Raw genomic sequence first — 144179 nt, forward strand, 5'->3', positions numbered from 1 at the left:
TTTCTTCAGGTCCAGAAATGTCACTAGTGGCACAGGAGACAAACAGCTGCAGTGAGTATCTAAACAGCCAACATATATGACAATAATGTATAGCTGGCTGGAATACCACTATGCTGTATCTCTAACAAATAATAAGGAAAAGAGCATTTGCCTTCAGGAAAAGCTATTTTTATATATTAAAACATCATCCCTAAAGAATGCTTGGGAACCCAAAAAGGCAGGCTGCCCAATGCATAAAAAGTGGAAGATTAAATATTTGGAAATGATACCCTCATAGTGACAAAAGGCCTAACAGCAATTTTCACTGTGTACATCCAGCTATATGTTCTCTAAGACAAGCCCAGGTGTGATTATAAATACTTAGTTCTGCATCTAAGCCTGAGAAAATATTAGAAATCCCATTCAAAGTTATTTGCCACTTAATTTTCAAAATGTGATTTACTGGTAAAATTAGATTTTTAATTGCTTTACGTCAAATGCCTTTTTAGGTTTCAGAACTGTGAGAAATTGGGTTGTTGGTTGATTGGGGTGTGAGCCCTGGTTAAGCAACAGCCACAATCCCTTGCAGGGTGAAGTACAAAAAGTCACTAAATTAAACTGTGCGTAAGCCTGGGTAGCTTGGCACAAAAAGCAGCCAAGCTTAACTTAGAGGTAGTTTGTAAAGCATTTATGCAGCACTTAAAAAGTAGTAAAGTGAAAACGCAATACAAGTAAAATCTCCCAAAAGGTAGCACAATAGAGCATATTTGATACATTTTTTACACCAAATGACAAAAATCCAATCAGTTGAAAAGAATTATGAATTTTGTGAGATTGAGGTTCAAAACACTGCCTACAAGATCAAAGCTGCAATCATGGACTTGTTGTCGTGCGCGACCCAACCAAAGTCGAAAGCTAAGGTCAACGGCTATGGATGGTAGTTCATATACAAGAAGTGGATTGGGCCCAGTCAACTCTTACCTTTGCACTTAGAAACATTTTGGAAGACAACTATCCGAGAAGGTAAAGTTCAGCAGGGCAAGGCTGCAGGAGGTATCCGATAAGGGAGCGTCATCCTTGGATGGCCTTGGGTCAATGCAGCAGTGAAGATTTTTACATATGAACTTAGGGGCTGATTGCAATGTTGGTAGGAAAGCAAATCGTCGGATTGCTTCTGACCGACTCGTGTACAGCGAGTCTGACCGACCGATTACGATGCATACAAACACCATTTGGGAAGTGTCCCATTGACTTCAATGGGAGCCTGTGTTCCGACCGACAACACAGGCTCCCATTGAAAAAAGGGGTGGTTGTGGAGACCCTGCACCCTGTGGCGGGCCCCCCATGGTGCCTGCCACACTGTGCATGGTATTGAAAAGGGGTCCCATGGGTACCCCCACAGACCCTAACCGGAGGCCTCAGGATTAAGGGGGGTCTGCGAGGGATCCCAAAAGTCTGTTTCAAACAGCCTTTTTCATGACCGGACAGACCGATTCAGAAATACTGTCCGGATTCGACATCATTATGCATTGGTCGGAAATGCAGTCCATAGAGCTGTACGAATCGTCTTCGACCGACTCAGAGTTTCTGAATGCTGGTCGGACCCAATTCGGACTGACCAAAGGGTTTGCTTTCCAACCGAGAACATCATAATCGGTCGGTTGGAAATGTTTCCAACGGAGCTAGAAACATAGGTTCCGATACGGTTTAGGCAAATCTGACTGCCTTTAAGAGCCTTTCCAACCGACATCATAATCAGCCCCTTATTCGTAGAAATGAAATTAAAAAACCTCCAGTGGGACAAGGCAGAAGGCTATAGCCGAAGACAGTTCCATGAGGTATGATACCACTCTGGTGAAGGATTGCTGAAACAGATTTGCTGCTGCAGTGAAGAATGCACCTTGAACAAAAATGGTCCTCACACTTTACCCATCTCCAGCTTAACTACACCCTAATCTCCAATTGCCATCTGACCCTATCCCTGAATACACAGGGTCTCACACTCTTGCTGGAAATCCAAATCCAGACTTAACCACTCCACCTGACCCAATGGGTTAGTCAGACAGTTATCACACAATGTTGTATGATGGAACCCTGCATACATTTCCAACACATGCCTTTACACTGCAGTCGGTACCCAGACTGCAACATTAGCACACGTTCCTTTACCATGGTAATATTTCCAACAACTTTCCTTAGGGGGGCGCTGGACTTTGGAATAGAATAATTTAGAACTCCTACTCCAGCCAGTGTATCAAGACATAAAATCCAACACCAGTCCAACAACGTGTCCCCTAAAGCAAGTTGTTGTAGTTACTTGGATGTTAATGTCACAGTTGCGGTAATGACTGTGATGTAATGGCATATTGTGGTATTGACTGTGGTGTAAGGCATGTTTCCCATCAAACAATAATATTCTCTTCCTCCTAGATACCTACAACCTTGCTCTGGCTGATCACACTTTACTAGCTACAAAAATAGAGACTATTATCACTCACCCTATTAGGACATCCCACCCTAGCACTAGGTTTATAAATAAAATGAACTTCACACAAGATCCCATCTCACATACGTACACAACTACCTCCAAAAGAACCCTGAAATAGCAGATCTTATACTTAACCAGGACCTCGACATGCTCATGCTCACTGACACTTGGTTGAATAAATCATCAGTCCCTATTCTGGACACACATATCACCCTAGTCATGACATCATTAGACCATACCGTCCAGGATGCTCAGGGAGTTGCGTAGTGTGTTTATACAGATCCTCACTTTCTGAGACATATTCACACACTAGTTGTCTGCCCTCTTGTGAATACTTCAGGAGTGACATCACCACCAATAACAACTCAAAGTGCTTCCTATGCTTGCTCTGTCACCTGCCAGGAGAAAACCACATGTTCATCGAAAAGATCATGGAGATTATCTCTTCTAACAACAAAGAACATAACAACCAGGTTTTCCTTGGTGACTTCAATTTTCACTGGAACAATTCTAGTGAGCCTCTCATGAACAGGACCTCAACCTTATCCAAGCCTGCAACAGCCCAACCCATAACAAAGGCCATCCTAGACATAATCATTGTAACTGAGAACACTATACAAATTGAATCCATTCTCCCTTGCGATTGGACTGATCACCACTGCTTCACTTTCTTCATAAAAAAAAGATAATCATCTCTAAGGGCCAAGCAACAAAAGCCAAACACTGGGTCCGAGATACTCACAACATTAACTCACTCCCTTTGTCGACTCTTAGTAACAACATCCTGCTCCCGCCCTCCTCCATGAACGATGACCATGACCTCACTGATCACTACATCATGGACACCCTTGCCCAAAACTGCTAAAAGTAATCCAGTCTAAAAGATACCACCGCTGGCTCCCCTGTAACTTTAATGACAAATGACAACACCTCGGACACACAGAAAGAGTATGGAGACATACTCCCTCCCTGACCAAGCTCAAACTTTTACGACAAAGACGCAGCATCTACAATAGGCACATTAGGAACTCCAAAGTATCTTTCTTCCAAAATCAAATACACACTGCAACTAATCAACGTACAAAACTGTTCAAAATTGTCAAAACCCTTTACCTAACTGCAAAGCCTTTGCCTCCTTGTTTTCTGAGAATACCATGTTAATCACTAATGATATCCAGAACGCTATAACGTTACTTCCACATGAACTTCCTACACCCCTTCCCACTTGATCATGAAGCAAGTCTGAGAAATCCCCCATCTTACCCAAAAATAATGCCACGTGGAGTAATTTGAAAACCCTTGAAGACAAATGCATCTTAAATCTATTGTCCTCCTTGAAATACTCCAACCATTTCAATGATCCCCCTCCCCTTCAAAATCCTAAATGAGTCCATTCCACTCCTTCTACCACTATCACTATGAAAATCAATGCAATGCCTCACTCACTCAAGGCTCCTTACCCAACTGCCTCAAAAGTGGCCAGGTTACCCCAATCCTAAAAAAACTAACTCCGAACAATCCGACTCCAACAATTACCATCCTATCTCCAACATCCCTACTTTGGAAAAACTCTTAGAAAAATGTTTGCCCCTACAGCTTTACAATCACATTGAGCAATTACAACTCCTCGACCTTTGCCAATCTGACTACTGATTTGGTCATAGCAAAGAAATTGCTGTGGTCCACATTTTTGACGATATCCTATGCTTACTCAACCAGAAGGAATCTTGTCTCCTAAACCTCCTGAACCTGCCAGCAGCCTTTAACACTATCAACCATGCTACCCTATTACACCTTCTAGAACACAGGATGGGTCTCTCTGGTGCAGTGCTGAAATGGTTTTCTCTTTTATACACAACAGATCTCAGTGCATCCTAATCAATCACACTCTTTCCGATCAGTCTCCACTGTTACTGGGCATACCCCAAGGCTCTATCCTCTCCCCAACATTTTTTAACCTGTATACGGATCCACTTACTGAAATGCTCAAACTCTCCCACCTCTCTTACCACATGTATTCCCACCCATGAGGAAATCTAAATCCTCAACAAAACCTTGACAAAAACACAACATTGGCTGACTCCAACGCAATGCCCCCAAAACTGAATTCTAACTGATCACACTGCCCACCACCACCCCTAACATCAAAAACTGTCTCCCTCTTCTTACTGCCTTGAATTGTTCCTCACACTTCATTGACTGTGCCAAATCCCGAGGCATAACCTTGGACAAAGACCTCTCCATGTAAAAACACATCAGTGCCATCACTAGAGGCGCTAACCATCTGTTGCATATTCTTAGCAATTAGCATCACGGAACACAAAAGTAATATAAGACTAGTCAACAAAAAATCCACAATTGCTAACCACTGGAATGAAGCGAAACATCAAATTTCTCAACTACGCATCATGGTTTTGGAGAGTTTATCGCAGTACCCAGACAGGGATCCGACTAAGCAGAGATTAAGAGCCGAATATTTCTGGATTAAAAAATTGAACTCCACCCTTCCAATGGGGTTAAATGACCGGATTGAATATTCGTGTTTTCTGTAACACCAGGTCTTCTAAACTGTACATTGACAATAGACTGATTCTGTATTCCTTGTTATAATGAACATTTAATGTTGATCTTGTGCTTATTAACCTTTAAGTTGTTTTGAATATTTATGGCTGCTGTATACACATGAAGTGATGACGATAATTCATTTCATTATTTTGTTTGAATACCACTTGATTTATACATTGAGAGTGCTCACTTCCGTATGAATCCAACACACTCGCATCACATGATCAGTGCATTTTCGTTTCTCGTATTCCTATTGGTGCTCATCCCGATCAGGTGATCACGGTCAGTCCGTTTTTTACTTCTTTTATTTTTGCGCATAAATTCACTTCCCCGATGTTTTCGTCTCGAGAAGAGTATTGACACGGATGGTTCCAGTGCGCTGTAAGTTATGTGTACCCATTTATTAATAATGTTACCGCTTGTGAGCGCTTCAGCACACAATATAGATCCTCGCCCGCAAGTTTGACAACCCCGCATATTTTGCATTTTGATAAACCCATTTGTGTATTATCCACCTCCGCACATTGTCTCTGCCGAGCACTTAGTTTAAATCATTCACCATCGGATCAGAATGCACTTCCCCTTTCACGCTATGATTTCATAAATATTTTTTGAATTATGTTTGCACTATACACACATTGAGCACGTATTTCTTTTTGTACTGTCGTTATGTATTATTAAGTGGAGTGAATGAACAGGTCCTGTTTCATTTCTTTACAGACCCCTGACAAAGGGTCCTCTTTTGCTGACCCGAAATGCATTGGGTATTGATGAAAAACTGTGAACCATTTTGATTAATTGCGACATAAGATGTGGATTATGCTAGCATATGAAATTTAATCTGAACATGGAATTGAATTAAGTTTGTTGATTGAAGTATGAACATTGAATTAAAAAAATGTGAACTTTGTGAAGAAACCCAGTGTTTCATGATAGAGTGTGCGCACATTTCTAGTGGGTAGGTGATCCTCTCCTATCTATGTTTACCATATGTGCATGCATGTACTTCTATTTCTTCTTGTTCTATCCCATGTTTTTGTACACTATCTGTAAAATGCTCTGTCCCCGAAAGGGTCTTGTTCGCACTATGTAAAACACCAAATAACTAAATGTAGTAAGAGAAGTAGCAAAGTAAATCCAACAGGTGATGCACCTCGGGCGGATAGGCGAAAAGTTTGGTGCCAGTCTCCATCTCCTTCTCCGTGCACTTTCTGGCTACATTTTGTCTGTCCTCAGTTTTCAAAATTAGCCATCTGGGCACTTTTAGCCCCACAGCCAAGTTTCCAGGATTAGTAGGACACCACTTAGGGGTTCACGAGGCAATCAGGGTAGATCCTGGAGCAGGTTCAAGATGGTGGGATCCTGCTATGTCCCTGTGGTTCTGAACAGAAGGCCAGCAAACTAGCCCTTGGAGTCACTTCTGGTAGTCCTGGGTGCAGGTGTAGATGCAGGGCTCAACAGCGGGGCTGGGCTCTGAGGGTTCAAGAAATGCTCCAGGTAGTAAAGCAGTCCTTCCAGATACAGCGGCAGTCTGGCAGGGTGCACAGCATGTCACAGCAAGAGGCAGTCCTCTGAGAGCTTTTCCACAAGTCCAGTAGTAAACTGAAGAGTGGTGCTGAAGGTCCTATTTTTATACCCTGGTACCCTCCTTCTGGAAGGTTGAAGAAGCTTCTGGAAAAGTTGTTTTAAGGGGCATGGAATTCCTGACTCCCCTGCTCTGGATCCAATCTGGCTGCAGTGACAATACAGTGTTGTCAAGCCCTTTGTGTGAAAGCAGAGCACATGTGATGCTGGTGTAAGTGGGCTGTGCTGAAGTCTCACCCCCATCCTGTCAGCAGATGGCCCATTCAGACACACCTAATCTCTCTGTTGTGTGACTGGGAGAAATTTACAAAGCCTGTCAGCTACACTCAGTCTTGTGACCCAAGACAGGATAAAGGCACAAACAGGCGAAGGGCAGGAAAATGCATACCAGTTCCAGGATGCTTGTTCCCAGTCCAGGGAGGAACCGGCTTGGCAGTTCAGGCTGGACTGTTCCCATGAGGGCCAGTGTCAAGACAGATTTGCATATGGCTGGGTCCAAACTGGGGTGGCGTAGTGAGCAAAAGAACAAAAGATTTTACCCAGATCTCTTGACTGGGTCAGAATGTTTGATTCATTCAGCATTCCATCTATCATGTGTTGCTGAAGCACTTTCTAAAAGTAGTAATATCAAAATTGTAATGAAAAATCCAACTTTACCATTACAGAGGGTTTATCATTCCAATTTCATAGGTACCAAGCATGACATATCTAACTCCTCTCAATTGGGAATTACTGCTTATTAAATATAATACGAAATCCCCCATGTTATCCTATGCGACGGGTAGGCCTCACCGTAGTGATAACCGAATTTGGGAGTTTTCTCTATGAGGTCATGTAAAACTTAAAAGTACATGTCCAAACTTTTAATAACACAGCCATCTGCCCTATGGGCTACCTATGGCCTACCTTAGGGGTGATGTATATGTAATAAAAGGGGATTTTAAGGTTTGCCAATTTTTTCTGAATTAATTCTCTTCTCTTGTTTTTGGCTAGCTAGCGATTTAACTGAGTTACCATTACTGATCTTTTGTGGATTTTTCCTGGATACAGTACACTTGAGTTACAATGCTTCCTTTGAATTTCACGCCACATGCAAGGTGCAAATGAGTTTTTGGTGTAAGAGTCCTTTACACTCTCACCAATTATTCTTCACCAAATGACTCAGAAAACTTAATTGTGCATTCTACCTTTTCTCAAACCTTTCAAAACTGATTAAAATGTGTTGTTTCTGTAATTAGTTACAACGTCCTAGTTGTGCACTCTAATGTTGTCTCTCTTCAACCATAGGTTTCTTATCCATTTTAGAAATATTGTATGGCCACATGTGTGAACGATTAATTCAGGTAAATTGCGATCTTTGCCTTATCTTAAATGATTGAAAGTGTTGCTATTTTTGTTATGTTCTGCTGTTACTTGTCACCAGTCTCTGCAGTCCTGGCGGTGGCACCTCTACCTCTGGAGTCCAGTGTGGTCACTGGGAGCAAGAAAACAGGCAAATGAAGGTACATGGAAGTGCACCTCAACCGCAGAGTCCTCAGTCCTCCAATAATCCTGGCTAACAAGTGAGGTTGATAGTTTGTGCATGGTTTCAATAATCTTGCCATGCCCAAAAATGGCCGCAAACTCTGAGAGTGAGTTGGGAAGTCTTATGGGAGCTTAATAATGTGAAAAGGGGTCCTACATGCATGTGTCAATTCCCCTTCTGAGCCAATGAATGTTTGTTTGTATGACTGATTGGGCCCTCAGGGCTAAATATATGTGCCTTGATGTTTGTCTGCCTAATTGGGACTGCAGGGCTAAATATATGTACCTCCATGGTGGGTGTCTCCCCTGCCCGGATACATTTGTTCATTACCATTATAAGATCAGTTATTTCGGGTGGGGATATTCTAAGAGGTCGAAAGGAAAGACAAATCAACAGGGAATCACATTCATTGGATACACCTGCTGCTTTCCACTCATTGATAGGTTGACTGAAGACCAATGTAGGACATCAGTTTTAGTTTTAGACAAGAGTGGATCTCTATTATCTTCCACCAATTGGCACGAGCCCAATATTCATAAGGATCCCCAGTTATTTAATACAGGATAACGTCTATTTAAGGGGATGTTGAACAAATGAGCATAAAGACATATAATATGTGAGAGGGAGGACTTCTCCTTTGCTCCAATTGATTGTATTCCTTTTCCACAGAAAGGAGGACTAGGTGCTCTTGATTGTAGTGGCCAGACCATGGTCCTGAACACAAATTTAAGGTGCCTCAGCCAAAATTGACTTAAAACCAGTTCAGCTATTCATCACATTGCTAGGGCTGGAATGCACAACCTGCACTTGGAGACTTGGGGGCAGATTTACTAATATTTGGAGCAACGCAGAAAGGCAACTTGCTGCACTGCGTCAAAGGGAGAAGGCAGGAATGCACCAGGATATGGCGCATTCCTGCTCTCTTTCTGCGCTGGTAGCACTTCTGGCTGCTAGGCACCAATGCAGGCACACTTAAACTATGGTGCAAGGTCGCCTGTGTTACAGGCTGGATTGGTTTTGTGCAAAAAGGGACACCTTCCTGCAGAGAAACAATCCTCTGAGGCTTTTTCCTTTTTAGCCATTGGGAGGGGTGCAGGGCAGTGGCAGAAAAAGGCCAGCTTTAACATTTCTTCTTTTCAGCGCAAAAAAGCCAGAGAAGGCATCTTGTATTCATTCATAGAATTCTTGTAGCTAGCCTGGTTATAGTTACAGTGGTTTTTCGAACCTGTTTGGACTCTTTCAGGTGAACAGGGAAGTAAAGAAGAAGCTATAGACAGATCTACCCGGTGGAAGATGAAAGCAAATGCGTTCTTGAACAGGAGCTCCTGGATAGGTGCATAGCAAGGTCAAGAGGAATTGATGCGAAAGAAGGTGATGAATGTCAGAACTTAGCTTGCAGTGGGTTGCAGAATGTCAATAATCACTGGCTAATGCATAGGATAAATCTGGCACCTCACCCACAACGTCCTCAAAAAAATCCTGGGCCTAGGGTGAATATAATTGAAGGGTAAGGGTATGCTGGAAGAAAGACTGATCCTGACGCCTACTGGAGAGAAATTACTTACTCAAGGATTCAAGGGCCTCTAGCTCCTACATTCATACAGGGACTAGAACTGCTCTCCAAAAGTCAAGGAATTGACCTCCTTCTTGCCCACTTCAGGGACACAAAAGAAGAAGGACATCAGACAACAAACAATGCCTAACTGACCACAAAGGACTGGATTCCACAAGAGACCAGGTTTAAGGGAGAGCTGCCTAGACGTCTGCTTCTGGGAGCTGAGAGGTGAAGGTCTGGCTAGAAGGAAATTTCATAGCTACTGGGGAAAAGTGGTTCTTATTAATTTGTTCTACCCCCGTAGGTAAAATTATTTACCAGGATGACCCACTTGGTATAATCAACCCCAGATAAATTGCAGACATGCTAAAATAGCACCTATTACAAACTAACGGGGGTAATCCAAACTGGCCAAAGGACCTGGGTGCAAAACAATACAAAAATCGATTGGTTCTCTTGGCTACAAAAGATAACAATACTCAATATTGTATTCACATCAAACACAGTTCATATGCAAGCAAGAGAGAGAGAGAAAGAAAACACAATTGGACACTGTATCATGAAAAGCAATTCATTTCTTTATATTTTGAGACTGAAAATTAATTCGATTCTATATATTTTTAGACTGAAAAAATGAAAGAATGCATTTAATCAATTAAATTCTTTAAGGTTGCTCTCATAAGTGCATGGAAAACTACTTGTGGGAGTGCTCAAGTGAGGTCAAAGAAGTGGAAAAGAAGAATCTAAAAGATATAGACAACATCACAGAGCCGTATCACTTTGAAAAGCCTAACGCGGGAAGGTCTCACACAAGTTATAAAATGAATCCATATAAGAAAAGGAGGCCAATTAATCAAGGCACATCTGTCTTCAGGATGATGAGAAAAATTATCCAGGCTTTTATGATAGTGTCGTCGATGTTTCGACCCAGACATTAAGTGTGGAAATTAAAGGACTAACATTGGATGTTACGGAGTTAGGGAAAAGATGTCATGATCCAAACACCTTTCCCGTGAGCGACCTCTCCGATAATTGGGGGCGCCTCTGAACCAGACTCTCCAAAGTTGAAGCCAGTGACCCTAATGATTAATTTGTTCATGGGACCATCTCGTTTTGTTGTTTTGACCACTAATAGGCGGTATCCTTGAGTTCTCCCGCCCGCATGTCAGGCTAGCTAAGAAGCCTACCCACCCATCCACGTATTAAGATTGTGTGTGACTCTTTCACACCACTGAAGGTTACTCATGGTCCTCCTTTTACGTCCGGATGAAGACCCACCTGTTAGGCCCTTAATTCCTGGGCTTAATATCTGGGTTGAAATGTCCATTCTATGTATTAGATCACACTTTCCCTGTTTTAAGGTCCGCCAGGCGCAAACAGGGAAAGTGCACCCTCTACATAAGAGGGCCCCTGGTGGTTGTGGTAATAAGGCAAATGAAAGATTGGGTGAAAGGCAGCAAACAAACTGCATTTTAATGGCTTTTATTTGATTTTCTTCTGTAGCACTTATGGAGTCATTGTTTTGCAAACATGTACCAGGCTCCTGATCCTAGGGAGCTTAGGAAAGAAGCTGACCTCTGGGGTGTCCCAGAGAGCACTGTGGTGTGAGTATGAGACATGTGAGTTAAGATGAGACCCCTTTAAGGTACCAAACGTTTGACAAGTTGAAAGAGTCCCTACCCTCTTCAGGGAAGTAGAAAGACAGGAACCACATAGGGGAAAAGCCATATGAGAGGTGCTGGTGATTTGTCTGCCATCAGTCAAAGCACAGAAGTGGCCACACTGTAGAGATGGCTAGTGTAGTACTAAGAGAGGAAATTTCCTGACAGGCAGGGCAAAGCATGACCTAGTGCAACTATTTTGGAGGTAGACCAAAAGGCCAGCCCAGTCTTTGGCATAGACACCCACCCTAAACAGGTGGGGTGCAAGCCTTGAATTCCTCGCCTCACAGATTCACTCCTCCATTTAATACAATTGTACAGGCTTTGATATTTGCAGAGGGTTTTGCATCCCAGAGTAGCTCCATTTTCTATCTAATTTGTAATATACACACATTGCGCGCCTTTTGCCACCTGTTCTAGATAAGTATTACGAAGATTTCTTTGATAATTAAAAGTTAAAAAAGCGATAATTAGTAAATAAAATATCACAGTGTGACATATTTCGAATATATTTTGACAACTTGGAAGTGCATAATCTCAAACTTTTGTTTAGAACTGTATTTTGCTGCACTGCATTACATAAACTCACTTCTAAGCAATATTTACCATAATTGCAACTACTTTCAAAACATTATCTTTTAAGTCCTAAGATACAGAAAAAGGCACAACCTTTTTAGAAGTTTTAAACTTCGAGATATTGAAACCCTCAGGAGCCCTAAACTGCAAATTGTGACAACACTTTAGAGATTTCATCTTTCTTGAAACCACTTAACGTGTCATTCATTCTTGAATCAGCACATAGATGAATGCCCTTGACATTCGTAAATTGATGTGTATTATTCCAAGTACTTGGCAAATGTACAAAATTGAAGTGGGATCTCCTGGTAGTTTTTTCATTGTCCTGTGCTGCAATTGAACACCCAAGAAAAAAAGTAAAATGCTGCTCTCAACACGGAAGTAATTGAATCCAATATGTAGGTTAAAGAAAGGTTAAAAAGCAAACCACAATTTCCCATAATCATTGTTTTTATTGTATAGCTAAAGTAAAATGTTCACTTTGTGAAATGCACTTAATATTATGGGACAACATAATTCTCAGATTTGTCAAGTAGCAAATTTCAGATGTATTTGTGAAGCTTGGGCCTTATTATCTAAAGGGTCCAGGAGCGCAAGGGCCTGTGTGTCTCTTTTATGTGCCCATTGTGCACTGCAGCACTACAGAGGGCCGCTTGTACAGTTCCTGCTGTAATACAGATGCCGCCAGCAAACATAGACTGCCATCTTAAGGGGGCATTTCCTCATTTGCAGGGGTTGGACGTCCCCATGCAAATGGGGGACGGAAGCGTACTGGCTGTGCTCCTGAAGGCAGGCCTCTAGAGGGGTAAAAGTTGGTTCTGTGGCCCCCCTGACATCCTCTGGCAGGCGAGTGCAGTCACTCATTGCACCCGCCTGCAGGGGGATCTCTGTTCCCTCCTTCAAATGCAGTTGGCTGCTATCTGCATGTGAAAGGCAGAGCAGCTGCTTCAAACAGCTACATCATCTTTCACTTCTGCACTTCCCTCTGGCTGCAGCAATTTTGCATCTGCCCTGAAAGTAGTGCATTATTAGTAATAAGGCACACAGTCCTTGCACTTGGCTTTGAAGGTGCATTGTTTTTCAAACAAGAACAGTGCCAACATGTTGTAATACAGTCTCTAGCCCCCCCTGTGGTGCAAACAGGAACAGTGTACCATATTTGTTTTCAATATTATATTTTTATTTAGTATTCAAACCGTAGTATACATTATATTCATGGTATACCAAATGCTATACATACAATTATGATCGTTTTCTGATATGTACAGTACATCTTTGCAAATGTAAGCAAGCAAACAAGTCCTCCAGCTTCTGTAAGTTCAAATTCACCAAATGCCCCAACGCTTGCATGTACCAGCGAGACTGGCTATATGCTTAATATATTAATAAGTGCTACATACTGAAATGCGAAGGGGAACTTTTTCCCAACTAATAATGTAATGTATATAATCAGTCCAGAGCAATAAAGGTTGATAATCAAATCGAACAATACAATTGCTATTAGCACAACCATGTTTCTTGCTAATTGAAGAGAAAGTGCCCCTAAAGATCTCTAGTTTCCTCGCTCCCCATGGTCTCGATTCTGTTCTGCATGCACGCCAGTTCGGCCTCTCTTATGGATTTAAGTAAATGATGTAACAACTTCCCAGCTACTCCTACCACCTTTTCTACAGTGTATTATATTCCAGTCTATTGTTGTTTTTTCAATATAAAGGTTCACCGACTATTCTTGTCAGTGTTAGTGGTGCCAGAGATAAGTAAGTAATTTATTTTTTGCAGATTAATTAAAATCATTACAAATTTAAGACACAGCGATTGAAGATAAAACAAGAGCAAATTGCAAAAATAAAACATTATGGGGTTAAAAAAAGGCTTGTTGTGCCAAAAGAGTTGACTGCTTTCATTACGGCTTTACGACAGGGCGCAATTAAAATTTGCAAGTGCGTATGTGTACCAACTCCAACTTCAAATTGGAAAGGCTCAGCAAACATTTTGCAAAATGGCAACAGTAGATTCAGGTTTAAAAAGAATGCAGACCCTAGGTGAACGGGGGCTGTATATTTGGTGATAATGAGAAAATGCCCCTAAGTCGGCTAGGGTTTTCCGGTTGCTTTGTCTGTAGTGTCCTGGCCAAGGAGGAGGGGCAGATTGTTGTCTTGCATGGCAGAGTGTGCTGATAATAATTTGTTTATTTGTAATAGAAACTTGGCAGAACCACCGGAAAGCTGGATTGTTTAGCTTTTTAGGTCTCGCTGATTCAGCGCATGCAAATGCGCTGTCTCAGCGAGACTTTAAGTAATCTGTATATGTTGGCAAGCAGCCGGTAGTTTCTCCTGTTGCTTGTTAAAAGTGTCATCACTGCACTATTATTATTATTATTATTATTAAATCGGTTTTGTACAGCGCACAGTTACCCTGGAGCATCCCAGCGCTTTGCCAAACAGAGTATTACTACGAACAGAGCAGAGGCAAAGAATATTATCAGAAGAGGAATGTTTTCAATTGTTTTCGAAAACGCAAAAGACATGGTTCCGCACGTAGACCTAGGGGGAGAGCATTCCAAAGGGTAGCGACATTAACGGAGAATCTCCTTCCTCCTGATCGTGCCTTTTTGACCCTGGGGACAACGGTCAGATGTTGCTGGTCCGAGCGTAAAGTTCTGCTGGCTTTATACGGGATCACCATCTTTTGAAGGACGGGAGGGCCTTTGCCTTGCAAGATTTTGTGCGCAAGGCAGAGGGATTTAAATTTCACCCTTTCCCGTATTGGCAACCAGTGTAACGCCCTCAGTGCTGGTTTGGCCGATCGAGACATGGGGATGTTGTATAGCATTCGTGCTGCCGCATTCTGAACTTGTTGAAGTTTGTTCAGAGTGATCTCAGGGGCACCGAGGTAGATCGCATTGCTGAAGTCTAACCTGGACATGATCAGACCCTGGATTAAGAGCTTCCGAGATAAAAAAGGAATCAGAGGCAGTACTTTGCGTACCAATCGGAGGAGGCCAAAACAGACACCAGCTAGTTTGGAGGCCTGGGTCCTAAAGGAAAGGTCTTGTTCCAACCAAATGCCCAGGCTCTTGATCTCAGCCTTGGGTTCGGAAGGGGATCCTAGGCAGCTGGGCCAGGCCGAGCAGGGGAGAGAGGGAGTTTTTAGTCCCATCAACATTATCTCTGTTTTTGACCCATTCAGTTTTAATGCTGAGTCCCCCATCCAAGAATAGACTTTTGAAAGGCAAGCATGAAGTGTCTGAGAGTTGTCCGTGGATTGGGAGAGGGCGAACACCAGTTGGGTGTCGTTGGCGTAGCTCACGATCTTGATGTTAAATGGAGCCACCACATCCTCCAAGGGGGCCATGTACACGTTAAATAGTGTAGGACTCAGGGAGGAGCCCTGGGGCACACCACAATGGAGGTGGGTGGATGCCGATCGTGCGCCCCTTTCCCAAACCTGGAAGGATCTTTCGCTAAGGAATGACCTGAGCCAGTTCAGCGCTGTCCCCCTCACTCCGGCGTCTGACAGTCGCTGGAGTAACACTCGATGGTTGACAGTGTCGAACGCTGCACTAAGGTCCAGGAGGATCACTGCCACTGATCCTCCTGAATCCAAAATGCAGCGTGCCTCCTCCGTGACAGCCAGCAAGGCGTTGTCAGTGCCTTGGCCCGGGCGAAAGCCTGTTTGAGAGCTTCTTAGCGCACCGTTGGACTCAAGGAAATTGGATAACTGGAAATTAACCATTTTTTCCGTGATTTTACTAAGTCCCGGGAGGAGCGAGATGGGCCTGTAATTAGCCATATCTAGGGGGTCTAGGCTGTTTTTTTTTAGGAGAGCTTTTACTATTGCACTCTTCCAATTGGGTGGGACTATACCCGCGCCTAATGAGGCATTGATGGGCTCCACAATGGAAGGGGCAACCTGTTTAAGAATCCTCATGGGGACAACATCCCGGGGAGAGCCACTCTTAATGGAGAGTAAGACTTTAAGGGATTCATCCTTAGTGACTGGCCCAAAGGATTCCAAGATCCTCTGAGGTAAGCCCTCATACTCCAGGGGCTCAAGTCCTATCTTGGATTTGGGTAGGGAGATCAGAATTTTTTCAATTTTTGTATGGAAGCACTCTGCCAGATTATTGCATTTGTTTTCCAAATTCTCTGTGGGGGCAGAAGGTGTGGGAACCCTCAAAAGTTCTTTAACCACCAAGAAAGTTTCTCTTGAGGAGTTGGAGGCATTGCTAATTTTCTCCTCAAAGAACTGAGTTTTAGCTAGCCGGATGGAGAGCTTATAGCTCCTCATCGCCGTTCGGTATTCCGTCTTACCAGTTTTTCCTCCAGGCACGCTCTAATTTTTTGCATGACCTCCGCATAACCCTCAGCTCAGGTGTGTACCAAGGGGCGGTATGTAGTCTTTTCTCCTTTCTTCCTGCCGATCTCATACGGAGGACGGCGTCTAGTGTGTTCGACATCCACCTACAAAGGTCTGCTTCAGCTAAGACAGGGTCCTGCGAAAGTAGTGGGCGTGAGGCTTCCAGGCTTCGTGAAAAATTTTCCACTGATAGCCTGGCCCAGGGTCTTTCTGGTGCACCAACACTAGAGGGGGGATGCTCTCAGATTTAGTTTCCCAGGTAAAAGGGATCATGAAGTGATCCGTCCATGGCAGGGGGATCGGGGGGGCTGCTTTCATAGTGGAAATGTTTGCAAAAATGGGATCTAACAAATGGCCCTTGTTGTGCGTAGGCTCCAAATTTATGAGGTCAACCCCACAGGTTTTACGGTCATGTAGGAGGGCAGTCGCCGACCGGTCTTCCTGTTCATCAAAATGGAGATTGAGGTCTCCCAGGGTAATGAAATTTGTAGCAGAAGCGGCACAGACCATTACCGTTTACAAAAGTGAGCTGGTGAACTTTCCGATATTTCCAGGGGGGCGATAAACTAGCAGCCCCGACATTGCAACAGTGGGTGAGATTTGAAAGGAGAACTTACAGCTCTCACAGTCTTCCACCTCCCCTTTCTGGGTTCTGCAGGTCAGTGAGTTCTTATACAGAATAGCGATGCCTCCTCCTTGACCCAGCGGTCTATCCTGGGTAAGGATTAGAAAGCCAGGGGGAAGGGCATTCACCATATCTGCTTCTGAACCTTGCGTAAGCCATGTTTCTGTTAGAAACAGGATGTCAAACTCCTGTTCCAAAATGAGGAGGTTAACCTCAAGCGAATGCCTGGGGAGAGATCTACCATTCAAGGTGCCCCGGACGTAGTGTGTGTTTTACCGCTACTTGGTTAGGGGGGTGGCATAATGCACAGTGAATAAAAGGTGAAGAATCCGTTTGAATCCGTTTGAAACAGAGTACAATATGAAGGTGGCAAGGAGCGAGAGCGAGAGCGAAGTAATGCAGCTCGAGAATAAGTGCGTGAGGTACTTGCTAAATTCGGCAGAGTGACTGGCCCTAAACTCGTCTGGGCTCGGACGGGCGCAGACGGGCATGACTCTGGCACGACTCCGGCGTATCTTATGTTGAGTGCCCGAAGGGTGGTGCAAAGTAATTTCTGTCTCAGTTGGTTAACCGCAGGACAAATGCACACAAAATGTAATAAGCTTTCGTCGAATTGGCCACATAAATGGCAAAGAGCATTTGGCTAACTTTGTTTCCAGGGCGGAACCTGGTCTTTTGAGGGAAAGGCTCCCATTCGGATTATTAGAAAGAGATGCTGGATAGCATATGCTTAAAGAGTCAAAATCGAAAAATGTATTCACAAGTTATATCATTCGGACATCTATCGTCCTCATTATAATGTACACACCATGCATCAAGTTTGTGCGCGCAGTGCTCTAAGTGTAAACCATAAATGTGCCCGTGTTCTGTACATTTTGTGCCAGCGTGAAAAAACGGGGTGAAAAAAGCAAAAATCGCTAAGGTACTCTTGAACTTACATGCCACAGTGGAATGCAATCCACTCGATATAGACAGGTTAAAAGAATCCACGAAGCTTAGTCAAATCTCAAACTGTGAAAGTGAATGAAAATGAAAGTTGCGATCTGGTTTGTCATAACAGTGCCGTTACCCAAATTCATCCGCTTAGTCACTTACTTAAAAGATGCGTCCCGGGGCGTGGCTACGGCGGCGATGTGAGCAGACGTGTCTCACTGGAGCTCCGCCGCCCCGCTGTTTAATCTGCCTGCTTCAGCGTAGTCCTTGGGGGGCGATCACTCCGGAGGGCCCCCACCCATCGAGGCCCTTGCTGGTACCCCTCGTAGGCACGAAGGGACGCGACCGAGGAAGCCCCTGCGACCACACCGCCAGCCGGCGGGTCCTGCGCTGACGGTCGCTGACCGCCATCTTGCCTTGGGGCTGCTGCGGTGGTGCCGGGTCGAGCCCCTGAGGCAGAGTCCGGCGCTGCGGCCTGGAAAGGACACCGGAACGCCCCTGGCCTCGCCTGTGGCCGTGTGAGGGCAGCGGACACAGCCTATCGCCGGCGGGACCGCGCCGGAGCTGTTGGAGCCGGGTAGTCGGGCTACGCCAACGAGAGGCTCGGCGGCGGCCCGGCCGCCGCTCCTACCTGAGCCCCCGGTCCCGGCGGGAAAACTAGGCCAAGACCAGCTGAGGTGCCGGCGGCCCCCGAGTCCTGGTCGAGACTCCAACGCCCGTCCAGGGCCCAGACGGTGAGCTGCATGCGCTGCCCCCCCTGCCTGCCATCTCCCGGGGGGGACCCGTCGCTTGCACTTCCCGCCATTCTCCGCCCCTGACGGTGGGTCGGCCTCCACCGACGGACCCAGCCCGGCCCAGGCCGGTGAGACGACCGGCGACCCCCGAATCCTGGTTGGGACTCCATCGCCCGTCCTGGGCCCAGACGGTGAGCTGCACGCGCTGCCCCCCACGCCTGCCATCCCCTGAGGGGGCCCGACGCTTGCTCTCCCCGCCACTCCCCACCTCTGACGGTGGGTCGGCCTCCCCGCGCCAACGGACCCAGCCTGAGTGCCCCCAACCGCCCTGGACACGTGGACTGCGACTGGCACACCACTGCTCGTGGTGCATCAGCGACCCTTGATCCCTGGTGGGCCCCGACCTTGCGGCAGCCGACCCCTGGCCACCTTGCTACCAAGACCCGACTCTCCTGCGCCGGGGGGGCCCCGGACTGGACGACCCTGCTGCCGGCTGCGGTGCGGCCGGCTGGACACGACGCTGGGAGGAGGCCCTGACCTGGGCGGCGCTGGGGTACTGAGCCATACCACGAGCCTGCGAGAGGCCACCCGCCTACAGACGCCGGCCCGGCCTGTTGCGACCCTTCCACAGCCCTCACCTCTCCGCTGCCTCTCCTGCCTCTGCGCTGCCCCATTTTCTCGGGTGTGCTACCCACCCTAGCTCCGGAGGCCCCTTCACGGCCTGGATCCCCCCTCTCTGAGTGCGACCCACGTGGACCATGACCCGCGGCAAAGGGAACAAGCCAGGCCCCACGCCCGCGACGACAAGAGGGGCATTGGTGGCCTCTATGTGGGGTAAGGCGGGCTCGTCCTCACCCTCCGGTGGATCATCGACACCGTCAGGGGGGATGCCCCCTCCGCCACCCGACTCCCCGCCGGTGACGCAGGCCTTCATGACCTCCTTCATGGCCGAACTGAAGACTGAAATCGGGTCCCTTAGGACAGAGGTCCACACTTGCGTCAAGGAAATGCGCAAGGAAGTCACCGACCTTGGAGATCGCGTCGACGGTCTGGAAAGAACGGTCGACTCCCGCACGGAGGACCTAGAACAGATTTGGCGGCGAGTGGCGACTCTCGAGGAACAACATATCCAGCTCCAGATCAAACAGGAAGATTTGGAAAATAGGGGTCGCCGCAACAACCTCCGCATACGGGGTGTGCCACTCGGAGAAGAGGGGACTAATATCATGGCGTATGTGGCTCTACTCTTGCAAGAGGTGTGGGGCGAAGAGGACGCCCACCCACCGCGCCTGGACCGCGCACACCGCGTCTTCGGAGCGGGGGGAAAAGCGGGTCTCTTGCCCGACATTGTCACCAGGCTCCACTACTTCACCGAGAAGGAGGCCATCTTGAAGGCGGCTAGGGATAACCCGGACCTGCGATACGAGGGCCACAAGATTCAGATCTACCAGGACCTGGCCCCCACCACACTCCACAGGCGGCGAGTCTTCCGCCCGATCACAGAGAAGCTCCGGACCCTCAACATCTCTTACCAGTGGGGGCACCCCTTTGCACTCATCTTCAAGTGGGAAGGCAAGCGCAGATCGCTCAGATCCTACCGAGAGGCGGCACAACTGCTGGGCATGCCGGAATCACCAGATCATAGCCCGACACGTCCTTCCCCCTCGGAGAAGGCCCCTCCACGCTCTGAATGGTCCACTGTGCACAGACGACGGCGTACTCCCCCGGTGGATGCACTCTCTGCTTCGCAAACTAAGCAGGACATCATTGCCCACATCCGCTCCCTTGAAGGCGACCGCGAGGAGCGGGCCTCCCAGCCTCCTGCCTCAGGATCTGAGGGTGGGGATCGCCCCTCGACTCCAGATACCCACTGAGGGATGCCACTGTGACTCTAGCTACCCTGCACACACGCTTGCCTTCTAGACGCTCCAGCGTGTCTCCCTGCCCCATGGTGGCCTGTCCCCGATCTTTGTGGTGAGGGCGACACCCTTTGCCTCCCTCACATCATGGACTTCACCGCGGAACCCCTGTGCCTCACTGGCGCCTACATGGACCGAGTGGCTCTACAGCCTGACACACCCCCCGGACTACCTCTGAACAGCGGGGTGGACGGGCTCTGAGACAATTTACTTCCACTCTACTTGCCCAGATCTCCACTTCCTCCCCTTGTCCTATAGGAAGTGACATTCCTGGATTCATCCAAACCCTCGGGTAGAGGATGTTCGGTACCCAGGACATTGTATGCTGGCCCTGTTGGCCTGTTTTGGTTCGATCTCCTTTTTGTGCCCTTCTTCTTTTTTCTGACCTTTCTTCTCCTACTTCGCTTTTGTACTTTCCTCTTCGCGCTTGCGGTGGGGTGGAGGGGTGGGTTCTGCGGGGGCTACCACGCTGGGAGCGTAAAGCGGCTGCCACTGTATTGCCTACGGGAGGGTCTGCTACGCTGGGTTATGCGCGCCTTCACTCTCCCTTAGCGCTATGACAGCGAACATCCCTACCCCCTTGAAAGTCCTATCTCTCAACGTCAAAGGGCTCAACTCCCCCAACAAGCGTCAACAGGTATGGCGCTACCTCCTACATCACGCTCCTGACATAATCCTCCTCCAGGAGACGCATCTTCTCAGGGGGGACACCAAACGCATGGCCCACCCTCGGTACCCTACACAGTTCTGGGCATACTCTGACACCAAGACGGCGGGGGTGGCAATCCTATGCAGGGCAGGCATTAGGCGGGGACCCGTGAAACCCTTCAAAAGTGCTGACGGGCGATTTCTCCGAGCCACGGTGCAGCTGGGCAGTGCGCAGTTCACGCTTGGGTGTGTATACGCCCCCAACCAGTCGCAGGACAAATACCTCCAGACACTCCTGCGGGAGCAGTTCCCCTCGGGCGGTAGCAATGTGATCCTGGGCGGCGACTTCAATCTTGTTTTGGACCCCGAGCTAGATCGGGCGGGAGCCTCCTTTACTGGAGCAGGAGCAATGTCTTCCACTCTTAAAACACAGCTTAGGGACCTGGGACTTGTGGATATGTGGCGTTACCACAACCCGGGGATCCGGGACTACTCCTTCTACTCGCACTCTCATAGGACATACTCCCGAATCGACTATCTCTTCGCCTCCCTCGAGGTGGCCCGAGACTCCTTGGCTTCTGCTATCTCCGACATCTCCCTGTCGGACCACGCTCATGTGGAGCTCCTACTGCAGGACCCCCTGTCGCAAGCCGTTCGTGAGCGCCGCTGGACGCTCCCCCCGAGGATCCTTCGGGACCCGGACGACGTCGCCAGCATCCGTGACGCCATAGACTCGTATTTCGCCGTTAACGACACCCCCGAACTGCCGTTTCAGACGGTCTGGGACGCTTTCAAGGCCACCATTCGGGGACACATCACCTCCCTGGCGGCGGCACGGAGGAGGGCTGAGTCCAAGATGGAATCCGACCTGGCTAGCGATATCAAGCTCGCGGAGGCTCGGGACCGGACTTCCCCCTCGCGGGCGTCGAAGAGGGCTCTAGCTAACCTGCGGGGGCAACTCCGCACTCTACGCACCAACAAAGCCGAACACTCCCTGCTAGCACTCAAGCAGCGGTATTACGAGGGTGGGGACAAGGTTGGCCGACTGCTGGCCGGTAGACTGCGGGCACGCACCGCTAGAGCCCACATCGCTAACGTTAAGCAGCAGGACGGCACTTGCGCCACCTCCGAGAAGGCCAAGCAGGCCGCCTTTGTGGCTTACTACTCCTCCCTATATGCCGAGGAGCCCACCTCCCCGGAGGCCCGTGAGGCCGTCCTCGCAGACTACGGGGGGTCTACCCTATCCCCGGCATGTGCGGCCTCGCTGGAGAGCCCCTTGCAGGAGGAGGAAATAACGGAGGCTGTTAAGGATCTCCCCGTGGGGAAAACCCCGGGGCCGGACGGCCTGCCACTGGCCTTCTATCGGCTGTTCTTGACCCAACTCCGCCCGCACCTGCTGCGGCTATACAGCTCCTTTTCTGACGCCGTCGGCCCCTCACCTGACATGGGTCTGGCGGAAATAGCCCTGATCCCCAAACCTGGGAAAGACCCGGACCTGTGCGCCTCCTACCGCCCCATCGCCCTCCTTAACACTGATCTTAAGATATATACCAAGGTTTTGGCCAAACGTCTTGACCCTCACATGCCGGGCCTGGTGAACCCGGACCAGGTGGGATTTATCCGAGACCGCCAGGGAGCTGACAATGTTCGCCGGCTGGCGCACCTGGTGGGAAAAGTGCACCATTGGAAAATACCGGCCTGTCTCCTCTCGCTGGACGCAGAAAAAGCCTTCGACCGGATCGATTGGACCTTCCTCCGGGCGGTCCTCAGGAGACTAGGCCTTGGCCCTATTATGATTTCCAGGTGTATGGCCCCATACCTAGGACCACATGCCCGGATCCGGGTCAATGGACAATTGACGTCGCCACTCTCGGTCCACAGGGGTACGAGACAGGGGTGCCCACTGTCGCCGCTCTTGTTCGCCCTCGCTGTGGAGCCACTGGCGGAGCTGATTAGGCGTACCCCCGATATTCATGGGGTCCCCCATGGAGGGCGCATGAATAAGGTGGCACTCTTCGCTGACGACCTGATTCTTACTCTTACGAACCCTCGGATTTCCTTCCCAGCGGTACACGAAGCCCTCTCCCTATTTGAACGAGCGTCCGGCCTTAAAATCAACCATGCCAAGTCTTGGGCGCTCAATCTTACCGTCCCCGAAGAGGAGATCTCTTTCCTGCAGGGGGTCACGCCCTATCGTTGGGCGGACAGCCACATTCAATACCTGGGCCTGGACCTCACGCCCCACCTTGACTCGTGGTCCTCGAGGAATTGGGCCTCTTGCCGCAAGGAAGTCCTGACTGACCTGCGGAAATGGAAACCCTTGATGGTCTCCTGGCTAGGGCGGCTCAACGCTATCAAGATGTCCGTCCTTCCCCGCATTCTGTATGTTTTCCAGTGTCTTCCCACCCCGATTCCGATCCACTGCATCAGAAACCTTCAACGCGACCTCACGTCCTTCATATGGGGGGGCAAAAAACCCCGGTTCTCGCAGAAAGTCCTGATGGAACCGAGAGACAGGGGCGGTCTTGCCTGCCCGAATCTCCTCCACTACTACTGGGCGTCACACCTCCGATACGTGATCGAATGGGGTGCACGCGAAAGCGACAAGCACTGGTTCCACATGGACCGATCTGTTACGGGGCGCACCATATGGGACCTGCCTTGGCTACCGCGGGTGGCGCGCTCCAGAAGTGCATATCTTGCGGTCCCCACGAGGACGGTTCTTGAGGTATGGGACAGGGTGGCAGTGGTCAAGGGTCTCACTACATTCCCCTCCCCGCATACCCCCATTGCGGGCAACCCACACTTCCCACCGGCCGCCCGGACCCGCGCTTTCGAGAGCTGGACGCAAGGCGACTGCAGAGTTGCGGGAGACCTTTTTCTTGGCGGATCGCCTAAATCATGGCTGGACTGCAGAGAGGAATTTAGACTCCCCCCCACCGCCCACTTGCAATACACGCAGCTGCGCCACTGGACCTCCGGGGAGGACATGTACCAAGCTGCTACTAGACCGTATACTCCCTTTGAGGAACTGGCACGATCCCTTGGGGGGCTGAAACGGCTCATCTCCCAGATATACAACATCTTGCAACACCCCACCACCCCACCCGCACACCCCTATCAGAAACAGTGGCAATCGGCGACGGGTGCTGACATCACGCCCTCTCAATGGACTCGGCTTTGGAACGACATCCCCAAATCCTACCGCAGCATCCCGCAAAGGGAAAACGCATACAAAATGCTGACGCAATGGTACTACACCCCCCTTCGGCTCAGCAAGATGTTCCCCGCTTCCTCACCGCTGTGCTGGAGGTGTGGCACTGCGACTGGCGACTTTGTGCACATCTGGTGGTCCTGCCCTGCCCTAGCTGTCTTTTGGAAGGAGGTCCTCAGTCACATCAAGAAGGTGTTGGGTTTCCCCCTCCCTGAAGAGATTTGCACACTCTTACTGGGCATCCGACCCCCCACCCTTAGGGCCCTCACGCGCAGCGACTGGATCCTCACTCTTCACATGTTAGGTGCTGCCAGACAGCTCATTGCCCTATACTGGAAGCGAACAGAGGCGCCGCCGATAGCATCCTGGTTCGTGCGCCTCTGGCAGGTCCTAACTATGGAACTACTCACAGCGCGAATACAGTTCAGGGGGGTGCGCTTCAAGGCTGTATGGGAACCCCTGGTGCGCCTCCTGTGCTCGGTTAGCTATGCTCGCCACATGCCTCCCAGGCTCCGAGCTCTGCAATTATTCGAGGATGCCCTCATCCCTGCCGACCCCAGCAGGCTAGACTTTTGACCGCTGACCCCAGCGCCGCTTTGTGCTACGCACTCCTTGTACGTGGCCACGGTTGCGCCCCTTTACCTCCTCTTCGTCTTCTCACTGCTAGCTCCTTTCCTGACTTTCCTTCTTTCCTACTTGCCTCTCTGGCTTCCGCCCCTCTTTGGGGCAGTTAGGTCCCTGTTGGGCCTGTTGAAAATGTGACACCATTGCTGTTCCTCTACTACGTGCCTACCCCGCACAGCGACGAATTGCCAGCATTATGTCCACCTCTGGCCATGCTCTCCTCTAAGCTACGCGGCCGGCCCCCCCCCCCGGGGGTTGTAGGCAGGGCGCTGTGTTTAACGCCTCCATCTCCCCTATCTAGTCCCCCCTCCCTGGCTTTTTTATGCGCGGCCGGCTCCAGAAAGGGGTTGTAGGCTTATCGCTGTGTTCACAATAAAAACAGATTTGAACAAAAAAAAAAAAAAGATGCGTCCCGTCCTTCTATCCTACTCGGTCGGTTGAGCGTTGTTTGTCAGCTACGGTCGTTAGTGTTAAGCTGCTTCCTGGTTGAATGGTAGAAGGTGCGCTGATTGGATAATGTCCTCGAGTCACATGGTATGGGATGCGGTAAAAGGAAAAAGTTAAAAGACTATATGTTATGTTGTTATTCCTTTAAGTTCACGTGTACAGAACATAGAGTGTTGTGGTAGTTAGTTCCATGTGGAACATTGATGATACTGAGCTGCTTAGAGAAGGACGTCGCTTCCCTGGCTCTCACCTGTTATTACTATACTTAAATGAATACCTCCTTTCACCTCTACATTTGGTCTGCTGCCTTTCACTTCAAATTGGCGACGAGGGAAACTGGCGTTTGATCATCTCTACGGACTATCCTATTTGCGTTATTTCGAAGGAGCTTTCATTGTAAAAGGAAGGAAAAAGTAAGGAGAGGAAAGCGGACCGGACCGGAGCGAGAGACTAATGTGAGTAGTCTTTGACTATTACCTCGACGTTGTCACCACTCGCTGACTATACTTTTGGCCTTTACAACCTGTGTATTTTATAACGCAGCGCCGCTGCAAAGCAACCGTTAATCCTCGGTGCCTACCTGCATCTTTCAACCGTGCCTGCCATTCTACTGCGTGCGCCGACCGCGAGAGGAACTACGCGCGTCACGTATAACGCGACCACCTCAATACCCTGACGTCGGATGACAACAGCAATACCCTGACGTCAGACGCAGGTCACGCAACGTGACCCCAACGTGGCGGCCATTTTGAAAACAATGTTTACATCGAGCAGCACTTCTCGGAGTAAAGGAAAAAAATCGAACACATTCTGATTTAAGTACTGAAAGTCAAGTGGTGCAACGCGAAGGGAAATTATTCACATTTTTCAAAGGAAAGTGATTCCGGACAGCAAAGTAAGGTGAAATGTTATAAAATAAAAAAAAAAAGGAGGAAGTTTTTTTTATGTGGGGGACATTATAACAGGTGAGAAGATCGGGAGAAGGTTGTTTTGATTAATTTAAATTGTACTTCACAGTGCATGGAAGAGGGCGATTCCAGTGTAAGTACTGTGGTTAAGGACAAAGACATGGCACAACAACATTTTTCTATTAGTCCTCCTGAACCATTTTGGGTTAAAGGTACCCAACCCAATATAAAGTGAATAGAATGGAAAGAATATTTCATTAATTATTTGGAAGCTGTTGATGAAACCAAGAAAATGAAACCCGAGCAAAAAAAGAGGCTTTTATTACATTCCTTAGGTCCTGTAGGATTAAAAACTTTTTCAAGAATGAGTAAGTCTGATGACTCCAGTCTAGATGAATTTGAAAACGCAATAAAAAATATGGACAAATACTTTGCACCCAAGGTGTGCATTGGAGTCATAAGACACAAATTTTTCCAAAGGAAACAAACTAAAGAGGAAACTGTGGATGAATGGATGGATGACCTCAAAAAACTAGCAATAGATTGCAAATTTGACAATTTGCAGGATGATCTCATACGTGATCAGTTGGTAATGCACAACAACAACTCTGCCCTACAAGATCGTCTTTGGGTTAATGGTGATGCACCTCTTGATGATGTTGTGGCCATCATGAGAAAATCTGAAATGTCAGGGAGGTGTGCCACGGTGGTGAAGGAGACTGAGAAAGATTTGTCCAAGGCTTCGGGAACTGTGTGTAAGATTCAGGCTTCCAGTAGAAATTTTCGTCAGCAGCAGCAGCAAGGGAGATGGTCTAGTCAGCCTGCAAGAGTTCAGAACAAGAACATGGAGGATAGGAGATGCTATAGATGTGACAGTAAAGAACATCTAGCATTTAGTAGACTATGTCCAGCGTTAAAAAAGAAGTGTGGCATTTGTGGACTTTTAGGTCACTTTAGCAAGATGTGTCGCAGACGCACTAATGTGAAGTATGTGTATGAAGATGAGAGTGAGAGTGTGGATGAATTAGAAACTGAAGATGAATGTTGTATAAAAAGTGTGAGAGGAAACTACGTGATCAACATTTCCGAAGATTCGCTAAAAGGAAAACCAATTTGTGATATATCCCTGGGTGGGGTAATCATAAGTGTGTATGAGGACTCTGGTTCCCCATACACGATCATAAATGAGGAAGTTTGGCGGAAGAAGTTTGTAAATAAGATTGGTGAGCAATTATATCCATCAGATGTTTGCCCAATCAGTTTTACAGGTAATAGGATAGGTATGATTGGTTTTAGATGGCTTACCTTTTTGTTTAAAGGCAGGTCCACGAGAGCGAAGTTGTATGTGGCAAAGGTTGGGCCATCTGTATTAGGATGGTTCGATCAAAATAAATTACACATCATTTTAGATCCTAATTCTAAGGACAAAGTATTGATTTTGGATGACTGTAGTAGAATGGAAGAAACACTATTTGAAAATTTTCCCAAAGTGTTTAATAAGGAGTTGGGTGTTCTGAAGGGGTTCGAACATAAGATAATTTTAAAGGCTGACGCACAACCCAAGGTTCACAAAGTGAGGCCAATACCTATTCTTATAAGAGAGGAAGTGAAAAAGGAAATTCAGGGTCTGCTTGCCAAGGGCATTATAGAAGAAGTGGAAACATCAGAATGGATTTCTCCGATTGTGGTTGCCCGGAAACCCAACGGAAAAATCCGTCTATGCATCGATTTGCGCCACTTGAACAATAACATCGTGGTTGAAAAGTTTCCCCTTCCTAGAATAAACGAAATGGTATCCTCCCTTAAAGGTGCTACATGGTTTTCCACTGTAGATCTCTCTGCCGCTTACCACCAGGTGATGTTAGATCCTGACTCTAAGAACCTTACGGCGTTCATAACACCGTTTGGTTGTTATCAATTCAGGCGCATGCCTTTTGGGTTGGCCTCAGCCGCTGCTGTTTTTCAGCGGCTGATGCATAGACTTTTTGGAGATATGGAGAATGTCTCATTTTTTCAAGATGATATCCTTGTCGCGGCTAAAGACAAAGAGAGCCATGATTCCAAGTTAAAACAAGTTTTGGGAACCTTGCAGTCAGCTGGTCTGACTGTAGAGTTATCCAAATGCAAATTCAGTCAAAGAAGTGTTTCATATTTGGGGCATGTCATAAGTGAAGAAGGTGTGGAACCCAAACCTACTTTAGTGGAGAATATAGTTAAATTCTCTGCACCTGTTTCAAAAGATGAGGTGAGAGCGTTCCTCGGCATGGCTGAATACTGTGCCAAGTTTATAAAGAATTTTGCTGCAAAGGTTTACAACATGCGTGCACTATTGAAGAAGAACACTAAGTTCATTTGGAGTGAGTTGTGTGAGGAAGAATTTAATTTAATCAAGAAGGAGCTGCAAAAGGTAAATGTTCTTGCCAGTTTTGACCCTAATGTTGACTGTTTGTTAACAACTGACGCAAGTGACAAGGGTTTGGGTGCTGTGTTGTCACAATACGATGGGCAAGGTAAAGAAAAGGTAATTTTGTTTGCTTCGAGGGCCCTTTCCCCTGCTGAAAGTAGGTACCCTATCATCGAAAGGGAGGCCCTAGCGTGTGCATGGGCACTGGAGCATTTCCGAGCATTTGTTTGGGGCAAACCTGTGACCATTCGTACAGACCATAAACCATTGATCCACATTTTATCATGTGAAGGCATCTCAGGTGCATCCGCAAGATTAGCTAGATTATCTATGCGGATGAAGGAATATATCTATAAAATGGTTTATCTGCCTGGGAGGGATAACCGCATTGCTGATTGTTTGTCAAGACTTCCACCTCCTCTGGAGGAGTGTGAAGATGATCCCTGGAGCGAATACTGTGTAGCTTTAGTGCATGATTGTGGTGAGCCTGCCATAAGTAAAACGGAGTGGTTGACTGAACAGGGGAAAGACACTGTTTTGAAAAATGTTTTAGAATATATTTGCAAGGGCTGGCCCAAGGTGAAGAGCGTTCCTGGTTTGGATGCCTTTTGGCAAATCCGTATGGAGTTGTCCTCTGAAAACGACATGTTGTTTAGAGGTGATAGGATCGTTCCACCTGTGTCCTTAAGAAGGAAAATTTTGCAACTTTGCCATGAGGGGCATTTTGGGATTATGAGAACCAAATCTATTGTCAAAGGAATGTTTTGGTGGCCTGGAGTTGACGGTGAGGTCGAGGAGTTTGTCAAGAAGTGTGCGGTTTGCATGTCCGCTGACAAGACTCTTAGGACATTTAAGCCTAAGATGAGTGATGGTTTAATTCCTAACTTTCCTTGGGACACCATCGCGATTGATATTTTCGGACCTGTTGGGGACTCTAAAGAATATGGTTTGGTGGCAATTGACCTTTTTTCCAAGTGGCCTATTGTCAAAATTGTGGAAAGGGTTGACACTCAGACGGTGCTTAAATTTTTGGATAAAACATTCATGGTGGAGGGTTTGCCGGCTTGTGTGCTATCTGACAATGGTGTCCAATTTACGTCCAGGCTAGCTAAGGAGTATTTCGACAGATGTGGCGTCAAACACAAGACTACTGCATTATATAACCCTAGTGGGAACGGCACTGTTGAAAGGTTTAACAGAGTGATCAAAGGTATCATTCAGGCCTCTGTGCATAGTGGACTCGATTGGAAGGTACAGGTACAGAAAGCGGTTTGGTCATATAGAGTTACAGTGCAGAACAGCACTGGCATGTCCCCGTTCACCATGATGAGAGGCAGAACAGCTAGATGTAAGTTTAATCCCGGATGGCTTTTTGATGGTAAAATTGCATGTTGGTCTCCAGTAGATGTCAAAGATAGATTACTGTCCAGTCACGAGAAGAGCAGAGAGTTCTATGACTCTTACCATAACACCAAAGATGTTTCTGTCAAGGTCGGAGATTGGGTAAGGGTTAAGAAACCTTTTAAGGTACCTAAGGGTATGAGTCGTTTTGAACCACCTTGTAAAATTGCTGAAGTTTTAAGAAATTCTGTAAGACTGGATGATGGAAGTGTATGGAATCTTAAAAATATTGCCTTTAACCCTGATCAAAATTGTGTAGAGGTGCTTCCAGACTCAAGTGTCAACAATTTTGATTGGGTAGAAGATCATTTCGAGAATAGTCATGTTCAGTCTCAACTTGGAAATGATTTTGCAGCTGTTTCTGGTGAGCCTAAGCAATCCAGCCTTCCTTTGCGTATTGAGGGGGGAGTGGGTGAAGGTTGTAGTCATGAGGTCCAAACAAACGTCAATGCCTCTGCTTCTACAAGTTTGGACACAAGTGTTACGCAGAATAAGACCAATGTGTTACTTGATAAAAGAACAAGAGCTGTGCCCAAATGGCTTAAAGACTATGCTTTGTAGTATTGTATTTTCTGTTTATATTTTTTTTTATTTCCCTTACTATTTCTTCTTCTTATGTTCTATCTTCCTCTGTTTTCCTTTATTGTATGGGGGGGGGATGTGTTATGTTGTTATTCCTTTAAGTTCACGTGTACAGAACATAGAGTGTTGTGGTAGTTAGTTCCATGTGGAACATTGATGATACTGAGCTGCTTAGAGAAGGACGTCGCTTCCCTGGCTCTCACCTGTTATTACTATACTTAAATAAATACCTCCTTTCACCTCTACATTTGGTCTGCTGCCTTTCACTTCACTATATGGTCGCGTGGATCTAAACATACAGGAAAGTATTAAGAAAATAAAGGATAAAAAACGCAATGTGTCAAAAGTGAAGGATCAAATATTCATCAAGTTAAAAAATGTGACCAGATGTGTAAAAGGTCGGAGATGTGGTAAAAATGTGAAAATACATGGTGGCTAAGGATAATTACAAGCAAGTCATAGAGGCAGAAAACAAGGCTTATTTCAACATTGTTAAAAAGTTCAGATTATAAATAACATGCGAATTCGATACGATGATTCAAACCATCTGGTTTGCTTGAGTTCATGGTGTAAATCCAATGATTTTCTCTTTGAAGTAGCAGTTTGTTGTTGTCCAGTCCTTCTCTCTTGTGAACAGTTTCTAGAATGATAAATTGTAATTGAGATACATTATGATGTTTATCTGTGAAATGAAGGGCAACAGATGATGGAAAGGATGTCAGCTGATATTTTTTGTGGTGGTGTCTTCCACTGTTGCCATAGACAGACAAAGGGTAGTAATTTCTTTCAATATGGCCGCTAACAGGCTTGTTCTGATGACTTCTTAGCGGACTTTCCGGGTACTGCTTCCATAAATAGTAGTTGCCTGGATGGTTCAGACATGAATTAGTTACTGTTAACTATAGATGAGGGGCAAGATGGTATGGCAGGTCTGGCAGAGCATGCAACTTCAATTCAGTCTTGTTCTACTGGTCAAGTGATGTGCAGGGAGGGTTTTGTTAGAGCTGGTGCATGGTTGTGACCCTTGTTTGGTAATTGTCTTTTAAATCCCAGGTTACTATGCTGGTAAGGTGAATACATGCCAGCTGAAGCTTTGATTGGTTTGTCTGTGAGGGTCCGCTTCAGTATGTAGACACTGCTCTATTCCGTAATCCACCCTTCATATGTGTTGCACTTTGTGGAATTCCACAGAGGTGCATAAAAACTCACTGGAATTCCACAGAGTTCCACCCAGCCCGGAGTTTCTATCAAATAATTGATACAAACGCAGCATCATTATTTTAAGAGCTTTATACATTAATGTCCTTGTGCAAGGTTGGAGGTACCACGACCAAACGTGTAAGGAAGAACATGTAGATTTTGAAAAGTTAACTGCACTGTACTCACTGATGTGCACACAGGCGCAGCTGCACATAGTGAATCTACATGCACCACTAACGCACAAGCATCAATTCAAACACAGTACGCGTGGAGTTATATCATACAGTGTCATGAACCGGTTTAGCTATCAGTAAGCATTGTAAATCTTTTCTCACTCACAACCCAAGTGACATAACTCCTATTTACCATGGTATCAGTGTTAAGTTTCATAAGAAAACATGTTTCTTACAAAGAGGAGCTAGTCCGCAATGTGCCCCACTCAGAAATTGCAATCTTATTTGCCTTGCACTGCAAATCTCTCTAGTGATGTTTCCAAATATTTCTAAGATGTTTAATAGTGGAGTTGAGTCCCCGGGTGTCTGCCACTGTTATTAAAAAAAAGTTGAAGCAAGAACGGGTCGTCTCCACAGAAGGATCACAGCAGATTCACTGCATGCTGGAGTCAGCACTGACACCGCATCCAACATCTCTGGCAAGTAGGGTGCTGAGGTCCGGGAAGGGAGTTGAGCTGGCAGGAGGGGTCAGAGCCCCCAGCAATATGCAGCATGTGCTGAACAGGAGGCTCTTCCGTAATGCATTATCATGCACTGAAGACCCTGCACTCTTGCGCTTCTCCATTACTCTCTCAGCCCTGCACAAATTGATTTGGTTTTTTTTACTCCACCCACGTCACAGTTCCATCTTTTTTGCTCTAAGCACAACCCATTGTTCTGTTTAACCCTGCCTCCCAAGCGGTATTGCTGCCTAAGAAATAAGAAACAGGCTCATCGGAGTTATGCCTGACTAAGATGTCCCTTACTCAGGACAAAGCTCCGCCAAATGTGCACTAACTAGCTCAAGCCCTACGGCATGCAAAGAACAGCTGGAAAAGCTGGTACTCTGGCAAAACAGACATTTTAATAAGGGTGTGCATCGGTAAACTCCACTACGTGGCGATGGGTGGTGTTTTTGCCAAGCAGAGCGTGGAGTGGGCAAAACTCTGTGAACTCCAATGGCGGAGTGGATTTTACTGCCCACCACTATGCAATATTTCATAATAACAACACAGTGAAAACACCACAAAAGACCACACACCAGGTTGGAAACAGAGATTATGATGTTGTAAATGAAACAAGAGCAAAATGACAAACATCCATCCAGCAGAATTCGAGATATGAATTTTTAAAGATTAAATGCAAAATAAAGCTCTTAGAAGAAATTAGCATTTAAAGTGTTAGTTGGTCACACGGGAACGGGGCAAAGTCAAGAGTTAAGTTCAGCCACGATGGAGTATGAACCGGAAACAATACCCACGTAGGCCCGACTGAGAAAAGCAGTGAGATATTTTGTGATTTCCACGCAGTTAAGGTGTTGCACCGAATTTCTCTATGCAACTGCAGTGATCCGATGGGTCCGTCAGGAAAGCTTCAGTTCTGAAGTGTGGCAGTTCTGAAAATGATGCACCGGGTTTTTCCACACTGCAGACGCAACTCATCGATCTTCTTCATGCAGTGGCAGTGCTGCGTCGGTTCTGAAGCGGTGGTTCCAAGTGTGATGCAGGGGTTCTGAGTTCCATGCACCTTTCTGGTTTCTGCGACAGGAACGATGAGTCAATTTTGTCTCTCAGCAGAGGATGCATACGTTCCACTGGAACAAACCCCTAGATCCACTTCCAAGGATCCACGACTGGGGTCGTACCACTTGGCAGGACAGACTAAAAAACAGATGGGCCCAAGGGCTGAAGCAGGAGGGTTGTGTCCCTGAGACGAAGGCAACATGAGGCTAACCAGCAAGACCATGGGGTCACTCATGTTTCAAGTGACTTAGGTCCAGTCCTTCTCACCCAGGCAGAGATTAGCAGGCAGCAGGACAATACAGGAAGGCAAGACTTCAGTAAACAGCAGTTGTGACAGAGTTACAGTCCTTGAGCAGCACAGCAGATCCTCTTCATCCTGGAAGAATGACCACAGGTCCAGAAGTATACTGATTTAGTAATGCTGGTGGTCCAGTACTTATACCCAGGGGTGTCTTTGAAGTAGGGAAGTGCACAGAGGGTCTCCCTTGCTGTCCAAGCTCCAGACATACTACAGGGGAATCAATACTTTTTGTGGAGACAGGACACCGCCCTTTCAGGAGTAAGTGGTGCTCAGGATGGCCCACCTGCATTCAGATAACCACCCAGGCACTCCTACCATTCCTCTGTATGTGACTGTCTAGAGGAAATGCAGGAACCCAGCTGTCACCCATGCCAGACATGTATTCCAGAGACAGACAGAAGGCACAAAATGCCTAAAGTAAGTAAATGCCTACTTTCTGAAAGTAGCATTTGCTTAACTGGAATTTTAAATCTAACCTCACTAAAAGTTGTGATTTACATTTAAAAGATGTAATAAGGTAATCTCAATGTTATCCCAAAGGAAAGATAGGCCTTGCAGTAGTGAAAAACGAAATTGGGAGTTTTCCACTACCAAGACATGTAAAATTAAAAAATATATATCCTGCCTTTTAAATGCACTGCAACCTGCCCTGTGGGTTATACAGGGTCCATCTTAGGAGCATCTTATATGTACAAGAAGGGAGGTTTCAGCCTGGCAAGAGGGTTCACTTGCCAAGTCGTCATGGCAGTGTGAACCTGCGCACACAGGCTCTGCAGTGGCGAGACTAAGATATGGTTAATGGGCTACTTATGTAGGTGGCGGATCACTGACATAATATCGACTACAAAAAAATAGGCATGTAAAATATCGACTCCAAAATATTGACTACAAAAATATCGAAGTCCTATCTGCAAACAGGTAAGTACAAAAATATCGAATCAAAAATATCGTTTAAAAATATGTTCTTTATAAAAATATCGAATTTTATTAAAATTAATCTAACATTAAATAAATATTAAAAAGAAATAACTAAAATATACTTAAAAATACTTAAATACCCTTAAAATTATTAAATAATTATTTAAGTTATAAAAAATAAACATATATATATATATATATATATATATATATATATATATATTAACATCTTATTATTAAAAAATATACAATATTATTACCGTAGCATAGCAATAGTGTTAAAATTACTATTCCCACTCCAATGAGTGCAACAGTAGGGAAAGCGTTGTTTAGCATAGCGGTAAAAATTACTATTCCCACTCCAAAGAGTGCAACAGTAGGGAAAGCGTTGGATAGCGGGAGGGTCAAAATTACTATTCCCACTCCAGTGAGTGCAACAGTAGGGAAAGCGTTGGATAGCGTGGGGGTTAAAATTACTATTCCCACGCCAAATAGTGCAACAGTAGGGAAATCGTTGGATAGCGTAGGGGTAAAAATTACTATTCCCACTCCAGAGAGTGCAACAGTAGGGAAAGTACATACTTCATATATTATTTAAAAAAATAATAATATCTATAAAAAAATTAATTAAAAGTAATTATCAATTTAATATAATATAATAATTAAAATTACAAATCAAATGTAATTATTACAATTAGTTACCTATTAATACAAATTAATTACAATTTAACAATTAATTAATTAACATTTAAAAATCTATTAGCAATTAATACAAATTAAATACAATTAAATAAATTGAATTATTTTATTAATTATAAATAAATTACTTCCAACCCTTTTCCCCTATAAACCCACAACCCACTACAGAAAATAAATTAGTAAAATTAACATAATTAGCAATTAATCAATTAAATAAAATTATTTGGCAATTCAAATGTAATTAATTACCCATACAAAATTAATTAACAATTAATTCTAAATAAATACCAATAAACAATTTTACATATTTAATTATTTATAAATAAATTACTTCCCACCCAATTCCCCTATAAACCCACAACCTGCTACAGAAAATAAATTAGTATAATTAACATAATTAGCAATTAATTAATTCATTAAAATTAATTGTCAATTAATATTTAATAAATTACCAAATATAAATTAATTAACAATTAATTAAAAATGAATACCAATAAATAAATTTACATATTTAATTAATTATAATTAAATTACTTCCCACCCTATTCCCCTATAAACCCACAACCCGCTACAGAATTAAATTACGCAAAAATTTAAAAAACAAAATTCATTAATTAAAATAAATCATAACATAAATACACACTTTTCACACATATAATAACATAAAAAACACTATAAAAAATTCGATTTATTAAAAAATTGATAACTTTAATAACCTGTATTATATACTTCGATATTTTAACTATCTATATTTTTAACATTCGATATTACATTACTTACCTCAAAAACGATATTTTTGATGTCTATATTCTGTCCATTCGATATTTTGTCCATTCTATATTTTAAACTCGATATTATGTCCATTCGATATTTTTTACTCAATATTTTGACTTTTGGCATTTCGGCATAATCAGTGCTGCAGGCACACTAGTGGCATTTAATTTACAGGCCCTGGTCACATGCAATGCACTTTGCCCGAGACTTATCAGTAGATTACACATGCCAATTGGAGATGAACCTATAGTGCCATGTTTAGAGAGAGAGCACAAGCCCTTTAGCATTGGTTAGCAGTGGTAAGGTGCGTAGAGTCCTAAGGCCAGTATAACAAGGTCAGAAAAATGGAGGTAGGCAGGCAAAACGTTGGGGGAAGACCATCTTAAGAGACTTTAGAGAATGGTTTTCCTGCGTTTTTAACATGTCGACAGTAAAGTTCATTCACAGTACTTTTTGGTCTAAACAGAGGCAAGCACCTGGTAATTGAGAGCAAGTATTACTTTAATGTTGTGCTGAAGTTTCTAATAGAGATCTACAGTTTACTATGACTTAATTGTGTGCTTGTTCCTTTAGAAGCTGGATTCCATGATCACTAGACAACGTTACTCACTTTGCAACTTGGTGCTATGTGATCTGTTGACTTCCATCTAGATAATTCCAAATGCATGTATGGTATGCTCAATGCTTCTGTGGTATCTAGCTATGGTCCTGATAGTCATAGCACCAAAAACAAGGGGTAGTAGATGGTAATTCTAAGTGCTTTAGTTTGCCATTTTTAAAGACCTTCCAGTGACACCATTGAGTAAGGACCTGCCCCTTGCGTTGGTCAAATATTCACAGCTCTTTAACTAGAGGGAGTGCATAACCTAAAAGATACCCACTGCATCTCATCAGGTGAATCTACTTAATGTTCTCATATAGACATTGAGCCATGAATCCAACTGTGCTGCAGAAATGGTGAAGTGCTCTTGGATCTTAAACCTAGAGCTAGAGGTAACAACAACTAACTAACCCAGGGATCTAAACACCAAAATTAGTGTTCTCCCCTTGTTGGCAAATGTAACCCACTTTCATGTATGTATCCTAACAGTTCCCTATCAGGAACTTCCCCCATATGGGACAGATTAAGGCCTAATTAATATATAAGTGGGCAGCTCATTTCTAAGGGTGGGCGTAAAATCCGTTTCGCTGGCAAATTTGCGAATTTTCCGCGATTTTGCGATCCGCGAATCTCGCGAAATCGCGGTAAAATCCGTGAATCAGCGGGGACGAATTTTCAGCCAAGCAAGGGTTACAGCAGCAGGTGCAAAAGTTGAACCTAATTTCTTTGTAACCTTTTACAAAAGGGTTACAAACAAATTAACTTCAACTTGGACACCTGCTGCTAATTGCTTCCTGGCGCCTCGTTGCCTACTTGCAACTATTCTCTGACCCTGCTCTGACCCTTGAAGCAGGGTCAGAGAATAGTTACAAGTAGGCAACGAGGCACCTGTCCAAGGAATTAAACCTCATCAGGAAGCACTTACAGATATAAAAAACAGGAAGAAGGGAGAGGATGGCAAATACACCCATATTGAGTTGCCAGGAGGGGTTAAACTAAAAGAGACCTTTACAGCACAATTTTCATATGCATTTTGCTAAAAATAAAAAGCTGTATGTTCTGTAGGGGCAACTCAGGAATCTGGCCCTTCAGAGATCCGGCCTCTCTTTCTTTCTCTCGTTCTCTCTCTCCCTCTCTCTTTCCCTCTCTTTCTCTTTCTATCTATCTATCTATCTATCTATCTATCTATCTATCTATCTATCTATCTATCTATCTATCTATCTATCTATCTATCTCTCTCCCTCTCCCATAAACGACTGCATGGGTAACTTCGCTATGCAAGTGGCTCGCAAAGACGCAAAAAGCCCCGCGAACACGCAAAAAAACGCAAACACGCAAAAAACCCTGCGAACACGCAAAAAAACAAAAATCCGCATATTCTCACAAATTCGTGAATTTTGCGGATCGCGAATTCGCAAATCCGCAAATTCGCGGATCGCGAATTTGCAAAATTCGTCCATGCTTACTCATTTCTTTATTAGGGAGATGGAATAAATCAGTCAATCGCCCTGATGGAGTTGCTGCCCGCCTAATTTAGATAAGGCCACCAAGCTGGCAGTCATTTCTAAAGCATTGACAGGAACCGCTGTCACAACAGTTCCTGTTACTGCTGCTTACAGTTTGTTGCAGGGCTCCCTCAACATGATGGAACTGCGTGCCAAACTGTTTTCTTTTTTATTTTCCAAAAGAAAATCCAGAAGCGTTTTTTTAAATTGAAATAAAAAATAAAATGTTCCCTTCTCCATTGAAGTCCTCTCTCATAGTGAGGTGAGCATTTATCAGTTTATACTGTTCGTAACTGCCAGGGATTTCCTTGGTAGAATTCGAGGTCTGCCTCTGATGGCCCTTACTCCACAGGACCATTGGAGGGGATGATCACACCTTTTTAACCAGAGGGAGTGTGTACCCTAAAAGATGTCCCCTGCACCACATTAGGTGAATCTTCTTGATGTCCTCAGATAGACATTGACCAATGAATCCACATGTGCTGCAGAAATGGTGCAACAGAATATACATACAACCAAGATATAAATCAGGCCATTTGTGTGAAAGATGGAACTAAAACATTTGCCCCTAACAAGTGCTGCCTCTAGGTTAACTGTCTAACAACACAGGGTCTGGCTCTAATGAGCAAGGCTGAGCTTCTAATCGAGAAAAACAACAACAAACTTGCCTGTACTGATCCTTATTTTAACCCTTCGCCGCATGGCAAATTCCGCCGCATGTGTGAGGGGGAGCTGGGGCTGGGCGTGGCGCTAGGGTACTCGGGACGGCTCCCGGCTGTCATGAGTCAGAGTAGGCATGTGCTCATGATAGCCGTGAGTCATCTGAACTCCGCCCACTGATTAATTGTCCCGCACAGGCTGGGAATTAATTGCGCATGGGCGCAGCCGTAAAGTTCGGACGGCTCCCGGCTGCCATGAGCACACGTCTACTGTGACTCATTACGGCTGGGAGCCGTCCTGAGCATGGAAGGAGTTAAGACTCAAATCTTCCAGGTAACAACAAACAAATTACTGTCTACCTACTCGAAATTTATTTGAAAATATATATTTTTTATTTTTCAATAATCAATTTGTTTTCACATATATCATATAACACGATTTGACAATTTTACCCATTACACCACAAGACCAAAGAGAAAATTGACCAAACAAAAGCAATAGATGACTCTGGGTCAATACACCAATGATAAACAGCATCAAGGACGACTCACTCACCTATAAGACATAGAACTCAGAACATAAAACCTAGTGATCTTTTCTGTTCAGAATAATTTGACATTGATTAATCAGTCAAAGAAAAACCAACACAAACATTGTGAAATCTTAGACACAAGAATTTTCTGCACCATGCCAATAAATGGACATTATTTCACAGATCATTTACACAGGCAGAAAACCTCTTTACATTAATCACACTTGTTAAACAAAAACACAACAAAAAGGTTGACGCTTTTTGAACCCCTTAGATTGTTGGATGGGGGTTCTCTTCAGGACCAATCACTATTTAGCGAAATCAGCTGATTTTGCATTTAGACTCAAGCAAGTGTAGGCTTACAAGGTTTGCAGCACTGGTTGTGCCACCCACAGACGTAGCCCTGAAAAGGTAACCCAGACCTGCCACTGCAGGGTCTGTGTGCAATTTGTATCTGCCTTGTCGACCTGGCAGCCCCAACCTTCCCTTCTTCTACAGGTCAGTAAGGTAGGCCCAAGGTACCCCTGTGCTGTGTATGGATTACTTTGTATTTCGTGTTTCACAGTGGCAAGGCTGCCTGTTCCTATTGGACAGAATAGGGAGGTTTTTTTATAACATCTTATAAACATAAATGTCCCTGGGAACAAGGTAGGAACATAACGTTTAGTATGCCTGAACTCAGAATGTCAAAATGCATCTTTTAGGGAGGGTGATTTTTACATTCTGTGTTTGAAAATTCCACTTTTAGAAAGTAGGCATTTTCTTGCCTAACCATCCAGTGTGCCTCTGCTTGGTTTGTGTATTGCATATCTCACTTTTGGATGACAGAGGCTGGAGAGGGGTAGCGGCTCCAGAAGTCTGATGGGTCAGGGCTGGGCTGAATGGACATGGGTTGCATTTAGAGTAGTGGGAGGAGATTTCCTTGCACCTAAATGGGCCTCGTCTGCCTTGCACAATGCCATCTCCACCCCCTGCCAGGAGGCTGCACCAGTGAGGACTGAAATAGCTTTGGCTGGGTACAGACACTCTCTGCCTTCTGAGAACAAAGGATTTGGTGGTATAAATATTGTGCCCTAGACCCCAGAACTTTAGAGCACTTTTGAAACAAGAAGACTGCCAGGAAGTTGAGCTGGGGAAGTTGTGAGGAGGGGCTACCACTTTGCTGTGTGATTTGCTGTGTTGGCCTGCAGTGGCTGCTCTGTCGGGAGCAGTGAAAGGACTGGACTTGAACTTTCTGCAATCTCTTTTTGTGAATTTCTCCAAGGGCTTGAGGTAGAACTGGACACCTGTTCAAGAAGTCTCAGGAACAGCAAAGACTTCAAGTTCTTCTGCCCTCACCACTGAGGACTGTCTGTTTTGTGCCTCAACAGATGCCAAAGCAGCCTGACACTGTCTACGAGGCCGCTGCAGACCCTGTGTCCTGAAGGCACCGCAGAGGGCACAATGCAATGCAACCCTGGTCTCTGAGACAATGCCTGCTGATGCCACCACCCAGCAGCTGATTGTACCGTGACCTGTGGGCACCGCACTTCGCACAGCCTCGATTCACAACGCCGCCTTGGTATCCCCGACGCCTCCGCTTTATGCTTGCACCACGGTTCGAGGACCTCGCTCATAAGTTACACGATGCACCATCCTCATCCTGCACTGCTGCCTTGGCCTACCGACTCTGGCGCCATTGACTCCAGTTCATCAGCCGACAACAGCGCTTCAGCAACGGCAAGGGCGCTGCTTGCACCATAACCTGCTAGCACCGCGACGAGCACTGCATCACTTTGCACTGCAGCCATGGATTTACTAACGCCACTGGACGACTGTCACCGAGCAGCTGCCTGCACTGTGACCTGAGGACACCACACGTCGCACTGCTGCACTTTGCAACACAGCACCACAAGCCTGCCGACGCTCCTGACTTCAACTGTGAGGAGTTTGATCTGCAATGCGTGGGACTTCAAGGGCCCGACGACGCCGGCACCAACCTCCAGAACTGACGCCTGTGGACACCATTCTTTCGGAGCTCAACGAGAAGTCGCCTCTGCCCTGTACTTGTAAAAGTACTTTTTGCGGGTCTTCCCGACACTTTAGCTGGCCCGCGACGCCACGGTCATCCAGAACTATTTGGAATTTGTTTCACGACGCCGTGATTGCACCAGGCAGAGCTATTGACTTAAAGGAACTTTATTTCAAATTTATTTGGATATCTGAAGATTTCTAAGTACTGTATTGTGGATATTTATCGTTTTTGGTCTTGTGCTAAGTATATAAAAATACTGGATATTTTTCTAAACTGGTATGGAGTCCTTTTTGTAGTGCTTACACTGTATTATTGTTGGTTATGTGCTAATGCTTTACACACTGCCTCCAAGATAAGCATGACTGCTCGTACCAAGCTACCAAGGGGTGAGCAGGGTTTATTTTCGGAGTGTAACTCCCTTATCCTGACTAGAAGGAAGGGTCCCTACTTTGCCAAGGTGCAAACCATTGCCAACTAGAGATCCCCATTTATAATAGGTCTCTCCTCAATTTTCAAGTCACTTACACCTCTCATTGCATATGATGTAGTCATTGAACACATGCATATATTAACTGGATAAATGCTTAGAATGTGATCCTGTGTGGTGGGTAAAGTGTTTTCTCTACTCTGCAATATTAAGTAATATTGCAACCCAATTGCACATGACACCTAAGGTGAGTTGTGGGGCATGCATAGGTCCCAGAGCAAACATGAGACTTTCATTATAGCAGATAACAATATGTACAATAAATTATTTTGAATGCATGATAGAGAAACACAGATACCTGCTGGAAATAAGATGCCTAATACTTCAACAACTGAGTCCAGATAAAAGCTGGCACAACGGACACAAATCGTGTTTTACACTAAAATTAAATTGAATTGGGATCCCCAGGTAACTTAAATCCATTCAAGACTGGCTATATTTTTATAGTCTTAGGTACACCAGTCCCTCCAAGGACTTTGGATGAAAAGCGTAAGCTTATTAAATTGCTTCACATTCTGCCTGAAAGGAAGCATGCGGAGCGAGCATTGACAACACACCTGAAGGTTTATATTAGAAGGTCTTCAGAAAAAGATGTAGACTCGGAGACTGAAGACAAGGCCATTGCAATGGATCTTTCCTTTTATTTGATATGTTCTGCAAGATGAAGATATACATTTACTTAGAGTAAAGTTATAAAGGGGGTGACCGGTAACTCAGCCACAGCTGACCCTACTCGCTTCAGGTCACAGGCTCTAGCAGGCCGCAGCCAAGCAGAAATGTACGCCTCACCACCTCAGGGTCAGTACGACTTATGCTGTTAGACTGACGTGATACCAGAAGCCCTCTGATGTGACGAAGAAGCAACCTTTGACCTTGGGAGGCGGGCAAGACAGGAAACACTGATTGCGAGTTGAGTCAGGAAGGTAGCAGGCAGGGTGTATAGGCATGGAGAGGAGCATGGAGGGTAGGAAGAACAAAGCGATCAGAAGACACAGTTGGGAGGGAGGGGTGAGGGGGTGAAGCAGACCACGGAAAATGGAAATGTGCGTAAAAGGTTGCTTCATTGGAACAAGTGCACTTCACATATTAAATAAACCTTGTCAAAAAGCCTTCCAAAACTACGCCTCACTACATTTATAACACCTAACCCGGTCCCCGCCCCTCCCCTCAAATTTATGGCCCCACCCATACAATACAACATTAAAAAAAATATAAAGCATAACATTATAAAACATAACATCACCATATCGACCAGTATAAACCTATAAATACAATCCCTCCGTGATCCATTTCCCATGCCTGCACCTTCACAGCTGTCAATCCCCCAAAAAGTGTAACCTAACAAAAAAACGACCAACCAATCCTTTCCCTGTCGATAACACAACTCACCCATTAATCAACAAACCTCTGCCAAAAACTGCTCAACAACAAATAGTCCCCGCACAGCACCTGCTCCAATCGACGGAAATACAGCAAAAATCCCTGCTCACCTGTTCCAAAAGGCCAACTAAACTAAAAATTAGTGAAAAAAAACCTACCTAACAAAGATAAAGTAAAAAATGAACAAATCCAAAAATAGGGAGGGGGTGGGAAAAAAATCCTGCCTAGCTCCCAGCCACCAGGTCACCAAACCTAAAATGGTGGCTGGGAGCAGGAGCACAAAGCATTTATGCTTGGGCTCTTTTTAGTCTACAAACTAAAAACAGCCCAACACACAAATTAGCCGAAGCTTTAAGCTTACAACCCCCCCCACAGCCCCTCCCAAATGGCCCAGGGGGACCTCCCTGCGGTCGGGTGCCCCCCCAAGTCCCCCTTGGGAGGGAGGGGTAAGGGGAGGGGGGGGGGGGGTGAAGCAGACCATGGGCAAAGGAAATGTGTGGAAAATGCCGCTTTCTTGGAACAGGTGCACATCACATATTAAATAAACCTTGGCAAAAAGCCTTCCAAAACTACACCTCACTAAATATATAACACCTAACCCCGCCCCCGCCCCCTCCCCTAAAATGTATGGCCCCGTCCCCACTCATACAATACAACATTTTAAAACATTATAAAGCAAACTTTATAAAACATAACATCACCATATCAACCAGTATAAACCTATAAATACAATCCCTCCGTTATCCAACTCCCATGCCTGCCCCTTCACAGCTGTCAATCCCCCAAAAGTGTAACCTAACAAAAAACGACCAATCTATCCTTTCCCTGTCGATAACACACCTTACCCATTAATCAACAAATGACTGCTAAAAACTGCCCAACAACAAATAGTCCCCGCTACCCAGAAAGATGGGGGGGTAACAACCCCTCTTTCTGCCCCCCAAGTAGGAAAAAACCTTCATACACCCAACATCTGAACCTTCAAACATCTGGACAAAACCTCTCTGATCTCCAGCAAATATAGGTCCATGCCCAGCCTAGACAAATGCACGCCATCATCCCTGAAAAATTCTACTGACTCAAAACGGATATCCCTGTGTGACACTCTCCCGAAACCCAATTGACGGCAAAATCTTGAAATTTCTGAGTTCACCTTCTTTCTTGCCCTGTCAATGGCTCTTGGATTCACCGCCCCTCTCCATATCCTCCGTGGAACCAATTCCGTCCACAACACGTGGCAACCAGACCAGCGTTCCTTAATTAAAGACAGATCCCTTTTCATGTCCCTCAACAGAACCACACCCTTTACCCTACAAAGATTGTTCTCTCCCAGGTGTAACAACAAAATGTCCGGGCAAAGGACCCTCACCATTGCCTTATTCAAACATGGTATAAGTTCCCTCCAAAGCATACCCCCCTTTCCCTTCCACATAATGTCAAACATTTGATCATTAAAACCCAACATTTTTCAAAAATAACTGGGCTGCCTGAACATGTGCCCATTTGATGAACGAATGCCTCACTATCCAAACCGTCAGAACCTTAGACTCGGGGCCCGCCACAGAACTTGTAAAGAGAAAAACACAATGAGTCTCAAGGCAGGGAGGATGACGAGTGCGCTTCCCCCGCATTTGTCCTCACATAGCGCTGAAAACAGTTTGATGACCAGCGCCCTAAATGCATAATTTCCCTTGAGACCAGCCCCTGTTATGCACTGCAGTCGCTTTACCAATCCTAAAAGAGTGAGTTCCATATTGCTCCCCGTCCAACCCGATCTTCCACAGCGCTTTTCGCAAGACCATGCGCAATTGATATACAGTTACAGGAGCCCCACTTATATATTGAAAAACAAAATCACGCTCTGACCCTCCTGACAAAGTCTTCCAATGATGGGCCAAATGCAGAGGACAAGTCGCCCTGGGGGTCCTTGCTTCCAACCAAACCCCTTTTCCGAGTCTCTTCTGATCAGTTTTCGAACTAGACAGCCAAATGTGCAAACCTTCCTCCGAGAAAAATACTTCTTGCCAAGTTATTCCCTTCTTTAATTTGGTACCCATTAGCTCTGATACTCGAAAGACCCCGAAAAACATAAAAGCCATCAGCGTGGCAAACAAACAAGCCTCAAAGTCATCCTTGCAAACCAATGGTAAAACTTCCAACAAACAAGCCAAATTCTACCACGAGATAGGAGAACATGCCAACTGAACACCACCTCGCTCCCTAGCCCAGACTTCAAGCATTCTCTTCCCTACCTCGGCAGCAGACGGGGAATTACCCCAAAAGATTTTCCCCATAAAAGAAATACCTGCTAATTTCCTGGCGATGGTAACTCGGGAAAGACCTCTTTCTATAAGATCCAAGATAAACTGAACTACATCTTCAGAACGGCGCCATGCCTCATCCCGCCTACATGCTCCGGACACCAAAAATTATTTCCATGCAAGGGAATATGCTGATCGCGTGGATGCAGACAAAGAACCTACCACCAGTTGTAACACCCTATGTTGCCTACATACCAAAGATGTTCCGGCATTGGGGTCGGTGTCTCTCGCCGACTGCCTATTGATGATCTCTACCACTGCCATGTTGCCCACACGAAAAAGAACCTTCTTGTGTGCTAATTCCTCCCCCAAAGGGTCAACGCCACTAGCAACGGGAAGAGCTCTAAAAATTTTATGCTCCTCCCTCCATCCCTCCAATCCTGTGGTCACTTCTCTGCACACCACCTGCCCTGCCAATATAAGTCAAAACCGTCACTGCCTGCTGCAGCCGAAAACATTTGCACATCCCATTGAACATCCTCTTCCTAGACCATAGACACTCCATTAAATGAAGTAAAAAAAAAGGACCACATACGCAGATCCTCTTTCACTCCAGCGACAAACAAACACGGTGGTGAGGGAAATGCTGACCATGAGGAAAAATTGTGTCAGTTTCTTTCCCCTAAGTACTAGATGAGGTTTATCAAAAAGGAAAAAGGACACTTGTTACATCTTACAACCTTAGGTTTAAGGATGAAGAGTACCCTCAAAAAACTCAATGCAATTGGGAGTGCGGTATATATGTTTCATCCGCCCCGCATTGTAGTTATGGCAGTTATCATAGGGATATCTTCTGTGCGTAAACTGCCAGCCTCAACCAGAGGCACCTCTCGGAAATGCTGACCAGCCAAAGCTCTTCCCAAACGCCTGCAGAAAGACCTCCCTGCCCTAACTACTCTGCAAGCGAAGTTAAGATGCCCCAGCAACACCAAAACCTCTTTCACCTTCTGTTTCGACAGCATACTGCTCAACAAGTCTAGCATTTTCAGTTATTTGTCATCCGGCAAGTGAGCCCGCATTGCCACTGAATCAATTTCAATACCCAAAAAGGATAAAACTGTAGAAGGTCCCATTGTTTTTTTAGGAGCCAAGGGCACTCCCAAATCCTCCATGAGCTCATGGAAAGTGTCCAGAGCTGTCTGGCACTCCAGGGAGCCCGGGGAATCAACAAAGAAAAAATCATCCAAATAGTGTGTTACCAAGGAATAACATGTGTGGTGCGTAAGATACCATTGCAAAAAGGTGCTGAAACATTCAAATAGAGCACATGACATGGAGCAACCCATCGGTACTGCTTTGTCCACGTATCATTTTCCTTCAAAATGGATGCCCAGAAGATCCCAATCATCTGGAAGGACTGGAAGCAACTGAAATGCAGACTTAATATCACATTTCGCCATCTCTGCAGTTGCCCCCGCGGTCACTACTAATGACATGGACACGTCAACTGAGGAATATGAAACTGAGGCAGCCTCCTCATCAATGAAATCATTCACCAAAGACCCTTCAGGCCATGACAAATGCTGTATTAGCCTGTATTGCTCTTCCTCCTTTTTGGGCACCACTCCAATAGGTGATATTATCAAGTCCTCAATTGGCCAATCATCAAACAGGCCTGCCATTCGAACTTCATGCACTTCTTTGCTCAGTTTTTCTCGCACCACCCCACTATGTTCTGCCGCTGATTTCAAGTTATCTGCCCACCTTCTCTGCCTTGGTCCCTGATAACCCAAATGAAATCCAAATTGAAAACCCTCCAAAAGCTTCTGTTTCACCCCTGTGCCACTCTACCCCCTGACGCCCCTGAAATTGGTGTGAGGTGCCAGATGTACCTGTGCCGGTCTGAAACCCTTATTGACCTCCTTGCGATTCCGCTCCCCAACAGTTAACAAGGAGATGCCACTTACCAAACTTGGAGCACTTGTGTCTGTATTTACAGTACTCCCTTGTGCATAGTCCTTTATTGAAATCCCAACATGCTCCTGTTCCAATCTGTGTAGATGTTTCACTTCCCACCACACCCCGGGTGGGTGGGCTTCCCCTGAAAGGGCCAATATATGAAAGGCAGTCCACTAGCTGTGAAAATAGTCTTGCGGCCTGCCGCTGCCCCCATTGTATTCTGCCATAAGTCAGTATCTAACTCCCTCCACTTTGCTACTGGGTCCCAGGCCATCTGAGCCCTAAACTCCTCATCATATTGAGCCCATGCATAACCTCCACCAGTAATCTGCGCTTTGCGAATCACATCCATATATTTAAATATAGACACTCTGCGCTCTGGGAATTTCTCAAAGTATACACTTGCATAAATTAAACATGCTGCTGTCCAATTCTCAATGGTCAATGGCACCTTAGGACCCTTAGCCAACTCATACTCCTCTTCCTTGGAGCCCTCCTTAGACCTGATATCCCTATACAGGAGTTTCAGTATCTCCTCATACTCACCCTTCCATATGCCCTCCTTGGTTTCCAACATTAAATGAGCACCCAAAGGTTTGGTTACCCCCATGTAAGGCAGCTTCTTATTTTCAATTCCTTACTGTCAAGCGGCTACTTAACTCCCTCCACTGCATCTGTATTAGTCCCACTCTCCACCTTAGTACCCAAAGCCCCGCCTGCATCCTCTGTGCCCACTCCAGTGTCCTTGACAGATTTACCTCGCAAACCTCAGACTCAAGCAGATGGTGACCACCCCCACCCACTACGCCGGACACACGCTCGAGCCCATGCTCTCATCCAGCAAGGACATCACCTTCAGCCACGCCACCGGACTCCACTGGACGGACCACAGCTGCGTCCACTTCAGCTTCAGAAGGACCACGACCCACCACCACCAGCAACAGGTTGCACGCAGAAGCTGGAACAAGATCACAGCCGACCAGCTCGCGACTTCCCTGAGCATGAACCCTCCCACCGGCGCAACGAACCCCAGCCAGGCGGCCACCAACCTCACAAAGTGGAGCAGCAACTGTGCAGACGACCTCGCCCCTCTGAGGACCCCGCCTAGCAGGCCCGGCAGCAAGAAAGCCCCATGGTTCACCGACGAACTCAAGAGCTCCAAGAAGGACTGCTGAGCCCTCGAGAAAGCCTGGCGCAGAGACCCAACACCGGACAACATGACTGCCCTCAAGCTCGCCACCCGAAAACACCACCAACTGATTCATGCCACCAAGAAAATTGCATTCAAGGAACGACTGGACACCAGCGCACACAATAGCAAGGAACTCTTCAACATCGTTAAAGAGCTCTCCAACCCCAACGCCGGAAACAACGACATCACCCCTTCACAAGACCTCTGCAACTCCCTCACCTCCTACTTCCACAACAAGATCGCGGACATACACAACAGCTTCAGCACTCAACCGACGCACGCCACGACCGAACCACCGCCCCCCACCACCACCCTCCGCACCTGGACCCCGATCAGCACCGAAGACACCGTCCGCACGATGAACTCCATCCACTCCGGATCTCCGACCGACCCGGCCCTCACCACGTCTTCAACAAGGCCGACGCTGTCATCGCACCCCACCTGCGGGACATCATCAACACCTCCTTCGACACCGCTACCTTCCCGGAGAGCTGGAAGCACGCCGAACTCAGCGCTCTACTAAAGAAGCCATCAGCTGACCCCACCGACCTCAAGAACTACCGCCCCATCTCGCTGCTCCCGTTTACTGCAAAAGTCATTGAGAAGACCGTCAACAAACAGCTGGCTGCCTTCCTCGAGACGAACGGATCCCTCGACCTCTCGCAGTCTGGCTTCCGGGCCAACCACAGCACCGAGACCGCCCTGATCGCAGCCACCGATGACATCCGAGCCCTGCTCGACAACGGAGAAACAGCAGCCCTCATCCTCCTAGACCTCTCCGCTGCTTTCGACACTGTCTGCCACCATACCCTAGTGCAGCGCCTCAGCAACGTCGGAATCCAGGAGAACACACTAGAGTGGATCATCTCCTTCCTCGCCGGAAGGACACAGAGAGTCCGCCTCCCCCCGTTCAGATCAGAAGCCACCGAAGTCATCTGCGGCGTTCCTCAAGGCTCCTCGCTCAGCCCAACCCTCTTCAACGTCTACATGAGCCCCCTCGCAGCCATTGCACGCCAACACAACCTCAACATCATCTCCTACGCCGATGACACCCAGCTGATCCTCTCCCTCACCAACGACCCCGCCACCGCCAGAGCCAACCTACACGAAGGGATGACTGACGTAGCCAAATGGATGATGAACAGCCGTCTGAAACTTAACTCGGACAAGACGGAAGTCCTCATCCTTGGATCTTCACCCTCCGCCTGGGACGACTCCTGGTGGCCCCCCGCCCTGGGCAGCGCACCCAAACCAACAGACCACGCATGCAACCTGGGCTTCATCCTGGACTCCTCCCACTCCATGACCAGACAAATCAACGCTGTCTCCTCGTCGTGCTTCAACATCCTGTGCATGCTACGTAAGATCTTCCGGTGGATCCCCACCGAGACCAGGAAGACTGTCACCCAGGCCCTCGTCACCAGCCGTCTGGAGTACGGCAACTCCCTCTACGCCGGTGCCACCGCCAAACTCCAGAAGAGACTCCAGCGGATCCAGAACGCCTCAGCACGATTCATCCTGGACATCCCCCATCGCAGCCACATCTCCGGACACCTGAGAGACCTGCACTGGCTCCCGGTCAACAAGAGAATCACCTTCCGTCTCCTCACCCACGCACACAAAGCCCTACACAACCAAGGCCCAGGATACCTCAACAGCCGCCTCAACTTCCACGCTCCCACACGCCAGCTTCGATCGACCGGCCACGCCCTCGCTGCCGTCCCCCGCTTCCGAAGAGCCGTCAGAGGGGGAAGGTCCTTCTCCTACCTGGCCGCCAAGACTTGGAACTCCCTCCCGACCCACCTCCGCCTGACCCAGGACCACCTCGCCTTCAGGAAGAAGCTCAAGACCTGGCTGTTCGAGCAGTAGAGGACCCCCCCTCCCCTAGCGCCTTGAGACCCTCTGGGTGAGTAGTGCGCTATATAAATGCTTTGATTGATTGATTGATTGACCTTTCAGTAGCCTCCATTCCGACACCACCTCCACCCCTTTCCCCACAGACACCATTTTCAATTTGTCATGTGTTCCAATGATCTCACCTGGCTCTAAAGAAGCTGCTCTGGACGGAGGACTCCGACCACTGTGCTGAGACATCCAATCTATCCCTCACTCGAGGAGCCCTCACCGAAGGGCTGCGCTCTCGACTGTCGCTTGTCTGCTGAAGCATTCCTGAAACCTGTAAAACACTGTGAGACAAGTGAGAAGGCCTACCCCCTTCCACATCCTGCAATTCCCCTTCCTCAGGCTGTCCTCATCATAATCAAGCAAAATCGGCTCCACCACCTGGAGTCCATCATTATTTAAAATCCACCTCACGGGTCATACCAGACCCAGCATTACCAAAACTGGCCCTCATGGCCTCTGAGCGTCCTCCTGGTGGGGGAGTTGACTGTACCCACTGGTATTCCCCCATGCGTTGATGCTGAAGCTCCATAGCCGACGGCAAAGTAGACCACCTAGACCTGCTATTCGGTGGGGCCAGCGAGGTCACGCCAGACCTTTGTGCGCTGACAGCGACGGGATCCCTTGGTTGTTTCGGAAAGTGCCATGCAAGGCTCCACCCTCCCTTCACCTCGGCGCAATTGGGCCAATCTGCGCCCTACCGAGTCTGCTACGCCGTGCCGATCTGTATCCTGAAAAGAAAAAGTTTGGACTGATGTGCTGGGATCCCTAATAGAAAAAGCTGACCCTGACCCCTGCCAACTAAAAAGACCGGGACCCGCTGACCGCCTTCTTACCCTGCCCGACTGCTCAGCCCTGTCTGAACTTACCACAGGAAGATAAGACCTCCTCTCCTCTAAATCACTCCATTCCAAACAAGCCCCTGCCGCTGCTGAAGCCTGGCCCCACCTCCTACCCTTTTGAGGAACATCACTCACGCCTTGTTGCCCCCCAGGCCCACTAAACTCCGACAAGCCCGCCAGGTGGGCATTCCAATCAGATTGTTCCACCGTACCACGACCCCGCACCCCTACTGAGCAAGAAGGACAATTGTCCAGTCCCTCTCAGGCCTGACCGCCGCCCGCTGGCTCCAAATCTCTTTGCACCCTCACCAATGAACTCAGAACAAAACCACCCTCACTCTCCCCAGGGGTTAAATTCCATGCACCAGCTCGAGATGCCAAGAATATATCATCCCTAACATAATAGCTTCCTCCAGCCTGCCCTGCACCCCTGCCTGCAGCGAACCCCTGTCCACTCATTACTCCTTCCACCTGGGCCCATTCCCCATTGCCTTTAGAGCTCCCCCCCACTGAAAAAACACCCCCTTTTAAAGATGCCGGGGGCGAAAACAGTAAAGGACTGCCAACATTGCCCTCATAGTCTAACATCCCTTCTTCCTCCTCTTCAAAATGCTGTGAAACATCGCTAACACCTACAGGAAAGGCCGGTACTACAGAAAGAACGCTCCCCTGTGGGCCACTAAACAAGCCTACTGCAGCCTCTAACAAATTGGCCCGCTCGCTGCCACCCGGAACCACAGAAAAACGGTCCCTCAGCTCAACACCCCCCTCCCAACTGCTTCGCCCCTCGCCAAGCACCAGAACACCGGCACGCACACTTGGCGCTCCACAACAGCTCCAGGCTCCTTCACACGCTTTGCTGGAGCAGCGGAGGAAGAGAGCTTCTTCCTCCCCTGACGGCCCCCACGCTACCGACCATGATGAGATGCGCCCGCTCCCTCACGTTGCTCACGGGGCCAGGCTGCATCAAAGGACTTAGGGCCATATGTATCAAGATACCCATTTGCGATTCCCAAATAGTGATATTTAAAAAATCGCTATTTGAGAATCGCAAATGGGTATGTATGTACAAGATCGCATTCTTTTTGCGATTACTTAAAATTCCTTAATTGCGATTAGCAAATTGCGAATCGCAATTAAAGGAATACTTTCCAATTCATTTCTATGGGCCAGGAGGCCCATAGGAATGAATGGGAAGTTATTCTCAATTTGCGATTCGCAATTTGCTAATCGCAAATTGAGAATAATTTCAAGGGTGCAGGGGTGTCCAAAGGACACCCTGTTGCACCCCTGAAATATGCATTGGTGCACATATGGCGCACATACATGCCCAAAGGGCATGTATGTGCTTCACATGGCACTTTGAAAAATGCAAAAATTTGCATTTGTCAAGGAATTTGCAACTTACCACCAACTAGAAGTTGGTGGTAATTTGTGATTCCTTAAGGGCATGTTGCTAATTTTTTTGGCTACATACATTGCATTTAAGGAATCGCAAAATTTGCGATTTCGTAAATGCAATTGCAAAATAAGGAATCGCAAATTTTACGATTCCTTATTTTGCACCACATTTTGCTTAATACATTCCATTTAGCAAATTCGCAAAGGTCGAAATTCTGCGAATTTCGGCCTTTACGAATGCGAATTTCCTTGATAGATATAGCCCTTACTTCCTACGGCCGAAAGGTGCCCCCTGCCCTCCGCTTCAAGCTGCGCAGGCCCGCCCAACCTAACGGAGGCCTCCCCGTCCTCACTGCGACCAGTACCCGGAGTGGCTGATTTCCTCGTGCGGGACCGGTGCCACTCACTTACCGGGGACGACCAACGGCGCTTCGGGGACGTGCATGCAGCCACAGCAGCTGCGACCCCGCTGAGGCCTGCCGCAACGTGCGCCCCGTCCCCCCACCAATCACAAGATCCATTCTGCCGGCTTAACTGAGGAGACAGAGCGCTTCTAAGACTCTATGATCCTCCATGATACAGTAAGCCAAATTTTTAATATATGCTCCCGAAACGCTAACTAGACAAAGAAAAATCACTGAAACCCTAAGCTTACAACCCCCCCCCCCCACAGCCCCTCCCACATCGCCGGGGGGGGGGGGGTGAGGGGGGGACCTCACTGCGGTCGGCTGCCCCCCCTCAAGCCCCCCTAGGGAGGAGAAATGTGTGGAGGAAACGAAGAGACACATGTAGAACAGACCGAGGGATGAGGAGGGTACACGTTCAAAGGGAGAGAGGAAGAGGATTGCGGGGATGCCAGCCTGCACACATATCAGGATAACTGCGCCTTGCTTTACAGAGATGCTGTAATATGTCCTGATAGCCGCATGACGCTAGAAAGAATGCTAACTTCCAGTCACCCCCATATGAACCGGACCCTGGTTGCACACATAGGAATGGGAGTGAACTGTGTAGGTGCCTACGAAAATTACTATATGCCATTAAATGCTGCCACTAGCAAACCGCTGGTCAACACAAATGAGGAGTGGAGAACAACAAAACCGCTGTCACTGTCTGATTTATGATGCACATTAGCATAAAAAGATATGCGTATGACAGGGAGAAACACAAATATGAAAACAATGCAAAACAAAAACATTACTCGCTAATGCTATTGGTAAGCTGGCGTTTTTAACACCAATATAAAGAATGAATTGAAAGAGAGGCCTGAAAAGCAAAAACTTGTTGTTTACTTGCTGTTGGTCATCTTTTGAAGTAACCACATGTTCAAATGTATTAAATGCTTCGGGCAAGACGAGGGCATTGTCTTTAAAATGTTTTAATAAGTCTTTTATTTTCTTATTAAGTGGCAAGACACGTTTTCATTTAATCAAACCGTCTATCTCAGTATTTAATTGTGGTACTTTACTTACAGCAATAAGGCTGTTTGCTATCTGATAACCAACGTAGACAAGCATGTTCTCTTTCCACCTATTCTGACAAGATTGCAAAACGACTCGTTGCCAGAAATCCACACACAATCTCTTCTGAAAAGCTCCAGTCACTGAGTCCTGATAATTATTGTGACTGGTGGAGTGAGGCAATAGAATCTGAAGAATCACCAAATTCAGCTGAGCTCTATTCTTATTTGTGAGGCAAATGTCTCTTAGATTCACGATGGTTCAATGTGTTTTACCTCGATTAAAGTCAGAGCATATATGTACAATTGCGGATTAGGATTCAGTGATCCCAAAATTATCTAATTTGGCAGCAGCCATACAGGCTGCATCTTCCAGAACCAAAAAGTGCAATTTAAATAGTAGCAAAAGATGTTTCCTAACCTACATGTTGAATTCTTTTCAACAACACCAAACATTTTTTCCAGTTTTTATAGCACAAATATGACCTGAAGGTATTGGTGCGCTTTGCATGGGTGCCATTTCATTACATTACACACGGTCACATTAATTTAGTTTTTTCAGGCACAGAAAGATTAGGGGTCACTTTTAATGTTATTTTATGCAAAGCGGTGGCACGAAGGAAATGCTGTGCTGCACTGCATGAAAGGGAGAGAGATAAGAATGACCCACATTTTCAAAGATATTGAGCATTTCTACTCTTTCCTTTCGCTGGCGCACTGTGTGCTGCCTAGCACCCATGCAGGCACCCTTGCATCATTGTGCAAAGATGGCTGCATTACGGGCAGGATTATTTTTGTGCATAGATGGAACACCTTGCTGAACAAAACAATCCTTTGAGACATGTTCCTCTTTCTGTGGGTGCTGTATTCTGCGGAGGAAGTAACAAGCAGAAATAAAGATGTTTGTCCTTTTTAGGCATCTGTCAGGTGTGTAACTATTTTGGCACAAGTCTAAGTTTACAAGTCTTTGTAAATCTGGGTTTACATCAAAATACATGGATGGAGGGATGGGAAAGCCCATGCTTCATCCATGTAATGTCTACCTGATCCAAAGAAAAGCAAAACAAAGCTATGTGCTGCCTTGTCCTACTTTCGAAACCATGCAAATCCATTGTTAGACATAGTCCTTTCTGCAGGGTCATCCCCAAAATATTTGCCTTCAGCCCTCCTGTTTGTCTTTTTTGTTAGCATTAGGACTCTGTGCTCTTTACCATTGCTATCTTGTACTCACCTCCTACAATATGGAAACATTGGCTTACACCTGATTGGCATATTTAATTTACTGTAAATTAAATGCTACTATTGGTTATTCAGTACTTATTGTGCCACCCACTTAAATAGCCCCTTAAAACATATCCCAGGTCTTCCTTTGCAGCCTGGAATGCAGTTTTAGACTGCTACTAAACCGGGCAAAATAACCTCCTTGCCAAGCCATGAACTCCCCTTTTATTACATGTAAGTCACCACTCAGATAGACCCGAGGTAGCCCATAGGGCAGGGGGCATTGTAATTAAGAGGTTGGACCTGTACGTTTAAGTTTTACATGTCCTGGTAGTAAAAACCTCCTAAATCCGTTTTTGACAATTGTGAGGCCCCATAGGATAACAATGGGTTGCCTCATTACATTTAATAAGTACTAACTTTTGACTGGGAACGGGTAAGCATTTCAAATCTGAATTTTAAATCTTCTTTAATTGTAAAGTTGGGTTTTAAGTTAAAATTTTGATAATTCCAATTTTAGAAAATTGGTATATTCCTGCCTGTGAGAAGTTAGCCTGGCATATGGTGTCAATAGGTCTAGTGGCACCTTGCACCAGTCTAAATCGACCCTTATTGATGGTGGTTGTAAATTCAACCTTATAGACAAGCTATCCTAGTGGTAGCATGGATCAGCAGACTTAGGCTAAAACTTCAGAGAGCATGTGAAGCCAGTTGTTTTACCAATAATAAACCCTTGAAAACTAAATCAAAGGACACCACACAAGGTATATATCAAATATATATGTATTCATTTCTAACACAACCCCTCTGCACTCTTTATGAGGTCAGAGGTCAAAGTACATCATAAGTTACTTAATTAGCATACGATAAGTTGCACAATATACAGTAATGCCCTAGGGGCCTCTCAAACCATATACTAAAATAGTGGTATAAGAACCACAACAGAAAAAGTGAGTAGGCCTAGGGCCTAGAGAATCGCTGGGGCTACACTAGACAACCAAAGGTTAGGAAGCAGGAGACACACGGGAGACGCGTGCAGTGTCTTAACACAGTCGCGAGTTACTAATAACTTATAATGGGAACGTAAAACTTACAAAGTTACAGTTTTAGGGCACTTCTGGATGGACTACAACAAAACCCCTTTAGACTAGGACACTTTGAGAGTCAAGACCCACGTGTTACCTCACCCAGGAAAGCCGGGTGCATAGGCGCCTTTTGGTGTCGGGTTTCATCGATGTTTTCTATGGAGATCTGCACAGACGTGCTGCAAGCGACTAGAGGAAAAGTGTCCAGGTGGATCCAATGATGGATCGAGGAGCTGAAGAACCTGAAAGCAGAGGGGACGGATCTGGGTCACTAGCCAGTGACCAGGAAGGTACCAGGAAGGAAACAGGCAATGTTGAGTTGATTTCAGCTGAGGAGGTGAAGCTTGTCTCTGCAGCCACGAGGACCAGGAGGTGTCGATGACAACCAGGAGCTGGATTCCAGCTGTCCCACAAATGATCTAGTTGACTTCAGTGTCGGAATCCAGATTGGACCCAACAAGCCTTGGCAAATGCAACCCACGCAGGAAGTGAAGTTTGGCTTTGGAACAGACCAGCAAGGTCTGAGTAGCTTTGCAGGTAAGCTGGAGCAAGCCTGGAGCAACCAGGAAAACAGTTTAGTTTCAAAGGAAAGTCTTCAGAGGGCTAACTAGCCAGCAGGCTCTCAACCAGGAAGATGCATCGAGCTGAAATGCAAGAGCAGATCCGACACGGCACTAGTGGAGTGTGGAAGGCTGAGCTTCAGTGCAAATGGCGCTCGGGTCTAGGGCTTCTCGTACCCCAATGCACAACTGCGAGTTACCTCAGTAGTCGATGCAGTTAGCAAAATGCAGGAAGTCCAGGATTTCCAGTCCCACGTCTCTCGTGTCCGCCACGGGTCGCAGCTTTCCTGTGGATGTGGATCGGAGTCAGAGAAGTCTGAAAGTCCATTTCCTGTGTTGCTGAGTCTTCGGGTTCGGGCAGGAGCATTGACAAAGCAGACCGCCAAGTTACTGGTGGTGCCTGTTTGCACAGGGTGGTCACTCCTTGACAACAAGGGAGATGTCTTCAGTCTTCAAGTCAAAATAGAACGTCGAAGGTCCAAGAGTTCTGTATAAAAGTTTCGTTCCAGGATAATCTAAAGTCCTGGGGACACATCTCCTATCTTTATACTGATTTTAGGGGCTGGATTACCTGCAAGGTCACTCCTATGGGTGGACCTGGGATGGGGGTGGTTACACCCCTTTACCTTTGTCCAGTTTCACACCAGATCGAGGCTGGAGTGGCCCAGCAACTAGTTTGAACCGGGCTATGCATGGAGCAACTTGTGTGGCCCAGGCAGCCCTCCCTGCCCCAGTACACAAAACCCTGTCTGGGGAGGTGCTGGCGCCTTCATGGACAGGAAACCAATTGTCCAGGCCGCCCTTGCTGGAGTTTCCCCAAGCAACAGGAGGTCAGACTCGTGTCTGTGGCAGCAGCATCCATTTTGTGATGCTGAGGCTTTGTTTTACTTTAACCAGAGTTAACAGTAACTACATGTCTTCTCCCTCTAGAAGGGTGGAATGCTCTCCCCGCTGCCAGGACTGGCGGGGGGGGGGTAGTATTCCAAAGTGTTTGACACCGTACACGACATGTTTTGATAAACCCAAACCAAAGTTAGCAATAACCGGGAGGATTATAATGCACTTAAGAGTATATGGTGTGGCTATATCATAGAACAGCTATAAGGAGATGGTTCTGAAAGCTGCAGAGGGGCTCAGCTCATGCTAGGGCACCCTCTCACACAAAACCAAGCACTCTGCCTGCAGGATTGTTAAGGCCTGCCATAGGAGTGACTTATAGGTTACTATGTGTCTATATATAAGGTAGATATAGATATACTATATCTAAGTAAGGGGTGATTACACCACCTTACCCAAGCTGAGTGATCAGTCTGTGGTGTCAGTTTAGTTGGCCAGCCCGGGGTGGCATAATACATGCTGCAGCCCCTGGTAGGCCTTGGATGCACCTATGTCCTGGGTACCTATGGTACACTAAACAGGGGCTCACAAAGGTGACCCAATATCCAATCTGATATGTACCTAAAGTACATGGTATCAATTTAGAGAGAGAACAGCTGGGCTGTGGGTCTGATTAGCAGGCCCACAGCCACACTAAAGTTGATAAACCAGAAAATCATAGCAAAAAGAGGGGGTGAGCATAGACAGCAGACCCTACTCTCCTACACAACCCCCCCCCCCCCAGCGTAGGGACATTAAACTAACCTTGACCAGTTGAGTCTTCATGTTCTAAGTGGAAATATCTGGATAGTCCATCTGCATTGCCATGGTCAGTCCCAGGTCTATGTTCCACTGTAAAGTCTATCCCCTGTAGGGAAATAGACCTTCTAAGCAGTTTGGGATTTTCACCCTTCATCTGATTTAGCCACAAGAGGGGCTTATGGTCTGTCTAAATCTTGAAGTGAGTACCAAACAAGTATGGCCTCAGCTTCTTCAGGGCCCAAACCACAGCAAAGACCTTCCTCTCAATAGCTGACCAACGTTTCTCTCTAGGGGTCAACCTTCTGCTAATAAAAGCTATTGGCTGGTCTTGACTATCTTTATTCAGTTGTGAAAGAACAGCTCCTACACCAAACTCAGAAGCATCTGTTTGAACAATGAATTCCTTGGAGTAGTCTGAACTTTGCAGAATAGGTGCAGTGCACATGGCCTGCTTCAGGTCATCAAATGCCTTTTGACAGCTTACTGACTGAACTTTCTTTGGCATTTTCTTGGAAGTTAAGTCATTAAGAGGTTTCACAATGGACCCATAGTTCTTAACAAACTTCCTGCTGTACCCAGACAGGTCCAAGAAAGCTCTGACCTGTGTTTGGGTGGTGGGAGCAGTCCAGTCCTTTATGGTCTGGATCTTGCTCTCCAATGGTTGAACCTGGCCTCCACCTACAAGGTGGCCCAGGTACACAACCTTACTCTGCCCTATCAGGCACTTGGTAGCCTTGATAGTTAGGCCTGCCTTTTGCAGGGCCTCTAAAACATTCTTAAGGTGGATCAGGTGATCTTCCCAAGTGGAGCTAAAGACAGCAATATCATCAAGATAAGCTGCACAGTAGTCATCCAGACCTGAGAGGACTTGGTTCACCAACCTTTGGAATGTGGCAGGTGCATTCTTCAGACCAAAGGGCATTTCCACAAATTGATAATGACCTCCTGGGGTTGAAAATTCTGTTTTGGCTTTTGCATCATCAGCTAGTCTGATCTGCCAGTAGCCAGCTGTCAAGTCAAATGTACTCAAAAACTTGGCAGAAGCCAATCTGTCAATGAGCTCATCTGCTCTTGGTAATGGGTGGGCATCTGTCCTAGTGACATCATTGAGGCCTCTGCAATCCACGCAAATCTTCATCTCTCTCTTACCATCTTGGGTGGGAGGTTTAGGCACTAGGACTACAGGACTGGCCCAAGGGCTCTCTGAGGGCTCAATGACTCCCAACTCCAACATCTTTTGGACCTCTGTCCTGATACAGTCCCTGACATGATCAGGTTGCCTGTAAATCTTACTTTTAACAGGCAAACTGTTACCAGTGTCCACCTCATGGGTGCACCAGCTAGTCTGACTTGGGGTCAGTGAAAACGTATGTCTGTAGGTCTGCAGAACTTCTGCAGTCCCTCTGCTGCTGATCAGTCAGGCTGCCTGCCAATGCTACACCATCAACTGATCCATCATCAGGGTTCTGAGAGAGCAGGTCTGGGAGAGGGTCACTCTCTTCCTCCTGTCCTTCATCAGTAGCCATGAGCAAGCCCATTTCAGCCCTGACAACATATGGTTTCAGTCTGTTGACATGAAGCACCCCGTGGGGACTCCTGGGAGTCCTAGATCAACCAACAAGATCAACCAAATAGCTTACCTCTCCCTTCTGCTCAACAATAGTGGGGGGTCCATACCATTTGTCTTTGAGTGCTGCTGGGACCACTGGCTCCAACACCCGCACTTAATGCCCTGGCTGGTAAACAATCAGCACAGCCTTTTGGTCATGCCAGGCTTTTTGAAGTTCCTGGCTAGCGTCAAGGTTTTTGGATGCCTTTTTCATATACTCAGCCATCCTGGAGCGGAGACTAAGTACAAAATTCACAATGTCTTGCTTTGGAGCTTTGAGAGGTAACTCCCATCCTTCCTTCACCAGACAAAGGGGTCCCCTTACTGGGTGCCCAAACAGAAGTTCAAAAGGGCTGTAGCCAACCCCCTTCTGTGGGACCTCTCTGTAAGCAAACAAAAGGAAGGGCAGTAGGATGTCCCATCTTCACCAAAGCTTTTCAGGTAGACCCTTAATCATGCCCTTTAAGGTCTTGTTGAATCTCTCAACTAGACCATTGCACTGTGGATGGTAGGGTGTGGTTAACTTGTAGTTAACTCCACACTCTTTCCACGTAGCACTAAAATATCCAGACATAAAGTTTGCACCTCTGTCTGAGTCAACCTCCTTCGGAAAACCCACTCTTGAGAAAACTCCCAGGAGGGCTCTTGCCACAACATGTGCTGTTGTGGTCCTTAGGAGAATAGCTTCTGGGTATCTGGTGGCATGATCCACTACCACCAGAATAAACCTGTGCCCAGAGGCTGTTTGGGTATCCATTGGTCCAACAATGTCTATCCAACTCTTTCAAAGGGAACCCCCACCACTGGTAGTGGTATTAGGGGTCCTTTGTGGTGCCACCTGATTTGCCTTTGGCTTGGCAGCTGACACAGGAGCAACACAACTCCTTGGTATCCTCTGACATGTGAGGCCAGTGAAAGTGCGGGACAAGCCTGTCCCAAGTCTTGTACTGGCCAAGATGTCCTGCAAGGGGAATATCATGGGCTAATGTAAGAAGGAAGCCCCTGAATGCCAAAGGTATGACCAACCTCCTGGAAGCACCAGGCTTGGGCTCTCTAGCCTCTGAATACAGGAGCCCTTCATCCTAATACACTCTATGGGTTCCACTAGCATTCCAAGCAGCCTCAGCAGCAGCTTGCTGTCTGATGGGCTCAAGAGAAGGGCAGTCCAACTGCGTCTGCCTCAGATCTGCCCTTGAAGGTCCCCCTGTCCCAAGAAACTCAAACTGATCAGGCTCAAGCTCTTCTAGGACAGTTCCTTCCTGGGTCTCACAATCAGGTTCCTTGGAAGGCTGATCCTCATTCTGAGGCAAGGGGGAAGGCATTGCCTTAACCCTACTGCTTCTCCTCCTGGTAGGCAAATGGTCCATAATTTCAGGATGTCGGGCCTGTTCAGTGTTGCAATTTTTGACCTGTGACCTGGTCACAGCAAGGACATGCGCTGATATCGCTAACATCTCTGCATGAGTCCTATACTCCACTTCAGACTGAAGATTCTAGGTCATTGCCAATAAAACATTCTACAGGGAGGTCTGAACTAACAACAACCCTTTTGAGGCCAGTTACTCCTCCCCAGGAGAAATTCACAATTGCCATACCATGGGTGGTAGTGACATTGCTTGCATTGGTCACTAGGTAATTGTCACCTAGTATGATCTGTCAAGGGTCCACAAAGCTGGGTGTCACCATTGTGACACTAGCACATGTGTCCCTGTAGGTCTGAGCCACTTTGTTATTCATTAAATGAGTCTATCTGTACTTTGACCAGGTTACTGGGGCTCACAGTAGAGGACATAGCCATGTCCACATCACAGACAGGAAACAGCTTGAGTTGGTATTCTGACTAGGCCAGGATCCATCTCAGTTCCCAGGATTAACCCTACTACACCCTTCTGTTGAGAACCACCACTATTAGCTGTACTAGGGCGAACAGTTGCCTTAGGGGCAATGGTGGCTGGAGTTGCCTCCTTTTTGGTGCAATCACTGAGCCAGTGAGTGTTAACCTTTCAAAAGTTGCACCATGGTTTCTTTGGACTTTCTTTCTTTTTGGATGTCTTGGAACCCCTATCATTAGAAGATTATGGGGACCTGGGGAAGACTTCTGGTCTTTTGCTTTCTCCCCACCCTTTTGGTCTTGATTCTTCTGATCACCACCTTGGTTCTGTACCTTCTGCTTCACCCTAGTTCTGACTCATTTGTATGCCTTCTTACCCAATTCTTGGGGAGAGGTCAAATCAGAGTCAATCAGGTGTTGATGCAATAACTGGTTCTGACAATTATTAAGAATCTGTTCTCTCATAATAAGGTTAAACAATCTTGTATAGTCACTTACTTTACTGCCCAGTAACCATCCTTCCAGAGCCCTTAGTAGCACAATCTACAAAGTCAGTCCAGTCCTGAGTCTGTGTCTTTTGGGTATCTCTGAAGAGCAACCTACACTGCTCAGTGGTTAAGCCAAATCCATCTATTAGAGCACTCTTCAGGACATTGTAGTTCTCAGCATCCCCATAACTAACTGTGAGGAGCTTATATTTGCCTTTATCTGAAAACGAGAGCCATAAGATTGCTGCCCACTGACTCTGGGGTACCTGCTGTACTTTGCAGGCCCTCTCCAAAGCAGTTACCTTCTTGTGGATGTCATCCACACTCTTGTAGGGAGGGACAATCTTATTTAGGTTTTTATGGTCATATGGCCTTTCCTTATCTCCAGGAATTATACTGCAACCAGTGGACTCTAGTCCACACAATTTTCTCTCTCTCTCAACTTCTTGCCTCTTGATTCTGAGCTTGGATTCCCTCATCATAGCCTTATGCTCTATTCTCTGGGGTGAAGACATTCTTGCCAGAGCTGAGGCATGGGACCCTACTGAGACATCAGAGTTGGTAGAATCACTGGAGAGTGATCTCCTTCTTCTGTGTTCAGTGTTAGGCCTACTTGGGGGTCTGGTTTGGATTCTTCCATTCTCAGCCCCATGCACATCTAAGTTAACCTGGTTCAGAACCCTGACTTCTACCTGGTTAGCATCCACATCATCACCAGCATCCCCTTGATTTTCATCAATGGGATCATCTGTTGAGGGATGGCCCCCTCTCTATACTACCATGGTTATCTGGATTGGATGCCTTTTCAGTATCATACTCCACTAAGATATCCACTAGGTGGTTAAAGGTTGGACACTGTCCTTGTCTCAGTCTTCTGACTGAACACAAACTTCTCAACTCATGAAAAGTGAATGTGTCATATTTAGAAGGGATCCTGTGAGGGTCCACTTCTGGCAGAGGCCCACCAGACCCTGCTTCCAAGGACATTTTCTAGTGAGGTGTGGTGTGTGCACCTACCTTCACTAAATGTTATCTACTAGAACCTCTCTAGAGTTGTAGTCAGGGTGTGCTAAGCCCTTTCCTCTACAACTGCTAAGTTCAGTAGAACTTAAAGTATCATAAGACTTGATTTATATGTACATATAGGTACCTTATTGTGATATTTTAGATGATATCTTAAGATTATATGGTAAAACAACAGCAAGCTCTTATCCAATCCGCTGCACACCAATGTGAGAAGTTAGTCTGGCATATGGTGTCACTAGTTCTAGTGGCACCTTGCACCAGTCTAAATTGACCCTTATTGATGGTGGTTGTAAAGTTAACCTTATAGACAAGGTATCCTAGTGGTAGCATGGACCAGCAGTCTTAGGCTAAAACTTCAGAGAGCATGTGAAGCCAGTTGTTTTACCAATAATAATCCCTCGAATACCAAATGAAAGGACACCACACAAGGTATACATCAAATATATATATGTATTTATTTCTAACACAACCCCTCTGCACTCTTTATGAGGTCAGAGGTCAAAGTACATCACAAGTTACTTAATTAGCATACAATAAGTTGCACAATATACAGTAATGCCCTAGGGGCCTCACGAACCATATACTAAAATAGTGGTATAAGAACCACGACAGAAATAGTAAGTAGGACTAGGGCCTAGAGAATCGCTGGGGCTACACTAGACAACCAAAGTTTAGGAAGTAGGAGACCCACGGGAGACGCGTGCAGTGTCTAAACACAGTCGTAAGTTACCATTTACTTATAAAGGGAACGTAAAAGTTACAAAGTTACAGTTTTAGGTCACTTCCGCATAGACTACGACAAAACCCCTTTAGACTAGAACACTTTGAGAGTCAAGACCCACGGGAGCACCGGAGTACTCGTGTTACCTCACCCAGGGAAGCCGGGTGCATAGGTGCCTTTCGGTGTCGGGTTTCGTCAATGTTTTCAATGGAGATCTGCACAGAAGTGCTGCAGGCGACCAGAGGAAAAGTGTCCGGGTGGATCCAAGGGTGGATCGAGGACTGAAGAACATGAAAGCAGAGGGGAAAGAGTCTGGGTCATTAGCCAGTCGCCAGGAAGGTACCGGGAAGGGACCAGGCGATGTTGAGTTGATTCCAGGTGAGGAAGTGAAGCTTGTCTTTGCAGCCACGAGGACCAGGAGGTGTTGACGATGACCAGGAGCTGGATTCGAGCTGTAACACAAAGGATCTAGTGGACTGCGGTGTCGGAATCCGGATTGGCCCCAACAAGCCTTGGCAAACGCAACCCACGCAGGAAGTGAAGATTGGCTTCGGGGCAGACCAGCAAGGTCTGGGTAGCTTTTCCTTTTCAGGGAAGCTGGAGCAATCAGGAAAGCAGTTTATTTTCAAAGGAAAGTCTTCAGAGGGCTAACTCGCCTGCGGGCTAGCAACCGGAAGACGCATCAAGCTGAAATGCAAGAGCAGGCCCCACGTGGTACTCGAGGAGTGTGGAGGGCTGAGATTCGATGCAAATGGCGCTCAGGTCTGGGGCTTCTCGAACTCCAATGCACAACTGTGAGTTACCTCAGGAGTTGATGCAGTTAGCAAAATGCAGGATGTCCAGGGTGTCCGGTCCCACTTATCTCCTGTCCGCCACGGGTCTCAGCTTTGCTGTGGATGTGGATCGGAGTCAGAGAAGTCTGGAAGTCCAGTTACTGTGTCGCTGAGTCTTCGGGTTACGGCAGGAGCATCAACAAAGCAGACCAGCTAGTTACTGGTGGCGCCTGTTTGCACAGGGTGGTCACTCCTTGACCCCAAGGGAGATATCTTCAGTCTTCTAGTTGTCAGTCAATTTCTTTATTCTCGATAAATTAATATCATATAAAGACAAAAAGCGCAGTCATATAAACATACAAACAGTTGCAACGAAGTTAGATTAAAAAAATGTACAGTCAATTACAATAAATTTCGATAGAATTAAAAATTTCATAAAAATAGAGCAATGTTTTTCTTAAAACTCATTTCATATCATATATATATAAAAAGGAAGTGTACATAATCATGAGGTCTATTTATCACAAATATTCAAGAGCGGTGGAAGTGTGACATTTCTCCTCCTTATTCGATTTGCCGCAATTAAAAAACTGGCAACATGAAACATTATTTTTGGTGAACCAAGTTGTTTTAGGTACACTAATGCCGGTCTAACTTGTAAGAATCCTGCCTCTCGGAGGATTGGCAACAGGTATTTCCTCCTGCACTCAATAAAATGTTCACAAAACATCAGGAAATGTAGGGTATTTTGAGATGAGAAATTGACACAAGAGCAAGGGGCTGCTTGTTCAGGGGAGCACCATTTATGATATACACTCAATGTATAGTGAATTAGGTTGAGCCGAAATCTGGTCAAAAGAAACCGATGATAGGGTTTGTTTACTGTGACCAGATACGGTTCCGGCCCTATACAGGTGACCAGTGCATAATTTTCTCTTACCCTGGATTTTCCCATTTCTATCCCCTCCCGCTCTAAAGAAATAAGATCCAAGAGGGCTTTCTTCGTTAAACTAATATCTTTTTTAGTTATGGTTTCTGGGGATGTAAATAAACCAATACGCCCTATTCTCTGGAACCCAGTTCTTATATATGCCAACCAGGGAATTTTATGTGCATTGTCCAATGTCTGACAATCCTTGATTATTGAATGATTTAGGGGAATCTCATCATTCACCCATATTTTTAGCCAATAAATCAAGGGTGCAATTTTGATCCGATCTGAAATATACCCAGTCTTCTAGTTAAAATAGAACGTGGAAGGTCCAACAGTTCTGCATCAAAGTTTCGTTCCGGGATAATCTACAGTCCTGGGGACACAGCTCCTATCTTTATACTGATTTGAGGGACTGGATTAATGGATTACCTGCCAGGTCCCTCCTATGGGTGGACCTGGGAAGGGGGTGATTACACCCCTTTCCCTTTGTCCAGTTTCATGCCAGAGCGGGGCTGGAGTGCCCCAGCAACTGGTTTGAACCAATCTATGCATGGAGCACCTTGTGTGCCCCAGGCATTGTCTCAAAAAGCATTGCTGAATGCAGCCCTCCCTGCCGCAAAACACAAAACCCTGTCTGGGGAGGTGCTGGCACCTCCCTGGACAGGAAACCTATTGTCCAGGCCACCCTTGCTGGAGTTTCCCCCAGCAACAGGAGGTCAGACTCGTGCCTGTGGCAGCAGCCTCCATTTTGTGATGCTGAGGCTCTGTTTCACTTTAACCGGGGTTAACAGTAACGACATGTCTTCTCCCTCTAGAAGGGTGGAATGCTACCCCCGCTGCCAGGACTGGCGGGGGGTAGTATTCCAAAGTGTTTGACACCTTACACGACATGTATTGATAAAGCCAAACCAAAGTTAGCAATAACCGAAAGGATTATAATGCACTTAAGAGTATATAGTATGGCTATATCATAGAACAGCTATAAGGAGATGGTTACGAAAGCTGCAGAGGGGCTCAGCTCATGCTAGGGCACCCTCTCACACAAAAGCAAGCACTCTGCCCCCAGGATTGTTAAGGCCTGCCATAGGAGTGACTTATAGGTTACTATGTGTCTATATATAAGGAAGATATAGATATACTATATCTAAGTAATGAGTGATTACACCACCTTACCCAAGCTGAGTGATCAGCCTGTGGTGTCAGTTTAGATGGCCAGCCAGGGGTGGCATAATACATGCTGCAGCCCCTGGTAGGCCTTGGATGCACCTATGCCCTGCGTACATATGGTACATTATACAGGGGCTCACAAAGGTGACCCAATATCCAATCTGGTATGTACCTAAAGTACATGGTATCAATTTAGAGGGAGAACAGGTGGGCTGTGGGTCTGATTAGCAGGCCCACAGTGACATTAAAGTCGAAAAACCAGAAAATCACAGCAAAAAGTGGAGGTGACCATAGGAAGCAGACCATACTCTCCTGCACTGCCCGAACTGTTTGGTGCCTGCAGCCTGTTCCTGGGTCACATGGCTGGGTGTAGTTGGCAGTTGGACTCCCAGACAGCCACATAATAGGGAGATTAGGTGTGCCTGAAAGGGCCATCACTGGCAGAATGGGAGGGGCAGAGCTGAGCACTGAATAGGATGGGCCCTGCCTACACAAAAGGGACTTGTCATTACTGCATTGTTCAAGCAGACAGGCAGGAGCCGGTGCAGGGGAAGCAGAAAACACTTCAAAGGGAATTCTCTAGAAACTTTTTCTTCAGAGAATGAACAAGATATACACTTAAGAACCTTATACCCATTCTTCAGCTCACTTTCTGGACCTATGGAAGAACTTGCAGAGGACTTCCTCCTGCTTGACATGATGTGCACTTAAGAAGACTGCTTTGCTGCATTTGGAACGCCCGCTTTGCTTCCGTAAGCCTTATTTTAACCCTCAGAGGTCTGCCTTGCTGCTGGAGCCCTATGCCGCTTCTTGAACCAAGGACTACCTGAGTGACCCCCAAGGGCTAGTTGACTGGCATCCTGATCAGAGCCTCAAGGCCAGAAAAGACTTCAATGATCTTGAACCCATCTCGATCCCAGCCTGAGGGAGTCCTAACCCCAAGTGGTACCCCTCCAGCCCTGGACCATTGGTGGTGGTGGTAAAAGTGCCCAGATAGCCAAAATCCCAAATTTTGGAATTGTAGAGAAAAACCCGCTCTGAGAGCTAGGAACAGACAAGGACCGTCCTTCTCATCTATCTGCCCAATATGCATTGCTGGTCAGTCTGACAACACAGTACGTTCTGTTCCACAGCAGAAAATCTTTTTCAGCATTCCTTTGACAAAGGGGTGTCTGGCCTCATGGAACTCTCATTGGACCCAGCCTCCATCTTCGACCCACTGAAGATTTCGTCTTCCAAAACGAATAAATAATTTATTAAAAAGTACTCTATTTTTCTAAATTGGTGTAGGATGTTTCTTGTGTTGGGTTTTCACTTTATTGCTGTTTGTGTGCTTCATAAATATTGAACACATTGCCATTAAATTAAGTCTGACTGCTATCATGCCAATCTACCAGATGATAGGCACAGGTTAATTTAGTGACTTTTGTGATTCACCCTGACAGGAATTGTGGCTGTTGCTTGAGCAGGGTCAAAACTCCACTGAACCAATAACACAATTTCTTACAACCATGCAGAGTGGCTTTTTGCAGCTTAGTAAATGCGAAATATTATTGTGTCAGGGCTGCTTCACAAAAATTAAGCGACCTCAGTGAAAAATCATAGAATATCTGGGTGCAATTAATCTTGCCTAGAATCATAGAATGTTGAGCCGATGCTGAAACTCTAACCCAGTTCTCCAGTTCCAAAAACAGCAGCTCTGGCCGTAACTCCACATCCCCGTGCTCAACCTATAGTTTATTTCAAATTGTTGCTGGCTTATGGAATCTGAAAGTAAAGTTTGCCACTATGTATTAAAGTTACAGCTCCACATCAGCTTTAAATAATATGTTGATGGTTATACTAATGATATATCAAGCTTGTGACACATTTATGGCATTTATCAGTCTTGTAAATAGAAGTTGTTACTGTTGCCCAATTTATTTGCTTTAGCAATATTAAAGAGATGAATTTCCCAGTTAGCCCAGACAGAATTCCAAGTCACATCAAATATCAGCAGTGAGCATTCAAGTAACTTAGATACCTATCCACCTGTTTTTAATCCTGCCTTTAATATTTCATTTTTTTCCAAATTCTTGCTGCAAATGGAATTGCTTTTTGCAATCCCAGCATCCTGTTGCTTTCAGAAGCGGTCGCTCCCCCCCACCTCCTCTCCTGGTATCGTACCATATTGCTGATTTCTGCCTCGCAATTAATATTATTTAAATACCTAGCTGTGCCACGCTCTGTAACGCTGCTGTGCCTTGCTGTCTATTACGATTGTACTTTGATTGTGGTGTGCTTCGTGATTTGCTTTGTATAGCGCTTTGTGGCTTTACTTGGTGTAGCGCTTTACCTCTGCTGGCCTGAAATAATCTTGCCCCCATAGCGCTCCATTATCAAGATAGCTCTGGTTGTTGGGGACCCTTCGCAGCATTTGTTTACTTTACTGCCATTTTGTGTTTGTTTTTGGCCCGTCCCAGACCCTCCCTGCACCTCGCTCCCGCCTCCCAGCTGCCCCTCCCACGCTCCGCCCCCTCCACTATCCATTTGAGACAGATGGACTTTCGTGCAGCGTCCAAGCGCAGCGGTCGCGCCGAAGGTGCGCCAAAGGTAAGCCCGTCTACGCCCATCCGCGCCTGGACCGCGCCCAGCGCCAGACCCCCTGGTCCCCGCATCACCCACCCCTCCCACATTACATACGACGCCTCCACCCTCTTAGCACTTAACCGCGGACGACTCCCTAACTGTGCCCAAGCAGCACCAGGACACACCCATGGACCCTTCACCTGCCACTCCTGCAAATTCACCTGCATCAAGACCCACACCAAACCCACAAACACCAAACAGAGATCCAATACCAACCACCTTAAATGCATCCTTCTCAACACCCGCTCGGTTCACAAACACGCCATCGACCTTTGGAATCTACTCGACACCATTTCTCCGGACATCGCCTTCCTAACAGAAACCTGGATGGATGCCTCTTCAGCTCCAGACATCACCATAGCCATCCCGGACGGCTACAAGATCATCCGTAAGGACCGCACCATCCAAACAGGAGGAGGCATCGCCATCGTCCACAAGAACACCATCCGCGTCTCAACCAGCTCAGAAGACAACCTCGCTATCGCCGAACACCTTCACTTCCAGATCCACACCGACCCCAAGACCACACTCAGAGGCACCCTCCTCTACAGGCCACCAGGACCCCGTACAAAATTCAGCGAAGACATCACTGACTTCATCACCCCACACGCCCTCCCCGCCAGAATTATACATTCTACTGGGAGACCTCAATTTCCATCTGGAAAAGAGCAACGACAGTAACACCACCACCCTTCTGGACAATCTCGCCAATCTCGGACTCAAACAACTTGTTAACACCCCCACACACTATGCAGGACACACACTCGACCCTATCTTCACTTCCAGCAAGCATATCTCCTTCACGCACACCACACCCCTCCACTGGACGGACCACAGTTGCATCCACTTCTTTTACAATAAGACCACGATCCACAACCACCCTCAACCAACTCTGCGAAGAAATTGGAACAAAATCACCATCGATCAGATCTCCACATCGCTTCTTCAAAAACCCCCTGCCTATTCAACGAACCCTAACCAAGCCGCCATCAACCTCACACAATGGTTAACCCAAACCGCCGACAAACTAGCACCCTTGAAAAAACATCAAATCAAGCAAGGAAGCAAGAACGCCCCCTGGTTCAACGATGACCTTAAGAAATCCAAGAAGCTCTGTCGTTCCCTTGAGACAACTTGGAAAAAAGACCCAAACACTATCACCCAAGCCGCCTTCAAAAACGCCACCCGCAAACACCACCAACTAATCCGGACAGCCAAGAAATCAGCACTCAAAGACCGACTAGACAACAACGCCCACAACAGCAAGGAACTTTTCAACATCATCAAAAAATTCACCAACCCCACCGCCAGCTCAAACAACATCACCCCCTCTCAAGTCCTCTGCGACTCCCTCGCCTCATTCTTCCATGACAAAATCGCCGACATTCATAACAGCTTTGACAACCAACCCGTAAACCAGTCCACCCCACTTACCTCCGAACCTGTACCTCCTCCGAATAACCTTTTCGACTGGAACCCAATGACCACAGAAGACACCATTCGTCTGATGAACTTCATCCACTCAGGATCCCCTACAGACCCATGCCCCCATCATATCTTCAACAAAGCAGACTCCATTATCGCACCCCATCTCCGCGACGTCATCAACTGCTCCCTTAACTCCGCCACATTCCCAGAAAGCTGGAAACACGCCGAACTCAGCGCCCTTCTGAAGAAACCCACAGCTGACCCCACCGAACTCAAAAATTACCGCCCCATCTCGCTCCTCCCATTCCCTGCCAAAGTCATTGAGAAAGCCATCAACAATCAGCTCGCCGCCTTCCTCGAAACCAACAAATCACTCGACTCCTCACAGTCTGGCTTCCGAGCCAAACACAGCACCGAGACCGCCCTCATCGCAGCAACAGACGACATTCAAACACTACTGGACAACGGAGAAACGGTCGCCTTCATCCTCCTTGACCTCTCTGCAGCCTTCGACACAGTCTGCCATAGCACCCTGATAAAACGCCTCAGAAACATCGGAATTCAAGGAAAAGCATTGGACTGGATCATCTCGTTCCTCGCTGGAAGAACTCAGAGAGTCCGCCTCCCCCCTTTTAAGTCAGAGGCCACTGAAGTCATCTGCGGCGTCCCGCAAGGATCATCACTCAGCCCCACCCTCTTCAACGTCTACATGAGCCCCCTCGCAACGATCGCACGTCAACACAACCTCAACATCATCTCCTACGCTGATGACACTCAGCTGATCCTCTCACTCACCAAAGACCCAATCACCGCCAAAACCAACCTACATGAAGGGATGAAAGAAGTAGCTGAGTGGATGAAACACAGCCGTCTGAAACTGAACTCGGACAAAACGGAAGTCCTCATCTTAGGTGCACCCCCTTCCGCCTGGGACGACTCCTGGTGGCCAACGGCCCTAGGAAAAGCCCCCATACCGACGGACCACGTACGGAACCTGGGCATCATCCTGGACTCCTCACTCTCGATGACCAGACAAGTCAGCGCCGTCTCATCATCATGCTTCAACATCCTACGCATGCTCAAAAAAACATTTCACTGGATCCCCACCGAAACAAGAAAAAAGGTCACCCACGCACTGGTTACTAGCCGTCTGGACTACGGAAACACCCTTTACGCCGGTACCACCGCAAAACTGCAGAAAAAACTCCAACGCATCCAAAATGCTTCAGCCAGACTCATACTAGACATCCCCCGCACAGACCACATTTCCGTTCACCTGAAAGACCTTCACTGGCTCCCCGTCAACAAGAGGATAAAGTTCCGTCTCCTCACCCACGCACACAAAGCCCTATACGAACTTGGACCTGATTGTCTCAACACGCGCCTTTCCTTTTACACCTCCACCCGCCAGCTGTGTTCGTCCAACCAAGCCCTCGCCGCCGTTCCGCGCATCCACAAAGCCACCATGGGGGGAAGATCCTTCTCCTACTTAGCGGCCAAAACCTGGAATTCCCTTCCCATCCACCTCTGCCTTACTCAAAACCACCTAGCCTTCAGAAAACAGCTTAAAACCTGGATATTCGATAAGTAAACCTCCCCCCCTTCCTCAAGCGCCTTGAGACCCTCTGGGTATGTAGTGCGCTATATAAATTCTGACTTGACTTGACTTGACTAGGGTGCGAAGATTCAATTATGTGTCTAATAATCGTCTGCGAACCTGAAGGTTAGCTTTATATTGTCCATCAGCACACCTGAATTACCCCTCCATGTATCTATTTATTAAGGTCATTTAAAATGCCACAGATTGCTGGTGGTGATAAAATTTACAGTGCAATTTTAGTAAAGAGAAAGTATTTTTTTTTTTTACCTTTGCAAATCTTTATCTCGGCAATTTTGACCATAAAAGAAGCGAAACAGTTTAAAATACAGTATACATGGATGACACATCAATTCATTTTACATACGTAATAAGTTAATAGCATTACTGGGACAGATAAATAAATAAAAACAGACAATTAGTACTAAGGCATAAAAACATAAAACTTGCGATATGTCCCTTAGTTTATTTGGAGCTATTTCTTACAATTAGCTACTAAACATGATTTATACAGTGGTGATTAAGCTCCTATGCTTATGCCACATAGCTGCCAAAAATTTTGATACAGCAAATACAATGGGTCTTGTTATCTCTGTTTTAAGTATTCCTTAGGCTTGCGTGCAATGTACATAACTCAAGTTTTGCACGGAGAGGTACGAGCCAATACCTCCAGGAATTAGAGTATGCCGGACAGAAGAAGAGAACATGTAGATCATTTTCTAAGTCACAGTTACAACCAGGGCAATTTTTTAAAGAGGAGGAAGACCATCTACTAGTAAAGGCTCTTATCGGTAGAGTACCATATCTCCATTGTAAATACAGTTTCATAGCTAAAATAACGTAAATGTCATCCATGAAACACACAAAATTATACGACTCTTTAACACTTAGAAAAGAGTCAGTCAAGGTGCCGGCTAGAGAATTATGAATGACGGCAGTGAGTTTGCTATCATAAAACAGTCTCGCTAAGTGTTTGGGTGAGACCGCGTTACAGCCGGACTCAGGATCAGACCACATCGCAGATACTCCTAACCTCACAAATTCATTCTTAATGTACTTAAGCCAAGGAATTTTCCCTACATTAGGTAGCCTGTAATTTAATAGCTCGGGTGTTGTCCAGAGCCTGCACCAGAACCTTAAGGGTTTGAGACCTAATTCCTCATCTATCGGTCTCAGATCCAAATCGAACCTCAGGGGTAGGAGTGGGGTACTAAGTGGTAGGGCCAGCAATTGTCTTAAGAATTTATTTTCTGTCTTGCTGATGTCAGTCCTACATGAAACGCCCCAAAGTTCGGCACCATACATGACGGCCCCCCCCTTGCTTGCATTTTGTAAATCTCTAGGGGTGGGCCAATTGGTTTAATAGTCAATGCATTGGAGGTCTTGAGGATGCCCCCGGCAATTCGGGCCAGTTTCAATTGAGACTTGATTTGCTGGGGGCCTCACGTCATGCTCTCATTTATAGTTACCCCCAGATAATCAAAGATCTGGACCCTTTCCAATCTGGTTATACCTATGCTGGGGTTTGGATGAGTGGTGGCTGGGGGGTTGAAGAGCGTTTATCTCCAATTCCCGTCCACCACAGAATGCCTCAAATCCATCTAATACACGCTGTATCCCCATTGGGGATTTAGACAGCAAGAGGGTGTCATCTGCGAACATAATCGCAGGAACCCTACTACCAGCCAGTTTTGGTGCATCGGTGTTCATCACACCAACCAAATTGGCAATTACCCCATTGACATAGAGGCAGAACAGGGTAGGTGCCAAGACGCACCCCTGCCTTACCCCCCGGTCAACGGGGAAACTAGATGACAAAGCTCCATTCTTTCCACACCTGACCCGGGCGAAATTCACCGCATGAAGCCTTATCAGCATGTTCAGATGTTGAGGTGGTATGCCCAACTCAAGAAGCACAGACCAAAGTTTCCCTCGTGGGACCAAATCAAAGGCAGCGCGTAGGTCCACGAACACCATATAGAGGCTGCCACCCTCTATCCTGACCGTTTTCCAAAATAATAGGGTCAGACGGAAAATTTGGTCCATGCTGGATGTATTTTTCCTAAACCCTGCCTGATATGGGCTAAGAATTTAATGGTCCTCTATCCAGTCCTGTAGGCGATCTAGGATTAAACTCTCAAAGATCTTCTGCAGTACATCCATGAGGCTGATGGGCCTGTAGTTGGCTGGGAGCAGAGGCGAACCCTTCTTAAATATAGGGACTATCTCTGCGCCCAGCCAAGTACAGGGCACCGCCATTCCTCTCAGGACTGCATTAAACAAGGTCTGTAAATATGGGGCCCATATCTTTGGCTCGTGTTTAAAGAGGTCTCCCAGGAGTTTGTCCAAGCCCGGGGCTTTTCCAGCCGTAAGTTTAGCAATTGCAATGCAGACCTCCTCAGTCGTAAAGTCAACCACCTCATGCTGCGGGAGCCCACCCAGATAGTAAGACCCCCGGACAGTCGTCCCTTCCCTCCCCAGCGTGCTGGTACATTAAATGATGCAAAACCCCAGCGTAGTTTTTCCTCTCAGGCCCAAGTCTCTTGGAATAGGCATACATCATTTTTATCTATAAAGGATTCCCACTCCGGGCAAGCCATTTTGTTAGGCAGATCTGCTACATTCCAAGACAATATCGTTAGAATGCCTGGATTACCACTGCTAGGGGAACTGCCCTCCACACCCCTAAAGCCTCTTTCATTCAGTTTCACACCCGTTTGGAGACTTAGTGAATTGACTGGCATATTTGAACCTAGATCCGGGTTAATCAAGCCTATGGTAGAAGAAGGTATAGAGACTTGCAGGGCAGGTGACTTTAGAATTTCCAAGTTTCTACCCTCAGTTCTATCTCCTTGATTATTTATTCCGCTCCCTCCAGATACAATCACTAAGTTGCTGGCTCCAGCTACTTGCCAGGGTCCCAAAGAGTACCCTTGCGTGTGCTGCAGTCAATCGACCATTTCCAAGAAGCTGTACCGATTATAAGTTGGAAAATGGGTAGATGTCTGGGGTTGTTCTAGCCTATCCCTATTTTCCCTACCGGCCCCTCTAGCTTCCACTCTCACCCAATCTGTTTCTGTCCCCCAGTTACAGCACAGGGGTCCCGGTGGATAAAAGTAAGATAATGGAAGAGACTGTATAGCTGTCCAGGAATCACAATACAGCCAGTCACATATGTGAGCCACAGTCTTTGTGTCCCTAAAATTAACCAAAATGCAGTCGCCGTTGATATTTTTTGGCCTATGACCCACCCAGGACACCCTACGTTCCATCAGAATCTCACTACTGATGTGGCCTGGGAGCGATCTGTTTTTATTCAGCCAATCAGCAACTTTATTTTTAAGTGACATGAAGGATTCCCTAGTCGGATCATTTAACTCGGGAACCCCAGATAGGACCCCTACATAGGGACTTGAATCTGGGGGAAGATTGATTCTGATTTGCTTTCTTGGTGCGCTAACAAGTTGGGGTTCGTGTGGGTCATTGGGCTTAACCTTTTTGGCCATTATTGGTGCATTATCAGGAAGAGCGATAGGTAGGTCCCGTTTAGATGCTGTCGCCAAAGTAAAGGCCAAGAATGGTGAAGGGGTAGGCTTTTGTGGCAATGCCCCCACCTGAGCCTTTTCAGTCCGCCACCACCCAGCATAGCTTTGTTGGTTTTTAAACAATCAACAGTAGCTAAGGATGCTTTTTCGATTTCTGTTAGCCTTAGCTCTATCTGGGAGAGTCTAGTTTCCAGTGGGTGAAGCAAAGACCTAAGGAGAGCAACCATTTTTTGAGTGGATAATTCCTCCCTTGTAGGTTTTATGATGTTAGTGTTCACCTCTTGTGGAGTTGGTATGGGTGAGGTTAATAATGGAGTATTATTTGATACTAAGGGTACTATAGGAACCTCCATGGCCTTGCCCACACCCACAGGTTCTGTGTTCGATTTTGAATTGTTAGTGTGTTTAGCAAGCTTTGACTTCCTCCCACCAGATGTTTGAGCGCCACGCTTCCTCTTGAGTACCGCCCCCTCACGGTTCCCCCCTAGCTGCCGGCTATTGGGCCTTTCTGGACTATCAACTACCAAGATATGAGCCGGAGTTGGTGGTATATTGGTCTCTGCTATAGGTGATAGTAATGTTTCACCTAATGGTACTAAAGTACCCAAAGCCTGTGTAGTCTCAGTGTTTTGCAAATTTACCACGGCTTCGTTTACTTCGATGGACAGCAATTTCAATCTTTGCTCCGGCGTGCATGCATTCGCAATATGGCCCAGCGAGGATCACTTTGCTGTAGCAATGTCTTGAGAGAGCAGACGTTCTATTAATTGTCCAGGGTCCCTGCTACATAGCCACCCGAAGTCAATGCATTGCTCCTACTTTCCCACCCAGACATTTCCCCTACAACAGATACAATAACAAGTGAGGACTTACAGAGAGCCTGCTTCACCTCAGAGTGGAAGAAATGAGATGAAAGAGGGGTGGTCCCGTCCGGTCTCCTCCGGGCTGCAACGGGCTCAGACGGGCCCGCCCTTGGTCTGGGTTTTGCCCGCCGCACGCCCGCGAGCGTTCCGTGAAGCGGGATGCGTGCACAAAGAAATACAGCTAGTGGGAGGGGCAGGAAGATGCACACATTGTCAGGGAAACACGGGCTGCTAGTCCTCGCAGTCCCGCCGGTTTCAAAACTGCCCCAGAGTCCAGAGTCCGCAGCAAGTCACTCGAGCGGCTCCCGCGGAGTGGGGGCCGCGAGTAGCTTATGTAGTCCCGGCATGGGAGAGCGGGTAGAGGCACACAGCGTCAGGGAAACACGGGCTGCTGGTCCTCGCAGTCCTGCCAGTTTCAAAACTGCCCCAGAGTCCAGAGTCCGCAGCAAGCCACTACGAGCGGCAGTAATTTTAAGTAGTGATACAGATTCCTCTTCCATCAAGTTTTTAATAATTATGGAACTGATACATGGGACAGATCGAGAAATTGGATACAAAATATTACAAGGAGAGAAAACAAATCTCATGGGTCTGGTGGGAAAATGAACTATAAAAGAAAAAAAAAGGAAAAAAAAAATTTCAAACTGCGTAGCACCATGGATGCACCCGGACCGAGTGCAGAAGACAAGACGAACCCCACAAGCCCCACGGAGGACCAGCATGGAACCCGTTTTCGGGGGACGGCAAGGACAAGAGGAAGAGGACGATGGGGTTTAGTCCGCAGGAAGACCGGATCATTGTCACAGAGGTCATTGGACCCTATCAACACTATCCGCCACCTCCACTGCGGCACTGGAAACCCAAATGGAAATATAGCAGGCCATCGTCAATGCAGTCAGAGTGGTGAGGAGGTCACTGGAGGAGGTCTAGTGGCACTGGCATGAAATGCACAGCCAGACCAAGGAGAAGCTCTCTGCCAACAGGAAGGCAGCATGGGCGACTGGAGGTGGGAGTCCAGCACCACAGGAGGTGATTGATGATCTGGAGGAAATGGTGGCCTCAGTCAGCAGTGTGGAGACTGTGGCAGGAATTGGGGCCTGAGCACAGCATGATACTACCTGACCCAACAGCATCAGGGTGAGTGATGACCAGGGACTGGGGAGACGGGGGCAATGGGCACAATGGCACACATGCACAATTATGTGTAGCACACTACACACCCACAATGACTCTGGATCATGTCACTGAGAGCCTTGGCACACTGCAGTACACATAGAAATGCCAAGTAGGCCCCCATCCACAATGTGCTAAAGGGGCCCCCTCCAGATCTCCAATAACACAACCGACCCATGCACATGTGAGGAATCTAGCAAAGCTGCGGCTCTGTGACCCACACACATGAGATGGATCACAAATCGACATGGAGCTAGCCCATTGCATATCACATCTATAAAGGAGCAGGTCGCACTCTGACATGTCCACGTGCACACACAACCCATGCCGTACAATACACGCAGCAGACGAACAATGCACCAGGCCAGAAAACCTGTCCGAGAGCACATATGACCCAAGTAAAAAACAAAACAGGCCCCGAAAAGCATACAATTCAAGGGCACTCCGCCTCAAAGGGAGAAGGCTACTCAAAATCAGAGCTGCAGGGGCAACTCCCCCACAATGCAGCACACACATATAGCAATCACAGAACAACAGCAATGACGGCAATGAGGCACAAAGTGCAACACCAGCACCATAGGACCCGACTCACAACAGGTCCCTTACATGCATAGTAACTGTCCACCCAGACCAGGCATTACAGGACACTGTGTGATGACAATGCTGGGGTACCACCACACATCCGTCATGTAGTCGAAAAACACACTGACTGCCATCAAATAGCCAGCTACACCAAAATAGTCACAATGTACATTGGCATGCAGTCTGAACATTAACATCTGCAAATCTCCAACATATATGTACAACTCTGTTGACCTGCATCTCCCCTTTCACATTGCAGAGGGACAAACAATACCTCCTGCAGAGCAGACCAGACATATCTTCAGTGATGATGAAGACGACCCCCTGGTCATCTGCACCAACACCCTCCAACGGATCGTAGATAGCCTTCGCACCCCATCCCCAGAAGCAGGGTAGGCCAGCTGCCCCGAGGTGAGCCAACCACCTGCACAGATAACACAGCAGGAAACACACACCACCATGGCTGTCTCCAAGCACCCCTGACCAATTCATGGAGTTCCAACAACATATGCGGCGTTGCCAGGTAGAGTTGGCTGACCAGCTGCGGGTGGGTTTTGAACTCGTGGCAGCCAAACTCAATGCCATACGTGGGTTTCTGAGTCCCATCAGGGACCTCGTACAGTCTCTATTGGACACCCCCTGTATGCACCATGCTCCACCACAGACCTTGGCTGACCTTTCTGGGGCAATGAATTTAATACTAGAACTGTGTGGTCAGACAGACACCAGCGATCAGAGCACAGAGTTGGCACAGATGCAGAGGTCAATGGAGATCATGGAGAAGATGCAGGCTGGAAATCTGTCTGCCACGGCTGGACACCAGCAAGTAGTAACTGGGAACCTCAATGCCCTGCCGTACTTCATCTTGCCATTGCTGCCACTGAGATGGACCCAGATGACGGAAGCAGGATTATCGACACACACAGCTCCGAGCCCTGATATGTCTGTGGCACACAGTGAATGCTGCACCATCACCATCACAGTCTGTTGTGTCAGTGGCACACAGTGATGTAGCCATCACCCGGCCACACACCGGACACAAAACCCATATCAGGGGAGTAAGAAGGGGATGTGAATTACTTTGTGAGGTGGAGGCAGTAGCATCCATCACCGCCATATGCCTGGTCCCTACCTGGTCATGACATCTACATCATGCCCTGGGAAACACCTCATACTGACCACTGGAACACTCTGGGACATGCAACCAGACCCTGACACAGACTGCAATTCCATCACTGCTGGCCAATTACACAGCAATCCTGCTGTGGATTGCACTCTCCCACTTCCTAATCACTTCTAAATCCCCAAAGGACTGTGTTTGGCCCACCACTGAGCTTCCACGTGATGTGGGCTTGGATGGCAATGTACAGCACTAGCTCCGTCACTCACCTGAATGTGCATAAAACATTCTAAATCACACAGATGTGTCATTACTATGTTCACTCACGTATGGAAGTATGGCTGGATGTAGGGAAAATGATTGCACATGAAGGTACACAATGGTAACTTACATCTATGCGCACATGTGTCGCTGAGACACATGGCAAATTGGTTGACTGTGAAGGTGAGTACTAGCTGTGTCCCCATTGCACATCAACAATACTCTCGTGTTCCCCCAAACTAGGCACACATCCATGTGTTGAATAGGTCTGTGGGTAGGACTGACCAAGTCAATAGCAGGCCAGTAGTGGTGGCCTACATCACATGTGACACCAGAACAGCACATCGCATACCCACTTACACACATCTGTGCAGACACATTCTGTTATGATGTATTACATTGCTCCACATGGTCAGAGGTTGCACACCATAAACACATTGCTGAAGTCATGTAAGTGCACATGTCGGCCAGCACCTATCCCAAGAAAATGTCTGGCTCACAGAGGTTGAACTTGCAAAAGGGACACACCACCATTGCACAAACATCAGGCAGTCCCTCCCTGTGTAGGGACGATGCTCATTGTGGCCCACGAGTGGACAATCTAATCAACACACCTCACAGTTAGACACCAGTGGGGTGATATAGACTTTATTGGCATGTGTGTGTCAGTACGGACGAGGCAATGGCCACATCAGGCAGGCACATGCTTAAGACACTTGCATGCAGCATGGGTACATGTTGAGGTTCATACATTGTTGTTGCAACAATAGCTGAAAATCATCATGGATGGCAACTCTCCCAGCCCACCTTGCCTTGCTAGATGAGTCATGTGTTGTTTGGCATCTGCCCATTGCCCTGTGTGAGGGGGGACAACTCACTGCCCATGTTATCTGCACAGTGCTCTGCCACCAGAGTGCGCTGATTGTCTGCTCTGCTGACAGTTATCAGGTGAGAGGGTCTGACAGGTTCACATGTCGTGCTAGATTGCCATGTGTGTGCTCTCCCCCAGCAGTGTCTTCGAATTGGCAATGCTGCAAAGCGACGCTGTGTTGCTCCGAGCATGGACCTGCATCCCCTTGCATAGGTGTGTGTACACACGCTTTGTTCCATGCACATGCATCCTGAGTCTGGACGATGGCAGATGTGCCCACTGTTGTGGTGGGTTATGTGAGCAATACCCATGATGCTACGAGTTGTTGGGACCTGTGCTGTGGGTAACAATCGGATGTGGCTGCAGGTACGGAGTTACTCGTCCATGAATGCCCGCGCAGGCTTCATGTGCAATGTGTTCCAATAGTCTGTTGTTGTCGACACAAGTCATAGTCCAATTCATCTACGGTTGTGTTGGATAGGCAGACTTCCATGGGACACTCAAATGTGCATGTTTGGCAGTGGAACTAGGGCTGGACGCAGGTGACGTAGGCAATGCAGAAGCTGAGCCAGTAACTGATCCGCAGCACTGCCAGTGGCACTACACCCAGTAAATGCAGCATACGTGCACAGTATTGTTCCATGTGACGGGGTTGCGTATGTGGCCGATATGGCCTGCCATTGCCTTAGTGTGCCTCGTGGACCTGGCACTCTTTGAACTGCGGGAGTTGTGTGGAGAATATTTCAAAGCTCTGTGCAATGATTAGAATGTGTGTGCAACGTTGGGCTGAACGGGTTGCTGTTTCCGTGAGTCGTAAGGGCATCCCATGCGGGGGTCCCTCAGGCAGGGTCTTCTGTGTGTGGGGTGTGGATAAGTCAGATAGTTCATTTGTGCAATGCGTTGTGTGGAAGTCGTCCACATCGGCCATGGCATCTCTCTCAGGACGCATTCTGGACCAAGGCCAGAGGTGCAGGTGTCCTCCGCCTTCTACATTGGATCAATGGAGCTATCATCCCTGTTGTTTGTCTGACTACTACTTGCATTTTCGGAATGTGATGTGGCTTAGGCCCTGAGATTGGGACACAGCCTTGTGCTCATGGTGTACGGATGACGATGCACACACACGTGTTGGCATGTGGAGCCAGGTGTCCTGTAAGGCCTTGTTCTGCTTGTGCACTCTCACTCCATCTCTCTCCCTCGCTCTCTCCCTCTCTTTCCTTAGTTGGGCGCTTGGCGCACCTTCTTCTCTTGGATTTAGTCTTCCAGGCTGTGTCCTACGGATTGTCCAGCGAGGCCCTGCTAGGACTCCTCCGAATGGTTGTTTAGTCTTTTGTTTGTACGGTGTTTTGTGTTGGTGATTACATTCCTGTATGATTGATTCTCCACTTTCTGGCGACGCATGTATGTTGATTTTCCTGCTTGAGCGACCTCAAGCAACATATTTGTTTTGTGATTCGTGGTGTTGGTGTGCAGTTTCTTGGTTCCGGTTTGGGTGTGAGCCCGGAGGGGGGGGGGGGGGGATTGCAGGTCAGGCTGTGGTGTCCGTGGGTGTTGTGGCCCTCTTGGGTGTCCGTGCTGCATGTTCTGTTGCCCTTCTGATGATGCCCTGGGCAGGGCTACCTATTGTGGTGCAGGCTGCCGTCCGACTTTACACCAGGTCAGAGCAGGTGTAAAATTCCTGCTGCTAACTCACCTTATTGCGTCTTTTGTGTTCTTTTCACCGATCTGTCTGGTCTTTGTGAATGTTTAGGTGTGGTGTTGTTCGCGGGTTTTGTCACAGGAACACCTACTTTGCATCTCATTAGCGATATTTGCGGGGTCCTCTGTGGTGATGTTTTTTTCGGCTGCTATCGCAGGAAAACTGGTGCTGTGGACTGTTAGCGCCTGCTTGTGAATGGTGGGGTACATTTATCACGACTTTGGCTGCGCAAAAGTGCTGTTAATTCGGCGAGAGCTCCTTGTGAATATGCCCCTCTGTTGCATATATATTACTAAGGCATGATGTGTTAGTGCACTGCTTTTTTACAGGGAGCACATTTTCCATTGAGGTAGCCACCACATCTGCTCAGGCATGTATTTTTGTTAATAAAACTATAAGGATAATGTGTTGAAATCCAGTTTCAATGAATAGTTATCATTTCTGCATCACACGTATAGTGTTTTGATTAGATATTATTGATATTTGTTTTCATCGTACATCAAAAAATTACAAAAGAATCAGGTACATGCATCAATCTCGGCATTAGCGATTCCTTAATTGCGATTTTTAAGGAATCGCAATTAAGGAATCGCAAATGCCTATGCATTAAGAATTCGCTAAATAAATTGCGATTCCTTAGAATTCCTTAATTGCGATTAGCATTTTGCGAATCGCAATTAAGGAATCCCTTCCCATTCATTCCTATGGGCCTAAAGGCCAATAGGAATGAATGGGAAGACAATCTCAATTTGCGATTCGCAATTAGCTAATCGCAAATTGAAATTGCGATTTCAAGGGTGCAGGAGTGTCCAAAGGACACCCTGTTGCACCCCTGAAATCAAACAATGCACATATGTTGTGCACACACATGCCCTAAGGGCATGTGTGTGCACAACATGAAAGTTAAAAATATGCACAAAATTGCATATTTCTAACATTTCGCAAAATTACCATGAGGTCCAACCTCATGGTAATTTTTTCTCTCTAATTGCGAAATCGCAATTTTTTTCTGTTTCATGCATTGCTTTTAAGGAATCGCAAAATTGCGATTCCTTAAAAGCAATCGCACTTTAAAAAATCGCTAAAATAGCGATTTCCTCACTTTTAGGATGATGCATCCCAAATAGTGATTTGGGAATCGCAAACGGCCGAATTTTGCGATTCGCACCGTTTGCGATTCCTAAATCGCTTGATGCATGTGCCTGAATGTGCTTTATTTGTGCGTTCCTAACAGCTGATAGATTTTGAAATATTTGTATGCTTCAAGTTTTGTTGTGTGTTAGCATTTTTTTTTAACATCATACAGCCTTTCCTTTTACGCTGAGCAAGGTTGTCACAGTACACATTACAAAATCGTCACACTCAGCGGTCAGAGAAACAAAAGTAAACATCAATCTCAATGTTAAAAGAAGGATCCATACGAGCCTTTAAGCATCAAGGATTATGCCTGGTGAGAGTTCAATAAGTCAACAAACATGCATACCTGAATTTCATCTAGTTTTCCAGTCTGGCGGCCTATTTGCACGGTGAGGCCAAATTGCATGTCTAAAGTAGAAATGCTATAAGATAAATGTAATAAAGGTCTTCGGACCGTTCTACTTTCTGCTATTTTGGAATATCAAAATCCACTCTCTCTCACAGAGGGGAGTGAACAGCGTGTTTATTTTGAGAAAAATGATCCTTGTGATCACAGTGTCAAGTGAGAAAAATAACAGCAGAAGTCTTTCGCAAACACGTGTTAAATCTAGAGTTATTCTGCCTTTTCCCAAGCATTAGATATTCAAATTAGTATATAAATACATGAATATATGAACTTTAAAAATGCTATCAAAATGTCGGATAAAAGTAAAACATATGGCAGAGTAATGAAAACTTATGATTTAACTAGGCCATAGCAAAAACATAATATATGGAGAAATGTAAAAGAAATATAAGACAAAATGTAAGTATTTTGAATTTGTGTAGGCCTGCTTGGAAAGCCAAGCTTCATTAAAGCAATTTTTTTCTATACCCTGATTGGGAAGCAGGCCACCTCAGACAGGTTTATTTATTTTTTTACTCTTGCAACATAGAGTAAAAAAGGTGGTGATAACAAATATATAGCAATGATTAGCACTTGTTTATTTTTACTATGTCAGAGAATCTGGTTGGATTACAATCCTGAAGATGCCTTAGTTCTTCTGCTAAAGCTCCTTAATGGATGACATAGCTCTAGCACATGAATATGCACCACTATGTAGTGTGTGTGTGCGCGGGTGTGCGTGTGTGTGTCTGTGTCTGTGTGTGTGGGCATGTATAACCCACATTGTGGGGACCGGTTCAGTCCTCATAGCATGGTTATATACTGCCGCTCTGGGCTCTCGCGGAGCATTTGGCTTTTCGTCTGCTGAGGGCTTTACTCATGCGTGCGTTAACTTGATTCGTATTTGCTGCTACACTGCTACACTTTTGTTCTGAAAACGACTCGCCTGATTCAGGAGCCTTTAGATCTCTCTTCGCCTTTCATGCCCGTGCTTGCTGGGGGCGTGTTTCACTCTGCTCCGGTGTCCGCATTCCTGGGCGCCACTTTCATACAGCCGGCGTGGTCTTTACAGCAGGCACGGATCTCCTCTTTTTCAGTGCCTTGGAAGTGGCGCCGGGCCGCCCTGGAGCTTCGTCGCGGGAGGCAAGCCCGCTCCTTCTGCAGAGATGTTCTCCCCGTGGTTGCTGGAGAGGAAGGTCGAGCAGCTGTGGCGGCGGAAGGCGGGTCGGTCAGCGTGAGCATTCCTGCACCAGTTTCTACTCCGCTGGATGTAGCAGGAGACTCCGAGGCTTCTGATCATTCGGTGAATCAGGTGAAGGGGGTCCAGGGGGTGGAGGAGGCAGAGGTAGTGGCAGCGACTGCTCAACCTTTCCAGGAGCCACAAGAGACTGCGGCAGGGGACTCAAAGCAGAGTATTGGCATTGCAAAAAGCACATATTTTTTAAGAAGTAAAGACTCAGCTCTACCAGAGGCAACTGTAAAATCGACCCCAGTAGTTTCTAGAAAGGGTCATAAAGGAAAGAAAACAGCTAAAGCAGGGAGTGTATACCATAACCGAAGGGGCAAGACAAAATTAGATAAATCTAACTTGTTTTTGCATCAGCGCTGGAACCCACGCAGGAACCCACGCAGGTTACGCAAGTCACTGGGCAGGAGGACTGGGATAATACTGCAGGAGGCTCCAAACTAGTTAACTCAATCAGTGCAGCATCCACTAAATCGAGAGGTATTAATTGTGATTCTAATAAAATACCTGTTAAGCCCTCTTCTTACCTCTCTGCAGAGGCGAAGCCTAAACGATCTAAGAAATCCAAGGCGGTAAAAACAGTCTTGGATTCGGGCTCCAAGATAACACCCTCTCTGCGATCTTACTTTAAGGCAGTACCCCAGGTTCTGAGTCTTGCACAGAGTACTTATTCCTCCACCAGAGCACCCTCAGAGACCATCTCTAGTTCAACAATAACTGCTGGTATCACCTCAGTCTCCCTAACCATGGAAGGGGGGGCTTGCAATGTCAATCAAATGGATGAGAAGGGAAGAGGTCAATCTATGGAAAACACGCAGCCGGGCATTATACCGGAAAATGTCGATAATAATGGCAGTGATAGTGTGAACACGCCTTTAAATCTTGACAAGATTCCTGTTGTCCCTTCCAGTAGCACAGTATTGGAGGACTCTAGTCACTCTGGTAGATGCGTTAATTTTGGAGAAAACGCAAGCCTGGAATCGGGAAATTTAGAGTCAGAGAGTCGACCTCAAATACTTGAGGTTTCTTTAATTCCAGATCAGAATACTCAACCTACAATTGGCTCAGACCCCTCCTCTTCCTCTCTTCTCGGCTCAGGTACACAACTGGCATCAGATGCCACTGCCAGTGCCAGTGCCTCTACCTCACCTTTAGATCTTTCTTCAGTTTTAACAATGTTTTCCAACTTGACAGCTGATATTAAACGAGGTTTTGAGGAGGCATCTAAAATCCAGAGAGAGATTAGATCATACTGTGAATCTCTGGATAGCAAAATTGATGGGCTTTTTTCAAGAACGGGGGCCCTGGAAGAAACTACAGCGGTAATGTCCATAGAGCTAGATAATGCTAAAGAGGAAATAGTGAAACTTAGAAGGGAAGATACTTTACTGGCTGAAAGAATGGAGGTCTTGGAAAATAATGCCAGGCGCTGTAATATTCGCATCTTGAATGTCCCTGAAGCAAATGAAGGTTCCAACATTAAGGCTTATATTATCCAACTCCTAATAAAATCTCTAAATCTGAAATATACAGAGGCGGAGCTCAATGTAGACATTCAACGGATCCACAGGGACCCTTTCAGGCGTAATCCGCAGCGTGAAAAGCCTCGTAAGATTTTAGTGAACTTTCACACTTTTCAACTGAAGGATCACATTCTAAATTTGGCCTTAAAACAAAAATCTCTGACTGGTGATGGCTTTTCCTTTCAAGTGCGTTCTGACTTGTCAAGGGCGACCCTTGACAGACAGTGGGAACTGGGTCGCAGAATGGAGGCATTCAGAAATTTGGGAGCATCAGTCCAGCTGAGTTTTCCCGCAGCATTGAAGATTATGCTTAACAATAAAATGTTCTATATACGCACAGTCCAAGCTGCAGATGAACTTCTGTTAAGTATAGGCACCTCTAAACACTGATGGTAGTGTAGTATCAAGTCGAGAAGTTTATGGTTTATCCTTGTATGGTTGCCTATAGAGTCTATTAAAGAATAAATATATAACAACGACAAAAAAAAAAAACTTAGCTCAACGCTAACTTTTTCTAATAGAAGACAAAAATAATAGAAAGTAATTTAAAAAAAAAAAAAAAAAAAAAGTTAAAAATGAAGGAATAGAAATAAGAAAGGCACTTTGAAAGCACTTTAAATTCACATAAATCACTGCTAGAAAAAAAAAAATATATATATATATATATATGTGTGTATATATATATATATGTATATATATATATATATATGTATATAAATAAAAATAAAAAAAATATATATATAACAAATAGCAAACCACAAAGAGCACGAATTCACGCATACTACCTCAATAACCTTTTATAGAGATACCAGTAAATACTACTTTTCCAATTTGTAACAGGACCATGTAGGGCTCGACTTAAAAATAGACATTTTTAGCCCTCCAATACTCTAGTCATTAATGCCTCGCTTGAGCCTGGACAGAGTATCTGGGGTATCACAAACCGGACCTGTCCCGGTTGGTTAATTGGGGGTTCCTCAGGGGGGGTAGGGGGGCTTTCACGGGGGGAAGGGTAAGGGAAACAAAAAATAAAATCTTTCTCATCTCTAAAATGGCGGTCGATAGCTATATAAATGAACAATGGACAAATTTTGCTTTGTTTAGTAGTACTGAGGGGTGTGACTGGACTCTATTTCACTATTTTTGGATATGTCAGCTATGACTACCATTAAGATTCTCTCCTGGAATGTTAATGGCCTGCGCACCAAACCTAGATCTAACACAATTTTACAATATATCCGTGACTTTGACGCGCAGGTCATTATTCTCCAGGAGACACACTTGGTTGAAGCTGAGATATCGGACCTGCTTAAAAAAAACAGATGGGTAGATTTATCAGTTACTACCTCTCAAACAGTTAATACTAGAGGGGTCGCCATTTTCTTTAAAACAAACATCAAAACAAGACTTTTGAAGCAGAAGGTTGATCCTTTTGGTAGGTGGGCAATAGCATCGGTCATGATTGAGGGAACATATCTTACGTTGGTTGGTTATTATGGACCTAACCGCGATGACCCATCTGCCCTGGCTACGATGTTCTCCGAGCTTCTACATTTTCAAGAACCTATGATAATAGCGGGTGATTTTAACATTGTACTCAATCCGTTGTTGGATAAGTCTCCTTCTGGTCGACAACTCCCTCACTCTAAATCTAGAGATCTTCTAACTAAATATATGTATCAATATGGATTTATTGACATTTGGAGGGTAAGGTCGGGCCGTAAGACTGGCTTCTCCTTCAGAAACTACAAGTACCGCCATAGATCTAGGATCGATTTTATTTTGATAAACAAAAGTTTGGATAAATCGATCAGGAATGTAACTTATTTACCATCTCACCTATCCGATCATTCGGCAATACTCCTAGACCTCGAGTTGCAGTCCCAACCCCCGACCAGGTCTTGGTCAATGGATAGATCTTGGCTTACATCCCCTGAAGACTTGGAGTATGTTAAGTTGGAGACGCAAGAATTTTTTAAAATCAATATTGGTTCTGCATGCTCCAGCACAGTATGGGATGCTTTTAAGTGCTCTTTGAGAGGCGTTATTAAGAATAAAACTTCGTTTCGTAAGAAACAGTACACTCAGGCGGTTGCATTGATAGAGGCCAATATATCAACAGCCCAATCAGAATTAGATAATCTCAACAATCCCCAAGAACATGGTATACATGCTAAACAGGAGGAACTGATTAAGCTTAAAGGGCTACTGGCTTCTGAATTAAACCAACGTATCCTGCAAAGGTGGGAAGCCAGTAAACTAGCCAATTTCGAATTTGGTGAAGGGGCAGGCAAACTATTAGCCTGGAAGTCTAGAACAGACCAGACACGAAACAACATTGACTCTATAACTACTGGCTCCGGTACAGTATCTTCGGACCCAGAAATAAGGTCAGCCTTCAAAGACTTTTTCCAGGCTATTTATCAAGAGGACAATAACATCACTCCTATTGATGTAGGAAATTGGTTGAATAAAATTTCACTACCAGTATTATCTACAGAACAAGTTGCCCTATTAGATCACCCTATAACGGTTGAAGAGGTATCAGCTGCCATACTAAACAGTAAATCTGGAAAGGCGGCGGGCCCGGATGGCCTACCGGCAGAGATATATAAACATATAGCAGCAGATATCGCTCCCTTCCTCACCAAGTTATTCAATCAAATTCTGGAAGATGGCGATTTACCCCCTACATCATGGAACAAAGCTTCTATTACGCTTATTCTGAAACCAGGGAAGGCATCCACCGCCTGCAGCTCCTATCGCCCAATTTCAGTTCTTAACGCTGACTATAAGATCTTCGCGTCTTTACTAGCCAAGAGATTAGGTCAGGTAGCCCCCGCAGTGCTACATTCTAACCAAAAGGGCTTTGTTAAAGGTCGCCAACTCTATGAGTTGATATATGACTTAATAGGAGCGATTGATATGGCAACCAGTTCATCGCAACCCTTGGCCATTCTCACCTTGGACGCAGCCAAGGCCTTCGACAGGGTCAATTGGGTATACTTGTCGGGGGCCTTGGAAAAATTTGGCGTTGGCAGGGCCTTTCGCAGAGCGGTTGAATTACGGTACCATAGCCCATCGGCCTCAGTCTTGGTTAATGGCGGACTGTCGGAACCATTTACCATCACAAGGGGCACTCGGCAGGGCTGCCCGCTTTCCCCTCTACTTTTCGATATCTATATAGAGCCATTTGCTCAAATAATTCGTGATGATATTAACATCGTTCCATTTAAGTATAGAGATTGGGAAAAAAAAGTATCTTTGTATGCTGATGATCTTATGATCATAACCTCTGATATCAGCATAGCGTTCCCGACAGTCATAAACTTAGCTCAACAATTTGGTAACATCTCTGGCTATGAAGTTAACGCCACAAAGACTGAGGTTATGGCATGGAACAGTATAATACCGAGACTCCCAGTACAACCTTGTGACAACATGAGATATCTAGGCATAAAAATTGTAAAAGACATTAATCTGATCGCCCATTCAAATTTCACAATGGTGGCTAAAGAATGTAGGAAACTAATGAGTTCTTGGAGACATCTTCCATTAACGCTCCTAGGTCGTTCAAACTTAGTTAAGATGTCCATCCTACCTAGACTAACCTTTATCTTTAACAGCTTACCACTCTACTTTGATAAGAAATTGATAGCCAAGATGCAGAGCGACATTACCTCATTTGTATGGGGGAACAAGACTGCTAGAATCTCTTGGAATAAATTAAGACATCGTAGGGAGAAGGGTGGACTAGCCGGCCCAGACATTCAGATTTATGCTTGGGCCTTTCAGCTGACACATGCCCGAATGCTACTTAAAACTCCATCAGACCGGGGTATTGGGTTAATGTTTTCAGCATTATTACAATGCGAAGGCCTAAGTCAGTTGGGGTTTCTATTTAAGTTTGGAGACCCCAAATTCTTTAAGAAAATCAAGCTGAAGGTACTGCAGGACCTAGCAAGAACCTGGTATAACCTTAGAACCACAACCAAAATAGGCTACTACTCTAATGGTGCTCCTATATGGGACCTTCCTGCTGCGCCGGGCTGGACTAAGGATGCACTGATAAGCCCACTAAAAGATGCAGGAATTTCAACATGGGGAGATTTGTTTTTTGAAGGGGAAATGCTTTCCTGGGAACATCTAGTGAGTCAGGTAGGCCCCAATCTCTCCAGACTTAAATTCTTGCAAATCTCAAGTTGGGCGCAAGCACAAAAATTGGGTTCCACACGCCTTCAACAAGGACCTTTGGGAGGAAGTAGCCAACTAGAATCATGCTTACTTGACAACACACCAAAATGTAAAGAGGTTTCCTACTTTTACAACTTAATCCTAGAGGAGATAGACGGAACATTTCACCTTCCGGTCCAGCTATGGGGTTCTTTATTGCCTGCAGCAAATGTGAATGAACTTTGGCTAACATCTTGCAACGTTCTTTGGGATATTGTTAAACCTGCCTGGCTACGCAGAAACCATCTCTTTACCCTTCACAGGGCTTATTATTCTCCCCAGAGGTTGTCCAAATTTTCAACAGGTTCACCAGTGGCTTGTCCCCGATGCAGCCAAGTCGCAGCCTCAGATGCTCATATGTTTTACGACTGCCCACTTTTAACATCTTTCTGGCAATCAATAGGCAATACATTAACATCATCAATAGGTTCTACTGTGAATATAGATCTTAGCCTGGTAATTTTTGGGGTAATGGACAAAAAACGTAGTACTAATAACAACCTCTTGTTCTACTCAATGCTGGCGGCTCGACGTGAGATTTGTAGGCGCTGGAAAGAGGCCTCTCCACCGACGTTGTGGGACTGGAGTTCTTCGATGCTTCATATATCAAAATTGGACCTTTCTCGGGCTGGGAAAATCGACAAAAGAGCTTATTGGTTGAAGAGAGTGTTTTTTTTTTTTTTTTTTTTTTTTCACAGTTCCAATGATTATGAAGCCATGACACACTCTCTCTGCTCTATCACCTACGTCCTTGTTTCTTTAAGGTCAATTGGTGTTTACGGCAATGGTGGAATCTGGCTAATGGCATACACTACCGAAATAGTACACAAGGGTTCGTGATTATCAGTGAAATCGACATGACTGTAGGGTCCGGGCGCCTCCTCACTACGATCGACCCTCTACCAGTCCTGCACTGAGACAGTATGTCTTTTTCTCAAAATCACATTTTTTCCCAGTCCACGGTACTATTGGGCCAGCCATGGTTGAGATGAGGAGCAAAAAAAAAAAAATGGTTATATACTGCCCTTGGTAATGAGTATCTTTGTGTGCAAACATACAGTCTCTGAAGCCCTGTGGCCTTTAAAGGCTCACTTTAGGGTTGACATGAATATATACAAATACCTTTTTCTGCATGGCAGTGCAATATATTTTAACTGAACCATAGCCAGAGCATAGTGGGGCTGTTGTAGAGATATATTCTTGTCATATATGTTGGCGGTGTGAATACATACTGCAGCACACATCTGCTATTTAACCTTCTATGCCACCACTGCATTTTAACTGTACACAAATGAAGGTGTGGGGTCCTACTCCTAATCAGCCTGGACCTCAATACTCGAAAAACAGAACAAAATGGCTGATCAAGATTGTTTGCAGTAAATTGATGGACCACACAGCAAAACCGTACTGCTTAGCCAGTGGTTGTATATTTCCAAACAAATTTATTGTATTTTGGAGTGAATTTGCATTATTTCATCAAAACACATGACATCAAAGAAACATTCTATCAAAAAAGTTAGTGCAAAAACATAGAAGAATATGTACAATATAAACAAGAATACTGACAATTAAGGAAAACAATCAAATTTTCAGAGACACCAACTAATATGCTCCAAACAAATTACATGACACAATAGTTGCAATATATACAGTTTTTTACAGTTAATGCGTGAACAAAAACCAGTCCTTTAGATAGAAACACCAGAAGACAGGCGGATCAAGGGTGGATTTGCCTGCCTGTCTCACAACACCTGTGGGTAGAGCTTTATAGAATTAACAGAAAGGGCCCACATGAGTGGTCTGAGTTAGTCCCTAACTGCACCCTTTATTCTTGACACAGGCTGGGAGTCAACGCGTTTCGAACCTTGATGAGTCTAGGTTCTCCTCAGGACGGGGACTGGGTGAGAATCTGCCTAAAAGGAAAATTACGAGTGGTGTCAGGAACTGTGTATATAGTGCATTTCAAGAAGTTACTCTCTGTTTCTCTACCCAAAAGTAAGGAGATTTACCTTCTCAGCCGACACAGGAATTGCGTGGGAGAAGTGGAGATAACCTCAGGTGAGTATTCTGCAAAAAGCAAGGATGGGGGCAATCAGTACTAATGATGTGAAAGATCTTAAATGGCACAGAACAGGGATAGCGTAGAGAGAGCCACGGTACCTGTGTATGGTATCGAGGATGCCTGTGGCCAGCGCGCCCAGGGCGGGTAGTGTTGTTCTTGGGAGACTCACATTTTCATTTTCTCTAATTGCCGGAGGCTGGGAGGCAAAGCAAACAAGTAAGGTATACCGCTTTGCACGATGGAAGCAATGTGACAAAAAAAAAAAAGTCTAGCAAAGGCATGACGTCTCCTACCTGCACCAAGAGTGTGCTCGTGTGGAGACTGCCGGACCGTCGGGAATTCAGAGCGGCGGGGCGGGAATCAAGCTGCCGCGAACAGCTATGAAAAAAAGCGGAAACCAACAGATGAGGGTTTTAAAGTCTATTTCCCGTATTGCACCGGTGAATTGAAGAGGCATAAAATCTACTTACTCAACGCCTTCGGGAAACGGAGTCTAGAGTTGTACGGGATGGAAATCAATTCGCCAAGTAAACATCACCCTCATAAAGAAGGGAGTTACTGCACAGGGGGCGTGGCACTGGACAACGGACTGAAAATCAGTCCCGAGGATTATGGTATACGTAGTTCTGGGGGGGAGGAACGCAACTTATTCCATGGAATTATGTCACTTCTTAATCGAAACCTCTGTGATCAAATGCTCATAAAATATGTTAAGTTGTTCGTGGGGAGAATAGATTCTCCGAGTAAACATCGCCCTCACGAAGAAGGGAGTTACTGCACGGGGGCGTGGCAATAGACAACGGACCGGGATTCCGTCCCGAGGATTATGGTATTCGTGGTTTTCAAGGGGAGGAGGGGTGCGGAAGCGAGACTTCTTCCGTGGAATACAATAAATTTGTTTGGAAATATACAACCACCAGTGCATTTTAGACACTATTTCTAATTGTCTTAAAGTGAAGTTTTACAGGCCAAAAATTGAGCTACAATGTACAGTACATGTCTTAATGGGAAGCACAAGTACGTTGCCGCTGTTTAAAAGTTCTAAAGCCAGTAAATAGAGGAAAAGTGACACCAACAAAAATGGGGTCATTTCTCACATTTCCTACTTACAAATTGTGTGTGAAAGCAATCTGAAACAAATCAGCAAACCTGGAAAGCTGTATATTTTTGAAAAGTAGATAAAGTTCTGTGATCAGTAAGAGATCCTTGATGCAGATTCTGCACTTGTTCTCACACTACAGTTGACGGACAGATAATGGTAACTTTCATTGCTTCACGAAAAAACAGCACAGCCTTGCCAAAAGGTTTTCCACTCAAGTTAGATGCGCAAAATATACTCTATGCTCAACTTCCAAGAGTGGGGGGTAGAGTAATAGCAACTATAAATTGCAGGTTAGAATTAATACTAGCTGCACACAAGGGTCTGGTCTTAGCAAAGGTGTGAATCACTGCAACAGCTTCACGGCTGAAACAACGTTATGGGTGACCAGGTCTTACCAAACAGACAAAATAATACGTCCTTAAGTTTGACATCTGTCAGCAGATAAAGGGTTCCACCGTAGCAAGTCTACCACAAACACCACTACTGATTTCAGACGAACCTCTTGCATGTGTCTATTTGGACCACTGTGGCCCCTCACAATCTGATGGGGCTTACAAGTGTCTTGGTGGCAGTGGATTCATGCTCAAGATTTCTCTGGGTTTGGCCTCAGAGCTTGGCTGATGCCCGAACTGTTATAAAGGATTTACGAGTCTTCATAGGGATATACGCAATTGGCACATTACATTCTGACCGTGGCCCTGCATTTAGCTCTTGGGCTTACAAGGAAGCCATGGGAAGCTTGGGTGTTGCATTGCGGTATTACTCTCCATATCATCATGAGTGAAATTTGATTGTAGAGAGGAAAAAGCGGGACTTAAAGCAATCCTTTACAGAAAGGGTATTAAGAAGTTGGGTCAATCACCTGTATGGTGTCCAGAGGGCATTTAATGACATGCCAAGAAGCTCCCTGGGAGGCCGAACACCATGTGAGGTCCTCTTTGGGATGAGAATGTGGGTACCCAACCTCGATTGTCGCAGCACAATGGCTGATGAAAAAGCATTAGACATCAATAATCATTTGGCTGTTTTACAGGAACTCAATGAATTCCATGCATTACAAAGCAACATCCAAGTAAAAGGCACTGCCACTAGGGAAGTTAAAGCTGTTCTGGCAAGACCTGCCTGGGTCCATAAGATCGGGAAACTGGTCAGAGAAAAGATTGTGGACAAAAAAGAATTTGGACCATCATACAGAATGCCTGTACCTGTCTTGACTGTCAAAGAAACAAGAACACTTCTTTTTCTTCCTCTTGCCGGCAAAAAAGAAAAGAGATTTGTCTCCATTGATCTGATTAAACCACACTATGTAATGAATAGCAGGTTATGTGGGCTCCTGGGTAGCCATCGATCTCCTCTCGCTACCATACAGGAAGCTCAGACAGAAAGAATAATAAAGTTTGAAGAATCTACTATATGAAGTAACAGAGTTGCCAACAATGGAATGGAACTTGTGCCTATTGAACTTGAACAACAACAAAGCAAAAATGAAACACAGATCTCAATTCAGCCTAATACCGACATTTATGTGACTATATCTCAAAACGAGTCATCTGCCAGTTCAACAAAACCTGCTGAGCTACCATAGATAGATCGAACAGCGTCTGGCTACTCCATCGATTTTGATCTCTATATAACTAAAGAAAAGAAAGAGACAGAAAAAAGACAATGAAAGAATAAAAGGAGAAACCATTAATGACTACCACCTGCACACCCATTGGCCAGAAAGGGATCACTGAAATAATATCTACTACCAAAATATCGAGTTTCCATAATATCGATGAAAAAATATCGAGGGACATAATATCGACTTTCTATCTTCACTAAGGTAAGTACAAAAATATCGAGTTTAAAATATCGAGTGTTTAAAATATAGACTGTCAAAATATCGATTTTTTTTGTCTTTAAAATAAGTTAAAACTATTATAATATTAAATATATTTAATATAAACATTGTTAAAATTATTGAATAAATGTAACATTATTACATAATTAATGTAACTTTAAAAATTAATAATAATAATGCATATATATATATAAATCGTGAACTCCGTATCGCTCCAGCACACGCTGCTTCCACAGCCAGCAAACAGGACACCGGACACGGACCTCGAGGTGTTACAAACTTTTATTAGGCAGAAAGTGTCACAGACGTTTCGGCTCAACGGAGCCTTGTTCACATGACAACGATTGAACTTCCGGGTACACCTTTTAAAGTGCTAGTACGTGATAAAATTAACATCACCTGTGCAAAAACGCGTGTAAACATTGAAGAAACACTTGGCGTAGCACCCTACAAAGACACATAATTCTTCAAAATAGATGTAAAATACATTAGAAAAAAGCATGTGAAATTCGCTAAAATAATATGTTCAATACAGCTTAAAATCCATTACTTGTTTCTTTGGAAATCATTGTAAAATACATGTTTTTAAATTTCATGATTTAAATGAAGAGTCCTAGTGCATGATAGGTTAGGATAAGATACCCGGGACCGCCATTTGGATAATAAATACGGTTTGTAAAACAGTTATAAATATTAGAATAGTTCTATAAAAACCTCATTATTATGTTTCTGGCCTACATACCAGCTCTCTCTGTATGTTTCCGAGTTGAGACTCAGCCCAAGGGACAGCAGATGAGTAACTATAAAGTGCTGCGTGCTTACTCTATAAAGTGCATACCGTGTTAAAGTGCATCATCAATATATGTGCAAATCCAGCATTACTGTGCAATTGTGCATACTAATCAGTCCCTGGGTCCACAATCAATATTTCTCAACCTAGCAGATTTAGAATGGGTGGTCCAGAGCGGTCCTCTTAAGCATAATTACATCCAAGTTCGACCTAGAATGTTGTTCTCTCCCCAAATTTGGGACGGTCTCCATATTCATTTAAAACAGAAACAATCACAATTCAAACATATTGTATAGCGATTCAAACATTAGGGTGCCACAAATGCCATGTCTTAGTATTTAGTGCAAAAAGTAAATAAATGTGAGGTTGGTCTTCATGACCCATAACCCAACCCTAAATAATAAACAAAACCACAAATGTTAGGAAATCTGTTATATGCATCTCCTTGTAAATTCCTAACAAGTTAAAACCAGTGCACAGTGAAAATAATAATAAAAATTGATGATTCAATCTAAGCAGCATTACGATTTATATCGATAAATGATGATGGGTGTGTGTTCGCAGCCCCCTCGAGGTCCACCCAAGTCATCGCCCAGCCGGGCGATTGGCGATTGACGAGGATATTACTCACGGGGGGGAGACCACACACCCCAATCATGTATAATTAGAGCAAGCAGGTGTGGAGGTCCTCTGTCACATTAAGTCCATTAGGCACCTTTGTGTTAAGCAGAAGAATATACTTAGTTTCAAGTTTCCTGAGCCTGGCATCCCTATCACCACCCCTTCTGTTGTTAATGACCGCATCAATAACCCAGTACCTGAGACTGCTATTATTGCTTTGGTGAAAGTCTCTGAAGTGGCGCGCCTCTGGGTAAGTACTGTCCACATTGGTTATTGCGCGCAAGTGCTGTAGAATGCGCTTGTGGACAGCATTCTTCGTGCTGCCCACATACTGTAATCCACAAGGGCAACGCAAAACATAAATGGCGTATTCTGTCTTGCATGTTAAAACTTGGGTTATCGCATGGTTTATCCCAGTAAATCCATCCTAAATGTTTTAGTGTTTTCACCATGTGTGCATGCCTTGCAAACCTTGCAGTTATAAAAACCTTTGTTCTTCTGCCACCATTCTGTTTTGGTGAAGGGATCCGGATTGGTTTTAACAATATGATCCCTTAGGGAGGGGGCCCTGCTAAAGGTTAACGAAACTTGCTTAGGCAGGCCACTGCCTATCACGTTGTCTTTAAGCACTAAAGGCCAATGCTTGTTCACTGTTTTCCTTATTTGCTGATGTTGCTTGGTGAACCCCGTTATAATTCTAAAACACTCAGGCTCCGTCTTCCCAGGTTTAGAAGTATCATGTATGGTGTTAGGCTCCCTGTCAGCTTTCCTGATAAGGAGTTCCTCTCTAGTTAGGCTCATGGATTTCTGTTTCGCTCGGTCAATACATGTTATTAATAAAACATATAGAATATATTTACCGTAGCATAGCAAAATGTTTAAATTTAATGTAACCACTCCAGTGGGTGCTACATTAAAGAGATCGTTGGATAGCGTAGGGGAAAAAATTACTATTCCCACTTCAGTGGGTACAAGAGTAGGGAAAGCGTTGGATAGCGTAGGGGAAAAATTTACTATTCCCACTTCTGTGGGTGCAACAGTAGGGAAAGCGTTGGATAGCGTAGGGGTAAAAATTACTATTCCCACTCCAGTGGGTGCAACAGTAGGGAAAGCGTTGGATAGCGTAGGGGTAAAAATTACTATTCCCACTCCAAAGAGTGCAACAGTAGGGAAAGCGCTGGATAGCGTAGGGGTAAAAATTACTATTCCCACTCCAGTGGGTGCTACAGTAGGGATCGCGTTGGATAGCGTAGGGGTAAAAATTACTATTTCCACTCCAGTGGGTGCTACAGTATGGAAAGCGTTGGATAGCGTAGGGGTAAAAATTACTATTCCCACTCCAGTGGGTGCAACAGTAGGGAAAGCGTTGGATAGCATAGGGTTAAAAATTACTATTCCCACTCCAGTGGGTGCTACAGTAGGGAAAGCGTTGGATAGCGTAGAGGTAAAAATTACTATTCCCACTCCAGTGGGTGCAACAGTAGGGAAAACGTTGGATAGCGTAGAGGTAAAAATTACTATTCCCACTCCAGTGGGTGCTACAGTAGGGAAAGCGTTGGATAGCGTAGAGGTAAAAATTACTATTCCCACTCCAGTGGGTGCTACAGTAGGGAAAGCGTTGGATAGCATAGGGGTAAAAATTACTATTCCCACTCCAGTGGGTGCAACAGTAGGGAAAGCGTTGGATAGCGTAGGGGTAAAAATTACTATTCCAACTCCAGTGGGTGCAACAGTAGGGAAAGCGTTGGATAGCGTAGGGGTGAAAATTACTATTCCCAAATAATTATTTTAAATTAATTACCAATTATATTTTAATTATTTACCAAATAATAATTAATTTAAAAATATAATTGATTTACATAATTATTTAATACAAATTAAATTACTTCCCACCCTATTCCCCTATAAACACACAACCCGCTACAGAAAATAAAATACTAAACATTAATTATTTATCAAGTATTTATTTTTAATTAATTACCAATTATATTTTAATTAATTACCAATTATTATTTAATTAACAATTAGATTAAATTTACATAATTAATTAATTATATTTAAATTACTTCCCACCCTATTCCCCTGTAAACACACAACCCGCTAAAGAATATAAATTACTAACAATTAATTATTTATCAATTATTCATTTTTAATTAATTAAGAATTATATTTTATTTAATTACCAATTATTATTTAATTAACAATTAGATTAAATTTACATAATTAATTATTTATAATTAAATTACTTCCCACCCTATTCCCCTATAAACCCACAACCCGCTACAGATTTATATTACACAAATATTATTAAATATTAATAACTTACCTTATTTTCGATATTTTTGTTGTCTATATTTTATCTAGTCTATATTATGTCGTCTATATTTTTGATTCGATATTTTGGCTATTCTAGTCGATATTACTTGATATTTTTGTTGTCTATATTTTGTCTAGTCTATATTTTGTCCAGTCTATATTTTTTACTCGATATTTTGTCCAATCGATATTTTGGAATCTATATTATGTCTGTTTACCGCCAGAAAGGTATGCAAGAAGCAAGTCAGAGCAGTAGGAAACAAGAAGACAGAGAAACAGAGAAATACAAATGATTACATATTGGGTTAAGGATTATCTTTATCTGTTTTCATATTTCCTTTGTCTCTGTCACTGCTCTTCTTGTCTCTCTTTGTTTCTCTCTTTCGTTCATCTAGCTTCTACATCTTTTTTTCTGCCTTTTCTTTTTCTCTTCCTCTGTTACAGTGTTCTTTTCTGTTTTCCCTTTTGGCAGAAAGAAGGATATGTTATATACTGGTTTCTATGTGTTCATGCTTTGCCAGTGAGTTCTTCCTAGAATGATGTAATATGGAATGTTAAGGGTCAGCGACTACAGTTGGAGAAGGGCTGAGCAGCATGCTGGCTGCTCCTGTGGAGGCTAGTCCTGGACTGAACATCTGGACATGTAACTTGTACAATAAATACTCTTGAAATACTACCTGTCTGGACCAAGTTACTACAATATAATACTTTAGGTGACACCAAAACAACAAAAATCCAATCAGTAGAACCGGTGATGTGCAATTTAAAGATTTAAGAAAACTTAGTGCCTAAAAGCACAATGCAACTACTGTGGTTCTCTGGTCATGCTAGACTGGAACAAGTTCATGCCAACTGTGATTGAGTGAGTGCAGACCATAGGGACCATGTTAGGTCCACTGTGAAAGGGTTGTGAGGTCCTACATCAATGATGCCACGCACAGTTGTTATTCAGGGCTGTAATTTGAGATCCTGTGTCAGGAAAGCATCACACAGTGGTGGTTCTGAGGAGCTGCAGAGCTGTGATGTGAGATCCTGTGTCAAGGATGCATTGTGTAGTGGCTGTTCTGAGGGGTTGTGAGATGCTGCCTCAGGGATGTGTCATGAGGCGGTGGTTATGATGCAAGGCTGCAAGGTGAGGCATTGAGCTGCATCATTTCTGTTTGGACCACAGCTGGGCTGGCAGAACACCTTCAGGACCACGTCCACTTGGGGGCAGGACTCACAGCAGGGAGTGTCCAGGTGCAGGTAACAAAGTGGTTGGAATATTTACTGTCCCAGAGGCACTGATCAGCACGCCAGCCACTTAGCCCGTGCAGCCACTCTGGTGGTCCTGGGTTCAAGATGCAGGTCCAGTCCTTCCTACTCAGGCAGTTTATCCCAAGTGGGGGTACCCAAATAACCCCATTGAGTTGTGGGTGGTTATGTAGAAGAACAACAACTGTGAATCTAGTGGGATACATTCAAACCCCTTAGTCTACAAACATAAATTATTATTGGACATTACTGTCATTTGTCATAATCTATGTCAAATATACTCTTTCTCCAGACACCTCCTGCAGTGTTGCCTAATATTCAAGGTTTATTTATACATAATTCTAAAAATCAAGTTATAAATTCATCCTTAAAACTGCAGTCACACTGTCCTCACATAAATATCTCAATAAACAGACCACCCAATGCACATTTTCTGCTGGATTCCTAATGAGATAGTTCACTTTCAAATCAACATAGTCGTCGCCTAATTTTCAAATACTAAACATCCAATGTCATTAGGCCAGGACTCCATGAATTATTTATCTTTTTAAATTATTTCCATGAACTTCTCCCATTATTTAGTCAATGTATTGTATTGTATTGTATATTGGATTTATATAGCGCTTATCACCCAGGGGTCTCTAAGCGCTTGCCTTGGGAACCCGTCCTGGCTTTTCCCTGTGAGATAGCCCCTACAGGGCATCCCCAAGGTGAAAACCAGGCATCCCGCCGCGGGGGCCGTTGTGGAGATTAAGCAAGCTTAATGCCCAGAGTTGCAGAGTGTGAACCCATGATTAGGTCAGGCACCAAAGCGAGAATTATCGAGTCCGTGGACATTTGAGCTCAAGACCCTGCCGTGTCGGGAATTGAACCCTGGTCCCGGGTCTGACCTCTGCTTCAGGGTCTACCTGCTCTAACCAGTGAGCCACACTTCTCCACGCATCCGGCCCATTGATTTCCGTTTTCTTCATGACTGTAAAAGGGAATATAAACCTGCTGGAGTGGCCATCAGCTGTTAAAAATCTTCTACCTGGTATGTAGGCAATCATAATCTCTAGCACTGTCTCTCCCCCAGAGATGTTTGGAATTTCCTGCCACCTTTCTCTGGCCCCAGCTTGTGAGGGGGTATAAAAGACTAGTGTGAAACCCTTTGTGAGTGTGCTGTGGCAGACTGTGATATGCATGTGTGGTAGGTGACAGCTCCACCCACCTATCAAGTCAGAGATGGCTTATCCTGCCAACAACAATTCCCCCTTTGTCTCACTGTCTGAAAGTAATACACAAAGACCAACTGCCAGCTACACTCATTCATGTGAGCCAGGATACAGGCCACAAGCACCAAATGAATAGGACAAGAACATGCCTGCATTCTAAAGGTGGCATTTTCAGAATTGTGACTTAAAATCCAACTTTACCATTAAAGCGGGTGTTACAATACAGTAGAAATAAGCCTAACAATCGTGAAAAATGAATTTTAGATTGTTTTATTCAGAATTTTTCAATTTTAAATAATTTAAGTTAACATACCTTTATTTCCTTTGGTATTTCATTATTGTCTATTTTGTATGGGAGGGGTTCGCTCTACCAGTGGCTTGCCATGTGTTGTGCTGGAATTTCTACTATTTTCTTCTTTTTAGTAGTAACTTACAATCAGGGTCCGATTCCGATGTTCGGATCCCTTCCGACCGAGTCGGTACAGGTCAGATGGATTCCTTTCCTACCAAGCCATTCCGAAAAGGAAAGGAATCCGACTCGGATTTCCGGATGGCCTACATCGGGCTCGGAGAGCCTGTCTGCCATCCGGAAATCCTCCAGTACTCCCCTGTCGCCTCTTTACGACCGAGGGAGTACGATGGCAGATTTTTACTGCCTGTTTGTGTCGGTGTGTCCTGCACAAAAAGGCAGTCGGAAACTCTCTCTGGAGGCCCCCAGCAGGGACAAAATGAGTGTGAGGTCACTGAATGGTGGCCTGGGGGCACCTATGGTGCCCCTCCGTTGATCCCAGCACCTGGTGGCAGGCACCTTGGGGTGCCGGCCAAAGGGTGCAGGGATGAACTGCACCCCTGTATTTCACAATGCAAGCATGCTTTCCGGTCAGAATGCATGCTTGCATAGTGAATCATATGAATGCGACCAAACAGGGTTCAGTCGCATCGTACTAGCAGGGCCGTAACTGACCACAGCCGGTTGGTCGGTTACGGCTCCTGACCGAGTCCGACATCGGAGTAGGCCCTCAGTGTTAGTCAACGACAAACATTATTAAACTTTCTCAAAGTTACCTTTGTGAAATAAGCCCTTTGTATGAGAAGTAAAAAATAATTACAATAATTTAGAACACCATAATATTGTAGAAATAGGGGTATGTGTATAGATTCATAATTATTATATACCATATTGACTTTAAAGCGTACATTAACTTTCATAAATAGAATTGAAGTTTAAAAACTGTATACTTATAATACTAAAATTTATATAAACAATTATAATTTCCAAACATAAAATAAAAGTATATACATTAAATTGTGTGCAAAACATAAGCGATATTTCAGAAAATATTAAAGCACAAGTAATAAAAACCTTAATGCAATTAAATATATCAAACACTAAGAGGCTTCTTACGATGGCAACTCTGACCAAAACCGTCTTGGACTCTGGACCGACCGTAAACAGGCCGTAAAACTAGCCCCCATGAAAAAATTGGAGTGTATGTAAAAGCCTGCACCCTGTGGCAGGCACCCCATTTTAACTGCCACACAGTGCATGGATTTACAAGGGGGCACCCTAGGTACCCCCTCAGCCAACAACCGTAGGCCATGGAGGCAAGGGGGCCCTGCTAGGGGCCCTCAAAGTCTCTTTCTAACAGTCTTGACCCTGTCGGACAGTCCGGCATGGAAAGGCTGTGGGAAAATCAACACTGTATTCCTGACAGCAGACACGCCATCAATAGGGGATTACGCTGCGCTTTCGACCAGCAGGAAGACTATGAAAGCTGTCCGGAACCAATTCAGAATGACCGGACGGTTTATGTTCCGACCGCCAACATAGTAATAGGTAGGTTGGAACGCAAACCAACCGTGGCGGTCGGAAAGCTTCCGACTAGCGGTCGGAGGCTTTCTGACCAATATCGTAATCGGACCCCAAATATAAAAAAGTTCTAAATATATAAAATACCATCTTAAAAAATAAATTTACAAAAAAAGATAATAATACTTTATATGACTACCTTTTAAAAATACAAATATATTAATTCAAATAACAGACAAATGAAATAAAAAAATAAAATTGATGAAGTAAAATTGGCACCTCCTTCTAGCATCTGTGCAACAGTAGGTGAAGTGGAGTTCACATTTAAAACCCACACTCCAATCTAAGCAAAGAGAGGGAAAGTGTTCAAGTTCAAGTTTGGCATTTGTATAGCGCACTACTCACCCAGAGGGTCTCAAGGCGCTAGAGGGAGGGGGGTACTTTACTTATCGAATATCCAAGTTTTTAGTTGTTTTCTGAAGGAGAGGTGGTTCTGTGTAAGGCGGAGGTGGGTGGGGAGAGAATTCCAGGTTTTGGCCGTTAAGTAGGAGAAGGATCTTCCCCCCATGGTGGATCTATGGATGCGTGGAATTGCGGCGAGGGCTTGATTGGACGATCGTAGTTGGCGGGTGGGGGTGTAAAAGGACAGGCGCGTGTTGAGGCATTCAGGTCCTAGGTCGTAGAGGGCTTTGTGTGCGTGGGTGAGGAGACGGAACGTTATTCTCTTGTTAACGGGGAGCCAGTGGAGGTCTTTCAGGTACCCGGAAATGTGAGCTTGGCGGGGGATGTCTAGTATGAGTCTGGCTGATGCGTTTTGGATGCGTTGGAGTTTTTTCTGTAGTTTGGCTGTGGTTCCGGCGTAAAGGGTGTTTCCATAGTCCAGTCGGCTTATGACCAGTGCGTGGGTGACCGTCTTTCTTGTTTCGGTGGGGATCCAACTGAAGATTTTTTTGAGCATACGTAGGATGTTGAAGCATGATGATGAGACGGCGTTGACTTGTCTGGTCATCGAGAGGGAGGAGTCCAGGATGAAGCCCAGGTTACGTGCGTGGTCCGTAGGTATGGGTGCGTTTCCCAGGGCCGGTGGCCACCATGAGTCGTCCCAAGCGGGTGGGGGGGGGGGATGAACCTAAGATGAGGACTTCTGTTTTGTCCGAGTTCAGTTTTAAACGGCTGTTCTTCATCCACTCGTCTACTTCTTTCATCCCTTCGTGTAGGTTGGTTTTGGCAGTGTTTGGGTTTTTCGTGAGGGAGAGGATCAGCTGGGTGTCGTCTGCGTAGGAGATGGTTAAGGTTGTGTTGCGCGCGATGGATGCGAGGGGACTCATGTATACGTTGAAGAGGGTGGGACTAAGTGATGATCCTTGTGGTACGCCGCAGATGACTTCGGTGGCCTCTGATCTAAAAGGGGGAGGCGGACTCTCTGGGTTCTTCCGGCGAGGAGCAAGATGATCCAGTCCAATGCTTTTCCTTGTATTCCGACGTTGCTGAGGCGTTGTATGAGGGTGCTATGACAGACTGTGTTGAAGGCTGCTGAGAGGTCTAGTAGGATGAGGGCAGCTGCTTCTCCGTTGTCCAGTAGAGTTCGAATGTCGTCTGTTGCTGCGATGAGGGCGGTCTCGGTGCTGTGTTTGGCTCGGAAGCCGGACTGTGAAGGGTCGAGGGATTTGTTGGATTCGAGGAAGGCGGCGAGCTGACTGTTGAAGGCTTTCTCAATGACTTTGGCAGGGAATGGGAGGAGCGAGATGGGGCGGTAGTTCTTAAGTTCAGTGGGGTCAGCTGTGGGTTTCTTCAGAAGGGCGCTGAGTTCGGCATGTTTCCAGCATTCCGGGAAGGTAGCAGAGTTGAGGGAGCAGTTGATGATGTCTCGGAGATGGGGTGCGATAATGGAGTCTGCTTTGTTGAAAATGTGGTGGGGACATGGGTCGGTTGGCGATCCTGAGTGGATGGAGTTCATCAGGCGGATGGTGTCTTCAGTGGTGATTGGGTTCCAGGCGCAAAGGTTGTTGGAGGGGGGTTTTGGTTCGGAGGTGGGTGGGGTGGACTGGTTTTCGAAGCTGTTATGTATGTCAGCGATTTTGTTGTGGAAGAATGAGGCTAGGTAGTCGCAGAGGTCTTGGGAGGGAGTGATGTCTTTGGTGCCGGCGGTGGGGTGGGTAAATTCTTTGACGATGTTGAATAGTTCCTTGCTGTTGTGGGCGTTGTTGTCGAGTCGATCCTTGAATGTTGATTTGTTGGTGGATCGGATCAGTTGGTGGTGTTTGCGGGTGGCGATCTTGAAGGTGGTCAGGTTGTCAGTGGTTGGGTTTTTTCTCCAGGCTTTCTCGAGGGTGCGACAGAACTTCTTGGATTTCTTAAGGTCATCGTTGAACCAGGGGGCTTTTTTGATACCTTGCTTGATTTGATGTTTTTTCAAGGGTGCTAAATCGTCAGCGCTGTGGGTGATATATTGTGTGAGGTTGGTGGCTGCCAGGTTTGGGTCCGAAGATTTTGCAGGAGGGTTTTGGAGAAGCGATGTGAAGAGTTGGTCGGTGGTAATTTTGTTCCAGTTTCTGCAGGGAATTGGTTGAGGGGGGTTGTGGGACGTAGTCTTTTTGTAGTTGAAGTGGACACAGCTGTGGTCTGTCCAATGGAGAGCTGTGGTGTGATTGAAGGAGGTGAAGATTGGGTCGAGCGTGTGCCCGGCATAATGGATGGGGGTGTTAACAAGTTGTTTGAGTCCGAGATTGGCGAGGTTGTCCAGAAGGGTGATGGTGTTGCTGTCGTTGTTCTTTTCCAGGTGGAAGTTGAGGTCTCCCAGTAGAATGTAGTCCTCGGAGGGGAGGGCGTGTGGGGTGATGAAGTCAGTGATGCCTTTGCTGAATTGTGTGCGGGGTCTTGGTGGCCTGTAGATGAGGGTGCCTCTGAGTGTGATCTTGGGGTCGGTGTGGATCTGGAAGTGAAGGTGTTCGGCGACAGCGAGGTTATCGTCGGAACTGGTCGTGATGCGGATGGTGTTCTTGTGAACGATGGTGATGCCTCCTCCAGTCTGGTTGATGCGGTCCTTTCGGATGATCTTGTAGCCGTCCGGGATGGCTATGGCGATGACGGGTGCTGATGAGGCGTTCATCCAGGTTTCTGTTAGAAAGGCGACGTCAGGTGATGTGGTGTCGAGTAGGTTCCAAATGTCAATGGCGTGTCTGTGGACCGAGCGGGTGTTGAGCAGGATGCACTTCAGGTGGTTATTGTCGGAGCTCTGTTTGGAGAATGTGGATTTGGTGTGGGTCTTGATGCAGTCGAACTTGCAAGAGTGGCAGGTGAAGGGTCCATGGGTGTGTCCTGGGCGGCTTGGTAGCAGTTTGGGAGTCGGCCGGAGTTAAGTGCTGAGAGGGTTGCGGCGTCGTACGTTATGCGGGTGGAGTGAGTTTTGTGAGGACCAGGGGGTCTGGCGCTGGGCGCGGTCCAGGCGCGGACGGGCGTAGACGGGCTTATCTTTGGCGCACCTTCGGCGCGCATGGGGCGCGCGCGCAGCGCGTGAACGCTGCGCGCAAAGGCATCTGTCATAAGTGGATAGTGGAGGGGGGTGGGGCGAGGGAGGAGCAGCTGGGAGGCGGGAGCGGGGTGGAGAAACGGGCTGGGACGGCACAACAACAAAATAGCAGCAACAACAACAAAGCCAAACAGGGTGAGATTGGGGCACAATGTGTAACGTCGCAATGGGCAGTGGCACCGACACAATCAGGCACTGATTCCAATGCGAGCAATAGAGCGCTATGAAAATTTTTAAAGCACAAACAATTTGTAAAGTCGAGCAATGCAATGCGAGTGATTAGAGCGCTATGAGTAATTTTAAGCACAAACAATTTGTAAGTCGAGCAATGCAAAGCGAGTGATAGATCGCTATGAATACTTTTAAAAGCACAAACCGCAGTCAGCGATGTAGCGCTACGATACCCAGGAGATCAGGGGGTAAGAGGATCGACCGCTTCTGCACGGGACAGGACGGTCACAGTGCTGCACGAGAACGGGATTCACCTATACTATCAGTGGGAGGGAGGAGCAGCTGGGAGGCGGGAGCGGGGTGGAGAGACGGGCTGGGACGGCACAACAACAAAATGGCAGCAACAACAACAAAGCCAAACAGGGTGAGATTGGGGCACAATGTGTAACGTCGCATTGGGCAGTGGCACCGACACAATCAGGCACTGATTCCAATGCGAGCAATAGAGCGCTATGAAAATTTTTAAAGCACAAACAATTTGTAAAGTCGAGCAATGCAATGCGAGTGATTAGAGCGCTATGAGTAATTTAAAGCACAAACAATTTGTAAGTCGAGCAATGCAAAGCGAGTGATAGATCGCTATGAATACTTTTAAAAGCACAAACAGCAGTCAGCGATGTAGCGCTACGATACCCAGGAGATCAGGGGGTGAGAGGAGCGACCGCTTCTGCACGGGACAGGACGGTCACAGCGCTGCACGAGAACGGGATTCACCTATACTATCAGTGGGAGGGAGGAGCAGCTGGGAGGCGGGAGCAGGGTGGAGAGACGGGCTGGGACGGCACAACAACAAAATGGCAGCAACAACAACAAAGCCAAACAGGGTGAGATTGGGGCACAATGTGTAACGTCGCAATGGGGAGTGGCACCAACACAATCAGGCACTGATTCCAATGCGAGCAATAGAGCGCTATGAAAAATTTTAAAGCACAAACAATTTGTAAAGTCGAGCAATGCAATGCGAGTGATTAGAGCGCTATGAGTAATTTAAAGCACAAACAATTTGTAAGTCGAGCAATGCAAAGCGAGTGATAGATCGCTATGAATACTTTTAAAAGCACAAACAGCAGTCAGCGATGTAGCGCTACGATACCCAGGAGATCAGGGGGTGAGAGGAGCGACCGCTTCTTCAGATTTACTATTCAGATTTACTATTCCCACTCCAATATAGGCAATAGTAAGAAAAGTGTTGGACTATCGAGGGGCTAGATTTAGAAACAGTATAGAAAGTGTAGGGGCCTGATTACGTGCCAAACCCACGAAGGACCGCTGGCAGTATTCTGAGCTAAACTCATGTAACACAAGTTCAACTTGTACTACGGTTGGACGTCCTTTGCCTTTCAAATGGCGATGCCTGGAAACAGGCACTACAATGGGAATGGCAAAAAAATCTTCCAGCACAGCATGGACACGACATCCATGCCATGCTGGAACTTTGTTGGGATACAGACAAAGGGGCACATGTTGTGCCCCCTCAATTTATCTCCATGCAGGGGGCATATGGGGGCCCCCATTGTGGCTCCACCACCAGCATTTCATGGCGGGACTCCTGCCATGAAATGCTGGCATTGGATGAACTCATAATATGCTGAGCCAGACTGCACCAGACTCAGCTCAGCATATGGCGTTGTGGCGCTGCTGCACTACTGCCAGCCTATGACTGTTCCCTGGCACAGGCGGCAGCCAACTGCCGATATGACTTTGAAAGTTATAATCAGCAAAACGGTGAACTGCCATTCCTGCGCGACCGCAAGACCACCAGACTCGTAATCATGCCTAAGGACTTTCTAAGTATAGACCAGAACTATTAAAAACTATTAAAAAACAATAATGTTCATTAAATAAAAAACAAATAAATTAAATGTAAAGAATACACACATATTACAAATAATAGAAGTAAAATTAAAAGCACTCCTTCCCTATTACAATAAAAAACAAACAATTACAATTAATATAAAAATAAATGAATGAGTTAATACAAATAAAAAATATTTATATATAAAATAAATCAACACAATATAATAATTTGAACTAATCAAAGATGAATTAAAATTCAGCAAATACTTACAATAACTTAATCAATTAATTAAGTTTGCACAATAAATTAACTATTCAAAGTTAAATTGCATGAAAATACCTATCATTTTTTAAAATATTATTTACATTTGTAAAAACTCCCATCCTCCCTGTCCAGAAATCCTCTATAAATCCAACAATCTCCTACTAAAAATAACAATTTATCATTACATTAAAAATTAAATATGATCTAAAAATGTCCTGACTATATTACAACAAATTAAACACAAATATTGTTTTTTATAAGAACAGTAAATAAAACAATATCAATACATCTTTAATTAAAAAAGAATTTTAAAGTCCAAAAAAAAAAACATGCGTATTTACCTTATCTATTCTGTTCTGTCCAACTATAGTTTTGGCTTCACAATATTATTCACACAATATTTTGTTGAATACTGTTAAAAACACGTAGATTACTCAGGTTTCAGTAAGGGAAATATCCAGAATCTGTGGACATTGATAAATGTCCAACCACCCAGTGTTCCCACGTTTGTCTCAAAATGATACCCATACTTGTGACAGCTGGTCAAACTTGGAACAGGTGATGGCAATGTAGTATCAATATTGTCTTCATGTTTATAGTTTTGGTCCTTTCATATAACATATGGTGTACAAATCAACCCACACATGGACGATAGTGTTTGCATTCAGGGAATTTTGCAAATGCAGTCTTTCACTATTGGCTTGAAGTGCCTGAGATTTCTGTCACATAAATATGGAAAAATTGTGTTTTTGACACACACCCTGATGTGGATGATGCATTGGGTTCGAAATGGTGTCGGGATGTTTCTCTTTCTCACCTAGGTTTTAAAAATACCCTAGTTTGGTATGGTTATCTGGGTGTTTTCCAACCACAGGCCAGAATACTGCATCCATCACCCACAGAAAGAAAGAGGAAATTGGTTTATGCATATTTTGGATGTTCTGAGCATGGAATGAACTAAAATAAATGAAAGCCACGGTGCAGAGACAGAATATAGAGTAAAAAATATCGAGTTGCACAAACATCGAGTCATTAATATCGTGGGTCAAAAATATCGACAATAAGGATATAGTGGTCCAGAATATCGAATTAAGGTAATGAACATCGATTTTGAAAATATCAAAGTGTTTAATATAGTTTGCAAAAATATAGTTGTTAAAAATATCGTTTTTTTTTTATGCTATGTATTTTAGTACATATTGTATATGTATATGATGTATGTTTTTTTATATAAGAATTGTTTGTATTTTTAATAAATGTGTTACATTTTTAGTAGTTATCAATTTTTTTATTTTAATATAGCATTTTTTGTTGCATAGCGGTTTGTGGGTTTGATGGGGAATAGGGTAAGAAGTAATTTAATTATATTAACTTTATTTTTTATTTATTAATATTTGTTTAATTGAGAGTTTAAAGTGCTAAATGTGTAAAGTAGCTGATTATCAATTAATAATTGATTTTTAATTTATTCATTGTTAATTAATTATGGTAATTGTGTAAATAATTGTAGGTGTGTGTTGTTTATAAGGGTAAAGAGTGAGAAGTAATTTATTTTTCATTTATGGATTAGTAATTGGTTGCTAATTAATTTTAATTAATTAATTGGTAACTGTGTAATTTATTTTCGGTGTGTTTTGTGGTGTTTATAGGTGTAAAGGGTGAGAAGTAATTTATTTTTCAATTATGGATCAGTAATCGGCTGCTAATTAACTGTAGCTAATTATGGTAGTTGTGTAATTAATTTTAGGTGTGTGTTGTGGTGTTTATAGGTGTAAAGGGTGGTAAGTAATATATTTATAATTTATGAAGTAATAATTGCTTGTTCAATAATTATAATTAATTAATTGGTAATTAATGATGGTAGTTGTCTAATTAATTTTAGGTGGGTGTTGTTGTGTTTATAGGTGTAACAGGTGGGACGGATGGGAATTAATTTATTTTTAATTGATAAATTAAAAACTGGTTGTTAATTGATTTTAATTAATTAACTGGTAATTAATTATGGCGACCCTTGACCCTCCGGTAGGTCGCTCCCCTCCCTCTGCAGCTCCGCCGCTGTCTACCTGCGACCTCTGCTCCTGCTTGTGAATCCTCCGCCAGATTGCCAGATTGCCTGCTTGCTCGGGACCAGCCCTTCTTCCTTTTGGATCCCCTGCTGCTGTTTGACTGACAGCGCCATAACCCCCTGCTGTTTGCAAGCTCTGCTTCCCGGTTGTTGGCCTTCTCCACTCCTCCATTTCCCCGCTGTCCCCCTCCCTCGTGCTCCGCTCCTTTCCCGGTCTCCAGCCTTCCCGCCGCTGCTCCCCTGCGGCCCGCCCCCCCCACTCCTCATTCGTCATCCCTTACCACCTCCCCCGCCTCTCTGGTGAGCCTCCCTTCCCACCACGCCATAAATGGCAGCCGCTGCGAGGTGAAGGAGCGACCCGTGACCCTCCGGTTGGGCGCTCCCCTCCCTCTGCAGCTCCGCCGTTTTCTACCTGCAACCTCTGCTCCTGCTTGTGGATCTTCCGCCGGATTGCCTGATTGCCTGCTTGCCCGTGACCAGCCCTTCTTCCTTTTGGGTCCCCTGCTGCTGTTTGACTGACTGCGCAGTAACCCCCTGCCGTTTGCCAGCTCCGCTTCCCGGTTGTTGGCCTGCTCCACTCCTCCATTTCTCCGCTGTCCCCCTCCCCGCGCTCCGCTCCTTTCCTGGTCTCCAGGCTTGCTGCCGCTGCTCCCCTGCGGCCCGCCTCCCCACTCCCCATTCGTCATCCCTTACCACCCCCCGCCTCCCAGCTGAGCCTTCCTCCCCACCGCACCATAAATTGCGGCCGTTCCGAGACCGCACAGCGGACATGCGCCGAAGGCACGCCTAAGGCAAGCCCGTCTGTGCCCATCCGCGCCTGGACCGCGCCCAGCGTCTCGACCCCTGGACCATGCACCATCCAGGCTGCCCGCATCCGATATGACGCCAACACCCTCATTGCACTCAACCTCGGACGACCCTCCAGCTGCTGCAAGGCCACCCCCAAGCGCACCAACGGCCCCTTCTCCTGTCAGAACTGCAGCTTCTCCTGCATCGTAGACGCCGAGACGACCGCCACAACGGAACCCAACCAGCTCTGCTGCATCCTGCTCAACACCCGCTCCGCACGCAAACACGCTGTAGAGCTCTGGGACCTGCTCGATTCCACATCACCTGACATCGCCTTCCTGACCGAGACCTGGATGAACGAAGCCTGCACCCCAGACATTGCAGTGGCCATCTCTGAGGGATACAAGATCACCCGCAGAGACCATAACAACGGAGTCGGCGGAGGATTCGCCATCATCCACAAGAACACCATCAGGGTCTCCACCAACACCGCCGACACCCTCAACACCGCTGAACACATGCACTTCCAGATCCACACGGACCCCGAGACCACCCTGAGAGCCACCCTCATCTATAGACCACCAGGACCCCACCCCCAATTCTGCAACTCCATCGCTGTTTTCATCAGCACGCACGCACTGACCTCCACCAACTACATCCTTCTCGGTGACCTGAACTACCACATGGAAAACAACAACGACAGCAACTCCTCCACCCTGATCGACAACATCACCACCCTCGGACTGACACAGATCATCACGACACCTACCCACATTGTCGGCCACACGCTCGATGCTATCGTCTCCTCCAGTCCCCACGTTGTATTCAGCCACGCCTCCGAACTCACCTGGACCGACCACCGCTGCGTCCACTTCACCTTCCAGAAACCCGTCTCACATCACTGCACCCTAAAGATCCCTAGACGTCGCTGGGGCAGAATCACCAAGGAACTACTGCAAACACACCTCGCACTCAACCCCCCGAACAACCCCACCGACCTCGAGGAGGGAGCCCGCACCCTCAAACTCTGGATGGAAGACTGCGCCAACACCTTTATCCCGACAAGACAACACGCCCACAGAAATACCAGTCAGAGAGCCAGCTGGTTCACCCCGGAGCTCCTAACCTCCAAGCACACATGTGGGAGACTGGAAAATACCTGGCACAACGAGAAAACACCTGACAGCCACGCAGCTCTCAAAACCGCCATACGCAACCACCACCAAGAAGGCCGCCTTCACGAACCGCCTCGACAACAACGCACACAATGGCAAGGAGCTCTTCAACATCGTGAAGGAACTCTCCAACCCCAGCTCCTGCACCAACAACATCCCCCGTCACAAGCCCTGTGTGATGCCCTTGCTGCCTTCTTCCACCGCAAGATTACCGACATCCACAACAGCTTCAACCTTCAGACGGACCCCGCCAACCCCACCACCCCAGTCCCACCGACACCCATCGACCACAACCGCCTCACCGCCTGGACCAGCATAACCACTGAGGACACGATCAAAACAATGAGTACCATCCACTCAGGCGCCCCGACCGACCCTCTTCCCCACCACATCTTCAACAAGGCAGACAGCTCCATCGCACCCCACCTCTGCCACATCATCAACCTCTCATTCAAGACCACGACCTTCCCTGAGAGCTGGAAACATGCCGAGATTAACGCCTTACTGAAGAAACCCAAGGCAGACCCGAGCGACCTAAAGAACTTCCGGCCCATCTCTTTGCTTCCATTTCCGGTGAATGTCATTGAAAAGACTGTCAACACCCAGCTCACCCGCTACCTAGAAAACAACAACATCCTCAACCCCTCCCAGTCAGGCTTCCGCAAAAACCATAGCACCAAGACCGCCCTCATCGCCGCCACAGACGACATCAGACTCCTACTCGACAACGGTGAGACAGCAGCCCTCATCCTCCTGGACATCTCTGCCGGCTTCGACACTGTCTGCCATCACACACTACACACATGCCTCTACGATGCAGGGATCCGTGACAAGGCCCTGGACTGCATCACCTCCTTGCTCTCCGACAGAACCCAAAAAGTCCGCCTCACTCCGTTCCACTCCGGAGTCACCAAGACGATCTGCGGTGTCCCATAAGGATCATCCCTCAGTCCGACGCTCTTCAACATCTACATGGCTCCACTCGCACGCACCGACACCCAGCCGATCCTCTCCCTCACCAACGAACCCCTCACCACCAAAGCCAACCTCCACCGCGGTATGAAGGCGGTCGCCGACTGGAATGGAAGAAAGACGGCTCAAAATCAACTCAGACAAGACAGAGATCCTCATCCTCTGACCCAACCCCTCAGCCTGTGACAACTCCTGGTGGCCCACCTCCCTGGACACCAACCAACCAACCACGCACGCAACCTGGGAGTCATCCTCGACTCGAAACTCACCATGACCGCCCAGATCAACGCAGTCTCCTCAACCTGCTTCTACACCCTCCGCATGCTTCGCAAGATCTACAGATGGATCCCCAACGACACACCAAAAAACGTCACCCACGCCCTCATCAGCAGCAGGCTCGACTACGGCAACGCCCTCTACGCCGAAGCCCCAGCCAGACTCCTCAGCAGACTTCAGCAGACTTCAAAGAATACAGAATGCCTCGGCATGCCTGATCCTCGACATCCCTCGCCTAGACCACATCATCCCCCACCTGAGAAACCAGCACTGGCTTCCCGTCGACAGAAGAACCACCTTCAAGATCCTGACCCATGCTCACAAGGCACTTCACAACACAGGCCCAGCATACCTCAACAACCTACTGTCATTCTACGCACCCAACAGGAGACTCCGCTCCGCCGATCTCTCTCTGGCCACTGTCCCACGCATCCTCAGAACCACCTCCAGAGGCAGGTCCTTCTCCCACCACGCCGCCAAGACATGGAACTCCCTCCCTCCCTCTCCTCCTACGGCAGTCAGAAGACCCTCAGACCTTCGGGAGACTACTCAAGACCTGGCTCTTCGACCACTAGCTGCAGCCTCCCAGCGCCTTGAGACCCTAGCGGGTATGTAATGCGTTTTATAAATTGTTTGATTGATTGATTGATTGATGGCAATTGTGTAATTATTTTAGGAGTGTGTTGTAGTGTTTATCGGAGTAAAGGGTATGAAGTAATTTGTTTTAAATTAATTAATATTTAGTTGTTTATTAATGTCAATTATTTGATATTTAATTTGTGTAATTGTTTATGTTTGTGTGTGTTGTTATCACTAAAGGGGTAAAGTGTAGGTATTGTTTAAATATTAGTTCTTAATAGGAATATTTTTTACTTTAAAAAGAAGTTTTAATTGTGTTTTTTGTATAGTTTAATTTAGGTGTGTGCTGTTCCTATTATAGTGTTAAAGTGCGTGTAGTTAAGTAATGTTTATTTATTGTTTTATTAATAATAATTTTTTTATTGATTATTAATTATGTTAATTATGGAAATACATGTAATCGAACATTTTGAAGTGTTTTGTTATTGGTGTGATGTTTAGGGTAGGATATTAAATAAATACATTTATGTTTTAATAATCTTTTTTGTTTGTAAATATATTCTATTTAAAAAAATATGCTTATAATTGAATTAATTATTTTATTTTATATAATATTTAAATGTTCTTGTTTTATTAATATTATAATATGTGTTCTTGTTATATGTTTAATATATTTGATTAATATTAATTTGTAATACTGTTTTTTTTTTATGTTTGAGTGTGAATAGTATTTTTTTCCCCTCCGCTATCCAACACTTTCCTTACTGTTGCACTAACTGGAGTTGGAATAGTAATTTTTACCCCTCCGCTATCCAGCACCTTCCCTACCGTTGCACTCACTGGAGTGGGAATAGTAATTTTTACCCCTCCGCTTTCCAGCACGTTCCCTACTGTTGCACTCACTGGAGTTGGAATAGTAATTTTTATCTCTCTGCTATCCAGCACTTTCCCTACTGTTGCACTATCTGGTGTGGGAAAAGTAATTTCTACCCCACCACTATCCAACACTTTCCCTACTATTGCACTCACTGTAGTGGGAATAAAATGTTTTACTCCTCTGCTATCCAACACTTATATTACTGTTGCATTCAGTGGAGTGGAAATAGTCATTTCTACCCCTCTGCTATCCAACACTTTTAATAGTTTAATGTTTTCATTTATTATAGATTTTTGTTTTTTTAGATTTTAAATCATTAACATATATTTTTATTTTTTATATTATTTTAAACTTTTAACATAAATTTAAAATTATAGTTTATTAATTGTTTTAAAGCAAATATATGTGTATAAATTATTGTGAGGCAGATTACAATAGTGGGCGGACTTGAGTTCGTCCCGCACCTCTAATTACGATCGGACCACCACCACAGCGGCCACATCTGGCAATTTAACATTGCGGCGGCTGCTGCTGGCAGCAGCACCCGCCGTAATGTTAAATGGCCATGTTGTGCATTTCCCTGCACATTGTGGCAGGCACCTTGTCTGCCACCTTGTACATGGAAATGTAGGGGGGTACTATAGGTACCCCCAGTGCACAACTGTCCCCCCACCACAGAGGGGGCTGGTAACGCCCCCCCCCCCTGAAGCAAGCATACGCCAGCCTTTCCATGGCGGTTCCACCGCCATAGAAAGGCTGGCTGATGCCAGCATTGTGATCGGACGGGCGGCGTCTGCTAGGCGCCGCCACCATATCCCCAGGCTGAACCGCTCCACCAGGCAATCGCAATGGTTGTCTGTGGCAGAAGCGTGGGGGGTGCCCTTTGCGCCCACCACACTTGCGGAACGATTCCCCCCACCATCCTGATGTGGTGGGGGAAAATGGGCGTTCAGATGGCAGAGGGACCGGCACTGGATGGCTGGCGGTGGCAATCCCTCCACCATCGAAATTCAACCCCTTTGATTGTGTGTTTATTGTTTTTATTACATTTATTTGTTATATTTTATTCAAATCTACATTATGGGTCGATTCCGATTCAGTAAAATCCCCTATGAATCGCCGTACGGAGCATTTTTCCAGTACGAATCGTACACCTTCAACGTCCCTGTACGTACAATGAAGTACGATCCAAACCCATAGCAGATCTCCATACGAATCGTACGAAAGAACATGCGACTTAAAAATACGTACAAATCGTATTCGGAACACGCAGTACGTGACGTCCTTACGGATTGAAGCAGCTTTTCACGAACCAGCAAGTACGATTTGTTACGACAACACTTTGTACGACTCTTTTCCTACAGGAGTTCAAAACTTCCATAAAAGCATATTTCGACTCTAACTGCATGCAACACGGACCCCCCGGGTATGCGAGTGTACCTCATGATTGCAGGGGTACGGTGCGTAGGGGTACAGTGCGTAGGGGTATGGTGCGAGGGGTACGGTGCGAGGGGTATGGTGCATCCGGGTACAGTGCATGGGTGTATGGTGCATGGGTGTACGGTGCATCAGGGTACGGTGCGTAGAGGTAAAGAGAATAGGGGTACGGTGCGTACCCACATGATTGCAGGGGAACGGTGCGTATGTGAATGTGTGGTTCTCCGTACTAATTGCTCATACAACGTTTTCTGTACAAATCGCGTTCTCATTCCACGGTCCGGATCTTACTTGTCGGGTCTTACAGCTTGTTTATGATTCGTACGGTTCACCGTGAGGGTCCTGTATCGTACGGATTTTCCCTTGCTTTTCGTACAGTTCGCACACATTCGTACGTATTCTTTTCCTACGGATCGTACTACACAATTCGGACGGATTTGTACGATTCGTACGGAAACGGCAACAAATACGATTCGTCGTACGGATTTGTTTCCCGAATCGGAATCGACCCCTAAATGTTTTTTATTTTGTTAATATTATATTTAATATTTAATGTATTTAATATATATTATTTTATTAACTATTTATTTAAAAGTCAATATTTTATACATCTATATTTTTACATTGATATTTTTGAGTCGATACCTGTCTATATTTTTTTCTTCTATATATTGAACATCAATGTTTTTTACATCGATGTTGTGTCATTGTACTGAAAGCCACATCACACTATCGCAGAGGTCTTCAAACTTTTTTACTCTGAGCCCCCCTAAGCAAAATGTTTTGAGGTTGGGCCCCCCTCCAAAACTTTTTGGGAAGGATTGGGGGAATGGGAGGGACATGGCTGCGTGCAGGGAGCGGGGCTTATGAGATGATTTCAGGGATACTTTTTCTATAGCTTATGAACCGCACCAAATATGAGACTTATAAAACAGCAAATGCATCAAACAAAAACAGATATCCCAAACAAACTACTCCCCATAATTGGGGTGTTGTGAGCCCCTCATACTCTTTGACCCTGATGGAACAATACCTGCTGCACTTATGATAACTGCAGTCCTGAGTAGCAAGCTATCTCCTCTGCCTCTTTTACCACGTCCCCACCATGATGGATCATCACCTCTGTCCTAATGCTTGAAAGAACAATAGCCTCTGATGCCCCTTTTATTAAAGGTAGACAGTCATACGTGTGATGCAGTGGGCCCCCAAATTCCCGGCCCCCAGTCCTGCTGCATCTGCTCCTTTATGATAACCAGCAGTGGCCACTTACACACTTGGCAGCACTACCAGCTTTACTAGTGAATGACCCTTTTAAAAAAACAAAAACACTTATATTGTCACCTTCTTTGGGGTATCTCTCTGAGGAAGCGGTCTCTGACCATTTGTAAACATACAAATGAGTCTGCATAGAGTGCTCCTTATTCTGGGCCTTCTCTTTGACAATATCTTTGAACCTCGCTCCTTTCCTATACCATTTCTGTGAGGCCCCAAGGATCGAGAGGATTAGGGCTCTGCATCTGAATGCAACCCTGCTGGCCTTCTTCCTGCCACCCCATGGACTCGGCTTTCACAAAAAAACTTCCCCTAAATGGTTAATACTGACTTTGAGATGCCTGTGCCTGAAACAAAGTGTGTGGCAGTAGTGGAGAAAGTTAAAAAAGAAACCGGCCTTCTTACCAGCCATTAATTGATTGAGTCACTTAAAGCCAGGGCCTCTGGAATTATGAGTTTCTGCAGCAGCAGCTTTTTCCACATAATTATCAGTTTAGTGCATTTGCTACATGTTCCGGAGCAGTGGAAGGCCCTTTGCAAAGATTGACTGGTAATCTTGTAGTTGCTTTCTGCTGTATTTGGCTGTTAAACTGGTACTAATGAGGTGAAATATTTCCCCTGACAGCGTTACAGTGAGTTAAAATGACAAAATAATGAAGTAATACAAACCACACAATGTGGCGCATTGTGCCACATAAATTACCTTTTCTTGCCGCATAATTTAGTCAAACCTGCCACATAATGTTGTCCTCCTCTGCTGAATAATTCCAGTGGATCTGCTTAAAGCTTTATGTTGGCAAAGATCTATTCTTTTTAAGATGTAATGTAAAGGAGCTATCAGCTGGGATCTGGAATAGTGGAGACACTTACAAAAATGTCTGCATTATATACAGTTTGATTACTTATTACTAAAAAGTATATTGTGTAAGAACTTGTTTTATCTCAATCACTGCATCATTTTGCAGCAGCCTAGCTGAGAGTATGTAAATACTGTTTTAAAATAATGACTTACATATTCACAGTGCTTTCTGCTACAGTCTGGGACCTCATAGCACTATAAACAGGGCCATTGGAATTATGCGGTAGGAGAAGGCCAAATTATGCAGCATGGTTGACAATTCTGCAGCAAGCAAAGGCGAATTATGCTGCACATTTTGTGGTAGCATTACTGCACTATTTAGCTATTTTTACACTTGTTAACATTGTCCTGGCCTTTATTGCCCCTCATAAGTACCACATTAACACCCACTTATAGCAATAAGCAACAGAAAGGTGACCAGTCTACCTGTAGAAAGGGCCTTCCACTGTAAGGTAACATGTGTTGCTGCATTTTTTAATCTGCAAATTATGCTGCAGATGATGGATTATGTGGCAAATGCAGTAAAACCCTTAATATGGACGATGGATTATGTGGCAAATGCGGGAAAACCCTAAATATGTGCTGAGAGTGCAGGGTGAGTGTGAAAGTGAAGGGTGAGAATGAGCTGTGAGTTGTCTGAATGCAGGGTGAATTCCCAGACACTTGAAAGTTGATCAGCATGTTATTGATGCGGTGTAGGGTTTCAGATATAAGTTGAACTATTGCTATTATGGAATTAATCGGGGAATGGAGGGTGAAATAAATACATTTTGCTGATCCCGCAACAAACTTTCAGTCTTCTGATTAGGGTTGCCAGCTCATTATTTTGATGTTGCAGACATTACAAAAATAAACATTCACTGAAAGCCCTATTTTCAGCACTTATCTGTTTGTACTTTTAAAAGCAAATATAAAGCACTTTTCAATGTGTTCAAGGGTTGCCTGAATGATTCATGACTGAAAATAAAAGGAACATACAGAAAGTCCCTTTACAAATTAATACATACTTTTTAATTTAAGACCATATTTAGTGTCAAAGCAAGGTCTTTGCAGGCTCTTTAAACATACAAGGCTGGCATTTTTTCTATTGGCAAACATTTTTTGTACTCCTTTTCATGAAATGCATTTTCTCACTACAGCAGTAAATTTATAATACAATTGTAAGGAATAGGCAGAGTCGGGGCCCTGGAAAAAGAAAAAAAAACTAAGGTTCGGTAACCAGTTCCTGAAGGTATTTAAATGGTCTATAAAGATCTGTGAAATACTTGGTTGTGCTGGAGTCTTAATAAGACTCCAGGCACTGCCCAGCCGAGCCCCCACTGACCTCTGGCCCCACGGCAACTCTGAGGGCTTCGGAGTAAATGAAGACAGCCTGGAAATACAGCAAATAAACATCGCTGCACTTCCAGGCGTCTTCATTTACATGTGCTTGAAGAGAGGCCTTTGCGCCCCCCTGGGAACCCATCCACCACCCCCCAGGGGGGCGCGCCCCACAGTTTGAAGAACTGTGCACTAGCGTCTCATTTGTCTATTGGTTTTAGAAATTCCAAAATTTGGCCTGGTTCTCTTGGGGACAACAGTAGGCCAAAATACTGAAGCCACCATTTCTGGAAATAGAGAGGCAGATGGGTTTTAGGCATATTTTTGACATATGCAGGCATTTAGAGAAGAAATATGTGCAGGAATGTATGCAGGCCATCCCATCCTTGACCCCTTTGGGTCTTTAAGTTTCAGAAATGCTATTGTTGGAATGGTTCACTAGGTATTGGACCAACCCCAGGTCAAAAGGCTGCAGCCATCCTCTGTGGCAAGAAAGGAACTGAGCATTTTAGGCACAGTTTAGACATTTTGGGAATTAAAACATACTGAGATCCATGAAAGTTACAGCGCTTCAAGTATTCAGAAATTAATAGGATTGGTAGGGTTCCCTGGGTGCCAGCTGACTAAGGGCCCGATTACGAGTTTGGCAATGTGGGAGCAGGACCACCATGCCGCCACCCCACTCCCAGACCCCCAAACCCATGTGCATATTACGACTTTTACAGTCACTGGCGGGTGGTGCTTTGGCGGTGCCATGGAAATAGGCACTGCAATGGGAACGTCAAAGGAAGTATCTGCACGGCATGGACTGTTGCAGTCCATGCCATGTAGGTACCGGGGTGCAACAAGTGCCACCCTGCATTCACCTCATGGACCGGAGGAAAAAGGGGGCCCTGTTGGGTCCTTTTTGTTTCCTCTCTGTCATGGTTTTTATGGAATAGGAACCACCATGAAAACCGTGGCAGAGAGGAAACTTGCAATATGCTTGGCGGGACCGCAGCAGTCTCTCAAAGCATATTTTTGACTCAAGACCACCAGGGATCTCCGCCTGGGACGACTCCTGGTGGCCTCCCGCCCTGGGCACCGCACCCAAACCGACAGACCATGCACGCAACCTGGGCTTCATCCTGGACTCCTCCCTCTCCATGACCAGGCAAGTCAACAACGTCTCCTCGGCGTGCTTCAACATCCTACGCATGCTACGGAAGATCTTCTGGTGGATCCCCACCGAGACCAGGAAGACCGTCACCCAGGCCCTCGTCACCAGCCGACTGGACTACGGCAACGCCCTCTACGCCGGTACCACCGCCAAGCTCCAGAAGAGACTCCAGCGGATCCAGAACGCCTCAGCCAGACTCATCCTCGACATCCCACGAACCAGCCACATCTCCGGACATCTGAGAGACCTTCACTGGCTCCCCGTCAGCAAGAGAATCACCTTCCGCCTCCTCACCCACGCACACAAAGCCCTACACGACCAAGGCCCGAGCTACCTCAACAGCCGAGTCAACTTCTACGCTCCCAAACGCCACCTCCGATCGGCCAACCACGCCCTCGCCGCCGTCCCCCGCATCCGAAGAGCGACTACAGGAGGAAGGTCCTTCTCCTACCTGGCCGCCAAGACCTGGAACTCCCTCCCGACCGACCTGCGCCTGACCCAAGACCACCTCTCCTTCAGGAAGAAGCTGAAGACCTGGCTGTTCGAGCAGTAGCGGCACCCCCCCTCCCCCCCCCCAGCGCCTTGAGACCCTACGGGTATGTAGCGCGCTTTATAAGTGTCACTGATTGATTGATTGATTGATTGGATCTCTGTTCTCTGGCAGTTGTGACAGTGCAATGGCGGTCTGCACACCCAAGTTGTAATAGAGCAGTCGGACCGCCGTGGTCGCAATAAGGCCCTAAGGGTTAAAATTCTGCAACCATTTTCCATTTCAATTAAGAGCAAACTGGGATTTCTGTGGGCATAATTTCGACATATGGACTGGAAGAGAGTAGATAGACCCCTCATTGTGCAACTCCTTGCTTGCAAAAATGGCATCTGATACTCAGGGATGGGACCCACTGCCAAGATGGACGAAGGCTTCAATCCATTCTATTTCTCATTTTTCCATAGTAGTTTGGTATGATTTTCTTGGGGTGTGTATCTGCAACCCCCCCCCCCCAATCCCAAGTGAATCAGTTCATCCACCAGAGCATCAAGGGGAAAAAGTGAGAAACTTCTTAACTGGGCACAGGGCTTTCGTGCCAGGGCACTGTACTATATCTCTCAGCCCCAGGGACCAAACAGTCTTTCTGCCCCCTTTTGAGGAAGATTGTAGGGTTCACCTCCTACCATCCCACCTGAAAGGGCAGGCAGCCCAATAGATACCAAAGATTAGTGTCTAAAAATAGGAATGGTGTAGGGCATCGGACTATCTTGGAATCAGGTTGCAAGCTAGGCACCATATAGTCGTTTTGTCACATAGGATAATATGTTTATAAGTATCTTTTGTAAGTGTGGCCCAATTCTAATTTCATAGCCCCCGGCAAGCGCAAGCATTAACTAACTTTCACGCATGGAAAGGTATGCAGACTGTCAATGCCTCTGCTAGAGATAATGTGAATCATATAATGATCATTTCTGCCAGAGATTGCACGAGTATATTTATTAGTGACTTCTGGAGCCCCTTTACCCAAAACTTGGACACTCATAAGAATACTGCAATATATAGTTTTAAAATAAAAATATTAACAAATATTAAAGCACAGTTCCAATGCTGGTAATAAAAGTAAGAATGTATGCAGAAATATAAATAATGCTGAAAAACAAAATGCAATAGATGTAAATGCCTTAAGCAAATGCCTATATCAGCACAAAAAATGTCATATTAATGGGTATCATGGATCGCCTTTTTACACGCATACCTTGTCATGGATATCATGGCATTGAGCAATTTCAATCTCTGTCTCAATTTTATCCTGCTGTGCTTGAGAAAGCGACAGAGAGCAGTGCCCTGCACTAGCCTCAAACATGCAGCTGATAACTTTGATGTTCTCCCGAAATGCTGAAGTTTCTCCCACAGCTATAATGCTTGTACATCCAATGCATATATGATGTCCCAGCATAAAGATGAGAAACCTTGTTAGGTATGAAAAAGAAATATGTGACATTCTCCTGCATATTTTCCTAAGGATATTGTGCTTTATAATTCTCAATGCACAGTGAAACTGTATCAGATCATCACCATGTATAATGATTACAAGAAAACACATAATAAGCAAATTCATGTATATATAATGCATACAAAAAATGCCACGAGAGGCTCAAAAGCAGAATAAATAAAAAGCATATGACGGTAAAAAAGTATAGTAAACATGAGTATCCAAAAGGATTAAAAAGCAAATATCTGGTGACGGATGGATGTACATGAACTAGCAGCACGAACTGTTTGTTTTATAATGTTTTACTGAGCTCAATTCGTTCTGAAATTCGAATGTCATGATGAAAGGAGAGACTTTTAAAATCTGCAGTGACAAAGAAAGAATCCAAGATAGATGGTCTTGAGGTATGGCAGCTCATGCTGCTAATGGAGGATGCAAGACATGCAGGTGGGGTGCATCACCTCGCCAGCAAATGTTTAAATAACAGAACTATAGATAACCCCGGGGGAATAAGACATTAGTATTAAGAACTGAATGTGAAAACCATGGTGTGGTGGTTGCAATAGGTGACCTATGTGAGACCAGCGATGGCACCTCCACAATTGCTGCGGAGCGTCACCCCACTCGCTCAGAGCCAACAACTGAAAAATAAAACAATATTTCCGAGCCAGCGCATGTAGGGAGGGGCAGGGCCGGGCCATGGGTGGGGGAAGTAGGAGTGTTGAGCACTTCTAAGTGGCATGTCTGTTAGGCCGGCCAAACAGACTTGCGCACTTAGGTTTCACTAATGCGGCCGGGTTAGAGAAAGGCACAGACTCCCTCTGCCTGAGTGGAGCATAACACCAGCCTGCTCAGACCAATGCCCATGCTGCTCTCATAGTATGAGACCAGCGTCTGGGTATGATGGGGAGTCTTTTCTCCCAGGGACTGTCGGGAGCAGCAGAACGGTTGAGCCCTGAAGCGTGAGGAGGTCACAGGAATAGGTATTTTTCAAAAATGTTTTTAATTCATTCTCCCCGATCCCCCCGTCCCCTCCTCCCTGTCCGATGTCCCTGGTGTCCTTCCACCCCACTACTCCATATTGGCAGTAGCCACGACTGTGTGAGATCCATCTTGATACATCCAAGTATGATGGTGGTTGAACATGCGTAAATTATGGCACTTGTGTGAGTACAAGGAGACACTCAAAACAAGCAGCTTTAATGATGGGCAACTGCCCAGTAGTGCTGTATGCTTGATGTAGCACTATTTGCCAAATCAGATCCCTTTGAACCAAAGGAAACAAAGGTTGTTGCTCTAAAGGAATATCCAATATGATGATCTGCTGGTAATTTATGTACTGAAAGAGATATGTTACTTGGGGTGGTTGAAGCCTAGGAAAGCCCAGAGCTCACTGTTCACTTCCACTGGAAAGCATATCTGCTCCCAGTGGAAAGCTATAGCCTGGTGACAGTGCACTTAACATAGATATGTTATACTGTTATTCAGATTGTCTTGAAAATATTATGCACATAGCAATAATGATACCAATGAAGACAGTTGATACACAAAACCAAGAAGAACAGCAACATTCGTTGTAAAATAATTTGCAAAATATGCTGTGTCTCCTCTGCAGAGCACAATGTTTGAAAGTCAAATGTTTCCCCTGCTGAGGTTAAATACACTTGTTTTTATGTAAGAAAATCGAGAAATGTATTCAAGTTATCATCTTGCATTTATGTTGGATTGACCTACGGCCACATAGCAATGCCTGGAGTCCTACTTGTACAACAATGTGCCATTCTCTGAACCTTATGAGATAAAAGTGTTCTTGGGTCAATCTGATGCATGCAGCATATAGTAAACATTGCTTAAAATGGTATATTAAGTAGAAATAGAAGAAGCAGTTGCAGCTAGTAACTTACAGGCAAGACCAAGATTAGAGGGGTTACAAGACCCATGAATTGTGATCTTATCGTACAGGAGTGAATTCTCTAAAGGATTAGCACAAGAAGAGATGTCAATGAAAATAGGATTTCCACTGGAATCGTAATAAACCTTGAAAAGGAAAACATTATACATTTTTAAGAAATGTGTGATTTATGTGTTCATACCATGTAACATTGGTCTATTTCAGAAAGCTATAAAAAGAAAAGGGAATGATAGGTAAGAAACTAAATTCATGCAAGAGCCATATGAAATGTGGATCATCTGCAAATGAAAAGGTGATGCTGTCAGTCTGCTGAATACAGATTTGAATGTAGAACGCCTCCTTTTCTTCAATAGTTTTCTGCTATGCAATCAAAAAATAAGGTAGAATTAGAGCAAGCCCAACTTAGTTGTATTAGACCATGTATCTAAGTTTATACCTGTTGCAAATATTTCAAGTATTCTTAAGAATGTTTAAAGCAGAAGATATGATATCAGATAGTATTGACATATTTAGATGCAGTGGGGAAACCATTATCAATGACTGTCAACGTAGTCTACATAACTTCTGTGTCAACCTTCCTTGATCTTTCAGCATCTTCTCCTGCCAAATAAACTCTATTCTCTTCAAAAGCACCATTGATTAATGTTGAAATAATTGCCTTTTTTTTCTCAGGAAATTTGGACATAAAAGAAAATCAATCAAGTTGATATAATTCTTTATTTGTAAATGTGGTTCATCACAGCACTGAGCCTTGAGTGTGAAAGCCACAGACTGACATAATTTGCCTACACTAAATACAGTCAGTGTTATATGAGAAAAAGTAGAACATCTAGGATTGTTGCAGGGATTCTACTTGGAAGTTGAACTGTTCCTTGGGAGAACAGGACATCAGACTGCAGGGAATGAGTCTCTCTACCATGTCAGTACCTGTAGGCCCAAATCGGTCTAGCTCACAGTGCCTCACCTGAACTCCTAACCGTAGGTAATAATTTTGGCAAACCTAGAACATGCAACTTTAGTCCCCAAGGGAACCGTGGAAATGGATGATGACCTTTCATTTCTTCCTCATGCATGTCCATAGTAAATAAAGGAAAGACACAAAGAAAGTTTAGAATAAATGTAAAGAAACTATCGTAGTCTATTTTGAAGTAAGTAAACAGTAAAGAGTAAACAAATACAACTGAGCAACGTAATCTACATTACTAGCCGGCTGTATACAATAAACAACCTAACAATGGTAACTAGTATACCTATCTAAGTCTACCCTCACTATATTAGTACAGGGATGTATTAGTGATATCAGGGATTAGTAACGGACCCATACCTGGTGTTTGTAGTTAGATGGTCTGCTTCATAGGTGTAAACTCAGTTTATGTAAGGGTTCTGCTGCCAATCCAGGACCAGTATCTCTGCTAGGAATTTTCATCTCTGCCACCCAAGGGGGTGAGACACCATTTATATGATAAGATATACTGTGTTAGAAAACTGAAGCGTGTTATGTCTAAAAATGTTTGGATATGATGCTGACTGGGCACAAGACAATATTACCATGTTGTTCGACTTGGTACGAGATGTTTAAACTAAATTCAATGACGAGTAACTGAATAGCAAATAGTATGTGCAGCGTATTTCTAAAAAATTGTCATTTCACAAAAACAAATACATTATGTGTGGCTTTGTAAAGCAGAGGCAGCCTAAGACAGCTAATACTTGCAACTAAAGAGAGAACCAAACCGGGACTGAAAGGAAAATCCCTACAGGATCAGGTCTATGTGCCCAAAGGCCAGTAGCTTTAGACAATAACCTTTGAATACATATATTATCTCCTAGTGGCCATAAAACTAACCCAATCAAATCATACGGTCACATGCCAAAGGCACTGTTTTGAATTCTTTTACTCATATTATCATCAGACACATTTCTTTTCATATGTCAAAATGTTGTACCCCAAATGTTTTTATCTTTAATAATATCTAGCCAATATGCATGACCAATTCAAGAAGTGATTCAAGAAACAACCTTTAAGTCAGTTGATTTAAATTGTAAAACATTTTTCAGGCACATGTCAGATCTTTCGCCATGATTTAAATAGGTAAAGCACATTTCGAATTCCTTAGAACTATCAATTGACGGTACCTGACACTGTTCCCATTGTATTAAATATTTATAGCTGAGAAGAACTAGAAGATCACAGAACATAGTGTTGAACAGAAGTTTAGATATAAACAAACACCCTGCAATTATGGGCATTCACCTAAGGGTCGTCGTTGCCAAATGAAGTATATCAATCTATCAATCAGGGGGTTTAAATGTGCTACTCACCCGTTAGGGTCTCAAGGCACGGGGCGGTGCAGCTCCGGTTCAGCCGAACAGCCAGGTCTTGAGGCTCTTCCTGAAGGTGTGCAGAGTAGGGGAGCATCTTATGTTGACTGGGAGCTCATTCCATGCATTGGCTGCGATGTAGGAGAAGGCTCTTCCACCCGCTCTGGTTCTGGGGACGTGTGGGTTTCTGCCAGAGTGCGGTCGGCGGAGCTGAGGTTCCTTTTTGGTACGTGGAAGAAGACGCTTTCGCTGGGGTATTTGCTTCTGATGTTGTGGTGGGATTTGTAGGCATGGGTGAGTAGATTGAAAGTTACTTTCTTCTCAATGGGGAGCCAGTGGAGGTCTTGCTGGTGTTGGGTGAAGTGCTCATGTTGTGGGATGCTGAGGAAGAGTTTGGCCGCGGTGTTTTGGATGGTCTAGAAATTGCATAGAAGAGATTTATTGATTCCAGCATAGAGCGTGTTTTGTAATCCAGTCTGCTTGTTATGAGTGTGTGGATGACGGTCCTTCTGGCTTCAGGGAGATCCACTTGAAGGTCTTGCGGAGGATGCGGAGGGTGTTAATGCAGGTGGCGGAGACAACGTTGATCTGTTGCGTCATGGTGAGGAAGGGCTCGAGTATGATTCAGAGGTTCTGGATGTGGTCCGTGAGGGTGAGGATGGTGCTGAGGGCAGAGGGCAGAGGGCCACGCAGAGGGGGAGGGTCCGAGGACTAGGACTTTTGTCTTCTCCTAGTTGAGTTTCAGACAGCTGCTGCTCATCCAAGCTGCAACGTCTTTCATTCCTTCTTGGAAGCTGAGTCTGGTGGTTTCTGGGTCCTTCGCGAAGGCGAGGATGAGCTGGGTGTTGTCGGGTTAGGATACAATGCTTAGTCTATGCTGTTTGATGATGGTGGTGAGGGGAGCCATGCAGATGTTGAAGAGCGTGGGACTGAGTGATGATCCTTGTGGTACTCCGTACTTGATCTCTGTGGGTTCGGAGAGGAAAGGTGACCTCCAAGGAGCCAAACGCTCCTGCAGATGCATCAAAAACGATAGAGAAACAGTAAAACCATGGAAGACCTGACCGCCTACAAGAACTCCATGACACACTACCACCAACACATAAGATCCATATAGAAGACCTTCATCTAGGACAAAATCCTCACCAACTCCAGCAACTCAAAGGAACTCTTCAACATCACCCACCAATTCACCAAACTCCTCAGTGAATCCACAGATGTCACTCCCTCCCAAGACCTCTGCAACAAGCTTGGCTCCCACCTGAAATACAAGGACCTCTACGACAACTTTAGCGAGCAGACTCAAGAAACCTCCCATCCCTCCAGCGATGACAGCCGGTCTACCGTCACCACCTGGACCCTGGTCACCATCGAAGATGCCACCACAACCATGAAGAGTACTCACTCTTGAGCCCCAACAGACCCCTGCCCTCCACATATCTTCTACGGGCCACTGCCACCATAGTAGGCAGGGTTGGTCCGTCCAGAGGGGCTGCGTGGTGTGGCTGAAGTGGATGTTGTTCCCACCTGCAAAAATGGGGTCGAGGGTGTGTCCTGCCTTGTGGGTAGGAGTGGTGATGAGCTGTTTCAGTCCGATGTTTGCAAGGTTGTCCAGGAGGGCGGTGGAGTTGGGGATGCTGAGGTTATCGGGGTGGAAGTTCATGTCTCCTATGAGTATGTAGTACATGGAGGCGGTGGCATGGGATGTGATGAGGTCAGCAAAGGTAGTGGCGAATGAAGTGTGGGGTCCGGGGGGTCTGTACACGAGGGTGCCATAAAGAGGGCTGGTCTGGATCTGGAAGTGAAGGTGTTCATGGTGGCGGCGGAGTCACTTGTGGTGGAGGTGAAGAGTCGGAGGGAGCTCTTGTGTGTGATGGTGAGTCCTCCTTCTGGGCGGTTGGGGCAGTCCTTCCTCTGGATCTTGTAGCCATCGGTATTAGCGATGTCGGGCGGAGTAGGCATTGGCATAGGTTTCTGTGGAGGAAACGTCTGGCAAAAGGGTGTAGAGGAAGTCCCAGATCTCTACAGTATGCCTGTGCATGTTATGTTATGTTATGTTAAAATGGGACTTATATAGCGCAACGGCTACTCCAAAGGAGTGTCCCGGCGCTTTGAGCTCCAGACCAAAGAAGAGAGCTAGATAACATAACAGTAAAAGAGCAGGGGCCTAAAAGAGGGGACAAATTATCCAGCGAACAGCCAGGTTTTTAAGTCTTTCCTGAAGACAAGCAGATTTGCGGTGTTTCGCAAGGACACCGGTAGAGAATTCCATAGCTGAGGAGCAAGGAAACTAAAGGACCGGCTGCCTAGCCGAGCCCTTTTGATGCGTGGCACCCGAGCCAACGCCAGAGCTTCTGACCTGAGGGATCGTGCAGGTCGATAAAAGTCCAGCCTCCTCTGAAGATATTTGGCACCATTGCCATGCAAGGCCTTATGGGCAAGAGTCATGGCCTTGAACAGTATCCTTTTCCGCACCGGAAGCCAGTGAAGGGATACAAGGAGATTGGAGGCACTAGTGCGGCGGTGCAGGCCAAAAATTGCACGCGCAGCAGCGTTCTGGGTGACCTGCAGACGCTGGAGGAGGTTTTCAGGCAGGCCCAGATATAGGACATTTGCATAGTCCAATCTGGACCCTATGAGTGCCTGAACAGTGATCCTCCGATGTTGCTCCGAGAGAAGGGGAAAGAACTTGCGCAGCATTCTGAGAATCCCAAAACATGTTCCAGTGAGAGTAGAAACCTGGGATTTGAGCGAGAGCAACCTCCTCAACATGCATGGAGTGCATGTTGAGGAGGATGCACTTCAGGGCTTCAGTGGTATTGGAGTCCTGCATGGGGGCAGCGGCCGTGGCGGTGCAGAGGGTTGTGATGGTTCGGTAGCAGTGGTGGCAGGAGAATCGCCCGTTGGTGGTGTTCGGCATGGACAGGTGGCAGTTGTTGTTCCTTCCGGGGTTGAGTGCGAGGAGGGCAGCTGAGTCGTAGTGGTGGATGGTCAGAGATCCAGGGTCACTGGCACCCTTCGTGGTCGGGTCATCGATGGGCATAGACGGGATTGTCTTTGGCACACCTTTGGCACAGCAGCCGCCAATAAATAGGGAAGGGGGGATGGAAGTGCACCTGGGAGGCAGGAGTGGGAACCAGCAGGGGGGAGAGCTCAAGGTAGTACCATAGTGGGTGAAGATATTTGTCCCAACATCGTCAATGCGTACGAAGCTATCTGTAGAGCCAACTGATTTCAGATGTTGGTGTTTTGAGAAGAAATTTAAGGAAAACAACTCTTGTGTATCATCTGCAGTTGATGTAGATCTATTTATTGGTGGTGGTGGTGGTGGTGGTGCTGGAGTAACTGCAATTTTAGCAATCATGTGTGGTGTTGCAACAAATTATATATTGTGGTTGCACTGCATCTAAATTAGTACTTGAAGTTGACAGCAAACTCAGACATTCTTGAGATGGGACCAATGATTCCAACTTGCTGAGTTTCTCTTGTGGCAACTGCAGAGTAGGAAGAGAACATAGTGGTCTAATCTGGAATCACAATGCCATTGGAAGCAGATCATTGAACAGAATTTACTACATGATGCTCTTTATGTGATTATTCAAAACTTTCTGTCCCATTTTCAGAATCAGGCAATGGTGGAAGGATTATGTTGTGAGTGCCTTCTACCCCGAGAACTGCAAGTGTACTATTACAATTTGTGCTAAATGTACTACTTCATGTAATTCTTCATTTCCAAATGTAAATTTACTTCAAAATGTAGACTTACATATCTTCATGCTCTCGGTTTAGGGGGTTAAAGTTTAAATAAGCATACTAATAACTTTACAATTGTATTTTGCATCTTGCAGGCGTCCTAGGTCCTCAGCACTCAGGGGGGGGAGGGGGGACCTCCACTACAGAGGCAGAGACCTCTGCATGGAAGGGAATGGGAGAATTCTGCATGTCTGAAACAATTCTACCCATTCCCTTTCAACATCATATATACTACCCACACCAAGGATCTGCCTATTACCTCTTGAGCTTTGTAATGCTGACGCTTCCACATTCTGTCTGAAAGATCCAGACCAAAATAGTGTGTTGGAAAAAAGATTTCTGCGAGGAAGAGACAGCCTTTGAGGTTACATTTGTGTTAAAATATTAGAAATAACTACATAGCTATCACCATTCACCATCAGTGGAACAGAGAAGCAGCATAATATTAGGAGATGACAGACTCTGTCAATGCATTGGGGGATACTAAAAACAAGTGGCAAGATGAGAGGAGGCAGGTGAATGAGAAGTGCCCCAGGTGTTAGCTGGCACAAGTTCTTCGTGGAGGGACCACTGGATCCCAACTCCTTCTCACCTCCATTTAGGTGGCTGTCCTTTCTACGATACACTACTAGTTGCTCATTGAGATGTCACTTAACTCTCTCTCTCTTTTTTGTTTTGCAATCTTTATTCAAAGTTAAACATTTTACAAGATACAAAAACCTTCCATAGGTAGGCATGAGAATGATACACATGGTACACAGAGCAACCCATCACGATACAGAATAGAGGGGAAGAAAACAATGGGGGAGGGCACATTAGTAATCAAAATGGGACTAGCTTAGGGAAGATAGTTCCACTCACTTCCTCTCACTAAAAGCACACCTGCATTATCTCTTTACATTCAGCAACTATTTTGAGTATATTGGGTGCTTCAGCTGGCACAGGGGTCATTGCAACTGCAGCAAGGCAGCATGTACAACAGATCTTGCGCTGCAACTCACACATGTATGTTCTAATGGGAATAATCTGACCAACACACTATAGAGGATTTCTATAACTTGCCACAATGTCTACACCTGCTCCTAGGAGTGCAACAATAGCCCAAATGGAACCACACAGCAGACAGGTGGTAGGCATTGGTAAGTTACATTTGTGAATTTTGGTTTTGGATCAAACTTTTTATTTATTACTCAGAAAGTAGATGTATGTTTTTGTCACGCATCCTATTGGCACCAGGCTCCTTATGAATTGCTATTGTTTTAGATATTATCTATTGTCTTATAATTATACCATTAGAATTGCCAATTGAAGGGCAGTACTCTAAGATATCTGTTAGGCCATCTCTACTTTGCAGGGGAGCAATCTTTGTGGGACCCAAAATGAGTATTAAAACCATATAAGTAAAAGTTTCTTGTCTGATTTGCAATGGCTTTCTCCCCTATGAATGTCTCTCTCTCTTGTCACCTTCTGTCATACAAAAGCCCTAAGAGCCCTGGTCTCTACCTTGAGAACACCGATGACATCAGGATCATCCTGACAGCAGCTATTTTGCCTTCTCCCATCCATCGGTTAGGTATGTCTGGGAACCTATCAAGTTTCAATACTTTATTCGACAGCATTGTCATAAAAGCATTTTATCCCAATTCTAAACATATATAAGTACTATACTAAGTTTAAGATCAATTTAAGATACACATTAAATGCAAAAATGCTGGCAAATTCTTTCCACTAAAAATAATTTATACAATTTAAAATCAGGGTCACTGTGCCTAGTTCAGAAAGAATGAGTTTAGTCTTAAAACGAAATACTTTTCATCATACATGATCAATCGCAGTTAAAGTGCAGGTGCAGATAATCCAGGCCCAACCCAAATATTTGGCTAGGGCAATTGCAAGATTGGGGGCACAATTTGATCTTAATATTCTTAGTGCTTCTATTCTTACACCCAAATTCTTGCAGACTAGTTTTAGCCATCTACTTCTTGGGGCAGCATACAAGGGGCAAACAAACAAAAAGTGTGGAATGTCCTCAACGTGGACCTTGCAGTAGCAACATGTATTAACATTACTTGGAGACCATTTTAAAGTAAAAACATTTAGAGGTAGGCAACCAACTCTGAACTGGAATACAGCTTTCTGTCCAAGGGTTTTGTGATCAGATCTCAGTACAGTTCACATTTTGGGGTTAATTTAGACTCCAAATACTTGGATGTCAACATAGAGGGTTGATTGGAGATTAAAACAGATTGATATACCATGTCCCAATACATTTTTTTCAACAACGCCTTAGATGGAAAGGCGCAAGGGTCAGTAGTAGTCCATAAGTGGTCTAGATGCAATTTTTGTAGCAAGTTCCTAATTTCTTTAAGCCAAGTTATTTTATGGAACCGATCAGAACTAATTATGTCGATGAGAGCAGATGCATAATGACCCAATTCAGGTGTATTCGCCTCCAATATAAAAGTGGGACGCAATCGAGCCATATCCTCGATCTTTTTTCTCCCAAGATCATATAGGAGTGGGATCGATGGAGTACTCTGCGGGACACCAACTAACCGGCGAAGGAATTTCTTCTATGCAATAGCCAAGACACTCAGATTGGCGAAGCCCCATAGCTCTGATCCATAAAGACAGGCGCCCAGCACTTTCATACTATAAATCTCCATTATAGGCTGGATGGGTTTTGTTAATGAGGATTTATATTTTTGTGCTATGGCCCCAGCCAGCTGATGGAACTTTAAAACCACGGAATCAATGTGATATTTCCAATTCATACTGCCCTGCAAGGAAATACCAAGGTAAGTGAAAGCGTTCACCTCTTCCAAAACAGACCCTTTAAAATTTATTTTTCCCTTGAATTGCTTAGCGGGATTCAAGTTCATAATTTTGGTCTTTGTAGTGTTCAATTCCAGGCCCCGAATCCGACAGAAATCTCCAAATGCATCAATTGTCTTTTGTAATCCGCTAGGGGTCCGCGAGACCAGTAGAGTGTCATCAGCAAACATTAATACTGGAACCCGCTCCCCATCTAGCGTAGAGGCATCAGTTTGTGATTTCTTTAGAAAGTCTACTACGCCGTTGATATAAAGGGAGAATAAGGCGGGGGCCAGGACGCATCCCTGTCTCACCCCACGCTCCACGGGGAAAGAATCTGTGACGTCCCCCTGTGCACCCCACCTAATCCTGGCATAGTTGTTTTCGGACATACGCACTAGCAATGTCAATAATTCGGGGCTAATTCCAAGCTCGCTAAGAACAATCCATAGTTTTTGACGAGGTACTAAGTCAAATGCTGACTTTAAGTCAACAAAAACGGCATATAATGGGCCATTTGTCAAGGTCACGTTTTTCCAGTAAAGAGTTAAAAAATTGAATACCTGGTCGACGGAGCTAGTTAGGGGGCGGAAGCCAGCTTGGTACGGGGAGAGGATATCCTTATCATCTATCCAGGCTTTTTTTTATTTTGTATCATTCTACCCATCAGTTTTTGTGCTGAGTCGATAAGGCTGATGGGCCTATAATTACTTGGTAAAGCCTTGTCCCCTTTTTTAAAAACTGGAATGATCGCCGCGCCCTTCCATGAGGCTGGTATCATGGCTCCTTGTGCGATGGAATTTGGAAGCCATACAAAATATTGGCACCAGTTAGCCCGGTCAGATAGAAATACATCTGCCGGTATTCCATCAATTCCTGGAGCCCTACCTCTGGTCACCCCATCCAATGCTACATTTACATCCCTCAGTGTGAATACTTCATGACTATAAAATACCATTTTGGGGGGCGGGTGGAAGGCCGAAGGAGAATTATCAGCATATTGCGGTTTAAAGAAATCCACCCATGCTTCCTTTGCCACGTGATTTTTTGGACACTCTGCAATTCCCCCCTGCCCCATTTTAAGATAGCCCAAAACTCTTTCTGCTGTTAAGCTGCACAGGCTTTTTTGAGATCTAGCCATTGATTTTCATCCCACAGCCTTTTTGCCCTAGCTTGAACTTTTCTATAGTCGTCCCTGGCCTTCAACACTCCTGCTTTAATCCTAAGCGCTAGGCTGAGGTTCTGCCGTGCCTTTCTACAAGAATGGGCATACCATCCTCTATTTCTCCGGGGACAAGCACCCTTTCCCTGATGAGCTTTTTTTAAGAAGAACCCCTGTATATTAACAAAAAACTTGGGGTGTGACTCTTCGATTAATTTATTAAAATTAGGTTCATTGCAATAATCCTGCAATCTACTAACCTCTTTTACAACAGCCTCCAATAAATCCTGCATTTCCCCTGGCTTATCCAACAGAGTTGCCCATTTAATGTGGCGAAGGTTGTTAGTTGAAATGATAACTAGTGGCATGACGCCCCTTTCCGGATTAGGCAAAATTACTCCCTGGTCCAATTTGAAGAGCAAGCACAACGGATTGTGGTCGCTCGCCAATCTAGATGTCACTTTCATATTAATTATCTTATACCAATCTCTGACATCTACAAGGATGTAGTCTATCCGACTGCTTGCCCTTGTGTTGTCAAAGGTATGAACACCCTGGAGGTCTGAGGGGGTGCGGCCATTTGCTGCCCTCAGCCCCCTAGCCAAACACAAACTCTTCACTTGTACTGCCACTTCAGACCATTTCTTTACCACGGGTAAATCCAATTGAGGGACTCCCCATTTAGTATCTTCCTCTAAGGACATTTCATTATCCTCTTGGCCTAGTGGTTCGAATGTGGTGTTCATGTCTCCCCCCACTAGGATGGTGATATGTGTTGGAAGATTCTCCAGATCATTATCTAATGCTACTACCACCTCTGCATCTTTACCCCCTTTTGTTCCCCTGGCATATATGTTGTAGAGGGCCATCTCTTGGCCGTCAGCCCAGGTTATCACAATTGGGAGTAAGTCACAATTGTTAACGGGCCTCGCTCTAATAGTACATTGTAGTGATTGACGTACCCATGTGATTAATCCCCCTGAGGGACGCCCTTTTGGATTCTTTTTCACAGGGACAAAGAAGTTTAAAAAACCCTGACGATGGACAAGGGTCACTGCCCAGGTTTCCTGGAACATAATTACATTGTGGCTGTCAACAAATTCGCACCATTCTGGGGACTCTAGTTTGTGGAGAATTCCCGCCAGATTCCAGGATAGGAATTTAAGACCTTCCTTCAGCTGACTGGCCCTCCCATTCAATGGAGATACACATTGAGCATGCAGGGGTTGAGCCGGAATAGGTGGGGGGCTAGTTGCCCTGTTATATTCGATCATGCGGGGAATGGGAGCCAAGTGCCCCAAGGTACAAGAAAGATCCCCAATATAACAGGGTATCCTACCATTACTAAGATTAGTATCAATAAGCTTCTTGGCAATGCCAGTTCCCCTCTCTTGAATCCCAGCTATATTACCCTTGACTGTACTCATCCGCCCATTCAGTCAGTCACACTCGTTGAGATCAGAAAGGGCAGAGAATCTATTTTCCATCGGTATGCCCCAATTACTTCTTATGCCGAGGGGTTTGCCGTTCCTTACCACAGAGTTCCATTTTGTTCTAAGTACTGTGGGATTTAAAATATTCCCTTTCTTTGCATAGAAAAAATCTAGCGTTAGCGGGACTATCTCTGTGGATCTGCACTGGGGAGGATATATATTTGCTAAAATGTTTGGCAGCACTTCGGGATCAGAGAAGTGTAACACCACACAATCCCCTCTAAATTTTTTATTACCACCCCGATCCATTCTACTCTTCTAGCCTTCACAACTTCTTGTGCCAGCTGGTCCATACCTCCCGGGGAAAAGGCCATGTTCCTTGATAGCCAATGCAGTGATTTATTTATTAGGGAAGATGGGTTCTCTACTTGCCCAGATTCTAAGAGGGGAACATTCGCCAGGACCAGTACCAGGGGGGATGCCTCCACAATTAATTCTACTGGTCCCTTCTCTAAATTGGAATCTACCAGCCTGTCCCTTTGCCTTGGCCCTTCAGAACCACCGATGTTAGAACCTAGTCCCCTGGAACCCCCCCCCCCCCCCCCTGTATCATTGGACAGCATAGGGATAAGGGGAGTATTTTCCAAGGGTTCTGGCCTGGGGGCTGTCTGTGTATTTTTTGACTCGACTCTAAGTGTCTCCTGCTTAGCAATTTTTGCTGCTTCCTCTAATGTTTTTTGCAAAAGACCCCCCAGCCTATTCACCTCTTCAGTGAGGTGGTCTATTTTACATAGGAGAGGTTTAGTTATGGTCTTGATTTTACTATCTAGGGCGTTTAACAGTTTCTTAAATTGGTCTTTGTCCAAGAGTAGCTTCCCCCCAGAGATTCCCCTTGCATCTTCTCCAGTACTTTTCGGTGGGGATGCATCTGGGCGTTTTTTGCTTGAGCGAAGCCCGCCCCGTTTTGAAAGACTCTTTTACCCCCCCTTAGCAGCTCTTGGGGCTGGTACTGGTGCTGGGGGCTCCTCTTCTAGCAGTACTATGTCTTCATCAGGTATACTCTCAGAGGCTGAGTCTGCTATAGCTACTAATAGCTGTGTTAATGGGTTATTCTCAGGTGGCTGAAATACCTCATTGCTAATGTCAAGAGCAGGTGTATCAAGAGGCATATTATCAGGAGGCAATACAGGGGAGAGGCTCAGCCCCAGTGAGGATCTCCTATCACTGTTTATTTTTGCAACCACCTGGACCATGTAATTGTCAATAGTATTGACAGCTTGAGTCGATTTTGGCTTCGACATATTAAAAGGCTGTGACGGTGATTACCCCCAAGTTATACCGTACAAGACTATTGCACAGGATGGCTTTCCTACAATTGCAGAGATAAATGTTAGTAATAATAACTCACAAATTATGTTTTGGGCAGCGTTCCGGGCCCTGTCCCTGTCTCTTCCTGCCGATGAGGGCCGTAGAAGGCCCGCCCTTTGCCCGAGCTTAGCCCCGGGCGCTCCCGCGCGCTCCTGCGACGCGGAGGAAGAGGCTGGTTTTAAAGCGCCTCCTGGTGCTTTTTTCGCGTTGGCGGCTTCCGGCCGCGCTGCAGGCTGGAGCCTGTGGTCCTGGCTGCCTGTACTCTCCCCCTCACAGCGGCCGCAAAAGGGAGATGGAGACGTGCTGCGGTGGTGGGTGGAGAGCAAAACAGGTAGGCTCAGCTCAGGTCAGCGGGTCAAATTCCAAAAGAGGCACGAGCACCACACTTGATGGACTCCTCACAAGGCTGGCAAAGAGTCACACGGCACTCAGCGTTTCCGACAGGATCCCCCCTGTCATACAAAAGCCCTAAGAGCCCTGGTCTCTACCTTGAGAACACCGATGACATCAGGATCATCCTGACAGCAGCTATTTTGCCTTCTACCATCCATCGGTTAGGTATGTCTGGGAACCTATGATTTAAATGCTTTTCAATTCATCATTAATCATTTGAATAAGTCAATTATAAGTATAGCAAATGTTATTCTTTTTTTAAACAGTTATGTTTCTTTTCCTTTCTTGTATGTGTCTATAATGTTAGTATTTGTGGTCACAATGTCTTTGATAGATTTGCAATATCCATTGAACATAATTTACATCTATATAAGTGATTTATTTGGAAATGATTTAGAAACACGAACCAGAAGGGCATACGTTCAGTAGCTGATCTCACAGAGATATCCAAAAAAACAAATCTCTGTTCCAAGACCTGGTTAGCTCACAGTGTTGAGATATAATGATTTAATCAGTGATTCATCCTTTAATTTCTTATTTCATTATGCTCACATGGTACTAACTTTCATATTTATTTGTAAAACAATGCTTATTAAAGTACTGTTTTAAAATGTAGATGCCAAACTGTTCTTGATGCATTTCAACTGTTGAAATCTTCTTCTAGTTAATGGGAAACTGCATCAGACGAAGATGCTAAACCATCTACAAGCTGGGAAGGTCACACAATTCCAGGAGTCAACTCCTCCAATTAACAATGTTAGCGGCCAGTACTTCCCGACAAGAAGAAGAGTAGAAGCAGGAGCTGGTCAATGAGGAGGAAGAAGATGTGAATGAGGAGCAGGACATTGTAACCCCCAAACAGAACATCTTCAAAAAGGCTACTTTATGGCTGGCCATTAGTCTTCCTCCTAAACCACTTTTGAGGATTGCCAGTTCCCAGGCATTAGCTAAGCAGTCACGGATGCTTGTTCTGCCAACTCATCAGTCGCCTCCACACTTCCCTCAACTAACAGGTACCTATGTATTATATTCAACACACTCCTCCCATGCAGGTGCATCTTTCAGTCTTCTCTCAGTCATCTAAGGGAGAGAACATGCATGCTGAGCATCTGGCATCCAGTATCATTTGGAGGCTTCTTTACTTTGGGGCTATCTTCTTTGTAATGTGTCACCCTCCCACAACCTCCCAGGTGTTACCTATCTCTATTCTGGGTATCCAGCTGCCCATTTCAGCTGACCATGCATGTGGGGGGATTGGAATGGTCTTGTGCCGCACAATGGATCAGTTTTACCAACACATAAACCTGGGAAAAATTTAAATTACACTGATGTAATCCATGTAATTTGGGGAATTTCGCATTTAAACTTGTTACAATTAATTCTCATAATTAGACTAGTAAGCCACTTTGTGTAATTACTCTCTATTAGCAGTAAAAAATTAAAACAAACACATGGGAATAACAGAACACAAGTGGCTGCTGTTTGTGGTGCTTTTGATAGATGCATCCTTGTGCCAAAAATTGATGCAATTACGCATTTGAAGATACAATATAGTGCAAAGTAAGAGATTTGCATGTTGCATAATTATGCATAATTTCATGTAATTTGACCTTAATTTGATTTTATGTGAAATCAAACTACACAAATTTGACACTCTCAAACCAGCAGCAATCTAATGCTTGGAAAGATATTTATGTATAGGAGGTTACTCACTGTGAGATAGCTGCCTTCCTTAATGGATTCCCTCCAATGATTGACAAGCAGGCCAGTGCCTTGGATAACATTTCAAAACGTTACCGAGACTTGGCAAGGATGCACCAAGAATATCTTTGAATTTTAAGGGAAGGGAGGTCAAGGCAACATACCTTGGCCATGAAGATGATAGAAGCAATAAGCAAGAGATTTCAATGCCAGTCTCCAAGGCAAATTCATGCAAAAGATTTCACAGAGGCACCTCAGCGTAAGTGCGACACAACACCTGCAACCTCACACTTCTGGCAATCAATCAGGTGGCTTGCAAAGAGCGACTACTCACCCGTAAGGGTCTCAAGGTGCTGAGGGGAGCGAGGGAGCTGCTGGTCTGTTGAAGACACTGTGGTTCAGTTGAAGAGCCAGTTTTTGCGGTCCTTCCTGAATTGAGGCAGTGATAGTGATTGCCTGAGGTGCAGAGGCAGGGTGTTTCAGGTCTTTGCTACGAGGTAGGAGAGAGGAGCAAATTTAGTAGATGACCAAAGAGTAGACATCGATACTTGCCACAAGGTTTCCACGTCCATCATCGACAGGTTCTGCCTCCAAATTTCTTTTGGCAAGGTGAAAGCTTCCTCCCCATTATGTACTGCCATCTAGTATCATTTGGTGACTTCTTTACTTTGGGGCTATCTTCTTTGTAATTTGTCACCCCAGAACCTATTTCCTTTCCTGTCTTCATCTAATTCCTGTGTCCAGCTTGCCAGGTAAATTGAATTTGAACAGGTTACCCTACATAATGTCCGACAAGGACTCCCAGCAGACCAATAAGTTATCTTCTATAATTGTACCCCAATTATTAACTCCCCCTTCAATCAGAGGGCTTGTCAACTTGTCTCGAAGGCATTAAGAGTCTCCGGAGCATTCCATATTGGCATGGATTTACTATGGTACAGTATTCCTAATGTCCATCTAACTTGACATCAAAGCTTTCAAACTGCCTCCAATATCTTTAAACTAACCTTCTTTAAGTCCTTCAGGCGGCCAAATTTAAAATGGAAATAATCCTCCTTGATGGCCAAATTTTTGTCACAGCTTTGAGAAGTGGGGTAAAGGAGCAATTATTCAAATATAGATATCTAATTTTCTTTAATTGGAAAGCCTGACAGTCATGATAAAAATCTGGACTCACGGTGCCTCCATGTTCTTTTTTCCTAGATATTTTCCTCCATGCCACTGTCAACCCTTTAGAGGGCCATATAAAACTGCTCAACTGCCCCTGTAATTTCTTAAACCACTCATACTTAAATTCCAAAGGTATTGCATTGAAGATAAATGTGAATTTCGGGAATGGAGAATTGTTATGGTGCTTACTGTATTATGAAAATCTAATAATGCTCTAAAGAGAGTTCATTTGGGGAATGACTTGTTACTTTATAGATTTTACAGATGTGGGTGCAGAGGTAAAGAGGCTGTAAGGAAACACCCTGAGTGAACAGACAAAGGGCAGACATAAATATACATAAATATATATATATAAAAATACATACTCTAGACAATACAAAAATTTAAATTTAACATATGACAACGTAACATGGCACATACCAAAAAGACATCTGTCACAAAATAACCACAACACTTACACAAAACAATATATATATAAGCCAATAATACAAATGTCTTTTTACACATGAACATAACATAGATTGTACATAAATATAAATAAAAAATATAACAATGACACCATAGATAATACTTGGCATGATGGGAAAGAAAAGGGAGCACCATACAAAGAAACATTCAAACAACAAAAAACAAAACAAGGATGAAAAAATTCTCAGAC

Source organism: Lissotriton vulgaris, chromosome 4_1 (genome assembly GCF_964263255.1).
Source record: "Lissotriton vulgaris chromosome 4_1, aLisVul1.2, whole genome shotgun sequence".
Lineage (NCBI taxonomy): Eukaryota > Metazoa > Chordata > Amphibia > Caudata > Salamandridae > Lissotriton > Lissotriton vulgaris.